General features: G+C 38.8%; 1 protein-coding gene across 2 annotated transcripts; it reads left to right on the forward strand.

The window, feature by feature from the left end:
• Window positions 1-11,171: 11,171 nt before the first annotated feature.
• LRRC2 (leucine rich repeat containing 2) lies at window positions 11,172-98,336 on the forward strand. 2 transcript variants are annotated; one of them, XM_070938691.1, is made up of 9 exons: window positions 11,172-11,274; window positions 22,898-23,042; window positions 37,661-37,862; window positions 39,622-39,778; window positions 55,271-55,407; window positions 86,521-86,666; window positions 89,464-89,619; window positions 91,551-91,687; window positions 95,473-98,335. In XM_070938691.1, exons 2-9 carry the CDS (start codon window positions 22,918-22,920, stop codon window positions 95,520-95,522), a joined length of 1,110 nt encoding a protein of 369 aa, XP_070794792.1. In that variant the 5' UTR covers window positions 11,172-11,274; window positions 22,898-22,917; the 3' UTR covers window positions 95,523-98,335. The 2 variants fall into 2 exon arrangements, with proteins under 2 accessions (XP_070794792.1, XP_070794793.1); XM_070938692.1 differs by lacking the exons at window positions 11,172-11,274; window positions 22,898-23,042 and adding an exon at window positions 23,486-23,503 and having other exon boundaries at window positions 95,473-98,336.
• The last annotated feature ends 45,843 nt before the right edge of the window (window positions 98,337-144,179 follow it).

The raw sequence follows: 144,179 nt of genomic DNA on the forward strand, positions 1-144,179 counted from the left end.
ATTATTTTCTGGCACGTGGAGTAAGATGGGGCTCGTCTTGCCGTCTTACCTGATTTCCAGCTCTGTCTTCCTAACCCTAACCAGAGGAAATGGCAGGGACCGGCTGCGCGTGTGTTTAAATATTTTTGGGGAGGGCTTATTTTCAGAGGGGGGCTTATTTTAGCACATGCGCTCAAAAGCCCGATTGGGCTTATTATCAGGGGATGTCTTAGGAAACAGGATATATATACATATACATATATATATATATATACACATATACATATACATATACATATACATATACATATACATATACATATACATATACATATACATATACATATACATATACATCATATACCTATACATATACATATACATACACACACACACACACACACACACACACACACACACACACATATATAAAACATCTTTAAATAAAGCAATTTCTAAGGGGGGGGAAGACTTCCAAAAGCTGTCTACTTGAATGGTTACTTAGTAAGGAAGTGCAGGGATGGTGAGTGTGTGGGGTGTGTGTGTGTGTGTGTGTGTGTGTGTGTGTGTGTGTGTGTGAGAAGAACCCTATAATGGAGAGTGGATTCAGTACTTAGATGTCTTTTGGCTGCATCCTTGAATATCAAATTTCCCTAGAAGACTCTGACTGCCAACAAAGTAGATTGTTTTGGGTTAATGGAGAAAGGCTTGCTTTTGCATTACTAATTAAAACCATCTGTATGCGACTCTAACCAGTTATCCTCCTGAAAACATAATCAGAGCTGTTACCTCTTTACTCTTCTGTGTAGGCTTGATAATAATTTTTAACTATTTGGAATATGGGGCCCTTATTTTACAGTGCTCCTATAAACAGAGTTATTCCTTTTCTTTTTAAAGTAAATATGCTACCATAAAATCTTAGATCTGGAGAGCACTAGCACTAGCACTAGCATTTAGACTTATATACCACTACTGCTTCATAGTGCTTTTACAGCTCTCTCTAAATGGTTTACAGAGTCAGCATATTGCCCCCAATAATCTGGGTCCTCATTTTACCGACCTCGGAAGGATAGAAGGCTGAGTCAAACTTGAGCCGGTGAGACATGAATTACCAAACTGCCATCAGCCGGCAGTCAGCAGAATTAGCCTGCAATATTGCGTTCTAACCACTGTGTCACCACGGCTAAAAGTATTTCAGTAAGACTCCTGCTGGATCATGTCAAGGTCCTGGCTAGTCCAGCATGATACAGCCATAAACTCTTGGGCATTGAAAAGCAGCACATGTGGTCAATTCCCTTTTCTGGCACTCAGGTACATGCTGCTTCTGCTTCTAGATTTTGCATTCAGCCACCAAAATGAGGTACTGTAGGATGAAGATCACATTTCAGTGTTTCTCAAGCTTCTCATTTTTCCAATTCTGTCAAATTTGTTTTTTCCAAGTTTCTCATTTTGATGAATCTACTGATTGTTGGACTTGAGAATGTTTTCTTAAAATAGAGTTCTTACTAAAGTTTCAGTGCATGTTTTCCCAAAATATCTCCTTTCTGGTTAATGATTTTGCCTATTTCAATCATTTCTTTTTTGCAATTTCCCCAATATAATGCTGCACGTGTACTGTACATTATTAGTTGTATATATTTCCAAGGTATTCCAATCATCTGACTGAAATACTCTCCAATTCTATAATTTGGGTTAAAACAAACACACAGTAGTCAAAAATAAAAACCAAGTACATATGTAATAGTTGTGTGCTTAGGATATCAAATATTCTAAAACACATTATTAAAATGGTTGCTCATCTGGAGGAATAGTCATAACAGCTCTTTTCCTGAGGCTTGGTGAAATAATGCATACATGTTGTTTTGTATTAACTCTTCATTAATATATCAAAAGGAAGCATAGAGCAATGTTTCTCAACCTTGGTAGCTTGAAGATGGGTGGACTTCAACTCCTAGAATTCCCCAGCCAGCGCTGCTGGCTGGGGGATTCTAGGAGTTGAAGTCCACCCATCTTCAAGCTTCCAAGGTTAAGAAACACTGGCATAGAACTTTTACTCCCCGTCCCCAAAGTTACACTTAAAATGGGGAAAATATCTTGGTTTCATTATGAATAGTATAATTGAGGCAGACTTTTTGGAGAGTTGTCTAAACATTCTTTGAGAAGACTTGCCTTTAATTCTGAGCTATCTTCTTTTCAGGGAAACAGGTACTTTGGTTAGCAAACTGTATCGCAAAATTTGGAATAATGCCAATTTGAAATGATAACCAATCTTAGGGTTTGTGCAATGGTTTAAAATGCAAACTTGTTAAGATTGTATTCAAATGAGAATTAAATGAATGTTCTTCCTATTGCTAACAATATCATTCCTAAACATTTATTGTCAGTAGATGTGGATGATTATAAGGTAGTGTCGATATTTTGCAACCCAAATCCATAGTTTAAAAATGTGCTATGCAAAAAAGAAAAAGAAACAATACTTCACTTCCTTGTTGTGGCCCGCCAACGGCCTGCATGGATTGTGGCTGATCCCGATGACGAGGAGGTTGGTGTGGTGTCGCGCAGCTCGCATCAGACAGCGAGGAGGCTGAAGAGGATGTGGTGCCAGAGGCAGAGACTCAGCCAGGGTCTTCAGAACCTCCAAAGGCTCCTTCAAGTGGAGATAGCAAAGTGGAGGAGCCTCTCCTCAATGCTCGAGCACGCAGGGCTGCCAAAAGGCAGGAGTGGCTACTCAGGAGGAGGAGGTCTCCTTGAGAGTAAGGCTTGAAGATAATTGGCCACTCCCTTAGCCTATTTAAGTCACACGCCGTTAGTAAGTTTCTTGCTAGAAACAACTTGTAATTATCATCAGAGCATTTTTGGAAAAGTCTTATCATATCTTGTTTTCTGGGCTGGTTGCCAACCTTTGCCGGACTTTGGTTTATTCTTGCTACTTAATAAATTTGATAAGGACCGTTGGTGTGTGTCAATATCCTCGGGAATACGGAGCTGGGGCAGAACATTCTTTTATCCCTAATCCTTATCAACCAACTTTCCCGGATGACCTCAGATTCTGCTATTATGACAGGGAGAAAAACACCTCTCTAATCAGGTTCACCCTGTGTAATTTTATAAAGTATAGTTTCATCCTTTTCTGAAGCAGCCCGGCCTTTTGCAGGATCGCTTCTCAATTTCCCACCTATATGACAGTTAACACAAGAAAAGTTTTCCGATTACAGTGTCAGAGGGATGATACTCTGCCGTGTTATATTTTTACACTGTGCTCTAGGTGCTGCGGTATCTGACATAATAAACCTTACCAATTTTTTGTTTTGTTACATCTCCGAAAGGATAAGGAAGGGTCAATTGAACTGATTTAAATTTGCCACCGGGACCAGCAGATCTGTAGCAAGGTTTTGTAACCTTTATTTAATGTTATTTAGTGCAGCATGTTTACCCTGGTTCCCTTTTTTCTGTTGCCTTTGCTGTGTTTTGAGTCCGTTGCTGTTCACCTTGATGACCTAGGACTGCTGTGCCAAGTCTGCTACGAATCATATTGTGAAGTATGCAGATGACACGGCAGTGGTGGGGCTTATCCGGGATGACAGTGAAGATTCTTATAGGGAGGAGGTGAAGGCTTTGGTGGACTGGTGCAATAAAAATAACCTGGTTTTGAATGTTAACAAAACAAAGGAGATTGAAGTGGTTCGGGAATAACGAGAGGCACAACCAAGCAAGTGACAACAGCTCTTTAATTTACAGTGAGACTTCAGCAAAAACTCAGAGGCTGCAGCCCTCCTTATATACAATCCTGGAGGGACTGTCAGCCAATCAGAAACGTAGGCAGGTTTGAAACTCCCGCTCAAAAGTATCAATACATAACACCCCTCCCTTCCCAGAAGGCACTAACATTCAAAAATTTACATAAGTACACACAAAATCTCGCAGGTGCCCAGGCCGAGTTCTCGTCCTAGTTGACCTGCGCAGTTCAGTGTTTGGTGGGGCGTCGAGCTGGTCGGAGGGACTTTCTGTCTCTCCCGGCTCCGCCAATGGAACCTCCTGGATTTTGTCCGGGGCGTGGTTATCCCCGGTTGGGAGTGGCGACTCGCTGGGGCAGCGCTGGAACCAGGGCTTGTCAGCTAAGTATTCTCGCGAACCCGGGCTTGAGTTAGCTGTTTTGGGAAAGTTGTTATAGTTAGGCTCGGAGATGTCTAAATTTATGTTTGCTTCGCCGACTACCCTTTTTCTCAGTTGGTCTATGTGGCGCTACGTCTACCGTATAAGATTTCGGGCCTGTTATGCCCACTATGGTTCCTGCAACCCATAGCGGTCTGCTGGCATAGTTCCGAGCGAACACCGGGGACCCGACCTGAAACTGTCTTAGTCCAGAGGTCTCTCCCTTGAAGTTTTCGTGCGAATAGTTGGGGTGAAGCCTATCTAACACGCACCGAAGCTTCCTGCCCATGAGGAGCTCTGCTGGGCTTCTCCCTGTGGCTGTGCATGGTGTGGCGTGCTGGACAGCTAAGAATTGGTCTATCCTGGCCTGCCAGTCTCCGTTATCTAGTCTGGATAGGGCCTCTTTGGCCGTTCTTACAAAACGTTCGACCAATCCGTTAGAAGCCGGGTGGAACGGGGCCGATAGGGCATGGCGGATGCCCAGTCCGGCCAAGTATCCCTCGAACAGGGTTGCTGTGAATTGAGGGCCGTTGTCAGATACTAGAGTATCCGGTAGGCCATGTGTGGCAAACAGCTTGCGAAGGGCTTTGATAACAGCCTCGGCTGTGGTAGAGGGCATTAGAATTATTTCAAGCCATTTCGAAAAGGCATCTACTACGATTAAAAATGTTTGCCCATGGAAGGGGCCAGCAAAATCAATATGGATCCTCCCCCATGGCCCTTTTGGTTTCTCCCACTCTCGGATGGGTGCTACCGGGGGATCAGGGCGAGACTCCTGGCAGGGTCTGCACTTTCCCACCCACTCGGAGATAACTTGGTCCATGTTGGGCCACCATACATAACTGCGGGCTAAACTTTTCATTCTGACAATGCCCGGATGTCCTTCGTGCAGCAATTCTAAGACCCTTGTTCGTAATTTTGTTGGCACTACCACCCTGTCACCCCACAACAAACAACCACCTTGCGTAAACAGTTCGTTTCGTTTGTTTACAAAACCTTGGTATTCCCCCCCGTCCACCTTGACCGGCCACCCTTTCAGCACCCACCCCATCACAGTACGAATGATCGGGTCCCTGGCTGAGGCTTTTGCCACTTCGGCAGAGGAAATAGGTCCCAAAGTTAATGTGTCCAGTAGAAGGACGGAGGCCTCTGGTGTTGGATTGGTCAGTAAGTCAGGTAGGGGGCAGCGGCTGAGGGCATCCGCGTGACCCAGGGTCCGTCCGGGTCGATGTACCAGCTGATATGAATAGGCCGAAAGAAAAATAGCCCATCTAGTCAAACGTGGGGAAAGAGCAGCGGGGGTGGGCCTGTCGCCTGCCAAAAGTCCTAGCAAGGGCCGGTGATCAGTCACAAGTTCGAATTGGCGGCCAAAAAGGTATTCGTGGAACTTTTTAACCCCCGCAATTGCAGCCAGAGCCTCTCTGTCCAATTGGCTATAGTTTCGCTCTGCGCTTGACAGAGTGCGAGAGTAAAACGCAATGGGCGCCTCTAGGCCGTTCGGCAGTCTATGGCCCAGGACGGCACCAACTCCTACGGGGGAGGCATCACAAACCAATACAAGCGGTAGCGCTGCGTTGTATTGGATTAGGAAACTGTCTTCTGATAGAAGTCTCTTTACTGCCTCAAAAGCGGCTGCTTGTGGTTTCCCCCAGACCCATGGTACATTCTTCCCCAATAGTTTGTGAAGGGGATCTGCGACGGTAGCTTTGTCTTTCAGGAACATTGAGTAAAAATTGAGCAGTCCAAGGAAGGCTTGGAGCTCTGCTTTGGTCTTGGGGGCAGGTGCGCTCTTAATCGCTCTCACCTTGCTTTCGGTAGGGTGGATGCCTGTGCCGTCCACCCTGTACCCCAAAAATTCAACGGAGGGGACAGCGATCATACATTTATTTTTCTTTAACTTTAGTCCCGCTTCCCTAAATCTAGAAAGGACGTTCCTTACTCTGTCCCCTAACTGACGTTCGTCCTGAGCGCTGACTAGAACGTCATCAAAATAGGGCACCACTCCGGGGAGCCCTTGCAGGAGGCGCTCCATGGTGCTTTGAAACAGGCCGGGTGCAACGCTCACCCCAAACTGGAGCCTGGTGCATTTGAAAGCACCCCTATGAGTTACAATCGTTTGCGCCTCTGCCGTGGCATCATCAACTGGTAATTGTTGATAGGCTTGAGCCAGGTCTAATTTGGCAAAAAATTTTCCGGGCCCCAGGGAGTGTAGTAGATGATGCACGATCGGCACCGGATAGGCGCTCGGCTGCAAAGCCTTGTTGATCGTGCACTTGTAATCGGCGCAGATCCTAATTGAGCCGTCAGACTTTACTGGGGTCACTATAGGGGTTTCCCACTTTGCATGGTCAACGGGAACCAACACCCCTTGTTTAATTAGTTTGTCCAGTTCCGCATCGATCTTTGGTTTCAATGCGAAAGGCACCCGTCTGGCCTTGAGTCTTATTTGGGCTACGTTGGGGTCTAGATTAAGGGAGATAGGGGTCCCCACATACTTGCCCAACGTGTCCCCGAAAACGTCCTGGAACTCGGTCAGGAGACTGTCTTTTAACGATGACTTGAGCATCTGGTGGACGCCGGTGAAGCCCATGCCGAGGGCTCGGAACCACCCCATGCCGAGAAGGCTGGGAAGCTGCTTCGTGATGATGGTCAGTGGCAGGTCTCTTTCGTAGTCTCCGTAGGTGACTCGGAACGTGCCCACGCCTTCGAGGGGGACTCGGTTCCTCTGGTAGTCTAGGATGCGCAGTCTCTGTTTGGAGAGCTGGTCCTTCCGGAACGATGGCAGGAGGGTCTTTAGGGTCGCCCAAGACATTATAGAGAGAGCCGATCCGGTGTCGATCTCCATCGAGCATGGCTTGCCGTTGATTTCGACCACCGTGCTGACTTTGTCCTCGATTTCCGCGCTGGCCTGGTCTATGTGAATGCTGCGGCCATCTCGAGGTTCAAATTCGCGCCGTTTTTTCGCGCCGCCTTCTCTCGTTGGCTGTTTCTGGCGCGTCGATTCTGGTTGGCTGCGGCGCTCACGTGGTTGGTGTTTTCTGGGCAGAATGGCTCTACAGACTCGCGCCAAGTGCCCTTTTTTCTCGCAACGCCTGCAGATAGCCTCCCTGTATTTGCAGGACAGTCTATCATGGTGCCCTCCACAGCTGGGGCAACTTCGCCGAGGGCTGCCGGTGTCTTTTCTCTGGTGCTCGGTTCGGAAAACGTCCTCATCCGACTCGGACTCAGAGCTGGATCCGGCGTCTTCTCTGTGCACCGGGGCAGACTTGGGGTTGTCTTTGCTGGTCAGCGGACGCTGCAGCGTTTCTGCGGCTTTTGTGGAGGCTTCGTGAGCCCTGGCCTCGTCTAGGGCTCCAGCAAGTGTCAGATCAGGCTTGGCGAGCAGGCGCCGTTGCAGCCTAATGTCCCGAACACCACAGATCAGTTGCTCAAGCAACGCATCGTCTAAGTCTCTATAGTCGCAATGGGTTGCGGCTTTTCTCAGGCTGGCCATGTATGCGCTGACCGGTTCTCCCTCTCGCTGAACGCGCTGTCTGAGTTGGTATCGTTGCACGAACTTGGAGGGCACGGGAGCATAGTGAGCCCGGAGCGTGGCCATCAGGGTGTCCCAGGAGACGGTCTGGACCGGAGTTGGCTCACACAGTGACTCTGCCATCTCGAACACGTCGGGTCCGCAGTGGCTTAGGAAGAGGGCTCTCTTCCGATTAGCGGAGAGCCCTTGCATGTCGCTGGCTTCGAGCGAACATTCGAACCTCGTTAGGTACGAGACCCATTTTTCGCGGGTCGGATCAAAAGGCTTGGGCGGAATGTAGGCAGACATGTTCGGTATGCCTCCTGTAGTTCGCCTCGTCGCCTAGCTGAAGCTTGTGGTCTCACTGGTTCGCTTCTTGTGCTCTCTATCCCACCTTCGTCGCCAATGAAGTGGTTCGGGAATAACGAGAGGCACAACCAAGCAAGTGACAACAGCTCTTTAATTTACAGTGAGACTTCAGCAAAAACTCAGAGGCTGCAGCCCTCCTTATATACAATCCTGGAGGGACTGTCAGCCAATCAGAAACGTAGGCAGGTTTGAAACTCCCGCTCAAAAGTATCAATACATAACAGAGATCATTGTAGATTTTAGAAAGAGCCGGCATAATCATACTCAACTTTATATCAAGGCTGGAGCTGTGGAGGTAGCCAATAGTGTTAAATATCTGTGGGTGCAGATAACTAACAATCTGACTTGGTCTCTCCACACGTCATCCTTAGTGAAGCGTGTAAACCAGCACTTGCATTTCCTGCATCAGATGAGGAAAGCACATTTTTCTCCTTCTGACCTGGCTACTTTTTACAGAGGCACAACTGAGAGCATTTTAACAAACTGCATCACTCTTTGGTTTGGTGGCAGCAGTGCCTCAGATGGAAAGTCCATACAGAAAGTGGTAAGGACAGCTGAGAAGATGATAGGAAGCCCGCTTCCCGTTATTCAGGATACTGCTTATAAGCGCCATGTATTTAGGGCTCAAAGTATTGTTAGAGACCCCACACACCCACTTCACAGTCTGTTTCTGTTGTTCCCCTTTTGGAGGAGGTTTCAAAGTATCTATAGCAGGACTATTAGATTCTGTAACAGCTTTGTTCCTTATGCCATCCATCTTGTAAATTTGCAGAATTCTTTTTTTTCACCATGTGTATGTATACATTTGAACTAGACTGTGGTATTTCTTTGTGTCATATATATGTGTGTCATCATTCCGAATAATGAACTCTGGGAGATCAGGACTTTGACACTGTGTTTAGGTTCAAGCAACCCTTTATTGAGTACATCATATCGGCACTTAGAAAGGTGAAGCTAGCTCTAAGTTATTCCCATGCTTAGGGATAGTTAAAAGAATGAGATTTCCCTATCACCCAATGTCTCTCAGCTCACATGAGCCAATCACTCCAGATGTAGATTCCTACCCGGCTTCAACAGGTGTCCGTTGACATGAACTTGGTTTCACATGCTGGCTGGTAGATGTTATGGCTAGCCAGCTGAGGCATCACATTCCTAAATTCCCTCTTACCCCACCTTTGAATGGCAACCAAGAAACGAAGCAGAAGTAAGCATGGCTTCAGCTGAAGTTGTTTTACAGGTTGACAGTGTGTCTATCTGGGCATATGCATAAAGCTCATCATTTGAGAGCTGAATGCAATGAAATTTCATTTTAATGTATGCTGATTAGTGTACATTTAAAGTGACAATAAAGTTTTTATTCTATTCTATTCTAAAATATGGGAGGAAAGAAATACAATGTGAGAAATTCAATGAAACCGACAGAAGAGTCTTAGAATCATGAGAATGCAACAGAGTGCATCATGTTATAGCACATATAACCTGATATAATTGTTTAAATGAATTGGTTCAGGCTTATTGCATTTGAGCAGGACATTAAATTTTTGCCCCACACTATAATTTAATAATATATTGGATCTTCTTCACCTATGTATCCAATGAAATGCAAAAGAAAATGTCCATATTAAAAAGTGTTAACATAGTGAAGAAAATAAACACTGAATATATTATAGTAGTTAAAGAAATTAAACATAACACAGACAATTAACTAAATGAAAAGCTCCACTGATAAGCATAGATATTTACATGAAATTAATTCAGTTGTGCTTACTAAATCTGGGACATGTAGCAACATAATGTGTCATTTTTTCGTTTTTCAGCACAAAGCTTTTTCAAAAATAAAGAAGAAACTGACATCTCAGATTCATTTCTTAAAGTGATTTTCTTTCTATTTTTCTACTGTAATTTGAATTGATAAAAATTTCTATTGCCCTAGTGGAACTATTTCTCTAGTGCAGAAAAGAGACATGGGGACCTAATTAGGATTACAATTACAATGGCACTGAAAGCTACAACAACACTGAAAAAAGTGACTTATGACTATTTTTCACAGTTATGACTGTTGAAGCATTCCCATGATCATGTGCTCAAAATCTGGACACTTGGCAATTGGCTAATGTTTATGACAGTTGCGCTATCCCGGGGTCATGTGATCACCTTTTGCGATCTTCTGACAAGCAAAGTCAACGGGGAACCCAAATTCACTTAACAACTAATTTAACAACTGCAATGATACAATTAACAACTGTGGCAAGAAAGGTTGCAAAATGGGGCAAACCTCATTTGACAACTATGTCACTTAGCCACAGAATGCTTGGGCTCAGTTGTGGTTATAAATTGAGGACTACCTGTACGTTGATGTGAGACACAATGACTGGTTCAACATCACCTACTGAGATTCCATAGCTGAGGTTGGACTTGAACCCAAGCCTCCCAGCTTCAATTCAACAATGTAACCACACTGGTTCTGTGTAGTAAAAGCAAAATGGCCTCTCTTTTTCCCTTTTACAGATCACTGATCTATAAGCAAACCAAAAGGGAGCCTTCTCCAACTGCCTTCCATTGCAGCCTTAGTAAATTGTTTACTTGAACAGACCTTTAACCACATGGATTCCTGGCACCTCTTCTCCACATACATTGCAATGCAATTACCTCAGAGATGAAGTTCTGCCAGGAAAGACCAGCTGGATCTGTTCCTTCAAAAATCTTTGAGACTATATCAGGAAGGTCAGAAGGTCAACCTTTCTCTTAAAACATGTGCCTGCCTCGCTGGAGTGTCTTGTAGATGGGGATTTGGGCTCTGCAATGTCCCTCCTGTCAGTCAATATATTATTCCTAAAGTAAACAGCCTGTTTTCTTTTTTCTGCCATATCTAGAGAGTACCATATCTAGTGCTTCCAAATAATTTTAAATTATGTTTGATTTGTAGGTCAGACTAGTGTTATTTCTATAGCTCTAGTGGAAGTATGAGGCTTATCATATTGAAAGTACTATTCTGTTCTCCAAGTGAAGCTGAGGAGTGTTGATATTCTGTCATGCCATTCTATGTCCGTGGCTGCTTTCAAGCCACAGATCAAGTTAGCACATTACAAATATAGAACATTAGCAAATCTGGAAAGCAACGTTAGCATCCTGGCAGGTTTAAACAAATAGAGATATTGAACTGACCCACAGCTATGTTTCTGTAAACAACCGCAGAGTTTTCCAACATACTTACTGCATAGGTGCATTGAGGAGCTGTGCACAAAAGTGATCCTTAGGTGCAGGTAAGTATTTGTCGGGATAATGACTGAAAATAGGAAACTTGAAATCTGTAGGAATCATATATGAAATGTCTTAATTGCTGTTAGATCTGGTTGGCTCCTGCCAAAATGTAGATGTGTTTGGGTGCAAGAAAAAAGAGGAGAAGCAACACAAATACCTTAACATAACTCAGACTATTATGAATTTTGAAGCATGAGATGTTTCTGATGCATAGCTTAAAAGGCTCATGCTATTCAACAGTTTCATCTGAGAGTAAGTAAAAATTGTTGCTACTAATTCTGCTGTTTCCTGTCAAGTAACAAAGATGATACTGCTGTATCTCTTAGGTACCTAAATTGGAGCAACAAAGATTTATTGTAAAAAAAAAATGGTTTGAAAGAAAGACTTTTATCTTTGTGTGTTAGAATGTTGAGGGATATTTAACAGGTTATGGAATATCTGCTTCTCAGGACTATATCAACCAAATATTTGTACATGAAAGAAAAAATAAAAACCTTTACAAAACATTGTATGAGATCACCAAATTATCAGCTGGTTCCTTTCACTTATAAATGTTAGTTGAAAACATGTACTAAACGTTCATGATATTAAGACTGGAGAGACACATGGGGCTTAATGGCTATTAAGATGAGCATATCTTGTGAATACCAGTTGCTGGAATATAACAATAGTGTTATTGACCTCAGTGTAGTATATTTCATATTGGCATCTTCTTGGTCAGAATGAGAAGCAGGACAACAGATTAGCAGGACAAATCTTTGATCTGATCCACCGTAATGTGTTTGCAGTAGTTTCTTTCTCCCTTTATACAAAATGAATATGAAAAATAATGATTGTTTCTTGTGTTACACAATGTTTTTCTTGTTTCACATACTGTGGAATTAGTTCCAGATGTGCAAATTTTTCTATTGATTCAAAGTTTTGTTTGAACAAAAATTGATGTGGGAGAGATGGGAAGGATCATGCAGTCATATGTGAAACTATTATTAACATCTGCTGCTTGCAATAACTGCAAGTTCAAATCTCACCAGGCTCAAGGTTGACTCAGCCTTCCATCCTTTCAAAGGTAGGTAAAATGAGGACCCAGATTGTGGGCGCAATAAGCTGACTTTGTATAAATATACAAAAGTATGAAGGCTATTGCTTAACACATTGTAAGCCGCCCTGAATCTCCGGAGAAGGGCGGCATATAAATTAAAGCAAATAAATAAAAAAATAAAAAAAAATAAAAAAATTAAAGCTGTGATATACAGTATGACTTCAAAACTCACAAAAGCTTTTTCCTAACAAAATTGCATTTTCAACACCTACAGTGTGCTGTGCCAGCCCTGAATCTTTAACACATTTGAAAGGCCCTGTTAAACTGTCTGCAGGACTAAGAGCTATTATAGTCTATGTTGGGACAAATGGCATCAGAGAAAATATTCAGAAACAAATACGAACATCTGTATTCAAGACTGAACTTGACTGGAACAAGCTTAGCCTCAGCCTAAGGCATTTGAAGCAAATAGTCCAAGGGGATGACTACTATTTGATTATAACTCTGGGACGTATGTTTGCTTATTGTAACCAGTATCATTATAAGGCTGATGCTGGGATATGCTGGCAAGTTGCACTTCCTCAACATCATCATGAGCTGTGGTGGCGCAGTGGTTAGAGTGCAGTACTACAGGCTACTTCTGCTGTCTGCCGGCTGCCTGCAATTTGGCAGTTCAAATCTCACCAGGCTCAAGGTTGACTCAGTCTCCCATCCTTCCGAGGTTGGTAAAATGAGGACCCAGATTGTTGGGGGCAATATGCTGACTCTGTAAACCACTTAGACAAGGTTATAAAGCACTGTAAAGCGGTATATAAGTCTAAGTGCTATTGCTATTGCTATCAGTCTTTGTTACAAGGCAAAGAACCACTCTGCCTTGAGAAGGCAGGAGGCAATGGTGGCCAAAGTTATGGGCTATGTGCCTCACCTTCCTTGTACCACAATCTCTTAAACTGGTGAGATTGAAGAATCTTCCCTCAGAATCAGCAACTGGAACTGAATCGTGTACTTAATTTTTCAAGTCTTAATAGATGAGCTAGGTTTTATTGTGCACTAGATCCTTTTTTATATTCTCTGTTGTGAAGTTATGGGTTTCCTTCTCATGCCAAAAGCTGAACCCCAACCAGTGGTAGAGTGGAACATGTTTTCTGTAGGTTTCCCATTCCCATGCTTATAGGAAGAAGTCTAGTGCAGGGGTGTGTAACTATGGCAACTTTATGACCTGTGGACTTCAATTCCCAGAATTCCCCAGCCAGCCAGGCTGGCTGGGGAATTCTGGGAATTGAAGTCCACAGGTCATAAAGTTGCCATAGTTTCCCACTCTTGATCTTGTGTAAAAGCAGAAAAAAGACATCTTTCCAGAATCAGATACCCACAGTTGATCCCAGAGCAGAAACATGCAGCCTGTACATGGGTCCCAGCCTATTTTAACTTTCCAGTCTGTCTGCATCCATTCTTTTGTCACAGGAACAAGGAAACTCAGAATTAAATAGGTAAACACGCCAGCATGTCAAGCAGGTGTTTTATTCTTTGTAGTTTCATAATATCTTACCAGAAATGAGATTGGCACTTTCTGTCTTACTTCTGCTCTAATGAAGCATAACCACTTTTGTTTGCCAGAGGATGCTTGCTTGGCCTGTTCTGTAGTTTTTAATCTGACACTTGTCATGCTGCATCGTGACAATTTCAGAAGAGCCAGCTGGCTTTCGGAAAACTTCAACTTCTGACCTGGCTGCTAATCAAGTGTTTACTTGAGTATAGGCCAAGCTGCCCTCAGGTTATACATATTGGTATTAAACTTTGCTCAATAAAATTAAATATTTAATAAAATTAAAATTCTTCAGTTATCTCGCAGAAGGCAGAATCCATTTGCAGAAGATGATTGCCAGTTCATGGAAAAGAAAAAGAGGTGGGAATCTGTCATTTTACATCCCTCAGCCCAGTGGCAAAGATATTACAGTAATGCTGAAAGAGCAAGAGGGATACAAGAAAGCCTCTCATATCAACCACTGTTTAATCCATAATTAAAGATATTAATTAGCATCTCTGTGAGGAGTTTAGACTTGACAGTACAAAGAACTGCAGCTCTCAAGTGAACCTTAATGACGAGATAATTTTCCTTCATGAATCCTGTAATATCTCGTTGGAAATTTGGCATTAGTGGCACTGATGCTTAGCACCTCACAAGGGACTGCAAGCTGTGGATAAGGTTAGGAATTAATTCTGTATCTCCTCTTTGCCTTTCATTCTGCCTGCTCTTTGTCTTGAGATTGCTAATCTCAGTCTCTTTGTTACCAAGGTCTGCATGTATCTGCTTATGCACACACACATGCACACACATTCACTCTCTTTTTCACACACAGAGACACACACAAACACATATATACAAGTGCCTACAGAGATTCTAGTGCCCACAGATTTACTTCCTGATAGGATGTAGCTGGTTTTGCCGATCTTTACTATTTCTTTAAATAAATAACTTTTTTCTGTGATCAATCTACTTCACTAATCCTTAGACTACTTAGACTAGTCAAATTCAAGGCCATATTAATGCTAATACCAATGAATATTTATTTCCTTACTTTTGGAGGTGCAATGCCATGTTTCCATCTGCCGAGAAGACTTGGGTTTTAATGTGTGATAATCTAGAACAGCACTTTATTAGAGTTATAATTATGCTAAATTAGACTTGGAAGTTCAACTTTGAGAAAGTTAATCATGTACAAAAGTTTCATTATTCAAAAAGAACACCAGCCTCTGAATCAAAGGATGTTGAATTAACTATGTGGGCTTCCTACTGTATTAATAAATTGTGGAAAATATGCGGACTGCAAAAAGCTTACAAAAAAAAAAAAGGAATAATATCAGGACCAATCAGTATAATACATATTCTGTTTCTGAAATCCTTAACAGCACATCATCCTGGGAATAGAAATATTTCTGATGTGACACCTGGTAGCTGTCTGTTGAATAAAACACCATTTTAAATTGAGCAATTATGAAAATGGTAGCAGCTCCTTTGAAAATGTGTATATTCTCTGGTTTTCATAAGCTTTAAGAAGCAGAAAAGGGTTTTGCAAAAGCAATGAATTTCACAGTTGATGCACTGACTCATTTCTTGCATAAATCTGTTGAAACTCTTAAAGGAATAAATCTAGCTCATTGTGTTAAACATGAGAGCATTGACTGAGGCTTGGTAAATTTTTCATGTGTAAACAGGCATTACTAAAGCTAAAATTACCCCTTACTATAAACTCCACATACAGACCTTTGTCATTCATGATGCCATTGTAGTTTCCTTTTCTCTGTTTTTTATAGTCTTAGACCCTATCTTTTCAGTTTGGAATCTTTGCTTTCTTTGTAGATATTGTGAATAGACCCAGTTTCATAATCTCTCATGACAAATAAATTACAGAGACATACAATACTACAATCAGGCATTACTTAAGAGAAATACGCCATGACCTAAACAGATGTTCTCTAAAAAAGTGATATTTGCCAACAAGCTTTGCATGGCTATACTTTAAGATACATAGAGACTATAGTTAATTGTTCTTCCATTCAAAATGCAAATGGTAGAAAAAAAAATCCAAAAGGAAGGGAAAATATATTCCTGGCTTACTAACAATTCCTTCCATACCACAACAAGCTAGACAAAAAGGATCCATCCAGATGTTCTTGTACTTGTTTTACTTGTACATACAAGTAAAACAAGATCTTCCTTTGCTAGAAGAGACCTGGTTGATTATTTATGAGCTGCTAATGAAAATGATAAATTATAAAACAGTCAGAGGGCAGTTGATAGAACAGAACACAAAATAAAGGACCTATAACAGGAAGCTAGCCTGCCCATAACTTCCTTTACACCAATAAGAATGCAAATGCTTAGGCACGCAGAAGAATTGCTCAGTGTTATGGGCATGCCCTTCTATTTTTTCACATTGTAGTGTAATAATTTCTCTTTAGGAAGTGATGTATGATTATTTTTCTTTAGGAAGTTTCTGTATATCTCTTTAGGAAGTCTCTGTTATATGGACACCATTCTCATAAAACACAAAGCTGATAAAAAAAAAAATAACTCCAGCAAAGGAAGTAGTAAGAATGTCCTCTTAACTGAAGTATGACAAAATCCATGGTCTGAGTACATGTATTCAAAAAAAGTCTACATTATCCCCAGCCAATGGCACTTCAGAAGAAGCACAATTTTATTTCAGAACAATTTTTTTATTGTAAAAATATCCTTTATGTCTGTAACTATGATCATTCCTCTGTGATCCTTCTCTAGCTATAATAATAATAAGCCATAATAAGGAAATGATCAAACAAAAGAGACATTGTGATAAACAATGTCATACATAGGGAGTTCTAGCATGCTTAGAGTCAGCCTGGATATTGATTCCAGATGTTGATGTGCTGTATCATTTTTTCTTAATGCTTTGTGAAAGCATCAGCTTTGTGTTGACTGTCCTATTATAAGGGAAATATATCTGAATCTGCAGTGCAACTTTAGAGAAGTGTCAGGCTATCTGCCATTGTTGTGGCCTGCCAGTGGCCAGCGGAGCTGGCAGCAGACTCAGACAGTGAAGAAGTTGGGGAGGAACATGGGCCAGTCCTGGAGTCTGGGGAAGGCTCTGATGAATGCTCTGTGTCGGAGGCAGAGATGGGGCCAGGGCCATCCAACAGTTATCAGCTACCTTCAGAGTCAGAGATAAGTGGGGCAGAAGAACAGCTGGTGCCTGTTCCCGATGTGCGCATGCACAGAGCTGTCAGGAGACAGGAACAATTAAGGAACAGGGGTCGACTTGGGAGTAAAGGCACAAGGGGACGCTAAATGGCCCCTCCCATAGGGAATAAATAGGAGCAAAAGAGGAGTAGTGTTTGCAGGAGACAATTAGTTTGCTTGTTAGTGTGAAGATTTGCTTACCTGAGTTCGTGCCCCACAGAAACTCCTTGCCAAATATTTCATTGTACAGTGTTGCACTTGGAAACTATTGGCCTGGCAACTATCCAAGGACTGATAAGGTCTGTTGTTGCAATTCACCCTTGAAAGACTGTTTGCCGGGACTTTGCTGGATGCGAATGCTAGGAATTCACATTAGCCAAATAAAAAGGGTTTTTTTCCAGGACAAGGAGTCTGTTTTGTGATTTGGTGAAGCCTAGGTCAGAACAGCCATTTCCGTTACAATGACTTCTTTAGGTAGTCATTGTATTATGTCCTTTTGGAAATAACACCCAAACAGTTTAAAAACAGAATATCCACTTTACTCATCCGAAAAATGGCCCTGAATTTGACTTCCATCCTCCAAATGATCAACCACAGGCTGCATATTTCAGGTCCTACCTACCAAAAATTTCACCTAACAGATTCAGGAAGCAGATCACAGCAGGGGTGAAATCCAGCAGGTATAGATAGATTCTGGAGAACTGGTAGTGGAAATTTTGAGTAGTTCGGAGAACTGGCAAATATCACCTCTGACTGGCTCCAGAGTGGGGTGGGAATGGAAATTTTGCAGTATCCTTCCCCTGCCACGCCTACCAAACCACACCCATCAAGCCATACCATGCCCGCCAAGCCACGCCTAAAAAAATTTGAATTTCACCATTGGATCACAGCCTCACTACCTTCTGGAACAGCATCTTCCCAGACAAATGCATGGTTCCCATTCAGGCTGTGTTTAAAAGGTTTTTGATAGCCTGGCTTTTTCCCATGGAACTTTGTTTTAAGGTGGCTCATAGGCCTGTTATGGCTAGGTTTGTGTGTGTGTGTGGAGAGCTGTTACCTGGAATCCTTCCTCTTCTGGATATACATCGTTCTGTACTTTGCTTTACTGATTCTTAAGTTTTTAATGTTATTTGCTACCCAAAGTCTTTATGGAGTTGGTCAGTTTTTTAAATTTAACAAATACCAGTTGGGGGAAAAAAGGTTGCTCATTTTAGTGTCTTCTTAGGATACTTCAAAATATATTTCCCCCTTATTTTTCTAGTTACATATTATACCACTGCATAATATTTTGCTTGCATGCATGTCTAGAATAATAAATTGCCAATTGTCTCTTGCTGGGAGCTGACACCTTTGTCAATAAACAATCTCTGCAAATATTAGGCATAATGCTGTAATGTGTTTATCCCTTTATGATATTGTTATAAGCTCATAGATACTTTATACTATAACAAGCATAAAATAAACAATGAAAGCATAAGTAAATATTACTATTTCTGAAGCACATGCTATTACAGTATATTTGAAGTAACATGCAACTTAGTATTGGTACTAATTGAGGGGGTTATAGAATAGCCATAAAACAGGGGTGAAATCCAGCAGGTTCTGACAGGTTCTGGAGAACTGGTAGTGGAAATTTTGAGTAGTTCAGAGAACTGGCAAATACCACCTCTGGGTGGCCACAGAGTGGGGTGGGAATGGAGATTTTGCAATATCCTTCTCCCAGGAGTGGAGAGGGAATGGGGTTTTTGCAGTATCTTTCCCCTGGAGTGGGGTAGAAATGGAGGTTTTGCAGTATCCTTCTCCTGCCACGCCCATCAAGCCACACCACGCCCACCATGCTATGCCCACAGAACCAGTAGTAAAAAAAAATTGGATTTCACCACTGCCATAAATATGACAAGTGTGAAATATAACTTATGGTATGTCTATGGAGATTCTCAGTCATCCAGGTTTCTGGTTGTCCCAAAGGTGCTTTTTTTCAAGGGGCAACTGGACTTTCTGGTTTTTCTTTGAAGATGTTCTGCTTCTCATCCAAGAAGAACTAAAGAAGCTTCTTGGATGAAAAGTGAAACGTCTTCAAAGAAAAACCAGAAAGTTCAGTTGCCTCTTGAAAAAGCACCTTTGGGATGGTAATTTTAGCCTATCTTTTGGAATATGGAGAAAAAAATCCCATTTATTTTTAATTATCTCTTATTATGGGCCCTATCATTAACCAGACTGAAGCAGTAGCTTCCATTAGCAAATGCTTGGGAGTGGAGAGCAACTATAACAACCTGTTGTGCTTCATGGCTGTAGTGCCCTATATTTCCTAAATTAGCTTTTTATTTTTGGGGTGTAATTTATTATTTATTTATTTATTGGATTTATATGCTGCCCTTCTCCCGAAGGACTCAGGGCGGCTCACAACAATAAGAAAGAGAAAATACAAAAGTTAAAAGACAAATTAAAACAGAGTATCCAATAAATAAAGTTAAATGTGGGAATACCAATTCAAATTTAAGATTTAAGAATATATAAATTCTTAATGAAGGGTGCTGGTCTGCAAACAGTATTGAAATATGCTGCCAGCCCAGTTAGATTTAAGGGGAGGGAGGGCCCTTTGTTTCAAGCAACAATATATGTTTAAGATATATCAATGTATCTTTAAAAAAAAAAAACCAATATCCCAGACCATACAATTCTTAAAATGGCTAATAATGATTAAAACAATAAAATATCAATTGAAACAATCATAATCAGGAAAACGAGATACCTTCTCAACACAGCAAAGGGAAAATAAACAAAAGGGGAGAGGTACCCTTAAAATCAATAGCACAAATTTTACCATGGATGGGAGAGAATAGATTCGGATTAAAACATCCTACGAAGACAAAGCTACTGTTATATACTGATGTTCCCCATGTTGTCTCTGGACGGGGTTGTACTTCCTGTGAAGGAACCGTTCCAATCTGCTGGATCAGTAGGGGCAATGCTCGGGGACCTTGGCCCAGCTTAATTGGGGCATCAAATTGTGACCTTACTTGGAGTGGAAGGCTCTATGGTGGCTTGCTCTCTTCGCTTGTTTATATTATAGCAATGCACTCTATATGGAACATCTTTAGAAGACCATCCAGAAGTTTCAATTGGTACAAAACATGATGGTCCAGGTGTTAATGGGTGATGGCCAGTAGGTTCATGTCACACCGATTTTGTGGTCCCTATACAGGCTTCCTGTTAGCTTGCAGGTGCAATTTCAAGTCTTTATCCCTTATTATGTGTAGGATCACATCTCTCAATTGGAGTTGGTCTGATCATTGTGGTCTTTTAGGAGAAGCAGCAAGCTGTTTCCCATTTCTGGGAGGTAAGGAAGCCTGAAGCCCATAGATGATGCTTTCCTATTTCAAAGCTGTCTCTTTGGAATGGCCTCCCAGGGAGGTTCATTTGCTTCTGTCTTTCAGAAATAGCTGAACACTGAACTTTTCAGGAAGGCATTTGGAGGTTATTGCCATGATCTGCTGTGAAATCTGTATATATTTTATTTTTAAGTGTTTATGATTATGGTATTGTTGTTATTTGTGAGTCACTGAGAGTTTATTACGATTATAGTGAGGTATAAATCTGATATAAAGAAGTAGCAAAATGTCTTGCAAAGCAGAAAGCTTTTAACTGCTCTTGTAGAAAGATTGGTCATAGATTAGAATTATTTATAACAATAAGAAAGGCTGTGAAAATCAGATGGGATAGAATGTGGAAAGATAATAAGATATGGAAAAGCAACAAAATATTTAGTAGAAAAAATGAATGAAGACGAGCAAGACACTTTTTAATCCTGCATTCAAAAGTTCTACACATCCCAGAAGAATAACTTCAAAGAAAAAACTATTCATTCTGTGTTGTCCAACATACTGAACCAATATTCAGAAAGCGAACAATGTCTTTAAAATGTGAACATAGTCAGAATGACTAAAATCCCCCATCCATGAATATATCTAATCTTTAAGAAAATGAAGGGGGAAAGGATGATTTGTCTTTCATTGGATTGACAATTCCTGACTCTCTATTTAACTTTAATAAAGATAACATCTAATGAAATTTCAAGATATGCAAAAAAAAAAAAAAAAAAAAAAATCTGGGTTGAAGCAATTATTCTTGAAAGGCTTCCTGACTTCTGCCTAACATCAGAGTTCCTGCAAGCTGGCTTGGTGAATGATTTTATGAATGAGCAAGCATAACAAAAGCTCAGTCCAGATGTATTAGTTGTTCTTCTTGATACACATGGAAACAGTGACACTTTCAGCCATTGATTCTAAGCAACGGAAACAAATTCACTATTAGACTTCTACCACTGTTAGTGACATCTCTGGCTTGTCACTTTCAATATTGAAATAGTGTCTCAGAGCTCTAATATGACACTCTATTGGAGGTCATGTCTTTGGACAAGATAGAAAGGCTGGATCTGTTGGTTGTAAAAGAGCTCACTGAGCCTTTTTCAGAAACAGAGATGTTATTAATCCCCTAGACAATTAAAACTGGAATTTTGCTACTGGTTTTCTCAACTGATGAGCATCAACCTTTGAAAGCAATTAATTTAAATTTAAATCAGTAGTGACTAGAAAAATGTGTACAGATCTGGTAGATGTGTCTCTCCTGTGTAAATTAGAATGTGCATGCATTTTCTTCTCCAAGCAACCCCAAGTACAATTTTAGCAGTCTGCATACCATGAAGCAATTGTGTAAACCTGGAGAAAGATCCAACTGCTTTAATAGTGTGAAAAGAGTCACTCTTGCTACTTATGGATGGATGTAACTGCATATATTATCTTTTCAGTCGTCAATCAAATAGGAATCGGTTTCCAATGCATTACTTGCAGACAGTGCTTATGTAGAAGAAAGTTATATACACTTCAAACATCTTGCGCCCCAATGTATACATTGCAAGTAGAATACATATATCACTTCATCTCATGAATTGAAACATACAACTTTACTTTGTTGTCAATCATTTTGGAGTTTTTAATATAAGTAATCCCCAACTAACATGATACTGTGTTTCCCTGAAAATAAGACCGCAATCGGGCTTTTGAGCGCATACACTAAAATAAGCCTTCCCCGAAAATAATCCCTCCCTGAATATATTTAAATGCATGCGCAGCTGATTCCCGCCATTTCCTCTGGTTAGGATTAGAAAAGCAGAGCTGGAAATCAGGTAAGATGGCAAGAGGAGTACCTCTTGCTCATGTGCCCCAAAATAATAAGACCTCCCCGAAAATAAGGCCAAGCGCTTATTTCGGGGTTCAAAAAAATATAAGACAGGGTCTTATTTTCGGGGAAACACAATAGTTAGAGATTATGTAGCTTGGACTCCAAATCATGAATGCCAATGTATCAGATTCTGCCTTACACCAGTTACTATAATATTTACTATCAATCCTGATTAACTCCAGTTAAAGTTTATGGCTCTCTAAGATCATCCATATTATTTTAGCATCTAAGCTACAAAATAAAAACCCATGACAGGCAAGTCTCCCAGGTTGAAAAAATTGAATACATAAACTAAAATTATTACCAATTTCACACTCTTTGATGATGACCAAATCAATTGCTTTATATGTCTGAATCCAAGTTACAGTTGGTTCATAAATTAAGCTGCCTCTCCTCATGCGTAGGATGATAAATAACATTTAATGAATAAATCAATTCAGGCACTTGTAGGATTGAAAAAAAAAGATAACTATGCATTTTAAAACAATGTACACTGTAAGACATGGAGTCTGCTAGTTTTTGTTTGTTATTTTATTTACTTAAATAAAATGGCTTTCTTAGTATTAAATAAGATATTCCTGTTCCTTATCATGACACTTTTCAAATAAAACTATTTTTTTTCCAGATAATCTTAATGCCAGCATTATGGGACATCAGGTGATAATATTTGACTTTTCAGCCATAAGAGGTTTATGGGAGATTCGAGTGAAGAAGCACAAAGAAAAACAGAAACAGGAAAAAGAACGAATAGCTCACAGCGCATTAGAGAAGTAAGGAAATATTTACTATATTATTGTTTCAATGTTATCATTACTGTTTCATTATAAATTAAGCCATTGTACACCACAGCCACCAATAGCTGGCATTTATTTATTTATATTTCTTATATGACTGTTTATCTCAGCATAGTCCGTAACTAATAGTCTAACTAATAACTAATAGTCCGTATTTGATTATAATTTTTTATTTTGGGAGGATGGGATTCACATAATTGTATTGACCATTGCTATTTTCATTTGTTATTTTTCATCTGCTTACACTGTTCCGTGATCAAGCTGTTTCAGAGATGAGTCTCATTTGTTCTCTCTGCATTATTAATGGATTATAACTATTATTGGAATGCTTATAAACAAATGGGTACAATCATGCCAAATAACCATTTATCATGAAAACATGATCCCAAGCAACAGTTACATGAACTCAAAAAGAAGATTGATGGGCCAGAGTGAAGGTACAACTGCAGGATTGAATATCCTACAGCCTGAGATCTTTTGAAAAGATCCTTTTGTTGGGCTTCTTTTGGAAGAATATTTAGATATTTATCACGTGTGGGGGGAATTTCTCTTGTCTTGATTTCATTTTGCAGAATGGAGTACAATCAACTCACACACTACTCTAGTGCCAAATGTGACCATCAACGAAGGAAGAGTTGCACCTTCCTAGCTTAACTCAGGAAAGCACCAAGGAAAAGAGCATGATAAAAAAGGTTGAAAGGGTATTTTGTAAATTGAATAACATAATTCTCCATAATAAGGGTTTGGGCTTAAGTAGCACTGTGCATGGGATATGCATGTGAACTTAAAAAGTACTCATTCAAGTAGCTTTTAAAGAGCTTACAGAGTCCCGAAGGTATTGTTAATGGGGCAGGAATTCACTATGTTGTAAAAAAACAGTCTCGTTAATGAGGTCTGCAACTCTTAAGATAGTTGCAATGTGCTGAAGAAGCCCGTTATATTACATGTTTATGACAATTTACTTTTAATTGTGTGAGAATTCTCTCTCCCACAAATAAAGTTGCTTTGGAGATGCATAATGCATATCATATTGGCTGTACTGTAGGCCTGATTATGTTAGAATTGGATATTAGGCACAGCAAATCAAGGGTCATCCATATCGTGTCTGAGATCCCAGTAGTTTTCCACAGAGGTCCAGAGGGAACCATGAAAAGCAACATCATCAATTCATTTATGATTATGAAATGAAATGTAAAACTTAACTTTCATATTCTGTTAAGAGGAAACACGTAATTGGTAATTTGTTTGACTTGAAAATGATTCTACCCTAAGGAAATCACTGCTATAGTTGCATGTGTGCATTGTCTGTTTATCTTAACACTAGTACAATACTTCTAAATTGTTCTCCTTAAGAATAGTTGAAATCCTCCTCCTCCTCATTTTTCTTCAGAGAAAATCAGTATTGATTTGTAGTTAGAACTAGTTCAACACAGAAGCCTAGTTCACAACATGCTAAGACACAACATGCTAAGACATGTGGCATATTTGCCTATGGATAGTGAGTTATATGTATATAGCTTCCATACTTTGAAAATCTTAGCTTATAGCTTTTCATTGGGGGAACCCAACCAATTTTGATTCATTTAAAACAATTTACACTTTGTGTGAATCAGATTATCTTGAACCCATCTTCTAAAAAGATACCATTTCACAAACCTAATTGGGAAGTCCTCTTTTGCTGTTCCATGAAACTATTTCTGAAGCTCTAGCAGTTGGAGAGAAACCAACCAGGGACTTACTTCACCTTAGATAGCTTGGAATAGACCAACAACATATTTTCAAGATGGATCAGAACAGTCATGAATTATAGTGAAGCTAATGCCCTTTGCCTTCGCTTAAGGATTCATACAGAATCAATAGCATTTCCATATACTTTCCATATACACACAGGTCAGCAACCTGTGGCTCTGGAGCCGTATGTGGCTCTTTCATCCCTCTGCTGCGGCTCCACAATTGATTGGGCTTTCGGTTAGAACTGGTAGAGGAAAAAGGATGCAGCGCTAGGAGGAGACTCTATGGTGGGGGAACCGGACTTCCAGTCAGCAGAGGAAAAAGGACGCAGCACTAGGAGGAGACTATGATGGGGGAACCAGACTTCTGGTCAGCTCCAGAATTGAATGGGGGTTTCCGGTTAGGACCTTTGGCTCTTTGAGTGTTTAAGATTGCTGACCCCTGGTATAGATGAACTGGAGATGTAGTAGTGAACACAGATAGGTCCAGAATACTTCTATGTGCTGATTTTGGGCTACTTGGTTGGTACATTTTTTATATTATTTTCCCCTGGAGTTATTGTTATCCTTATTATCTTTCCCCCAAACTTGGACATGTTCTTGCTTACAGAAATGGTTTATGAAATGGCCAGCAGTGAATTGGATAGTATTTTTCTTGGCCAGAAGTCTGCATCAATACTTTTAGTTGGGGATGATGATCTAGCCCAAATGGTGATAATACGTGATCTTGAAATAGGCAGTAACTCAAACTTAACTTTTAAAAGTAACTTTTTTATGACCAATGGTTGAATAAGTTATTTTGAGTAGTTCGGAGAACTGGCAAATACCACCTCTGGCTGGCCCCAGAGTGGGTTGGGAATGGAGATTTTGCAATATCCTTCCCCCAGAAGTGGGGAGGGAATGGGGATTTTTGTAGTATTCTTCCCCTGGAGTGGGGTGGGAATGGAGATTTTGCAGTATCCTTCCCCTGCCACACTCACCAAGCTGCACGCACAGAACTCATAGTAAAAAAATTTGGATTTCACCACTGATAGATAGATAGATAGATAGATAGATAGATAGATAGATAGATGATAGAAACCCAAAGGCTTTTGAAGGATCAAAACCATTGTCTGTCTCAAAATAATGAAAGTGTTACTGTGTTGGCATGGTGCAAGCTTCATCCTTTCATATGTCCATGTTTGTTCTGTCCTGTCCCACACACGCACCCCCACAGACGGCCCGGAGTTAATAAGCCACACGACAAAGTCTTTGAAGATAAAGCTGGCAGCAACCCAGTGGCTAGCTGTTAATTCAGACTTTACTCACACAAAACAAAGATTAGACTGCAAGCATTCCGATAAAGCAGGCAAAGTTTCAGCAATACAAGGAATAGTCCAAATGCAGTCCGACAAGGCAGGCAGAAGTCCAGTAATGCAGAGATCATGGATTATTTCTAGTTTTTGCTCGTCACAAACTGAACCAGCCACCCCACCCACATTTATACCCTGTGGGGTGTGGTCCAGTGACTCAGCTAATCTCTGGCACGCCTTCCCCTCTGCTGCGCACGCTTCTCCCTGTGCCACTGCCGAGGATCCAGCCAGCACTTATCTCCTTTGTCGCTGTCCACCTGTGGCTGCGGGGATGTGCTTGGCTCTGGGCCTATCTCTTGGCCTTCGGTGTCCTCCGGAGGCATTCCCAGAGAGGAGGGTCCTGGAGAGGGAGGCCTTGCCAACTCCTCTCCCTCACTCTCAGAGTCTCATCTGTCGATAGCCCAGGCTCAGGCAACGGAGCCACAACAATGTTATGTCACAATGCACATACTAATGGACCGGATTTTACAGAGTGATGCTATTTATTCATTTGCTTCCTTGATGCCCTCTGAAGTGAAGGTGTCTAAGAGTGTTCTCTTTTTCTATGTGGCATCCAAATGTTTGATCATTTGGGCTGGACTTGTAATATTTCCCTTGAAGAGTTTATTAGACAGTCTTAATTTGCAAAGCATCGCACTGAAAACAGTTTTTAAGCTGGATAAATGTCCTGTCCCAGATGGCCCTGCAGCATTAACCTTGATTACTTTTGCCTTTTTCTGATTGCAGTCAAGCTGCTGTGATAAAAATTGTCTAGAAATGTTACCAATACAGCCAATTTGTGGTTTCTCAATTTTTGCATGGAATTAAAAAAAAAAAAAAAGTATTAGCAGTTAGCATGGTCCAAAGAAGAGCAAATGAAAGGAAGCTGATTAAAGGAAACAGTAGAAAATATAAAAATGTAAAATCAATTACACAATAGATGTGAAGCAGCATTTTAAATCATAATGTGATGTATTATTGTCATGTTTATATTTTATGTCTGTTTTGAGGCATAGCCCTCAAAGATTGGCTTACCTAGCATGAAAATAAACACACCCTGAAAAACAGAATGTTAAGATTCGTGGTTGCAATTCTGTTTTACGATAAAATTGAAGGGAAATTTGTCATGCCAAAGAAAAATAATCCTTGTTTTAAACATAGTTCACAATGTATATAATTTTGAGTATCTGTAAATGAATGCCAATTCAAAATTTCATATGTACCAATTATGTGGCTCTTGTAGTTGGCTACTGATATGTTTTGCCTACCTCCCAATATGTTGTCAATTATTTCACTGATTTTTTAAGTGTAAACTTCTTTAGAGCACTGTGGTCACACACGTGTGGGTAATTGTAAAGCTGGCACATGATGCTCAATATATTATTTTTCCAAAGTGGTAAATGTATATTGTGATGAGACATCCTCCCCCAATTCAAATTGCAATCCATATTCTTGTGCTATGCTTCCATCATTCCATTCTTGGTCAGGGCTGAAGGTTTTCCTGCTGGTTTGCACTTGCCTCCTGGAGTTTAAGCAGTGGTGAAATGTAAAATTTGTTACTACTAGTTCTGTGGGCGTGGCTTGGTGGTGGTGGGGGTAATATGACTGAGTGGGCGTGGCTAACTTTTTTTTTTAACTTTTAAAACCATTTTTTCTACAACCTCTTCGGCTGAAGAAGTTGCAAAAAAATGCTTTTAAAAGCCTCTGACGATCCCAGCTGACTTGGCTGATCAGCAGAAGCTTTTTTTAAAAAAAGCCTCTGACGATCCCCGCTGACTTGCTGATTGGCAGAGGCTTTATTTTCCTTTTAAAAACATTTTTTCTATAACCTCTTCGGCTGAAGAGATTGTAGAGAAAATGCTTTTAAAAGCCTCTGATGATCCCAGCTGAGCTCTGTGATCATCAGAAGCTTTTTTTTTTTTTTTTTTACTTTTAAAAGCATTTTTTCGGCCAAAGAGGTTGTAGAAAAAATGCTTTTAAAAATAAAAAAACAGCCTCTGATGATTGAGCAGCTCAGCTGGGCAATGGGCGTCGGGAAGGGATTTTTGCTACCGGTTCTCCGAACCACCCGCCTCCATTGCTACTGTATCGGGCGATCCGGTCCAAACTGGGAGCATTTCACCTCTGAGTTTAAGGTATTATTGATGTACTTTGCAGATAAGGTAGACCAGGTCTCCACCTGGGAAAACAACATTTATTATTATTTTGTTAAATTATATAGCTAGCTATTTGTATAAGCAGGGAAAACAAATAAAATGCAAGGAGCTACGAGAGAGAATGTCCCAGTCATCAATGAATCTCCATATCTGACACTGGATTTGAGTTTTCCTGCTCTTAGACTGACATCTTAACCAGTAGTGGGATTCAAATCCCGTTGCTATCGGTTTGCTAGTGGGTGGGTGGGTGCTCGCACATGTGCAGAGATGTCCAGGCGGGTGGGTGGCGCCTCCAGCAGCCACTACTGGTTTGCCCAATCTGGGGCAAACCAGTAGCAACCCACCACTAATCTTAACCATTACATCACCTCACCTCTTTGCAGGGGATATTAATGATAGGTTTTACTTTAGCACTAAGAATAGCTATCTCTTGTCATCTGCCCAGTAGTTACAGCTTCCTTTGTTTTGCAATTGGAGATAGAACAATATTTACTATTGTCTCTCCAGTCTCCATCATCAAGCCCATAACCGGTGATCCTAGAGAATTAGTAAGTATATTTGGGAAGAGAAATGACAAGTGATCTGATATTTGTCTGTAGCAGGTTCCTGGTTCCCTTGAAATGCATTGAATTAATCCTACGAAGTCCAGGGAGTATGGTGAGATTAAGGAGTTGTGGGAATTGCTGTCCCAAATTTTTGAAAGATGCTATGTAATGTTAGCATCAGAACTGCACTAGCATACCAGCACTATATAAAATCTTAATTAAACAATGTATCACCTTTGAAGATTCTGAAGTAATCTATTGAAGATTATCAGTGTTCATACTGTGTTTGATCTCCTTCAATAGATTAGTTCAAGGTCTTCAAAGCACAGATGAAACAAGAACATACCTGAGCACTAAAAAACACCTTTAGTCAACAAGGAGAATCACTGATAATGTGCTCTCTTTCTTTTTATATTCTGCTGTAAAGGAAGCCTTATAATCTAGAACACAAGGTCCATCATATAAAGAGCATGAGACAAGGTGAAAGTGATTCAGATGCATTTGGCACATATACACCCACAAATTATTAGTTTGATTTGACATATTCCACAATTTGCTCATAACGCTTAAAAAATCCCACTTATGATTTGGTTGCAAAACAAGCTTTTACAGCATTGGTTTATTCCATTGTTTGCTCATTAAAAAAAAAAAAAGCATTCTAATCAATTACATCTCAGGAAAGTATTGTTTGTTTTTACAAGATGTCAGTAGCAGCCAGACATTCTTGCCTCTTTTCATTTTGCATTGTGTATTGTTCTCCATTGTGCTTCCTATTATTTGCTTAATTGCAAAGGAGAGTGAAAAGCTTTCTCTCCTTAACAACATTCAATTTGGAATGCTAATAAGTATCATCAGAAAAAGAGACATAGGACCAGTGGTGAAATCCAATTTCTTTTACTATCAGTTCTGTGGACGTGGCTTGGTGGGCGTGGCTTGGTGGGCATGGCAGTGGAAGGATACTGCAAAATCCCCATTCCCTCCCCACTCCTGGGGGAAGGATATTGCAAAATGTCCATTCCCATCCCACTCTGGGGCCAGCCAGAGGTGGTATTTGCTGGTTCTCCGAACTACTCAAAATTTCTGCTACCAAACTGCTCAAAATTTCCGCTACTGGTACTCCAGAACATGTCAGAACCTGCTGGATTTCACCCCTGCATAGGACCAGGTCTGGTGCTATGAATCTTCTTCAATCACCTAAAGCCAAAGTCTTCAAACTTGGCAGCTTTAAGACGTGTGGACTTCAACTCCCAGAATTCTCCACAAGTCTTAAGGATCACAAGACCTCTGATCTAAAGCAAGTGAAAATTAATGAGTGGTTAACAGCAAAGAAACTTGTAAGTAACCTAAGTGGATTAAGTGATTCTAATGTTTGGAATTTTGCTAATAGATTTGAGACATTGCAGCAAGAACCTCTCTCTAATATGTAGAATAATCTACAATACATTCCTTTTTATCATCTTTAAATCAGTATTTTTGAAATGAGGATTGATGTATCTATATGGGTATTGGATTCTCTAAAGAACATGCTGAAAAACTAGATAAAAACCATTCAAAAATGACAAAATGACCTTACAAGAACTCCATGAAAATATTTTGTGGATGAGCAATGCCTTTTAATTGTTGGAACTGTGACAGCTATGTTTGAGCAAATGGCAGTAATCTGTAGGAATGTAGATGAGCTGAAATAGGTATGTGAAGTTTTGGTAAGCCACATAATGAAGATCCAAACTAGCTCCCAAAGGTAAACATTCTAACATCCTGATTATTAACAAAAGAGCACTGAGTCCTTTGATTAAAATGTACCAAATCCCTGAAGGGGATGGGAGAAATTCCTACTTCTTACAACCAAACCAAATAGCATTAAACATCACTTTTATCAAGACAAAGGAAAGCGGCCATTTAAGGGACTCATTATTTACTTTCTAAGCAACTTCTGAATTGCAGAATATATTCATTTGAACTTAAGCAATTAAACAATTGGAGTGGTTGCCAAACTAGAAAAGGAAGAAAAGACTTTTGCTAATGATTGTATACAGTACGGGCTACAACCCTACTGAAGATAGGGTTGGCCATTTTTGATAGCTTTCCAAAATGTGTATTCAAAGCAAAATGATTCTTCCAAGCAAAGGAAAAAAACCCACCACCTTTAAGTATAAGCATTCAATGCTTCTTGGGAAGTCAGGCATGAACAGCAATCCAAGTACTCCCCATTGTCTATGATTGTGTTGGAACAGGAACTAGATACCCCCAACTAGCAACAAAAGAGAATCATGCCTGGGCTCATTTGAACACAACTCCTTAAAATTGTTGTCTTGATGCCAAAGAAGGAACCAGTGGACAATCTAGAAAAAAACTGATGAACTCAGGCAAGGTATCTACGCAATATGCAAAGCAATTGAACCCCTGCATAATTATTCACCACAGAAGGATAATGAAAATATAGCTGGTCACATAACATAACAGTTAATTTCCAGTCAATTAAAACCTGCATTTCTCTCATTAACCAAGATCTTAAACAGAGCAGCAATGAAGAGATGCAAGATTACATTCAGCCTCAAAGCAAGGAACAACAAAAAGAGATCTTGATGGAAATAAAATGCGATGTGGAAAGAGAGGCTACAGAATGGATTAATAAAAGAGAAATGGAATCAAGAAGTTCTGAAAAGGATCTTACTGATTTTATTCTAGCGCCCATCAGAGGAAACATGCATGACGTCTCTGGAGATTATTCCTATGTCAAATTCTGTGGCAAGTACAATATGGAAGTCTCAGGAAGCTGAAGTAGGGACAGTAACACCAATCCCTAAGCATATAACCACTTATCCTGGACAGGGGAAGTCACCTTACATCCAAGTCCCATCTGAGGATCAGATCATGTCTTCTTTTGAGGTATCCTCTTCAACGAATTATCTGAGAGTGCCCATTAATTGATAATGAAAACATTTACAGGAACTACCCATAGTTTACCAAGGAAACAGAGCTTGATAATTATACTGCATAATCTCTCAAAGCTACTGCATCTAGAAAGAGGAAGAACAGAAGTGAAGAATTATGTATTTGTCTCAGAATTAGATCATCAGCGACCAAACTGAAAATCTATACAGCCCATTTGCTATGGTTACAAATTTCCAATTTAGATTTTGCTACGTTACAGTTATAAATATTTATTTTCCTCTTCAGCTCTTACAAAAACAACTGAGAGAAAAAGGCATCAATTAGAAACGTATGTAGCATCATTAATAAACAGCTGCCAAAGGTCCTGGTGATAACTAGGTCAGAGGTGGGTTTCAGCAGGTTCTGACCAGTTCTGGAGAACCGGTAGCGGAAATTTTGAGTAGTTCAGAGAACCGGTAGTAAAAATTCTGACTTGCCCTCTCCCATCTATTCTCTGCCTCCCAAGTCCCAGCTGATCGGGAGGAAATGGGGATTTTGCAGTATCCTTCCCTTGGAGTGGGATGGAAATGGAGATTTTACAGTATCCTTCCCCTGTCACGCTCACTAAACCATGCCCACCAAGCCATGCCATGCCCACCAAGTCACACCCAGCAAGCCATGCCACGCCCACAGAACCAGTAGTAAAAATTTTTGAAACCCACCACTGAACTAGATGAAGAATTTAATGCCAGGATTGGTACAAATGCTTATGTGCTTTATGAACAGTGTAACTCTTACCTTGTTTTAAATCCAGAGAGAGATGTTAGCCCACTCTCTTATATGTAACTGCAGAGACAGAGGAGTTCACTTGCAGAATAGTGCCTGACTCAATTGGTTAATATCTTAGATTTGTTAATCTTGAATGGTACCTGGGAGAATAATATATCTGGATATTATGCTTTCTGGGAGTGAGATTCCCATGAAATGATAAATATGATCTTTAATTTCAGAGTTGGTTTAGTGACCACTTGACTTTAGATTTACATTTGGTTTCAAATGGGCAAATTATATATCCTTAAAATTTTTTTATTGCATTGAATAGTCCTCAAATCATGAAATAAATTTGTGTAAAATGGACTGAAAAGGTGGAAAGAACATAGACATCTATATATAAATCTGGCAAGGGAGACAGTTTGTACAATTCTTTAATTAAAGTCCCCCCAAAGGATTCTTAACACAGTTTGTACTATTATTACATTTACTGATTTGCAAAATTAAATGAGCTCTAGCAGAAGGTTAGCCAACTATGGTTTGATGAGGAATGTGCAAAAGGAAAGAACTCTTTAATTGAAAATTTGCAATTAATATTAGACTAATGACTGCCCATTACTCATGAGCAAAAGAAGACAAAAGAATATAAAGCTTTGCTAAAAAAGAAAAAAAAAGGATATGAAAGGTGTTGGGTCAAAATCACAGCTCCCATCTCTGCCTCCACATGGGAAGTTGTAATCTAAAGAGCACAGATGGACTTTCCAGATTGACCATCTGTTATCTCAGTTGAAGCTACTAAGCTAATATCCCCACTGAAGAAGGGAAAACCTCAGGAAGTAGCAGTATCCCATTTGAGTTGTGAAACTCACTCATTTTGGTGGTTTTGTTCATGGTCATAACCTTCACACTGAAAAATCCCACCAAATACAATAACTCTTATTATTGTTCCAATATTCCCCTAGAACAATTAATCAGTGGAACAACTTGGCTCCAGAAGTTGTGAATGCTCCAACACTGGGAGTTTTAAAGAAGATGTTGGATAACCATTTGTCTGAAGTGGTGTAGGGTTTCCTGCCTAAGCAGGGGGTTGGACTAGAATATCTCCAAGGTCCCTCTCAACTCTGTTATTCTATTGTTCTATTGTCTATTTAAAAAAGGAGATAGGGCCAATCTTTCCAAATGTCTTCTGATTGGCTCTTAAGTATTATAAATAAGCTGCTAGATACTTGTTTTGGAACCCAGTGGACTGAAAAGAACAGAAAAGCATAACTGCTGAGGAATAGGCCAGGCAGGTATAGGATAAGACAGCAGTCACCAACTGGTGGTCCACGAGAAAATTTTGGTGGTCCTCAGAAAAATTATTTGCATTTTTTTATATTGCACTAAATCAGGGGTCCCCAAACTACAGCCCCTGGGACAGATACGTGCATTGAATATTTGTGTTGTTGCAGAGAGTCTCCTCCCGTCTTTTTGTGCGGGTTGGAGGGGGGCAGAAATTCTGACTCAGGATCTGCTTCAACTTCCTGGTGTGGGGCTTTGGCCAAAGGCTGGAGGGAAGTGCCGCTGGTGCCAAGAGCCGGAGGGCCTTGTTCCAGTGGGACTGCATCATGGCCTGGAACTGGCCTTGGTTTGTCTGGGAAGCCATGTCACTTTTTAAATTAGGCATTTTTAAAAATATTGTAAGCTGCCTGGGATCTTTCTGGAATTGGCAATTTTTCAAGGAAACAAAAAATTCAGGAACAAATTAGAGATGTTACCTTTGATAGACAATTGCTAGCACTACTTAAAACATTGCATGAAAGTTCATCGATTGTTTGCCCTCAAGATAATGTTGACTCTAAACAACCAGACCTTCCCCAGAAAGATCTCTCTTTAGTTTGGGCCTCTATCAATTTCAATATGAATTGAAACATTTATGGGCACAGATGCTTAGATGCTTATCTATAGTTCTGTACAGAGAAATATAGAAAAAGAAATATGAACTAATTACTATGATATCACACCAGACAGAATTTATGTTAACATGTTTATGACAGAGATATTGGGAGAATGATGAAAGACCTGGTAAGATCTTGACAAATTGTTTAAAATAAAAGCAAGACAGGGCAATGATTCCAATTATTAGAGGTGAAAGATCAAATCTATAAAACTTCAATGGATATAAATGATCAATTTTTAAAATTTTATTCAGAATTATATAGTGAACCAGCGAATGTATCAAATGAAGAGACATAAGTTTTTTTTTCCAAAATAAAATTAATCTACCATATTTAGATGAAACAACTTTTATTTGCCCTACTATCTTAAGTAGAGATTAAACCAATTGGTTTTAGTATTGATAATAATATTATTTTTTGTTTTCTAACTGCTTATAATAGGGTTTTGATTTTAAACTTATTTTAGCCTCTTCAGATATTAGAAGAGAAAAGCAAAATTAAAAATAAAATAATACTTTGCTTATAATTGTTTTTTTACTGACAGTGAGATAGGATATATTAGTAAGATGCCTACATATTTACATATACTTTTATCTACAGCTTATGATAAGAGCCAGTTTGGTATAGTGGTTAAGGCATCAGGCCCAGAAACCATGAAACCAATTAGGTTACCTTTGGCCCATATTCTTTCTTCCCTCTATGAGGAAGGCAATGGCAAAACACTTCTGAAATCTTTTCAAGAAAGCTACAGGGACTTGTCCAATAGTCAACACTGACTCAAAGGCACACAGATAATCATACAATTAAAAAAAAAAGTGTGTTATAATTCTTGGAAATCCTGATCAACAGTCAGAAATGTGAGACTGGTGCTTTCTAGTAACAGCATCTGAGTTGTGAATTGTTTTCTTTTTTTCTTTTTTTAATTTTTTTTAAATTTTTATGTCTTATACACATAATGTAAATGTATATTCTCTTATACATAATTGATCATACATATACATATTTTTCTTAAAGAAAGCATAAAAATAAGGCACTTTAATTACATTCGGGTTGCTCTTCTGAATTGTTTTCCATAGAGGCTACTTTAACCCCATGTTTTAATTATAATCCACCTAAATTGAACCATGTTAAGGCTTTATTTTTGCAAACCAGTGGGGATGGATACTAATTTACTTATCGTGTCCATTTATATAATCACCCTCTCCCCAAGGCGACTCTGGGTGGCAAACCTAGTTAATACATTTATATAATAATAGAAGATAGAAACATGCATATTAACATAACACAAACAAAAAAAAGCATATGAAAATAGCAACTGAGGACAAACTCATCTGTAATAAATAATACTGCAGAGGCTAAACTAACTTCCCAGCTTCTGTGACTGGGAGAATAGCCAGTTCTTTCCAAAAAGAGTCAGTTCATTTGCTGAAATGCATGAAATTTTGGGCAAATCTGTAATGTGCAACTAATTCAGAGCTTCTGGTGACCACTTTCTGTCTTGTTTTGTCCTGTCCTTTTCTCTAAGCATCGCTGCATTTTGAATGGAGTTCCAGTTTATTCTGCTCTAATGTATATTTGCTTGCGCAAATTGTTAATGTTTTCTCCAAGAACCTCCTTCCCACCTATTCATTCCCTTCAGTAATACTTTAATCTAAAAGTCTTTTCTTTAAATCTTTAAAGAAGATTTAAAGCTAGCAATTGTGGCTTATGAATAGCTTATGAAGAATGCTTGACTCTCTCGAGCCTATTTTTATTCAGTAATACTAGAAGGACATTTGATCACTTATCTTAGTAAAGCCCGGACGACCTCTTCACCATTGTCCTGCTTGGTGGAATTCCCTTTTGCACTCTGACCTTCACGCTGCAAAGTCACTCTCAGCAAGCTATATGGCAAAGGTTTGGCTCTTATTATTTAGAACTGTTACTACAACATCATTTTTTTTTTTTTGAGATATCAAAGTGCTTGATAGAAATAGGAAAAGAAAGTAGGCACAAGAATAGCAGCGGAGTCTTATCAGCTGCTTTAATTTGTGTAGCAGTAACAGCAATGCACTACTACAAGGTCATCTTTCATGATTATGTGACTCCAGACTCATGTTTAAATGACTTTAAGGCCCCTAAGAATTGCTTAGAGAATGTACTTGCGTGCCTTTAGAGTTTTGGTCTAGTCCTTGGTACAGAAAGGCAATATATATCTCTAATAAAGGAAGAAATAATCTTCATATGTTTACCCACAACTGACAGCTCTTTCATTCACGTTGCGACTGCACATATCAGGATAAAATTGGTTTGGGAAGAAATAAAGATAAGGAGGGATAGCTTAGAAAACAGCTTTCTAATTCAATCCCAGAGATGGATGAAAAGCAAGAACCAATCACCCACTGACATCAATATAATTCAACTTTCTCAACTTGGCACCCTGCAGATGTGTGGCCTTTCAGAACTCCCCAATCCCCAAACCCATTGATGAGAATCTAGGCATTCAAGTTCATACATTTGGATGACACCAAGCTTGGAGAATACTAAAATAATGTATGGCTGCTAGGGCAAAGTAGTTAAGGGTGCATAGGATTAAAACTTAACTGTCTCAAAAATGTCCTAGAACTTCTCAGGAACTGATTGCACCTTCTTAATGCCAATTTATGTAAATGCCTCAGGAAGAAGTGATGACCGCCTTGGATCTTTTGTCTTTAGCCAATTAGCATAAGATCTTTCTGACTATTTCTTAAGCACAGCAGATCTCCCTTCCCTGCCCTTAAACCAGGGGTGAAATCCAGCAGGTTCTGACAGGTTCTGGAGAACCAGTAGCGGAAATTTTGAGTAGTTCAGAGAACCGGCAAATACCACCTCTGACTGGCCCCAGAATGGGGTGGGAATGGAGATTTTGCAATATCCTTCCTTCAGGAGTGGGGAGGGAATGGGGATTTTACAGTATCCTTCCCCTGGAGTAGGGTGGGAATGGGGATTTTGTAGTATCCTTCCCCTGCCACACCCACCAAGCCACATCCACCAAACCACACCACACCCACCAAGCCACGCCCACAGAACCGGTAGTAAAAACATTGGATTTCACCACTGCCTTAAACCACCTCTTTAGCAGCAGAGGAAAGGTTACAAATTCCTTTGAGTTCTTAATGAGCCTTTTTTGGTGAATTTGATGTAATTGAAAATTTGGGGAAGGTGGTGTGAGGGGGGGGGGGAGAAGGGAGGCAGGAATGAAATGAAAATGTTTTCATTTGTACTTTTTCAGGATAAGGCAAGAATGGGATATTATGCTAGACTGCAAAAGAAAAGGCATTCCACAGGCTGCATATTTGAATAATGGTTTCATAGATACTAACAGCATCTTAGATAAACTTGAAAAGAACTCACCACTGATTAAGAAGATTGCCTTGCTGAATGACAAGGAAAGAAGCAAATTTATTTTTCAACTTTCAGGTGAACACTGGACAGTAAGTATATTATTTTAATTACTCTTTGCTTATGACCATTGAAATGGACAGATTTAAATTTTTCTGAACCTTGCGAGTCATTAATTTTGTCTCTGCGCTCTTTCTTTCTTTGTATAAACGACACAGCATATATTTTATTTTAGTAGGTGCTCCAACTCCTTAATATTTTCTGTTTTATCTTTAGCAACCCAGCATTGATAGCTATATTGATATTGACATTGATATCTTCTCACTAGTAGTGACACCACCAAGGAAAGACAGAGGTTGATGCCATGGTTGCTTGGTAACAGTAGAAGTGGCAGTGCAGCAATGGCTCCTTTTGTTGCTAAAATAATGTGTGTGACATTTCACACATTTGACATGCCATCAGGGTCCTAACAGCTGATAATACCTTCTCTACCCCCTATATATTTTCTTTTTCTTTTTTTTTTTTTGTCAAGCAATCTAAACAGAGCCATCTCTTGGAGTGTTTACAACATGGCAACCTTCAGGATAGGTTGGAGGCATTATAGGATATCAAACTTTATTCCTGATAAACTGTCTTGATTTGCTCTTCATTGGGCATCATGTTCCATGAAGTTTGGACATTGTATAAATTTGTGAACAGTTAGTTCATTGACAATGGAGAGCAACTGATTGGCTTCCTATAGGCATCTATGTACTGAAGTTATAGAAGAATATAGGAGGACTAAAAAGCAGAGATAAAAGGATGTATGTTTGAATTCATATCACAAATTAACCACAGATCAAGGTTTGTATGCCAAGAGCTAAGATGATTGATGGATCAATTGATAAGTCTAAGCTCTGACAAATTATATTTATTTCTATGGTAGTAAGCAAGAATCTGGAAAGATGTTTAAATAATGTTTGTATAACCTTTCCCTTTTCCTTCCCTTCCCTTATTTACATTACAAATGTTAAAGGTTTGTAGCTCTGTTTTGCTTTGTTTTAATATTCTGAGGAAATATTATCTCTACAAAGCCATTTCAATTAATCTTATCTAATTAGCTGGGGAAAAAAGACATAAGCATGCCCACCAACAAGGGGTTAGTTTAAGTTTTGGGCTATAGCACAAACTGATATTGTAAGAGCACACTTGAGCATATTTTAGCTCTGCTTCCTTAATTTCTTTTTAAAGGCTATTGTTAATTTAAATGTATATCAAGTTAAAGTGAAAGTTTTAGCGGAATAGATCTGGATATAGTAATTTATGTTGAAATAGTCCAACAGCAAAAGACAGGAGCATATTTATACACTAAAAAGAAAAGAAAAGAAAGTTGCAAAAGGGGATAACATGACCCCAGGACACTGTAACCGTTATAAATATGACTCAGTTGCCAAGTGTCTGAATTTTGGTCACATGACCATGGGGATGCTGAAATGGTGTGAAAAATGTTCCTAAGCCATTTTTTCCCAGGGCGATTGTAACTTCGAATGGTCATTAAATGAACAGTTATAAATCAAGGATGTTAAAAGGGAAAGCAGTGCTTCATGCACTGAAAAGTCATTCGGAGCCAATGAGTGTGGTTTAATTCAGGGCTCTCCAACCTTGGCAACTTTAAGTCTGGAGGACTTCATTTCCCAGAATTCCCCAGCCAGCAAAGCTGGCTGGGGAACTCTGGGAGTTGAAGTCCTCCAGACTTAAAGTTGCCAAGGTTGGAGAGCCCTGGTTTAATTCAAATGGCTTTGTGAAGAAGAGGAAGGTAGAAATGCTGCTGTTGTCATGGAATCCTTACTGTCCCAAATCTTCTTTTCTTAGGAGTTACCTGATTGGCTGAAAGAGAAAACATACCTAAAAGAATGGCACGTAAACAATACTAAGATCTCAAGCATTCCAAGTTACATTGCCTTATTTCAGGAACTAAAAATTCTCGAATTATCCAGTAACCAGATTACAGATCTCCCAGTTGAAATTGGTAGGTGTCCTTTTTTTTTTTCCTTAGACATTTATATCTGTTCATTTTATTACAATCAATACAGATTTTCTTTTTTTAAAAAAGCAACCTGGGGATACATTTCATAAACACCTATTTTCCCATATGATAATGTGAAACCACAACCTTCACAATCCTGGCATCCTACACATTGTAGAGGCTTCAACCCCTAGAATTTCCAGCCCTATAGGTATCAGTCTGGAGGAAAAAAACCTGAACGGGAGCATTGTAATTCACACAAAGGGAACAAGGTTGATGTTTCTGCATTATAGCTCTGTACTCTTTTATAATTGATCCATCTGGGCCACCTGCCAGATCCATTTACTGAAATGATAGATCCTTCAGGCTTCTTCTGAAACAGATATGGGACTCTTCTTTATGGCTAAATTAAAGTGCCAACTATCTGTGACTAAACTGGCAGAAAACTACCCTGGTGTAACAATTGATGAGTTGACCCCTCTCCTGCCCAGGCATGATGCTAGAAAATGCTGCTCTTATTTATGGTGGACAGGGCACATTAAGAAAAGTAATTGTGAGATTATCCCAGCTTTCTTTTCTTCCTTCCACCAATTCTCACCTGCTGACAGGAAAATATCCACCAACAGAGAACCAGAGAGGTTGTCTTGAACCCTTGAACACAGACAGACAGACAGACAGACAGACAGACACACACACACACACACTCCACGCAGGGGTGGGTTCTACTTACCTTTACTACTAGTTTGCAACGGGATTGTGTGTGCACTCACTTCACTCGGGCACACACCTTGCTTCTGCGCATGCACAGATAGCTTCTGGTGATGTCAGGGTCAGTGGGCAGAGCCTCCCGCCGGTTTTACTACTGGTTCTATAGAACCGGTCCGAACCGGGGGCAACCCACCACTGATTCCCTGTCTCTGTCTCCGTCTCCCTCCCTCTCCCTTCTCAATATTCAGAAACCATTATGAAACCAATCAAGAGAGGAGCATTCCTTAAGTCCTGGGAAAGAATATAGCATTTATTTATTATCCCATCTTTTTAAATATATAACTCAAGGTGGCGAACATACCTCCCATTTGTCCTACAACAACTCAGTGAGGTAGGTTGGGCTGAGAAAGAATGACTGTCCCAAAGTCACCCAGATGACTTTCATGTTTAAGGCAGACCTAGAACTCAGAGTTTCCTGGTTTCTAGGCCAATACCTTAACTACTACACTGAATTGGTTTTCTTAGTATTAAGATTCTTCTCTCTCTCTGTCTCTCTTTCTCTCACACACACACATACACACACTCCCCGTCTCCGTCTCCATCTCCCTCCCTCTTTCCCCTCATCCTCATCCTCTTCCTCATCAATCTTTAATCTCTTAGAATTCCTAGTTTAAGTTAGCCCCTTCCAAATTCATTGGGGTATAAGAGGGAGAAGGGGAAAAGGATTTCATTTTGGGGAGGTCTACCTTATGGGACTCACCTTCCCCTTAAAGTATGCTATACAGGTAGTCCTTGACTTACAACCATTTGTCTAATGACAGTTCAAAGTTACAATGGCACTGAAAAAGTGACTTAGGACCAGTTCTCACATTTACGACTGTTGCAGCATCCACACAGTCACATGATGAAACGTTGGGTGCTGGGCAGACAGCATGTGTTTATAATGGTTGCAGCATCCCAGAGTCCTGGGATTGTCATTTGCAACCTTCCTTAGGGTGCTTCTGACAAGCAAAGTCAATGAGGGAAGTCTTCAACAACTGTAGTGATTTGCTTAACAACCATGGCTAAAAGGTCATAAAATAAGGTATAACTCAATTAACAACTGCCTTGCTTAGTAAAAAAATAAATAAAAATGGGCTCAATTGTGGTCATACATTGAGTTGAGGGAGGAAGTGAGTTTAATGAATCCCTAGACTAATAGCTAGATCACTCAAAGCTTGTATTGGTTTTTGGGAAGTGTGAAGCCACTGCTGGTCAGCTGCTGGTTGTGTGGATCTATATCTCTGAGCCAGGGATTGGCTTAGAGAATGGCAATTATAAGGGGAGAACCTAGTTTGAAAGAACAAGATGTTCTTGCATTGTGAAGCACAATGGCTCTTGAGGACAATGTCAACGGCTGGGATCAACTCATTTCCTGAGGGTCAGCTGATTCTGAAACACCTCAGATCAGTGGTGAAATGTACATTTGTTACTACCGGTTCTGTGGGTGTGGCTTGGTGGGAGATAATGTGACTGGGTGGGCATGGCCAACTTTTTTTTTTTACTTTTAAAACCATTTTTTTTACAACCTCTTTGGCCAAAGAGGTAGTAGAAAAAATGCTTTAAAAAGCCTCTGACGATACCAGCTGAGTTGCCTGATCATCAGAGGCTTTTTTTTCTTTTAAAAACATTTTTTCTACAACGTCTTCAGCTGAAGAGGTTGTAAAAAAATGCTTTTAAAAGCCTCTGACGATCCCAGCTGAGCCGCGCGATCGTCAGAGGCTTTTTTTTTTACTTTTAAAAACATTTTTTCGGCCAAAGACGTTGTAGAAAAAATGCTTTTAAAAATAATAAAAAAGGGAAATCCTATTTTAGCATTGGAAAAGATACAGTGTGGACAACATAGCCTCATAGGTGGGCTGGGAGGAGAGTAAGGCAACATCATGAGAACATGGCAGAAAAGTGAGGTTGCTATGCATCTTCTTCCTGTGATTTGTGCAAGTGGGCAAATACCCAAAGTTATACTAGTTAAAGTAGGATATATAGTTGAGAAGTCCTTGAGAGAAGGACTTCCCTCTGTAACATGCACTTTCAAGAACTGCCAATTCTTGAAGATATTTGCATTGGGAGGATATAGGAACAAAGGGCTTTATTAATCAAGGACAGTAATATAGAGCAAGTAGTAATTAGGAAATGTCATCATGATTTAAAGACCCAAAATATAGATGATAAAACATCTCTCTTTCTGAATGCATGTGCGCACAATGCACACACACACACATGTTATGTATAACATGTGTGTGTGTGTGCCTTGGTAAGACCACACTTGGAATACTGCATCCATGATGTAAAAAAGATGTTGAAACTCTAGAAAGAGTGCAGAGAAGAGCAACAAAGATGATTAGGGACTGGAGGCTAAAACATATGAAGAACAGTTGCAGGAACTGGGTATGTCTAGTTCAATGAAAAGAAGGATTAGGGGAGACATGATAGAAGTGTTCCAATATCTCAGGGGTTGCCACAAATAAGAGGGAGTCAAGCTATTCTCCAAAGCACATGAGGGCAGGACAAGAAGCAATGGATGGAAACTAATCAAGGAAAGAAGCAACTTAGAACTAAGGAGAAATTTCCTGACAGTGAGAACAATCAACCAATGGAACAGCTTGCCTTTGGAAGTTGTGAATGCTCCAACACTGGAAATTTTTAAGAAGAGATTGGATAACCATTTGTCTGAAGTGGGGTAGGTTTTTTTTCCTGAGCAGGGGATTGGACTAGAAGACCTCCAAGGCCCCTTCCATCTCTTGTTATTCTGTTATTCTGAATAACTTTTATTAGTAAAATTGAGGAAGTCATTTTTAGGGGTTGAAGATTTTGAACTAAAGAAAAACTGTAGAATAAAAAGGAGCAAGTAGTTCTCCAATTTGCTGCTCCAAAGCCTTTCAAAAATTCCACAACACTTTTTAATGAAATTATTTTGAAATGATTTGGGACATTTTATCTCTTTCTTTAAAAAAATAAAAGCTATAAGAATGACAAATTAAAATAAAACTATCCTTTTTTTGTACTTTGGGGGGACTTCTTGAATAACCTCTAGGATCTCTAAGGATCTTTTTTCTCGATTTCTGGTTATTGGTTTTAAAGTCTGCTGCCAGTTTTGATCCTCAACTTTTAAAACAATAACAGTGGAAATAATTTGTGTATGTCAATTTTATTTTATAAAGATAATTGCCAACTAGCATCCATGTCTTATGAGCAAACTAGAAGCAAAACACTTTAGAATAACTTTAATGAGTAAAAAGCATGAGTTTATGAGTATGAAGCAAAAATTGAGTTCCTCTCTTATTGGTATTTTTTAATCTTGGGGATGAAACAAAACAGACTTAATTGATTTATGCATTCCACAAGGTGGCAGTGGAGAATAAGATAAAAATGCAATCATTCACCAGATTAGATTCTATCTCCAGTGGTCTTCCTCCTTCTCTTTAAAATCATACACAAGATAGAGATTCATACGGGTGATTTGCCATATAAAGATGGGTAGTTCTATAAAAATATTTCACTTGAAGAGTTTCTGAAAAACAGATAGTGGAGTTTATAAAAATTACTACAATGAACTACATTATTCTCAAATCAAATCAGGGTATTTGCTAGAGAAGTGGAAAGACTTCTTTCCAGCCTTTTCAAAATCCCTTCCTTCACATTAAATGGAAATATTATATGTGATGTAAAGTCAATGCCCCAAGAATGGGCAAGGTTCAAGTAATATAATTTATTTTAGATAGAAGGGGCGTATCAATCTGGAACAGCTGTTACATGTCATACATAAACGGCTTGTAAAGCCACTAAGCAACTGTGGAAGTTTAATTCTTGGAGGTTAAATAGTGTTTGTTCCAAAGGTCTAATCTGCACATCACATTAAGTCAAAACCAAAATTCATTATGGTTAGTGGCTTAATGGTTTGCAGTAATGCTATGACATAATGGATATGGTCGTACATCCAACTAAATCCAAGACAAACCAGCCACATAATAGCTTAGTGCTCTGTGAAAATCAATAAAAAGAAAGAATAAAACAGATTTTCCGAGCTATGAAAAAAAAAAAGGAACAAAGATACGGAAGAAGGAAAGTAGTTTCTCGCAGAATCATGAGGGAAACTTTTAAAAAGAGAACAATGAATCTTTTGGAAAATGCACAGTATGGGAACAGTCCCGGAAAATCAAGTTCCCATTTATAATACTACTGTACAGTATGCAATCGTTATGATGACTAGACATTTAACTTTGAGATCCAGAGATAAATTACCAGCAAAATTGACTGGTAGAAGACTTGGTTCTTAAATAGCTTTTTCCACACAGTTACCCTTCTTTTTGGTTTCTGGGATTCACTCCCTTTTCTACATTGTGTTCTATCTAGACCTTCATAAAATTTTCCTACTCAAGTTGAGCTGTTTTTCCTTCTGAACCCCTTAAGATAAAGTGATTGGTAAAACCCATCATGACATCTTAAACATCCTAATAGCTCAGGATATGGCTGGGCAGAAATTGTCTTGAGTTATAGGCATTCCTCAATTCTTAGTGTTATGGCAAGAATCTTCCAGTCTTTTAAAGGAAGTTGTAAAAATGGATTTATGATCAGCTCTGCTTATAATTCTTTGAACAGCCACTTAGGAACTCTTATGCAGCTTTCCTATTTCTTGAAGTTGCATTGCTATAATGATAATAGCCATTGCCTATTAAAAATTAAAAGCTGTGGTTTAATTATGGGATTTAAGATTTAAAAATGATTAAAAAGAAATGAGAAATGAAATGAGAATAAATCGTGACCCAGGGATGACTGCGCTACTAATTAAAAATAAAATATTATTAGATTGGAAATTGCCACAGAAAATACATTTCATTATACTTTTAATCTGATAGTTCATAACAATAACAAAAACATTCTTTTTATTATTGTTTAATTCTTAATGCATATATTATTCTTGTTGATTACAACACTGTGTAATGAATCATTTAAATCAGAACCATGTTAAAAATCTTCAAACTACAGGTACTTCTCACTTAACAATGGCAACGGGACTGAGAACTCCGGCACTAAGCAATGTACTCATAAGGGCCAATATCATGTGACTGCACTGACAAATGAGGACCTGTTATAATTCCCGCTTTTCAGTGCAACTGTATCTTCAGTCACTGAACAAATAGATGTTAAGCAAGAATTGCCTGTTAATGTACCTACCTAATTTTAATGAACACAAATCAAAAGTTGCTGCTTATGAAAGTTGCTGTTTGACTGCCTTGAAAAAAATAGTTCCTCACAAAACACGTTTATATGGAATTGATCCTCACTTTGAATTCACAAAGTCATATTTTCCAAACACATATAAAAGTTCCTAACAGTTAGAAATCTTTTTGCTCTTAACTTAGAGCCGTAATGGAGTTTGTAAAGTCCCAGATTTGTCTTATATATGGCTTAGCATGTCTTCAAATGGTGACTTCTGCTCTGAAGTAATTCCTGACTCTCCATTTTAGTTGCTTTCCAGTTTATGAAGCAAGAATTGTTGTGAGAGGCTACCTTCTGCAACCCTTTCCACAATAAAATTGAATTTGGGCAATGATGTCATCAATTTTTATAGGTTGATCCAGGACCCCCAGAGAAATATCCAGCCATTCAGACAAAATTGTTTGTTATTGACTCTAAAATCTGCTGCTGGATTACTGTATATTAATGACAGAGTAGAGATGAAATAATAGGGTTTCATATATAGATGAGTAATATTATAGCAAACCATGACTTAAATTGTAAATTTAGAAGAATAGTATCTGGTATTGTACATTGTACCATAAGATTATATATATGAGAATAGATAGAGTAGGAAGTATTTATTTACTTGGGTTTGTATGTTGCTGTAATCTGTGGAAACCTAAAGTTTACAAAGCCCTACTTGCTGGGAGGATTAAAAACATGACATCAAAATAATCATGTAAAACAAATTACAATTAGAGAAAATGTTATGCCAAAGCAATAAACAAATATCAACAAATATCATAGCAGGGAGCTTCCCTCTTCAGAATTCCCCATTCCAAGCTCTTTTGAATAGCTATGTCTTGACACAGTGGTGAAATCCAAATTTTTTAGTACCAGTTCTGTGGGCGTGGCTTGGTGGGCGTAGTGTGGCTTGGTGGGCGTGGCAGGGGAAGGATACTGCAAAATCTCCATTCCCTCCCCACTCCTGGGGGAAGGATATTGCAAAATCTTCATTCCCACCCACTCTGGGGCCTGCCAGAGGTGGTATGTGCTGGTTCTCCGAACTGCTCAAAATTTCCGCTACTGGTTCTCCAGAACCTGTCAGAACCTGCTGGATTTCACCCCTATCTCAACAGCTTTTTGGTGTATTGACAGAGAAACGTCAATGCAAAGAAGGTTTGATTAACAAGGGTAGTTCTCAGGATTCCTGCAGATGAGTTTATGTTAAAGAAGATTTCCAGAAGCAAACTTATTCCTCACAATCTTACTGTGCAGGAAGAAACAAATGAGAGTAGGCAGTCCTAAAGATACCAGTTCTTAAGCCATACAGACAACAATCATTGGCATACATTGTCAGGAAACTGTATTGATCATCAGCTAACCTGTGTTTGAGACCCAAGTGCTGCTGTGTGGTGGGATGAGCTCCCGTCATTCGCTCCAACTCCTGCCCAGCTAGTAATTTGAAAGCAAGTAATTGCAAGTAGATAGACAGATACCATTTTGGTGGGCACATGAAAGGAGGCCCTAATCGGATGTCCCCTGGGCAACACTGATGTCACTGGCTAACCCTTTCAACCCAGAAGTGCCTTAGATTCTTCCACCATGAACACAAGTGAGCAGCTTAAACTTCACTCAGAAAAGATCTTCTGACTTTCTGAAAAGGAGTTAAGATTTGCATAGGAGCCTAGGGGAGCACACAGCACTCCCTTTGCCTTTTAACTAATTTTAATCTCTTGCCTCCTTTTACATTTTTAAAAAACTTTTTAAAAAACTTTTATATATACTGTTTTATATTTTAACATTTTATTGTACATCGGCCAGTATCCCTCTTTGAGGGAGATGGGCAATACAAAAGGTGAAAAATAAATACAAATAAAAATATAGTCTGTCCAGCTTTTGAAGCTGAGATGTTATGTGTGAATTCCTATTGACATCCATCACAACTTAGACTGTTAGATTCTGCCCTAGTTCAAGCATCTGAGTAGTCTTCAAGAGTACTGTATTATATATTCCAAACCAGTGGTGGTTCCTCCCAGTTCGGCCCGGTTCGGTTGAGCCGGTAGCGGTGACGATATGACATCACTGAAACAGTTCTCTTTGTTCAGGGTCCCCCCACCCCCTCACCCCCTGCATTATTCTTACCTTTTATTTGGCCCCACCCCCAATCTATTGCTGCCTCCCAAATCCCAGCTGATTGGCTGGAAGGAAAAAACTGTTTAAACTCTTGCCGCGGGGCTTCAAAGGGCCGCCCTATAGCTGATCAGTGTTAAAAGCCAGTGTGGTGGTAGACCGGTGCCTCCAAAAACAGATGAGTAAACCGATGCCTCCAAAAACAAATGAGTAGACCGGTACAGCTCTGCAAGCAGTTAAAAGCCCGGTAGACCAGTACTTCTGCTAAATCCTAAAGAATTGTCACATGATCATCAAGCCACACCCACAAAATAAGCCATGCCCACAGAACTGGTAGTAAAAAAATTTAGAACCCACCTCTGGTCCAAACCAAAAGCAACTAAGGCATGAATAATTAAAATCAGGGTCTCTTGATCCTGCTAAACAATAACTGACACCAGTAGTAACTCTGAGAAGATAATTTTAGCTATAAATATTATCTGAACTTTGAGCAGGAACTAGTAGTTTAGGTGAACCCAATGGATCCATCCACCAACAAATATATAGCTCAGATATTAACAGGTCCCAGAGTCACAGTCACTTAATCCTGCTGAGATTAAGCTTGTTTGAATGCTAGGCAGTGGTCTAGCTGTGGTTGTGGTTGGAGTAATGTGTATGAGCTTAGGAATGTTATTGGATTTGACCAAGTGGAGTTCTAGCACATGGTCATTTGCAAGTTGCAGTTTGTCAGTCTTAGTTGGAAACCTGGACCTCAAGTAGTTGTCGAGACGGGCCTGTGGCATGGATAGTAGCAGCAATCAGTTCTGATTGAATGCCAACTGAAGGTAAGAAATTGAGCATGTGGTGTTGTTGCTGATTGAATGAGTCAACATTTGTGACTGGATTGGTGTCTGGAGTTGTTGACAGAACAATCACATGATATTTAATTGGGATAAGTAATCAATGTATCTTGATTTGCCCATGTGACATCTTCTCTTTGTGAGCCACACTGGTCCTTGGTTGACTTCTGGATGCAATTCAAGGTGCTGATTGTAATCTGTAAAGTCTTTCATGATTTGGGTCATGGTTATTTATGAGTCTGCCTGTCTTCAGTGGCTTCTGCCCATCTATAAGATCTAGCTAGATAGGAAAATATTATTTTTCATGTTTATTGGACAGGTCAGAGAATGTTTAGAAACAGTTGACTGTCAATTTATTGAAATGTAAAATGATGGAGTGAAAACTTACCTATTTGATATATGCTTGCTGTACTGTGATATTTGTATTTTAATATTCATAAGTTTGCTAATACGATTTAGGGAAAAAATAAAGCTTAAAGATGTGAATGTAATTTTGAAATATATCAAATTTTGGTACTATTAATATATGAAGAGACACTGATTTAGGCATGATGGAAACACAATGCTATTTTGCTGTTACAGAGAGGCTACTATGTCCTTTCTTACTACTTTATTATTAGCTTTTTCTTTACAATGGAAACACAAATCAACAATATTCTTTTGGGACAGTTTTAATATCGTATTTAAAAAATAAGCATGTCTGTCACAAGGAATGCCCCAGGGTCATGATCTGATGGGGACTGGGCAAAGACATCTAGTTTCCAGATTTTATTCAAGACAGAAATAAGCAGTTTAAACATAAACCATGCTTTATCTAAGTAGCCCAGTAGATATACTTCAAGATTGCTAATGGGTATCCATCCTTTCATGAGTGAAGCTATCCCTCTTCTCTAGGCAAGCCTAGCCTAGCCTAGCCTTGTGGCACTTCACACACTTTTTTTTTCTCTAGATGTGCATCTGTTCTCAAAAGCATTCCAGGAAAGCAATTATGAACACAATAGGTATACCCTACATGTCTAAGAAGAAGACTGAACCTTCATCCATTCTCAGTCTGAAGAGAAAATAGGTGAACCTCTGGTTATTTCTTTGGAAGGCAAATCTTTGAGTATATCTTCTTCACATTCAATCTCTCCTGGACTGACATTGTTTAGTCAAAGGAATCTGTAGTGTATCCAACTATGGAAAAGAAAAAATACACAAGCACAACTGAGCCCAGAGATTTGTTGTGGTCCGCTGGCAGCATGCGGAGCTGGCAGCAGATTTGGACAGCGAGGAAGCTGGAGAGGAACATGGACCAGTCCTGGAGTCTGGGGAAGGCTCCGACAAGGGCTCTGCATCAGAGGCAGAGATAGGGCCAAGTTCATCTGGGAGTTATGTGCTGACTCCAGAGCCTCCAGAGTCTGACGTCAGCAAGGCAGAGGAACAGAGGGAGCCTGTTCCCAGTGCACGCATGCACAGAGCTGCCAGAAGGCAAGAACAGTTAAGTCAAAAGGGGCAACTCAGGAGAAGGGCTTGGAGATGATTGGCTCCTCCCATAAGACATAAAGGAGGAGCAAAGGCACGTGAGCCTTTGCAGGAAGCAACTTTGTTCGTGCTGGTCTGTTTAAATTCTGAAGCTCCATTTTGACTCTGTGCTCCATGTGGCCTTGCAAAACTAATTGCCAATTAGGTCTTTGGCAGCATGTCAAGGGAGATAAAGGTGGGTGCTTATCAGCTTTATCCCGAAGGACTATGGCAGACTTCTGTCGGACTCTTTACAAACTATTTGTGACTTATCATGGGCTGTGAATAAGATTGCCAGGTCTGCTTCCCAAAAATAGCGGACAAGCGGGGTGTGTGTATGTGTGTGTTAAGTAATAAAAAAGTTAAAAAAGAATTACAATTAAATTATATATTTTCTTACAAACATTTTAACACGTATTAAAATAATCACTTCAAAACTTTACTTAAAATTCAAAACATCAAATATATTATAATAATATGTAAAATATTAAATTACATTTTACTTTGCTGTTGTGTATATTTTTTATTTGACTGTGCAGCTTTAGATTACGTACCATTTCATCATAAAGCTTTTGAATAAAAAAAATGTCCACTAGTTTGTGAAAAAAAATAGTGAACATAATGTGAAAAAAGCGGACTGTCCGCTCAAATAGTGGACACCTGGCAAGGTTAGCTGTGAATGAACAGAATTCACAGCCATTGAAATAAAAAGAGTTTTTGGGATTAATTGTATGTTTTTTACTGTTTTAGGAATCCTAGGTCAGAACAAGTTTCCATTGTAACATGACAGTTATTAGGTGAGATGTGCTCCATTTTACAACCTTTTTTTTTTGCCACAATTGTGGCATAATGAACACATTATCCCGAGACACTGCAACTGTCATAAATACATGCCAGTTGCCAAGACCCCAAATTTTGATCATATGATCATGGGGATGTACAATGCTCGTAAGTGTGAAAACTGGTCATAAGTCATTTTTTCCAGAGCTGTTGTAACTTTGAACGGTCACTAATGAACCGTTGTAAATCGAGGATTACCTGTAGAGATGCTCATTATGAAACTAATAATAGTTGGTGAGAAGTCCATTTAGTGTTAAGTATTAAGAAAATAGAGCTGATATATGGTTAACCTACAGTTACATGCTTAGTGAATTTATAGCTGATAATGAAGAAGTAAAGATTTTGTCTTTGTTTCACCGGGTTCAAGAATTGATAAAAGTGGCTAAAGTGCTTTGAGATATCAAGTGTGATTTTGCCCTAGTAGGAAAGGCAATGTCAAATTTAGACAACATAGTGAAAATGGTATTTTAGTGACAACAGACATTGCAATACCTGAAAGAAGCCTTCCAGTGTTAACTTTCACTATGAAAACTGGCTCTTGAGAAGCAAAGAAAGAAAGAAAGAAAGGGTATGTGCTATTTGAGTTGTGGATTGGGAGACAATAACTCAAGAGTCTTGTGGCCTACAAAAAGCCCCTAAATCTTTGAAAAATATATAGTGTATAGCTCCAAGGAAAATCCTAATTAACACATATTGAAAGGCTCATACAAATAATAATGTTTTAACACCTGGTTATTGAGTAGCCCTGATTTTATCACAGCAAAAAAATCTTATGGAAGTTATCAGGAACTGACTGCATTGGTTAAAGGAGGCAGTAAGCATTCCCTTGTTCCCTAATAAAAGCTGCAAAAACATATGCACATATGTGAATCAATTTCAACTTCCCTGAAAAGAGGAGGCTTCACACAAAATGTTTGGAAAGCAATATTTTTGTATCCTAGAAGGCATTGTCTGAATTATGTTAGTGCTTTTACCCAAGTTGTCTTCTGGAACTAAGCAGTGATGCAATTTCAAGTAAGAACTTCTACTGTTATTTCTATTCCCTTCCTCCCTTCCCATTCCTTTTTTCTTGGACTGTGTATTATGTCTTTTCAGATTGTAAGCCTCAGGGTAGGGACTGTCTCATTTTTTTAAAATTTGAAGGCTGCTGCAGAAACCTTGTCACAATTTGTGAACCAAAAAGAGAGGAAAAGCCAAGAATGAATTAACTTAGCCTGTTTTGCCAACATCTGAACCTCTTGCATAATTCCCCAAAGATTCATAATCATCCGAACAATTATATTTAGAGCAAAGAACTTAAAATAAACTTTCAGACCAAACACATCAAAGAGATTTACAGTAGTCCACTTCCAAATTCCCCAGGAACACACTTATAATGGTTTAATTTGGCTAATATTATGATTCAACATACGATTTATATTTCAATTCTCTCTAACATGGATTTTAAAAGTAAGCCAACCTTAAACTAAAAAGCAAAGCCCGGCTTGCATTCATGAATTTTTTTCATAGCTGGGTTTATAAAGGTATCTGGTATAGTCTTTTTTTTTCCCCCAGGAAAGGAGAACAAAAAAAATCATATACCCTTAGTAGGCATTCCTAAATAACTAGTCAGCAATTTAACCATGATTTAATAAACAATCAGATCAGAGGTGAGTTTCAGTAGGTTCTGACCAGTTCTGGAGAACCGGTAGTGGAAATTTTGAGTAGTTTGGAGAACCGATAGTAAAAATTCTGACTGGCCTCGCCCCCATCTATTCTCTGCCTCCCGAGTCCTAGATGATTGGGAGGAAATGGGGATTTTGCAGTAACCTTCCCCTGGATTGGGGAGGGAATGGAGATTTTACAGTATCCTTCCCCTGACCCGCCCAACAAACCATGCCCAGCAAGCCATGCCATGCCCAGGAAGCCACACCCACAGAACTGGTAGTACAAAATTTTGAAACCCATCACTGGATCAGATTAATATTTATAAAAACTTGCTGACTGTGGAAAAAAATAGATTGTGCTACTTTGATGCCTGCGGTGATGATTCCCAAATATTTTCCTTAATCCTGTGGAGCCCAAGGAAGTTCTTCCAGCTGTTCTACAGGGAAGCAAAATAATTTTATCCTTTTGTGGGACAGGCTTATTTAGACAATAAAAAGTTGTCTAAAGTTAAAAGTACTATACATTAATATACAGTTAATCCTCAATGTATTATAAATACATTTTAGCATCTGGAGTGGAGTTGGATTGGGTAGAAGAGTTAATGCTGGCTACAATGGAGTCTTTAAGTAGGACTTCTTCAAAGTAGGGCTTCTGTTTCTTTTCTTCTTGTGATTTTGAGCTCCCTTCAGAAAAATAAAATCAGTGAAGAAACACAGCTGGTAACATATGATAAGTTCTTGAAGCTGCACAAGGTATTGTTGGTTTCTCCTCATTTGGAGCCCACAAAATTAGGTATACAGTGGTTTAAAAGAGTCTGTGACACAGGAGGATTGTTTTTTTTGCTTTGTCTCAGAGAATAGTGTGGAAATTAAGGGGCTTTGGATGCATTGGATCCAAAGTTTCATTACACTAAACCCCAACATCCTTTCTGAAATGACTGCATTTACTATAACTGCCAATGGGCAACTTCTCACTGCAGAGTTATCTCTAATGAGAATTTCTTCAGCAATGTTTCTTACCAGAATTCCTAGATGAATGTGTACAATATTATGTGTCGTACAATATCTAATGGATACTATCCTACAGACCACAGGAGTGCATTCCAAAATGTGTTTAGATAACAGTCCTAGGTCAACTTCAGAGACACTTAACTTACGCAAAGCTATCACTAACTCTTATAAGACAAAACTTTGCAGTTAGTTTTTAACAAACATTTTTTATTGAGAAAGCAATCTAAAGAGCAAATTTTAAATCGATTGAGTGGAATGGAATTTTGTACATTTGATGGGTAGCTGTGTTAATGTTTGCAACAAACATTTCAATAGAATTTAGATTATAGCTTATTCAACAACAATAACAAACCAATTTTGAACTTATTGCGTTTATAAAGAAAAGGAATTAATGAAACATGCTGAATTAATGAATCAGTATATTTCTGCGATCATTTCTGCTATATTCTGGGAAGAAATCATTGTACATATTAATTTGGCTTTAATAATTTCAGATTTCCATATGCTTTTGAACAATGCACCTGATACAGGAAAATTAATGGCTGGCAATAAAAATGAATTCTCCATGCCTTATTTATTGCTAAAAGACTTGTTCTTCAATATTGGAAGGAAAAATTTATGGCCCCAATTACTCAGTGAATTAAAGACTGATGTTTCTTGTAACTTATGAACAAGTTGCTTACAATGTAGATTATATATGGACAGTTATAATGAAATATAGCCATCCTTTATTGACACATTATGTCAAACCTTATATAGAATAATCCATATCCATATGTAGTGTCTAGGAGTGGGTTCTCCTTATCTTTACTACCGGTTCGCAATGGGAGCACGCATGTGCAGAAGCTTCTGTGAATGCGCAGATCATCAATTATGATGTCTGTGCGGATGGGCAGAGCCTCCTGCCGCTTTTACTACTGGTTCTAAAGAACCGGACAGAACCGGGAGTAACCCATCACTGGTAGTGTCTAATTCTCTTGTTTAATTAAATAAGGTAACAGTTCTAATCTAGGGCCTAGCTATCTTCGAGACCGCCTGCTGCCACAGACGACCTCCCATCGACCCGTGCGCTCCCACAGAGAGGGCCTCCTCAGGGTGCCATCAGCCAAACAGTGTAGGCTGGTGACCCCCAGGGGGAGGACCTTCTCTGTGGGGGCACCTACCCTCTGGAATCAACTGCCTCCAGAGATAAGGAGAATCCAAGACCTCAGTGCCTTCCGCCGTGCCCTTAAAACCTTCCTTTTCCAGCAAGCCGGGCTGGCCTAATTTTTTAAGTGTTTTTAAGTGTTTTGTTTATTGTTTTTAATTAACAGGGCCAAATTTATATATGTATATTTTAACTGTATTTTAATATTTGTATTTGATGTTTTTACTTGGCTGTTCACCACCCTGAGTCCTCAGGGAGAAGGGCGGTATACAAATTCAAAATAAAATAAAAATAAAAATAAAATAATTATTAGTTACTAATAACTAATTATTAATTTTAATCATGGAATCAGAACACTCTACTCCCATTAACATGACCATACCTATTCCTGCTGTTGCACTCAATTGAATTATTGCTCGGCTAATTTTAACTCACTTTCTTTTGACAGGTTGTTTAAAAAACCTAAAAGAGCTGAATGTAAGTTTTAACCGTTTGAAGACTATCCCTCCAGAACTTGGAAACTGTGAGAATCTTGAAAAACTGGATTTGTCTGGAAATTTAGAACTAATGGAGCTTCCATTTGAAGTAAGACTTTGAGCTCACTTTTGATGTGTTGATTAGTTGAAGAATGGAATGATTAAAGATAATTTGATTCCCAATTAATTAAGGCCATGTTAAGTATTACACCATTACAAATGTATCCTATGGCCCAATAGTGATTTAATTACCTTATTTTTAGAAGTCATGTAAATAAAGAACCTCAGTGAATTAGATATGAATTTGTTTATGACAGATTCTGAATCTGTATGTGCTTGTGGACAGAAGACCAAATTATGCCAAAACATACTTTGTTTAAGGCTAATTATGTGAATGGCTTTGTGCCATGAAAAACAAAATTATGCAGACAGCTGGAGCCATGCTATGCCATGAAGACTTGGCTGGTTAAAAATATTTGGCTTGGTTTCAAGACTGCCATTAGCAGCAAAACATGGCTTGGCAAAAATTCAGGGCATTTCCAGACAACCAACATTCCTGTCACCTACGACTCCTGACCTGATTAAGAAGAAGTTGGGATGGAGGAGATCAAGTTATTTATTTCATTTTAAGTCCACAGTTATTGCAGGGAGCTAACGAACAACTTTTCAGGACACTATAGAAGCATATATATTTCCTTTTGTTTTATAGAAAACAATAAAGAAGAAAAGACTTTCAAACGCCTTTTACAATAGCAACCTAGCTAGCCTTCTCTCCTGCCCCATTACTTTTGTTGACTATTTGGAGCTGAGAACTGAGTAGTCACTCCTTTCAATAAACTCTAAAGCTGCCTAGTTTAAAGCACAGCAGCAAAATGTTTTCATGAAATTCACAGAATATAGTCAAGGCCTGAAACCTGAGTTCACTGCATGTTGTGACCGCGTCATCAAGAAACATTTAAACGGCATCAATTCTGGATCATTTCTGTTAGCTTAAATCAGGGGTCAGCAACCTGTGGCTCTGGAGCCGTATATGGCTCTTTTATCCCTCTGCTGTGGCTCCCTGTCACTCAAAATATGCATCACAACCGTCAATGTGTGATACTCTCCGGTATGCAATTTATTGACCTTTTCAACCCCGATAGGCCAACCATGGATAAATCCAAGAAAAGAAAAGTTTCAGAAGAAAACAGAACATTTAATTCAACTACATATGCTAGTTTTGTGGCTGCTTAAGAAATAGTGAAGGGTTTGTGGCTCCTGGTGTTTTCTTTTCTGTGGGAAACGGGTCCAAATGGCTCTTTGAGTATTTAAGGTTGCAGACCCCTGGCTTAAATCTTAGCTCCTTGATGACACAATCACAATATGCACTTCCAGAAGGGGACGTATATCCTTTCAGGTGGGGATCAGCTCAGTCATGAAAGGATATACATCCCCATCAGGAAGTGCCCATGGTTACACACCTTTGTGGTGCAGCTGAAATCTTTTATGAAATTGCTTAGATGCTTTAGGAAAAGAAAAATTATTTAATATTCTGTAAAAATATTAAGAATATGTACCCAATCCATGCATGTGGCCAAAAGCCCATAGGATACATATGTCTTGTTATATGCCTAATAGAGGGCAAAGTGAAATCATAATAATTGTAATAGTATTTTTCTGTTGCTCCCTCTGCAAGATGAGTAGACGCATGCTCACTGAGACCATTTCTATTGCATTCAATTACTTTTATCTCATTAATAGCTCCTAAGGTCTTAGAAGTCTACTAATTTTTGCTGGAGATGTTAAGCACCGAATAGTGTTACTGATTTAAAGATGGCATAATTTATTTAATGTGTTATGATGTAATTGGAATATTGGGCCTAAGGCTGCATTTGAAGATTTAGTCCGATAAAATGTTACAAAAAACAAAAAAGTTTTTAAATATTTTTTAAAAAATGATATGATTTAGTCCTTGCTTCAATTACCAAACATAGGTTTGCAATTATGTGTTGATTTTAAAGTTCTCATACTAGAGATTGGTGCTAAATTAGCATAACACTGTCTAACATACCCACTGCATCTCCACAAACTTGCCATTTTGTTTCCTATGTTCTCAAGGAAGGAAGCACAAGTATTAGAACCCTAAAAAGATGGGTTATGTGTAAAGTATTGGATGTATGCCTATAAGCCTATCATCATTTTAGCAATTGTCTATATACTGCAGGATGAAGGCCTCTTCCGTATGTTTCCAACCTATATGGTCCTGAATTTTCTTTTGAGAATTGGGCCTACAATACTTGCTGATGTTGTTGATCCACCTTGTATACAAATGTGTGTGTGTGTGTGTGTGTGTGTGTGTGTGTGTGTGTGTACACACACATATATATGAAAGTTTATGCAGTGAGCAATATTATTATGTGAACCAAATGTTTTAATCCTCAGGATTATAACCTCTTTCACATAGAGACTGTTTAAAATTTTATACTAGCCTTAAGCTGTATGTATGTATGTATGCATTTATGCATGCATGCATGTATGTATTTTGTTTCTTTGTTTAGTAATCTTCTTTTCATAAAGAGGACTGGAAATATGAAGTAAAATGAACTAAATAAAAAGAACTAAAAGCTTAGAACTTTTAAAACCACATTCTATAAAAATGCACCAAGCTCATCTCTGCTTTAAAGCAAATATATTTCTGTTATGATCAGCTTTCTGGTGTGGAATTTCTTAGTCAAGGAAGTGTCATTTTTGAATACTGTTTAAGAAATATAGAAACAATAGAAGAGAACCACAGAGAATGTGCTTTCTGGTACAGATTCCCCATTTCTATAGAATCGGAACATTTTAACGTCACTTATGAAAATACCCTTTGGGTCTCCTCAGATTATTTGGGGCACTCAAAGTTGTTAGACAATGGCAAGGCAGATTGCCAATTATATGGAAATTACATTCTTCAGCAAATTAATGCACAGTATTTCATCACTGGAAAAAAAATGACATTTTTCATTTGGCAGGAATGTCTCCTGCAGTAACTGATGACATTTGGACAATGTGTGTTGGCTTGTGCAAATACCAAAGACACCTGTCAGCAAGTGCCTATGAAAATTGAACCCAATGTGTTAATAGATTGTGACACACACACAAATCAAATGGAACATTGCTTTTAAAAAATAGAACATGCACTTCTTTTCTATTATTAAAAATAAGATGGAAATGAAAACTCTTGTTCTTAGATTAAATGCAGGCATGAGAAGCCATACTGAGAAAGGCTTAAAGTCTCACAGCTAAGAGCTCACTTCCTATTAGATTTCTTGTAAGTTAAAAAAAAAAAAGATTTACCACATGCTTTTTAAAGATAATTGTTACTTTCTTTCCTAGTATATGTTTTAAAGGCCGAGTGCTACTTCATTATACTATAGAGGTGCAACAATTCTCATAAAGGCTGATCCAGTCCGTCATGATCCCCAGATAAAGTTTTACCTGAACTGAATGTAGAGGCCTTTAATTAGCAATGTATAAAGCTGTTAAGATACAGCCAGCTTCACCAGCATCTCATTCTCCTTTGTGAAGACAAGCTATACTTTTATTTTAAAACAAAATAAAAATCTAGGTTGACAGGATGGAGGTCAGAGCCCCCAGTGACAAAAAAGGAAATGACAATATAACATAACACCAGAAATAGACTTCCTAGAGAAGCCATTTTCTTGTAGAAACGTTATGGTTGCCCATCTCTAGCTATGTTCATCAGACCTGGTTGATTGTGGGTGGGTAATTTAACTAGAGAGCAGCCCCAAGGCTTTGGGTCAGAAATTTAAAAACGTACTGAGTTTTTGCCTATCATATATTACCCTACTTGTTTCATCATCTTTGATTGCAATTATCTGCACTTCTAATACTGGTCAGTGACTACAATAAAAAACAAAACAAAACCATGGAATGTGGACTCAATTAATGGATCTGAATGGGGCTATAAAATTTGTATAAATAAGAAGGGGCACAATCCAAGCAAGGATAAGCCATGCAATTCATATTGTGATTTCCAGACCAATGGCTCCTAACATCACCAAGCAAAAGACTTTTGCAGGTTTCCTATCTTTCTTTCCTTATGTCAGAGTTCCAAGTAACAGCCCATAGGAAATCAAAACTCCAAGGCAGGGTTCCTCAAAATATAAGTTTATTAGGCATGTCTTATTGGCACAGCTGGTGAAAACCCGAATCTGAAGTCCCCCGGGTTATCCCCACCCAGTTCAAAATCCAAATTTCTTCCCCACATTACACACAACCGTCACATGCCCCAATCAGGTTTCTCTCCCCATCCTTGATGCCTTCTATCCACACCCCTCCAGGTGCTGGTGAGAGTGTCCTTGGTTCCCAGAAGAAAGAATGTTATTTTGGCTACATATCCCACTCAGCTATCTCTACTCCCCCCTCCCTTTCCCATAGCTCCATCCAGCCTCACTGTGGCAACCCTGAAGACGCTCAAAGATGGCTCCAGGGTTGACATTTTAATAGATTTTTTTTTTTTTGGTCCAAGAGGGAACACAATCCAGAATTGTTGTGAAAATAAGGGTTTGGGAGGGGGGATAAGTAAATATCAATTCAGTAAATTACATCACCTAAATGCCCTTCCATTACTACCATATTTTCCTGAAAATAAGACCCTGTCTTACATTTTTTTGAACCCTGAAATAAGCGCTTGGCCTTATTGCCATGCGCTCAAAAGCCCGATTGGGCTTATTATCAGGGGATGTCTTATTTTGGGGGAAACAGGGTATTCCATGTTTTAAGTAGCTGAATTGCACAATTAAAAACCTTTAGAATCCCACCTTTTCAAACTGACATTTCTCTCCTGTCCTGTGAAGGGGAAGGCAGATGCATGTAAAACCTGTGCCAAATCTTTCACTCTCCCTCTTTACCAAATGTCTGACAGTTTATGAAAAGGAACAGCTGAGTTCTAGAGAAACAGGAGAGTTTAGGGCGTGGATATTGACATCCCCTATATTTTCTTTTTCCAATGTTAGTAGGAAGGTGTGAAAAAGCAAAAGAGCAGGTGTGAGGGGGTCAAATGTCAAGTGGGCTTCCACAGAAGCATTAGCACCATATGAGGTCCTATAAATATTTGGAGATATTAAAGAAGCATGTGCAAAGAACCCAGAGCAAGAACGTCAGACAGTCTTCATTCAATGGTTTTAAGTCAATTATATATAATTCAAATAAGAACATTGTGAATATCGGCATTTTTCTTCACAGGGAAAGGCCAGTTAGATATCTTAGGAGAGGCAAAAAGTTGAGTTCCAGTGCAGTGCATCAAAAAGAGATTGATCAAAAGGAGTCATCATTTCAGGCAGTATCTATTTTTAGCTTTCATCAACAGCAGCTTGTTTGGGGGAAAACATCCTCTCTAGTTCAATCAGGGCTAAAGGACAGATTTTCTATAAATTGAAAGAGTTTCTGATTCAAGGCAGATGGGTTCATTGTATCTGCAGATGCTAAGCTGTTATAAGAGAATTCTACAAGCATTAACCCCATTTGCTGTGTTCTTTTGCTTCAAGCTTTAATGAGCATAACTGCATCCTGTGATTGCTACAAAACCTATAGGCAGACAAACAAGCTGTTCTGCATCAAAACTTTCTTGAACAAAGCTGGAAGAACTCCCTAACACAAAATATTTTGTTCCAGTGATGGAAAACTCAGTCCAATCTCAGAAAAGAATGCTATTCTCCACATATTCTGAGCTTTCAGTCAAAGCCAAGCAAACCTTATTTTAACTGACTCAGCAGGTGCTTTATTTTCTACAGAAAGGGAGAGGAAGCAATTTCTCCCTGAGTTTGCTCTTTTAAGCAGAAAAGGCTTCAGATCCAGAAGTATTTCATTCACAATTATATATGGCATTCCTGATCAGTCTTCCTTCCTGGTACATCACATTGCAGATAGATCCAAAGAGAAGGATAGGATCTAGAAATTTTATAAATAGGCAGAATGGAAGACCCCAAGCAGTTCTTCTAATGCCTTGGTTGTAGCTCCTAGAGATTCCTCACATTTGTTTACAAATTGCAATATTGTTTAATATGACAAAAGAGGAAAAGGATTAAAGAGGCAATTGGAAAGTAATTGTATGAGCTTGTTTAATATTACTTGCATCCAAACAGAATAGAGTGCAGATTGATTTAGGTTTTGTCTAAGTCGCACCCACAATATTCAGAAAGGAATCCCCTTCAAAGGATATGCACAGCTCTTAGTTTAGAAAAAGCACTGAAGCACTTTGAGTGTGTATCTTGGGGTGCTGTTTTAGCATTCGCTTAGCTTCTTGACTTACTAAATTTGAAACTGAATAATTGTTCTGGATGGGATTTTTTAAAAAAACTATGTTTTATGTTTTAGTCAAATGCTGTCCTGTAGAGACCCTGGAGCTCAGAAAATCAATAATCAAGGCCTTTTGCTCAGTCCCTTCTTTTATCCAAGACTTGACCGAATCTCAAGTAACAGATGGAAACATTCAGTTTTCAAGAATGATGATGTTAAATTGAAACAGCAAAGATTAATTTGACTTACTTTGGTCAAATCAGAGGTGAAATCCAGCAGGTTCTGGAGAACCGGTAGTGAAAATTTTGAGTAGTTCGGAGAACCAGCAAATACCATCTCTGGCTGGCCCTAGAGTGGGGTGGGAATGGAGCTTTTGTAATATCTTTCCCCCAGGAGTGGGGAGAGAATGGGGATTTTGCAGTACCCTTCCCCTGGAGTGGGGTGGGAATGGAGATTTTGCAGTATCCTTCCCCTGCCATATCCACCAAGCCACACCCACCAAGCCACACCATGCCCACCAAGCCACGCCCACAGAACCAATAGTAAAAAAATTTGAATTTCACCACTGGTCTCAGAGTCTCTGGAACCGCCTGAATATTTGGTGCTCGACAACTGGTCCAAATCAATCAAACTGATGATCTTCCCAACTTTATTCTTTATTTCCTAGTAGTAACAATAAAAGTTATACTGAAAAATATAGACATTGGCACACTAAATGCCAATTGATTCACTTTGACATAAAAACAGATCTAAGCTGTTATATACCCCAAATCAGCTTGCTTAAGAAACAATAATACGCCCCTATCTTTTCTACAGTTAACTAGTTTTAATAAGTATCTTAATGTTTGGTTCAACTTCCATACAGATATAAAAAGTTCATAATTATGATCATAAATGATTTTCAAAAAGTGTAATGCTGTTTTGACGAAGCATAAAAATATAGGTTCTCCAGTTACTGTGGAAATATGATTCAATAATTCTACTTGTAAGCAATTGCCATTTTGCAACACCATCATCCATCAGCCCAGCTGATAGCATCTTCAAAGTATCACTGACTGAAATGTTGCTGCTATAATAGCACATTGCTAAAGATCAGGGTTTTTTTTAACTGTGCTTTAACATTTACCTCCCATTTTTCCCCTGACATTTATTTCACATCTGACATTCCAATCCCCTTCCAGAGGTCTAAGCTGCTGATATTATCTTTTAAAGCATTCTCAATATTTTCAACCCTGAAATGAACAGTCATTGTTTTTTCCCCACCCCAATAAAATAAAAGGATCTTGCCAAGGAGAAGTTTTATCATGCCCTTTGCAGTGAGTGGGTTGTTGGTGGATTGTATTAATTCAAATGTTTGCAAATAAAATTACTTCGGTAAGAACATTCTGCTTGTCCTCTAGGAAGCAATGATTGATTTATGTTATGCTTCAAATTTTTTTAATTTTTTTTGGTGAAAAATAAAATAACAGCTTCTGTCGCTGGGGTTTCTGGTTACATTGAATTATTGTTGATTAGTAATTTCAGAGTCTTTTCCTCTGGGGCAACATTTCCATATTAGTTGATTCTGCAAGCTACAAATGTGGATTTTTTTTTTAAAAAAATAGCAATTAAAGGGTAACATGAATTTAAAATAATTCAGGACAAGGCAGGGATGGGCTGAATTTAGTCTTATTTGCATAGTTTGCCTTTCTTTTCTTTTTTTTGAAAAAAAAAAGAGATTTCTCATGATCCTCTCATGTGGTTTAAATTACAAAGGAAAAAAATGGATACACAGCAAAATGTAAGTAATTTTGAGTCAAATAATTCTGAACATGCACTCTTGTTTTACAGCCTCAGGTGTACCTTCCTGGACAGTACCCAGTACCATCTGATACCAGCTAGTGACATTTGCTATCTGATACTCTGCAGCCTACCCCTTTCTCATCTTTGATTTAAAATTGATGTTGTCAGTTTATTGTGGGGTTTCATGATGGCTATGCATGATAATTTGAACAGGAAGATAATTCAGCTCTATGAAAATCCATCTAATACTTGAGGCCAGTTCAAAATATGACACAACCAAAGACAGTGGTTCCCAAAAGTTTCTTTGAAGGGGCAAACTTCAAGGCCAACTTTCCAACTTGTGTAGCTTGATGGCATAGATTTATCCCATGCCAACACTGCACAATCTGAAAGCTGGTCTGGTATGGAGCATCCCCATGAAGTTAGGTCCTACCACAGTTATAGAGAATAGTAAGGGGTAGCTCTGCTATTGGCTTGGTTTCTCATCTCCTTGAACAGCTTTCAAGGCTGAGATTTCTTGCATGTAATCTCTTTATCCCGGAGGCCATATTTAGCTCCCCTTGCATTATTTCAACCTTTCTTTAAAATCTTCACTCTTTCAGCCTTCCTTCCATTGCATTCTAGTATTTTCTGGTATCTTCTTTCCTTCTTGTTTCTAATCTGTCTTGTAGAATTGCAAATGCAGCTGCAGCAAGAGTAAGAGCAACAAGAACTATATACAAAAAGTGTTTTTAGGGACACTGAGCTTTTTATGCCAAGCATTCCTTTTGTTTTTTTTTTTCTATCTCTAATGCTTTCTGTTTAGTATAGCATGATGCTATTAGTGATTGTTTCTTAAGTAGTCATTTCCTATTTCACACATCCAGGGCTGCAATTATTGGTTTTTATACCAGGCACAAGACTTTCAAAATAATACTGCTTCACTATATGAAAGAAAGAGGAAATTAATACTTAACCCTATCATCATAGTCATGGCAGGGGTGTTGAATTGAAAGGAGGCAGACACTACAAGGGGAAATTCATGAGGGACTTCAGTATACCCATGCTAATCTGCTAGAGAAAAACACTTCAACAGACCAGCACTTCTCAGAATGCAAGGGGTCTTATCCCAATTCCCATTTTTATTTTCTTCACATCATTTTTTTTTCCAAATGAGAAAAACCAATATTATTATTCTATCTGAACTGAGAAGGATCAGGTTTCTTTAACTCCTCCTTTGGTTGTGCAATCCATGGAGCTGATCTGTTTCCTATTGTAGGGAAATCTTGCTTCCTGGGTCTTTAGCTCAGTCAACTAGTAGAATTTTCTCTCTATGCTAGAAAGATATTTACTTCCTCATTGAGCTTCCAGTGTTCTATTGTTTATTTATGGATTGTTATTGTCAAATTTTCAGGGTGGTTAAAACTTACCATCTTTCATCTTCTCCTTGGCAATTCCATACAACGTAGCAATATATTCCCATGGGCATATTTGGAAAAGCATCTGAATGAAAACAACAACACCACCACCACCTCAGCTTGCCACAATCACATACATGTCATTCCACAATAATGTTTGGAATGTAATGACAGTATGGCACCATGGCAACTGAAGAACTTTTCAATGCATTCATATTCATATTGATTTTTCTTTGCTGCTGATCCTCACGCACCTGTTTGAGAAAGAAAGGACTGTAAAAACAGCAACAACTGTGTGCATGTATGAAAGTGCTATTGATTTGTTAAATGTTATTTTTTGTGGAGGTGAGGACTAAGAAAGCTTCATTAGCGCACAGTTGATGGAAGCTAAGAGATGAGACATAGCAATTTGAGGCAGAAGGGAAGAATAAAAGAGCAACATTTGGTGCTGCAAAATTCTAAATGTGCCGAAGGATGGCTAGTTAAAATAATGTGGTAAATTGGTATAGCTCCTTTGATTTACATATTTTTGTAAAACAAGTGTACTGTCTGGAATCTGTGGAAGTAGGCAGTATGTAGGATTTTGGGATGAACAGATAAACTTTATTTATCCTTAAAGATGATGATGAAATGAAAATAAAACACATTTCAATTTAAGCTGAATTTTGAAGTGTTGAGAAACAGATTGTGGGATGGAAAAGCCCATCATTAAATTGCCTTTTGCTGAACAATAATAACCTGTGAACCTGCAAATATAAAACAATTTTGGATATAAGAACTGTCATTGTTAGACAATAAATAGCATTCTACATTGTTTTTGCAGAGCCTTTATTTTACTTCTGCATCCTGTGGTTTGCAGAACAGTAATGCCTTCCAGAAAAAACTGCATTCTAGCAGAAAGGCAAGAAATGCACAACTTAAAGAATTAAAGGTATAATAAATAGAGTGGGAAGGCAAATGATACTGAGGGCAACAGCCAGTTTTTTTCTTCATTCATTCGTGTCACCTTTAGGATTTAACTCATCAGATGTTGACTCATCTAATGGCTTGAATTCAGACACTGTAACACTTAAAATTCTGACCCACTGAAATCAATGCATCATCCCAATTTTGTAGGTTTATACTATTATCCAACCCAATGTATTTAATTAATGGTAATGTTGTTTTAGAAAAGTGAATCAACAATTGAAATTATCATGGACCTTTTTATTTGAAGGTCTATGAAATGAGAAGTTCCTGCTGAAACCACAATCAAGGAATCTTATCAGCAAATCCTTTTCAATGACACAAATAAATAAAGAAGAACTGAAAACACATCCATTAATCACACAACACTTGCCACTTAGGAAAGGAAGCCAGAAAGCAGTGGGGATCTTTGAAATGTGCACAGGCAGCATTTTAAAATTAAATGATGAAGATCAACAGAAATATTGGTTGTTTATCAAACAAAGATGACAATTGTTAATGAAAATCAGGGCAGAAGTAAGGGTGGTTGGGAAGTTTAACTGGCACAGAGTCTGCATTAGAGCTGATTTAGAGTTAGAAGGGAAAGTACTTGAAAGAAAGGGAGGTAAATGCGGCTAACAATGAAACAATGATGTAGGTTTTAAAAAAAATAAATCATTTCAAGAGTTGCAGAAATCCTCTTACCTTCTAAAAGGAATAAAATATATAGGACTTTTTTTTTATTAAAAGCATTATATAATTACCATAATTTCCTCTGAGTCCATGAGCAAAAGGATTAACTAACAAATCCATCTAGTTTCAATAAAGAATAGAAAAAAGCTGCCATTTCTTAAATATGTATGTGCATCTTCAAATCAGTTTTAACACCTGGAAATTGACAGGTTTTTTGGGCAAGGTTTTTTTGAAGCGGTTTGCCATTGTCTCTTTCTTGGGGTTGAGAGAAGAGTGACTGACTCAAAATCACCCAGCTGAGTTAAGGCAGGACTAGAATTAAAAGTTTCCCAGTTTCTAGCCTGTTGCCTTAACTACTACACCAAACTGGCTCTCATTTCTTAAATATAGCCTCAAACAAAATACCTAGTGGAACTTTATTATCTGCTGTTAGTCCATCCATTAATATTCTCAATCAGATCCTATTTCCAAGGGACTAGAAAGTTTAAAGAAGATAGTCTGTAGAGATTCTCAGTCATCCAGGTCATGGTTGTCCCAAAGGTACTTTTTCAGGAGGCAACTGGAGTTTCTGGTTTTTGAAGTAGTTTCGCTTCTCATCCAAGAAGCTTCTTTAGCTCTGACAAGCTGCTTGTCCATTCCCCACTACCCTGTCAGAGCTGAAGAAGTTTCTTGGATGAGAAGTGAAATATCTTCAAAAGAAAATAAAAACAAGAAAGTCCAGTTGCCTCCTGAAAAAACACCTTTGGGACATTTAAGGAAGACACTTTTTGTGGCATGATATTATCAACATTGGAAGAAAGTAATGATCCTCTAAAAATATTGCAGATTTTAATTATTCAGGGCACACAACCTCATACCAGCCACGTTATATGATCAGTTAGATACATTAAAGCAGTGATGGTGAACCTTTTTGGCACCGAATGGCCAAACTGGAACGTGTGTGCATGCATGCGCACATGCTCGCAAGCCGGAGCACCGGAAACCCAAAGAACAGCTGGCCACTGTGCATGTGTGCGCCAGCCACCTGGTCTTTGGGTTTCTAGTGCTCCGGCGCAACAGGTGGCTGGCGTGCATGCACCCACCAGAAACCAGAAGAGCAGCGGGTGATGGCACACGTGCCTACAGAGAGGGCTCTGCATGCCACCCCTGGTTTGCATGCCATAGGTTCGCCATCAAGGCATTAAAGCATTGAAAACATGGGAGATTTACCAGATGGAATTCATGGAAAAAGCAAGTAATGTGTAACTAATTAATTCAAATCATAGAATCATGGATGGAATCATGGAACCATAGATAGAATCATAGAAACATAGACAGAATTGTAGATGGAATTATAGAACCATAGACAAAGGAATAGAATCATAGGTAGAATACCAGAAACATGATTCTGGTATTTATGACCAGGAATGCTCAGAATGTGAATATAATGATAGGATCTTCCACTCTGATGTTTTAAAAGTTGGGATTACTGCATTTATTTTGTATATAGCTGCAGAGGAAAGTTTTGGGTGCATGTAGATGAATGTACACATGAGCCAGAACTCTGCATTAGCAGCCTCCTCCTATCAACTCGCAAAGCCTTCCGAACCTGCTCTCAAGTTGCCATAGGCAGAGCGATAGGGAATCAAGCCTCGCAGCTGTATCGAGAAATTTGTACCTGTCAAAACAAAGCACATTCCAGCAGGCAAATGTCAAGGCCATCTCCATGGAGATCCACAGTGACCAGAGGGAGTGACTTCTACAAGAAATTGCTTCGTTGGCTTTCATGGCTAAGGAGGGACTTGTACTCATGGTCTCTTGCTTTGTACCCTGGTGTCTTAATCACATGACCAATCCAGCTCATTATGTAACTATGTATCTATGTAATTTCCCAGAATGAGTGGGATGTTGTAACCAGAACTGGGCCCATCTATGATCTCTTGAGGTATACATGTAAAGTCTACTTCATTTTAAGAATTTAAAAATAAAAAAGCAGGATTTTTTTTTTAAAATGTGATTTAACAAACACTGATTTATCAGTCTTTGAATGAAAATTTGAACAAAATTTCTGACCAGCCACCTTTCCAAAATAACACGCCTCTTCATCCAAATCCTTATTCACTTCTGAATAATAATAATAACTTTATTGTCATTGTACGTATATACACAGTATACCCATATAACAAAATTTATTTATTTATTTATTTATTAGTCCAATTTATATGCCACCCTTCTCCATAGACTCAGAGCGGCTTACAATGCATTATAGCATACTTTTCTTTTGTATATACCTGCTTATTAGGGCTTTCGGCCCCCCCAAGCGGTGTTGTTCTATACAAAGTTGGCTTATTGCCCCCACAATCCGGGTCCTCAATTTACCTACCTCAAAAGGATGGAAGGCTGAGTCAACCTTGAGCCTGGTGAGATTCGAACTTGCACTAATTGCAGGCAGCTGGCAGCTAAGTGCTAGCACTTAACAGCACTTTAGTCTGCTGCACTACCAAGGCCTTCCAAAATTCACTTAACACCCAAAGACCAGGTCCAACACACATAACAATCCCCAAACACACCCCCACCCACCACAAATTCCCCGCTCCTAAACCACCCAAACATCCACACAACAGACCAAGTAATGCTGTCCAACAGCTCACTAATGGTGGCCCTTTATTTCATTGTTGAGTACAATTATAGCTCTGGGACATTCTGACTGGGACAGAATGACTGGTTAATTTAGGCATTAGTAGCTATTTGCATGATTTGTGCAAGTGGCATAAATTGTAATTGTTGCAAATTACCTAATAGGAGAACTGCCCTGCAAATTTTGTTCTTTGAAGATTTAGGCCATTTCCTTTAGAACATCCATTATATAACCCAATGGAAATGTTATCATTTGCCATTCAAGGGATACCTGAGAGTAACAGACACCTGCTTCCCCAAACTGAGCTATTAAGTTGAAGTTTCACTGTCCATAAATTTATCTATCTCCTCTCCTCAGCCCTCTTTGGTTTAAATCTCTAACACTGAGAATCAGTTGTAATCCTTTTTAAGTTATAAACATGTGTTGTCATCAGCACATAAAAGAACAGTTTTTCATCACAGAAGATAAAGGGACAAACATCAAAATCAGATATGAATCAGGAAGTAAAAGAACAGTTGTTTGCAAACAGCTCAGAAAGAAGTAAAGAAGAAAAACAACTGTATTTACCATATATATATATATTACCCCATGGCAAATAGAAATAGAACTCCAGAGCTACTGATTGGATAGATATTTGACTCACAGCAGAGCTGCACTTTCTGCTCAGCCCATTGTCAAGGTGGAAAACTTCCTGCTTCCTAAATGTGGGAATCTACAAATGTTGTCTTCCTCCTCCTAGTCCAATGCAAAGACACGCTGCAGTCACGTTTCCCACCTTTGATTCCAAACTGTAATTGTCTGCCACAAGCCACCTTATGCCCTTCAGAGCGGAAGGTCTCCAGCATATTTATTCCATTGTAATGGCAATCCCAAAATTAAATTGGCTGCAGTACCTGATATGTCCCCTTCCCTCCCATGGTTAGTTACTGTTCCATGTGATAATTTTGTTCTGCACTGCTAGGCGGATCAGTTCTCTGCCATTTGGCAGTTGCTATTTTTTTTCCAAAATTAATTTTGCAATTGATCCCACGATAGCTCACTAAGTTAACGAACTGTCCTCAATCCTAGAAACTCATGCCTTAAATCTCCCAGCAGGTTACTCTTTTAGTTTTTGTCTAGAATAAGTGAAGCATGCTTTTCCAACCTTTGTTCAGACTACGGCAAATCTTCTCTTCTAAGTTAAACGTACAGATAAGTTCTAAGTTGCAACGTACAGATAAATACCTGCTATTCTGTTTATAATGAAACTGAAGTATCTGCTCTGTCTTGCTGCAAAGTTTCCATGGACCTACAAAGGAATCCTGAAACAAAAAAAACCCCTGTCGATTCTCCGTTGTTTTGATTATTATAGCAAAAGTGGAACTGTAAAGGGGAGAGGGAAGGAAAGGTCCTGTGCTAATAATGTTAAAAAGATAGTGTGGGAAGAGGGGGTGGAGGTATCCATGTTTTTATTTATTTATTTGTCTTGAGCAGCAAGGTAGACTATGGAGCTCTTGCTACAGAATCTGGAGGCTCTGAGTTTGATCCTAGCTAGTGGCAGATATTTCTTTGTCTGGGTGCAAAGAAAAAATCCCTCATAGGTATCAGGAAGGGCATCCGGCCAGTAAACACTCAGCTCCATTCAGTCACCCCACTCTACCATGATGCAAGGGATTTCAGGGTTGTTAAAAGAAAAAAAAAATATTTGCATCCTGCCTTTATTATTTTTACAAATAACTCAACATATCGAACACACCTTCCTTCTATTTTCCCTATAATAGCCACTTGAGCTGAGGTGGCACAGTGGTTAGAGTGCAGTACTGTAGGCTACTTCAGCTGACTGCTAGCTGTAGTTCGGCAATTCAAATCTCACCAGCTCAAGGTTGACTCAGCCTTCCATCCTTCCGAGGTCGGTAAAATGAGGACCCAGATTGTTGTGAGCAATATGCTGACTCTGTAAACCACTTAGAGAGGGCTCTAAAACCACTATGAAGTGGTATATAAGTCTAAGTGCTATTGCTATTGCTATTGAGAGAGAGTGACTGACCCAAAGTCACCCAGTTGGCTTCTATGACTAAGGTGGGACTAGAACTTGTGGTTTCTGGTTTCTAGCCTGGTGCCTTAACCACTAGACTAAACTGCTGGTTTCCCAACATCTGTGAAACTAAAGGAAAGGCACAAGGACTGGTGATGAAAGAACAATCCCTATAACAAAAAAGCAGGCATTGATTGATTGGAGCCAACCAATGAGACTCACCTCCTCTACATGGATGGGAAGAGCAAGAACCCAGGGGAATGACCAATCACATCTTGTGATTTTAGTCAGGACTGAACATCAGCGCAGCCATGTTGCCAACCTACTGCTATCCAGACTGGAATGTCAGAAGTTGGATTAAAAAACAGCTAGGAACAGCATGGGAGAGAAGCAGCTTCACCTGCAGTTTGGAATTTCCCTCCGTGATGAAACTAATAGCATATACTTTCTGTAGTAATCCATTAAGATAATAGTTAATTAAAAAGGCTCTCTATATCACTGCAACTGTGTGGGCTGTCTGGTGTGTCCAGCACAGAGAAGAAGCCTGTGAGTTGTTGGCATAAAATGAAACAGGAATGCCATAATCATTGCCTAACTTTCTTCAAACGAGCAAACTTAAAATGTAACAAGTAAATAAAATTGCTCATCTGCTATATTTCCATTTGCTTTTTGGCATTTTGTGAGTCCTTTGTTAGTTGTGAAATATTGTTAAGATTAACTTTATACATTTTTGCTGTCTAGCAGTTGGCTTAGCAAAATAAAGCAAAGCTTTTAAACTGTGATTTTTGAACAGGCCTTTCTGGAAATAGATGGACAAATATCTTTTTAAAGAGAAAATGGACAACCAGTTCTCAGTAATCTTTTTGATGAAATGATTATTAGTGTGACTGACTCTGATGTATATTTCCTTCTGATCAAATGCTTTGACAAGCAACTTGTAGTACTCCATTAAGTGCCACATCCTGTTCAGGATAGTAATATAGAAATCTAAAATCAAAGTATCCCTGATTACTATCTATCTAGTCTTTGTTGAATATATTTTGAAAAGGGAGCTACTCACTTAGGAAACTGTTGTTAAATTGCTCTAACAGCTACAGAGTTTTTCTTAACATTCAGCCAAAATCTATCTTTTTATAATTTATCCTGAATTTGGTATTCTGAGTCGGCCTTCTTTTGGGGGACATTCCTTCTGAAATTTGTAAACTGCTATCATACTCCTGCCAACAAAGGTATGTAAGTGGAAGCCACAGCTTGTCAGAGGTAACATATGGTTGACCATCAGAAAGGTGGAATGAAGAAAAATCAATGCATTTGGACTGCAACTCTATAAAAGCAGTAATGAGGAAGCTAAAATTTTGGACATATAACATGGAAGGAAGAGTTTTTCAAGTAGACCGATATTTGGAAAAGCTGACAACCACAGAAAATAAGGCAGCAAAAGGCAATGTGGATGAATGCTATCATTAACATCACAACATGATCTTACAAGAAATCAAAACAGTTACTGACAGATATTCCTGGTGAAGTGTTGTCCATTGAAGTAGAAAAAGTCAGAATTGTCTGGACTACAAAACATCAAAATTATCTCTCCCTTCAGTCATCTTTTCTAAAAGCAAAGTATATCAAGTTCACCCAGCCTTCTCTTCTTATTTTCAGTCTCCTCCTTTGCTTATCTTCTGGTTTGACCAAAACTTTAAAGTATATAGTATTCAAGGTGAAGTTTGATCAATGAAGAAGACTGTGAAACTATTATTTTCCTGTGATTTGGAACACTATCCCCACTCCTTTATCTGGATATTTAATTACATTTTTCTAAATGACAAGGTATCTTTTTCACCCTCTTCCTTTAATGTATTATAAACATTCTGAATATTGTTTCTGCATTTTGGAATATTGTACAACCCACCCAATTTTTATCTTGTGCAAGTTTGATAAGAATGCTCTCTCTCTCGCCATCATTTTCCATAATAGTTTAAAACAAATCTTGAAAAGTCCTGCCCAGAGAACCAAACTTTGTCGATGTTACTAGGCGCTTCATTCCAGTTTACCTGAAATCATATAATGAACAATTTTGGAGTGGATTTTTTTTTGTTGTTGCCAGGTACAGTTCCATATAATTGTCATGCCATTCAGTGTATTACTTTGCTAGCTTGTTAATCAGAATGTCAGGGGAATATCATTCAACATCAATTTATATGTTAGAAAACTTTGTCTTGCGGTAAGAATAATTGGCAGTGGAACCAATTAGCTAGAGAAATAGAGGTGCTTCATCAATGATTGTCCAGAAAGTTTATTATCCAGAATTTTTGAAGTAATCCAGCTCTCTCCAACTTAGCAGCCACTAGATATGGTATGGGGGGGGGGAGTTTTACTCCAAGGATTTTGAAATTTCTGAAGAAATGAAAATACCAAAAGAATCTATATATATAGCAATATTTGAATATTTTCGTTTGGTATGTGAACTATTCCCATAAATTTAATTGCTTGAAAAGGCTGTTATGTGACCTACAGGGATACAGGTACACATCAAAATGGTGTAATAGCAACAAAAGCATTTGTGATGGTCCTTAAACTGTTGTACAGGATACTTGGGTAGCATTGGTGCACACAGTATATTCTCTAGATCTCTAGAAAAAGTGCAGAGAAGAGCAACTAAGGTGATTAGGGGACTGGAGGCTAAAACATGAACAGTTGCAGGAGTTGGGTATTTCTAGTTTAATGAAAAGAATGACTAGAGGTGAAATCATAGCAGTGTTCCAGTTGCCACAACCCATTCTCTAATGCATCTGAAGGCAAGACAAGAAGCAATGGATGGAAACTAATCAAGGAGAGAAGCAACTTAGAACTAAGCAGAAATTTTCTGACAGAACAATTAATCAGTGGAACAACTTGCCTCCAGAATTTGTAGGTGCTCCAACACTGGGGGGTTTTATGAAGAGATTGGATGGCCATTTTCCTAAAATGATATAGGGTTTGGAGTAGAAGGCCTCCAAGGTCCTTTCCAAGTCTCTTTTTCTGTAATAGCTTACTTATGTGTGGATTCAGTATATATTGATCTTTGTAGAAAGGAATGAATAATACCAGATAACTCCAGATTATGCTGAAATAAGGAAGTAGCATGTCTTGAAACAAACAGTTCAGAGAAATCTGACAATTTTTAAACACTTTGTTAAATGTTCAAACCTAGTTCTGTTATTATTCTTGATTGAAGAAAGAAAAGGCCTTCCATTTTTGCAAAGCTTCCTTCAATTTATTCCCATAATAGCAACATTTTGAGGTAATCTGGGCTGAAAGACATTGAGTAGTCCAAAATCAGTGATTTCCTTAGGCAGAGGGTGAAATTGAATCTTAATTATTTTAGGTTCTAGTCCAGTATCTTCACATTATACCAGACTAACTTTATTATTACTGATGCAATTCATGCATAATAGATTGGGAGTAAACCCTAGCACAATCCTGATGAACAGACTCCAAGGGCAGAGAAAAAATCTTTAGAATTTATCTGTTAAGAAGATTGAGATTGAAAGGAAAGGATGTAAAGTTAATTCTCAATTTTGTGTGTAAACTGAGAGAAGCCCACTTTGACAAGGTATTCAAATGATTTTTAGAAATTGATTTGGTACAAGTAGTCTTGCGTTATCCCAATGAAGCTTGGAATGAAGTGTTCTTTACCTTATGATAATGGAAGGCACTGTGGTATGTGTATTAATGGCAGGCCATTTGATGACTATTCAGCCTTGGAAACAGTCTGTAAAGCATTTCTGGCTATTGTAAAATGTCACGCTTTCTTCCTCCCCACGATTCAATGATTGTTTTTTGGGACCTTGGCAACAAGCTCAGATTTATGACTGGTTGCCAACATCTTGTGTCATGGCAGGGGTGAAATCCAGCAGGTTCTGACAGGTTCTGGAGAACCAGTAGTGGAAATTTTGAGCAGGAGAACCGGCAAATACCACCTCTGGCTGGCCCCAGAGTGGGATGGGAATGGAGTTTTTGCAATATCCTTCCCCAGGAGTGGGGAGGGAATGGGGATTTTGCAGTATCCTTTCCTGGAGTTGGGTGGGAATGGAGATTTTGCAGTATCCTTCCCCTGCCACGCCCACCAAGTCATGCCCAGCAAGCCACACCACACCCACCAAGAACCGCCCACAGAACCGGTAGTAAAAAAAAATTGGATTTCACTACTGAGTCAGGGGTCACCAAACTGCAAAAATATTTGGTGGTTTCCAGCAAAAAAAATGTCCATTAGGAAGAAGAGATTCAAACTTAAGATTGTGAGATTCACTTAACAACCGTTGTGAAAATGGTTGTAAAATTGAGTCTAGTCACAGGTTGTCTTGATTTATGACTGAAATTAGGATCTCAATTGCAACTGTAAATCAAGGACTACCTATGAGAGAGAGAGAGAGAGAGAGAGAGAGAGAGAGAGAGAGAGAGAGAGAGAGAGAGAGAGAGAGAGAGAGACTTTCTAATGTGTGAAAATTAAACTAGGAAAAGGGACAGAAACATGATCGTATGTAAATAGAGTTCTGAATTTAGTATGTCATACGCTTTGAAAGAGACTAAAATGCAGTATTACTACTAACAACTTCTGCTTATCTAATAAAAAAACCTCATGATAGGAATTAGAAGGCTGGTTGGACAGAATAAGGCAACAAGCATAAGGTGCATTGTTTTTTTCAAATATAATTCTAATAAATATAATGCATTGTTATTAATGAATTCTGTAAACAAAATAATTTTCTACTTTTGTCATATCCATAGCTGCAACTAATTGACATTGGCTCTCAGGAAAGCCAAGTCTCAGATATGGTTAGCATTGGGATGAGAGCTCGCCTGAAAATCTCACAGCTAAAGGCTAAAATAAGAGCTTAAAGGCATATCCCCCCCCAAAATACCCATGCCGAACTACTTATGCAGTATTTGACAACTTTAAAGATGTGTGGACCAACTCCCAGACTACTCCAGCCACTACGCTGGCAGAAGAATCCTGGGAGTTGAAGTCCATACCTCTTAAAATTGCTAAAGATGAGAAACTCCTCCAAAATCTATATGGAAAATTCCATGCAATCACAAGGAGACATGCTCAGTTTAATTTGTTTTTGTTAAGTCTGGTTTAGAAAAAAAGATTATTTGATATCTTGGCTCTAAGGCGTTGTTTGCTCTCAAGAAAAAGAATTACCTTAAAAGCAAAACATTATTTTATGCCAGTCAACAAGGAGCTGGAGATATTAACATTCTGATCCTTAATCTGTTTCCTGAGAGTAAACTCAATTGATTTTAATATAATGAATGTTATCCAGGATAAAAGAATCTACTTAGTGCCTTTTATGTCCTGTTGGTTTCCATGGGGGAGAATTCAACATTTAATTAATGTATTCAAGTGAGCAATGATAACTTTTTTATGTCTTAGTGATATGAAATATTAACGTATTAACCTATAACGGGACCATCTATTTCAGTATTATGAAATACTTTAATAGAAGCCTACACATGTTTACTTCAAAACAAAACCTACTATATTCAATCTTGTTAATGAGCACAGGCTGGAACTTTATAGTGAAAATCTAGGTATGTTATTTAATAGATTGGAATTAAAATTAATCTTAATGTCATTGATTTCAATCAAATTATTTGGCTAAAGAAGACTACTGGGGGAAACATGGCAAACCTGTTGTTAATTGCGAAGTCGTGTCCCACCCATCATGACCCCATGGACAATGTTCCTCCAGACCTTCCTGCCCTCTACCATCCTCTGGAGTCCATTTAAGCTCATGCCTACTGCTTCAGTGACTCCATCCAGCCACCTCGTTCTGTTGTCCCCTTCTTCTTTTGCCCTTAATCTTTCCCAGCATTAGGCTCTTCTCCAGTGAGTCTTTCTTTCTCATTAGGTGGCCAAAGTATTTGAGTTTCATCTTCAGGATCTGGCCTTCTAAAGAGCAATCAGGGTTGATCTCCTCTAGGACTGACTGGGTTGATCGTCTTGCAGTCCAAGGGATTCACAGGAGTCTTCTCTAGCACCATAGTTCAAAGGTCTCAATTCTTTGCCACTCAGCCTTTCTTATGGTCCAACTTTCACAGCCATACATTGCAACTGGGAAAACCATAGCCTTGGCTATATGAACTTTTGAAAGACCAAGGACCAGTACATAGATCTGTTCCTTAAAACTTCCCAGTATAAGTAGAAGATAGGTGATTGCCCACATGTGCTCTGTATGGTCATGAGGAGATGGTAGGACAGTGTTTTTTTTTTTATAGGTTTGAACACTGGGGGACGATGGGATTATCCATTTTGCTCACAACTGTGGCAGAGCCTTTTAAAGAACACTAAATTAGCAAACTTCACTTTCTAATCACTTTTGGAAATTGCCTATTAATTATCTTAAAGCTATTAAAGACCTTTTGACAAACAACTTTGAATAGTTTTTATCAGGTGAGTTTATCTTCAATTTGAGAAAAAGAAAAATTATAAGCATGAGGACTTTTGATCTAAGAAACTTATAAATGAATGGAGGTTCCAGATATATTTTAAATATTGTTTTTTTACTATATCACTATGGAATTAATTTATAAATTATATTCTTTATGAATTTCTTGTGGGAAACAGATTATTATTTATTATTGCAAGGCATTACAAAGATAAACAATTTTATGATTTTAGAAACTAGAGGGCACTAAAGTTCCTAATCAGAGGTGAAAAAAATTACAGGCTTTTATTTACATGTACAAATGATGAAAAATGCTAGAACTCTAGAAATAGTAAAGGAGATTTTTGAAGAACAGAGCCAGAAATCATTAGCCATAATAACATCTGTATTAGTAATGATGTCTACTTCTATGGATAGAATCAATGGTGAAATCTGAACTGGTTTGCTACTGGTTCGCTGGCCGTGCATGCACTCCATGCGCCAAAGACGTGCTGTGTGCATGCATGTGCAGTGTGCACCAAACACGAGCTGCATGTGTGCATGCACAGTGTGCACCAAAAGGAGGCTTGGGAAGGTAAGTAGAACAGCGCGGGGGGTCAGGATGATCAGCTGTGGCGCTTGTGGGAACCTTTTTAAAAAAATTTGAAAAGCATTTTTACTACCGGCTTGGGCAAATAAGTATTAAAAATTGTTTTAAAAAAGTAAAAAAAAGGTTTTGACGATTGTGCGGCAGAACCTTTTTTAACAAATTTTTTTAAAGCATTTTTTTTACTACCTATTTACCCGAGCCAGTAGTAAAAAAAATGTTTTAAAAAAGTTAAAAAAGGGTCCGGTGATCGTGTGGCACACCTGTGATCATCGGAGCCTTTTTTTTTCTTTTTAAAAGCATTTTTTAGAACCTATTCACCCGAACCGGTAGTAAAAAAATGCCTAAAAAGTAAAAAAAAAAAGTTCTGATGATCAGTTGAGCGACGTGTGATCATTGTAACTTTTTAAAAAACCTTTAAAAACAGTTTACAGGACAACAGGACAAAGCAGAGTGGGGAAAATATTTTCCTTTGCTATATTTCCAGTCTGAATTAGCCCATGGTAGCCTCCCTAGAGGACAGCCCTTTTAAGCATTTTGTATTAATAGAAAAGCAACTAATTTACCTCTGTTCCTAAATGCTAAAGCTGTTGTACATAAAAAACAGAGGAGCTCTAATCAACTATCACAGCCAACATTTTGACAGTTTTGCTGTTGCCTGTGGACAACTAAATGCAAGAACAGGATAAACTGAGTCTGGTTTGTACTCAGTCTTTGGCCACAAACTACTAGCAAAAGTGGCATTTGATCACAAGGCAAGGAGGCATCGAGAAATGTTTCCCCTTTTGCATTTGAGCATCAAAGAAGGGATAGGAAAGACGAAGAAAAATAAGGAAAGAGAGCAAGGAAGGGAAAACAAGGAAAGAGGGGAAGAAAGAAGAAGGAAAGGAAAATGAAGAGGGAAACAAAAAGAAGGGAGGGAGGGAGGGAGGGAGGGAGGGAGGGAAGGAAGGAAGGAAGGAAGGAAGGAAGGAAGGAAGGAAGGAAGGAAGGAGATTATAATGAGAGGGAGTCAGATTCTGAGGGAAGTCCTGCCTTAGCACTTGGCCACCAGCAGCCCTGCTGCCCTTTTGCCATTCATTTGTCCCATCCTCCTGACCTCTCCTGGTGGTCTCCCATCTTATTGCTGAGGATGCTTTGGTTACAAACCTGGGTCTTCTCACCTGGAGAGGGAGTGGGCCTCCCTCTGACCCACACACTTTGCCCTCCTGCATACTCCATGAGTAATGTGCCCAAGGAGAGCGAGCACAGCAGCAGCGGCCTTGAGGATAGGTAAGCATAACTGGGCACCCCTTCAGGGAAGCGGGGCTGAGCTGTGGGGTCCCAGTGCCCTGGGAGCTTGAGGGCCAGGCTCATCTCTTGCCCTCCACTGCTCAGGGCTCCAGGCAGCCTGTGCTGAGGTCTGGGAGTCCTTTGAGTCACCTGAGAGGGACAGCAAGGCTCAGACAAACATTTGGCTCTCACCCTGGTCTTGCCTTCCTTTACTGGAGACAATGGTTCTCCCCAGACTTGCCTGGACCACCATAGGACCTCCCAACATGAGCTATGTTGAGCTGTCCCCAGCCTCCAGAGCCTCTCTAGGAGTCTCTGGAGGCTGGGGACAGCAAAAAATGTCACTGGGAGTTGGGAAATGGGCCATTTCAGGCCTCCGGAGGGCCTCTGAAGGAGTAGGAAAGGCTGTTTTCGCCCTCCCCAGCGTGCACACGCCAGAGTTGAGCTGGCATGCCCACTGATATGGTTACGCATGCCACCTATGGCACACATGCCATAGGTTCACCACTATGGCTGTAGGGGGTGGAGAACCACTATATTTGTTTATATCTGTGATGAATGTTGGAAGTTATTTTTTTATCGATTTCTTTTCTCTTTATTATATTCTCATTTTCTCCTTTTTTCTTGCATTTTTAATTTTTCTTTCTCTTCCCTTTCTTTAAGTTTGAATGTTTTTAGTATTATAAACAAAATGTTAAAATAAAAATTATATATATGTTATTTGAGGGTTACTTTCAATTAATTGGGAGTAAAAATGTCCTCTGAAGCTGCAATAATATAATCATTTACTTGGAATATACTCCACTGAATTGAAATGGTTTCTGCACAATTGATGTGTCACTGTTACTGTTGCACTGTTACAGTATTATGGAGCAATCCTGATTCCAAGATATACTGAGAAAAATGATCTAGTTCAATTGAATGGATTGGATCAGAATAAATCACTCCTGTTGGTAGAAATTGCTGTCCACCAGCAAATTTTTTCTTCTGCCTGGAGAAAGTTAGCTGTTGGGGTTTTGCGACTAAGGTTCTGTTTTCAAAATCACTATGGTAGCCAAAATATATCTGAAGATAAACTGTCAAAGTGGCAGAGAAGATAGAAGAGGTAGAGAAGTGACATTGCAGACAAAGGTTCTCCTGGCTGAAGTCATACATATATCAGCACCCCCCCCCCCGCACACACAATTCGCTTCTTTGAATCAGGGGCTGAATCAGGGGTGGGCTTCAAAAATTTTAGCAAGGGGACTCCCAGTTGGCTCCGCGAGCCTCGAAGATGCTCTTTTATGAGCGCCCAATCCCCAGTTCCGTAAAAGCCTCAGAACAGCCGAAAAACAGCTGTCTGGAGGCTTGGAACCCTCTCCCTGGGCAAAGGGGAGAGAGAAGAGCCGACAGGCGGAGGTAAAGCCCCCCCAAGTGTGCTAGGAGAAATCCTGGGGCGCGAAGGGTGTGGGCTCCCTATTGAAGCCTGTCAAGCTGCTCCGGACCAGGGACGACTCCGCTAAAGCAGAGCTAGAAGCCACGACCAAAATCTGCTGAAAATAAATGGGGGGACTTTTAACATCTTTACTTTGATTGCAGACAGAGCAAATCAGGAGAAAAAAGGAAAAAATTGCAAGTAACACTTTAACTCTGTTTTAAAATGCAGAAAATGGCGCCTGAGGACGGAAGGAGGAAGCTACTAGGGAAAGTGCTTGTTAACGCTTGTTAACGTTTGCAATAGTGATACAGCTACTGGATTACACCTTAAGAGAAAGTTTTAAAGTGGAAGTGGCCAGGAAAAGAATCTGGTACCGAGGAAAAGAATTTGGTACTGACTCTAACTAAAATTTTATACTGTGTGGAAAATAGTTGGAATTGTCGCCCTGATAGCTGGATGAATACAAAGTGGCTGAAATATGGCTGACATCAGGGCTGGTGAATCAGCAAATTCTCAAGCTGTGACTGTTCAGGCTTTTCAAGAACTTCTAGACTCTTTTAATTCTGCTCTTTTGAATACAATTGAAAGAGCTTTTTCAAAAAACAGCTTGGAAAATCATAAGCAGTTGTTGGAGGGGCAGCAGGAAATTACTCAGAGGAGTGTGCTTTTGAAAGATCAAGAGGCTGTCAGGATTGAAAGGCAGGCTGGCACAGTTGAAACAAAGGTTTTGGCAGACGTTTCCATTCAACTGATAGAAAAGCAGCAAATAGACTCTTTATTGCAAGCTGACAATCTTTATGGCAACAAATTTTGGCTATATGGACAAAGGAATGGACTGAATGATTACACAAGCAAGAAGAGTCGAAATGGGGATTTCAAATTAGAAAACGTGACCTCAAGAAGAGAGCGAGTATTTCAGAAACATCAATCTCAAATCAACATTTTAAAATTTTCCAAAATAAAATTGGGGGGAATGTTGAAAGAATTTATAAAAAAAAAGGATTGGAAAAAATATAGAAAGAAGGGAAGAACAGAAGATTAAGTATTTGCTCTTTTTTTCTTTTTGGGGAAGGAAGACTCTAGTAATAAACTGAAAAGTTTAATTACATTGGTATTGTTAAAAGGCTACTTTAGGACAAAATGATATAATAACAAAAAAGAAGTCAGAGGTATCAAAATGGCTAATTGAAAATTTGAAAGATATTTTCCTGTAGATTCTGAAATTTGTAGTTGGTAAATATGTGTTTTAATGGTATTAAGAGATTTTAAAATGTTTAACATAAGATTATGTTATTTTAAAAGATATATGTGATAAAATGTCTAAGATTTTAAGATGCCCAATTTTTTCGAAGGAAAGAGGATTAATGTTAAATTTAGAACTCTATTAGGGAGTAATGCTTAAAAAAAATGATGTTCGGGGGTGTTGAGATGAAATTTAGCCATGATTTTCACTGTTTGTAACATTGTTAAAATATTGGATTATACATTAAGAAAAAGTTTTTTATAACTAGGAAGAAGGAATTTAACTTAATTGGTCTTGAGAATTTATAAAAGGGAGGTTGATGAATTGGAGTAAGGGGAGTTAAAGAACGCGTGTGAGTTTTGAATTTTATAGATAGTTAGTTTATTATAGCATATGTTTGTTAGATGCCATACCCTGTTTTTGCTCTGGGAAGTCAGGGTGGTGGTGGGGAGGCTGGGATAAGGGGTGGGGCGGGATAAAAGTGTTGAATAGAGAAATGTTTTAACAGAAAATTAAATGTGGGGGAAATGTATAAATAATGAAATGACAAGATTAAGAATATTAAGAATGATAGTTATTGGAGGAGTAAGATGTAATGTTTTAATAGAAAAGCAAATGTGGGGGAAATGTAATAATAAATGAAATGATAAGATTAAGTTGCGATAGTTAGAAGATTATAAGAATAAATGTACAATTAGGAAGATAATGCAGATAGATAGAATAAATCTGAAAGAAACTGAAAGAAAGTATCTATGATTAGAATACAGGAGTTGCTCAGATACTAAAGGAAGAGAATATTCCACAGCAAAGAAGTAAGGAGAGAGGAGGAGAGGGGAGGAAGAGGAAAGGGAGGGAGAGGAATGGAAGAAAGGAGAGGACGAAGGAAAGGGGATAGGAGTAGGAGAGAAGGTGAGAAGGGGGAAAAGAAGAGAGAAGTGGGGGAAAGGAAAAGGAAGTAGGATGAGGTAGGAGAAGAGGAAGGAGAAAGTAGGAGAGAAGAGGAGGGAGGGAAGGGAAAGAAAGGAGGAGAAGAAGGTTTGTTGTGGAATGAGAGGAGAAAGAGAAGAGCAACTCTGAATGTAATTAAAATGCCTTATTTTTCCAAACTACTGTATTTTTCGGAGTATAAAACGCACCTTAGTTTTTGGGGAGGAAAATAAGAAAAATGCCTTATTTTAATGCTTTCTTTAAGGGAAACATGTATATGTAGGATTTACTATGTATAAGAAAATGTACATTTTCTATTATGTGGGGAGGGGGAAAGGATGGGGGGGGAGAAAATTGCTTGTATCTCTTATAAAACTTTTCAATAAAAAAAAATTAGCAAGGGGTTCTCTGCCCAGTTTCTGGGTGGGTGTGGCCATGGTAGGCATGGCCTAGTTGGCCTCCTGCACCACAGTGGGGGGGGGGCATTTTTGCTTTCCCCGGGCTCCAGAGGCTTTCCTCAAGCCTCTGGGAGGGTGAAAATGGCCATCCCAGGCTCTGGAGGCCCCCTAGAGGCCAGAAACAGGTCCATTTCCGGCATTCCTGAACTTCCAGTAGGCCCATTTTTCACCCTCCCTGAGTCTCCGTGCGTGTCCTGCACTTACCTGCATCCAAAACGGGCCATGTGGTGACTCCTGGGAGGGGCGGGGTGGGGTGGGCGAGGCCAGCCAGGAGTGGGATTTTGGGGTTCTCTGAACTGCACAGAATCTTAGCTGCGAACCCCCAACAGCCCATCCCTGGGCTGAATGGCTAATGTCAAATCACCCAACCAGTTGGAGTTAGTTCAGCTAATTCTCAGCCTTGGCCATGCTGCCTTTAAAGCTTGGAAGAACAGTTTTAGATTCCACATGCCACTAATAAATCAACCAGATTACACTGTTAGGTTAGTATTTTTACTCTTCTTCTAACAACCATATATTAAATAATTTCATACATTTTGACAATGGAGATTATTTTGTTTGAGTAAGAATAAAAACACTATTTCCTTTAATATCTGTTTTGGATTGGATAATTAATTTTGAATCCAGCAATATAGTTTTTTTAAAAGACATGATTTGGAAAACTGTTATTCAGGCAAAAGAATTTAGTGTACTGCCATAAATCATTTTTATAGTAATAATAAAATGGTGCTACTGCTGTGAGACTTTTCCTTCAAATATTTATTTCTAAAGTTGGTTAGCAGGTTGTTAGTCACATAACATTTCTCTCTGTCATCTTTTAAAGGACTATTGAAATGTATGATTTGGAGAGCCTCAACATTTATGAAGGGATGTGCATAGTTTCTCATTTAGAATTGTCAACTGTTACCATCATAACTTTTAAGCTAATTGATTAAAGATAATGATTATGAATCCCCAGTAGGGAATCACCCAATCTATGAGAAGAGGTACAATTTTGCTTTTACTACAAGAATATACTATTCAATAGCAATAGCAATAGCAATAGCAATAGCATACTTATATACTGCTCCATTGCCTTTCTAAGTGGTTTACAGAGTTGGCATACTGCCCCCGACAATCTGGGTCTTCATTTTACCGACCTCAAAAGGATGGAGAGCTTAGTCAACTTTGAGCCAGTCAGGATCGAACTTCTGGCAGTGGGGAAGAGTTAACCTGCAATACTTCAATATAACCACTGTGCCACCACGATTACTCAACCAATCTGACCAGTCTTACTATGCCAATATCATAGTAAATATCCTTTAAAATATATTTATGATGTCTCCTACAAGAGAATTACCTTATATGGATTGTAAGAATTGTAAAAAAAAAAAAAAAAAAAAAAAAACACAAGATTGAGTTTTCTGTATCTCTTGGTTTCCATCTTGGACTCATATTGTAATAATAGCAATATTTGAATATTCAGACTATCTTTCCTGAACTTCATCTTACTGGATTTGGAGAAATCTCAAATGAAACATCTATTTGTGTGCCATATTAAACACATTTATCAGATTTTTACAGTTAATACCTAACCTTTTCTTCATCTTTCTGCTCAGTATGTGAAAGTAGATGTGACACAATCTGATCTGTTATTAAGCAACTGAGATGGATTTATTATATATGTGTATATGTGAGAAAGAAAGTATAATTTCACCCCACTCTACCCTTTTAAGGCCCTAGGAGGTCCCCTGATTTTGGAGGACAAAAATCTCTGAGGTATTCAGCTTGCCTGATATTTCCAAATGAATTGACTGTCAAAAGAAATAGAAATAGAAGAAACAGAATAAGAGTTGGAAGGGACCTTGGAGGTCTTCTAGTCCAACCCCCTGCCCAGGCAGGAAACCCTACACCACTTCAGACAAATGGTCATCCAACATCTTCTTAAAAATTTCCAGTGTTGGAGCATTCACAACTTCTGCAGCCAAGTTATTCCACTTATTAATTGTTCTAACTATCAGGAAATTTCTCCTTAGTTCTAAGTTGCTTCTCTCCTTGATTAGTTTCCACCCATTGCTTCTTGTTCTACCTTCAGGTGCCTTGAAGAATAATTTGACCCCCTCTTCTTTGTGGCAACCCCTGAGATATTGGAACACTGCTATCATGTTTCCCTTAGTCCTTCTTTTCATTAAACTAGACATACCCAGTTCCTGCAACCATTCTTCATATGTTTTAGCCTCCAGTCCCCAGAAAAATATCTGCAAGGGTCAACATTGGCAAGGTTGCAGTTGAAGCATCCAAGTCTTGCCCTTTTTATATGTTTATCAATGTTATACACAGTTACAAAGAATCAAGGCTTTAATCACAATACCATATTCATCATTTTGTCTGTCTTGAGCCCTACCTAGCAATGCTGTTGCTTGCTGTCTTTAAATGATCTGTAGAAGATTCAACTGTCAGGCCTCATCCATTTCTCTATATAGGATGATATTGCCACCTTTTCTTTTGTTTAGGTAGTACACACTATAAGGAAGAAAAAAGGATATTTACAATGTATGTGCAAAAAAGTCAAGTTGGCTTCCATGATGGTGAAACTGAAGCTCTCTCTGTGCCTTATGTTGCAGGCATAAAAAGAGATGATGCTTCAACCTCATCACTATGGTCACTATCTCAACATTTTTGGTCATAGCCTGCGGATGCTCCTGGAAAGAAAACAACTTATTTTTTTATTATCTTTTCTAAAAAAAAAAAAATAAAGTAATTGAACATTTGGCAATTACTGAGAGGTAAAGTCATACTCATTTAGGAGACATAAATCTATTTTAAAACCTAGACATGGAATTGGCATAATCATAGAATTGTGTCATTCAAAATCCTATTCAATAGGAACTATTGTGAATACCAACCTGTAATATATTGTTGTTTCAGTCAGATAAAATGCAATAGTCTATTAAACATAGAACTTCCCTGAGGGAAGATGAACATTGCATGCAACAAATAAGAAATACTGAAAATGTTTAATTCTGAACATGGCCTCATTTTTAAAATAATGGAGTGTGGAGCCTTATGGCAAATAGGCAACATAGCACAATTGACCTCATTTAGCCAGCAAAATATCAACTATAATTGTAGTCTATTTCCTCATTCGAGTCTTTATTAAATAACATTCTGCTTCTTTACAGCTAAGCAATTTGAAACAAGTGAGCTTTGTAGATGTATCAACAAACAAATTCTTTTCAATCCCAATATGTGTACTCCGGATGTCAAATCTGCAGTGGCTTGATATAAGTAACAACGGTCTGAGAGATCTCCCACAAGACATAGACAGGTAGATTTTTATATGGTTTTTGCAGTGACAGTTGGTTTTAGCAAATAAAGCATTGCCTGGCTATTTTGTCAACATTTGTAAGTGATTGGAAAACTGTCAAGCTCATTTATGCTAGAGTCACAAAGCTCCGAGTTTACAACGCTGTTGAAGGCAGGGCTTCCTTGTCTCCTCGTACAAAGCAATCTGAAACTGATCCACAATAATCTTCACTTCTCCCATCCTCAATTGCTAAGAATATACCCAGATAATATCACAAACCAATCAGTGTTGTTCCTCAATATCCCTCTGGGATTCTGCACTGAAATCCTAGCAATTTTTCAATCAGGTGTGTTTCCCAGTACAGGTGACCCGGACTTCACATTGCTATGATTGTTTGATGTGGAAGAACAAAGATAACTTTTAGCCAATGTATAAGGAGATGTTTGAAATGCAGGATAGTGTTCCTCTAACAGTGTGGAAAGTAAATCTAGCTTTGGAGTCCAGGAGAAGGGCCTTCTCTGCTGTTGCACCTGCCCTGTGGAATATTTTGTTCTCCCCCCCCCATGTGAGGTCAGCCCCCAACACTCTGACCTTTTGTAAGAGCCTAAAGACCTGGCTCTGCCAGTTAGTTTGGGGCCCCAATGGGGGAGCATCACAGTGGAGGTGGCTGATTGAGTAACAACAGATCCCATCTCCCCCCCCATCCTGCCCCCGCCCTCCCCATCTGTAATTGGATCATGGGGTTTGCTCGTATTACATTAATTATGCTTTCATACATATATGTATATATTTTTTATGATCATAAGCTGCTCAGAGTTAGCCTGTGGTACGATGGGCGGTCAATACATTTATAAATAACTAATAAATGAGAATATTTGTAGCTGAGGGTTCACATGAGGGATTACTGGTGTCATTCATACTTCCGCAGCAACACTTAGGCACCCAGATGGGCATAAACTAACTCCAAGATTAATATCAGACCAATGATCAAGTAAACAATACCCCAGTCAAGGAACTGACAACAAGCCAACAGTAAACAGCCCAACCAAAGTATACTGCTCAAAAAAATAAAGGGAACACAAGCAGAAGACATCTGAGATCTGAATAAATGAAATAGCCTTATTAAATACTTTGTTCGTTACATACAGTAGTTTATACACTGCTCAAACTACTAAAGGGAACACAAAACTACTGTATATAACAAACAAAGTATTTAATAAGGCTATTTCATTCATTCAGATCTCGGATGTCTTCTGCTTGTGTTCCCTTTATTTTTTTGAGCAGTGTACTTCCAAGATCACCCCTACCATCACTGACAGGGCAAGCCACTAGAATATAAACTGAGAGCAAACCACATCCTTACTAGCACTGATGTTGTTACCTAGTTTGGGTAATGAAACATTTGCAAGAAAACCATCAAGCACAGAGAGTACTTAACAAACAAACAAACAAACAAACAAACAAACAAACAAACAAACAAACAAACAAAAAAAGTGGAGGCTGCAGAAATCCAGCTGATTGGTAGATGGTGACAGGTAGATTCAGAAACCCTAATTTATTTTGTGGTCATTTGGATTTTTTTCTGTCCAGATATGTTAGGCTTACTTTCCATTGTCTTAGAGGTTCACTTCCTAAAAGGTGAGAGAGAGAGAGGGAGGGAGGGAGGGAGGGAGGGAGGGAGGGAGAGAGAGAGAGAGAGAGAGAGAGAGAGAGAGAGAGAGAGAGGGAGGGAGGGAGGGAGGGAGGGAGGGAGAGAGAGAGAGAGAATAATGTTGTCTTGAGGTTTGGAACAGGATGAGTCCCTGGAAAATAGAAACGGCAGTTTCCAATAAACTAAGGCAAACTTAAAAGTAAATTGTCTGCGCTTCTAAAAACAGATGCTGCAAGATCAATCAGGTCTGGAATGGGTCCTGAAGGAAAATGAGGGGGAAGTGTCCTTACTCAGATACAGTAGAATTCTGCAATTTACTTACAACTCAAGTTATATTTTTGATAGATTAAGGTACAGAAATCAACCAAAGGAGGCTGTTGATAACATTATATGCCCACAGGATTCAGAAGTCAGCTCTCTCCAACTAATATTATCGGATTTAAAGCAAACATGCTGGATTTGCATGTACATACACTTTCCTGTCTCATCCAGCAGCATCTAAGCACACATTTAAACTTGAAAATTGAGCAAATTTCCTTTGATAAGTGTAAGAAAACAGCATGAATTTGACATGTTTTTCACAATCCCACCTTTGCAACCCAGAAAGAAATGAGTAGGTAAACTGACATTCATAAGTTTTTAATTAAGTGCTTCATTCACTCCATTTTAATTTCATTTTCATTACAGAAGTCTAAAACAAAAGGCAGCGGAACTATAAAAACAATTTGTTGTGTGATTTATTGTTTGAACATGCTGGGTTTCATGTAGCATATTCTCCTTATATGTGCCATATAAATAGTTATGTATAAGTTATGCATAAATTGGAAACTCTGCAGAGATAATGGATTGAGAGGCCATGAAACGGTGTTCATTGACTCTGCCTTTCAAAAATTTGCATGTCAACAATTTTTCTGCTGCCACCAACGTGAAATCAAACAGTGATTCCTGTCTTTTAACCTAGGATAGAAGAGAACATCAAACAAATGACACTTTTCACACCTGGCAATTATTTTGTTGGGTTTGCACATTCATCTTACTTCATGAGCTTGATTAAAAATATATCATTAATATATATTACAGGTCTTAAACAATATGTTTATATGTATATGTATATATTTGTGATTCTATAATGCACAATTAATTTTACCATTTTGTTAATTTTCTAAGGCTAGAGAAGTTACAAACTCTTCTTCTGCAGAAAAACAAGCTGACCTACCTTCCACAAGCTTTGGTCAACTTGCCAAAACTCAGTTTATTGGTTGTGAGTAGTGAAGATTTGGTTCAGATGCCCACAGCCATCTGTAACTCTTCCACCGGCTTAAAGTAAGTCAACTACATTCAGACACATTTTCTTCCTATTTGTTTGGATTCTGAAGTGGGTGGATCTTAAGTAAAAGGCACCATGTAACATGATTCCACAAAGTTGCGATACGTCTACCCATGCATTAATATGAGCGAATACAGTAGTTTAAGTAGTTAATGCCATGCATCTTAAACATATTGGAATAAATACATGGCCTGTGGTCTCTTGAGGATCACTCCAGTTATTGTCTTGGTTCTTAATTCCAGAATAGGTAGCACAATATCAAATATAGCAGCTATGTCTGCTATCAGGAAAGAGGTAAGCTAAAATAAACATTTAGCATGTAAGAGCAATTATTTTCATTTATGATTTAGAGTGCAATTATGCATCATCAATGCATAAAGTAAAATATGTGTGAGCCTGGTGAATTGCATAATATTTTTTTCCCAAATAAAAGACCACTCGGTCCATACTAGCATAAGGACCAAGGCTTGTGCCTCTGAAAATTGTCCTGTTCTCAGAGGCTAGTCAAAAATCATTAGAACTAAATATTTCGCAAAACTGGATAAGGAGTATCAGAGTTCTTTATTAACAATACACAAATGAGATTCTGGGCATTACATTGCTCCTAATCTCCTGCTATAAGTTGGCAATAGTTTTTGTGTGTGTGGATTTGTTCATTTTTTTAAAAAGTAAAGGACAAACCATGGGAAAGGAACTACAAATTCACAACAGCAGTTGTCTACAAAGAAAACCTCTATAAAAATTTTTATAGGTGGCATTTGCCACCAGCAAGATTGGCCAAGATGTATCCCAATTTATCACCTAATTGTTGGAGATGCAACCATAAATCCGGAACATTCTACCACATGTGGTGGACATGCCCCATCACAAGGAAGTATTGGTGTCAAATTCAAAAATGTTTGGAAGAAATTACAAGGCAAAAAATAGATTTGAAAAGTGAATTGTTTTCATTAGGAATACTGGAACCGAAAATGAACAAAAACCTTCAATACATTATATTGCACATAATTACCACAGCAAGAATCACATTCGCAAAAAATTGGAAACAAAAAAATGTACCCTCAGACGAAACAGTAATTAAGAAAATTCTAGAATGCGCAGAGATGGATAAAATGACTATGGAGTTGAAAGAGAGAGAGGATTCAGAATATTATGAAATATGGAATAAAATGTACAGTTGGCTCAAAAATAGAAATCAGAACAAGAAATGTTTAACTTAATATTGATGAAACTTAAAGTAACTGAACAACATTAAATAAAGAGGTAAATATAAACAAATATAAATGTGTAGATAAGAACAATGAATATTATAATGTGTATATATATATGTTGGAGTAATACAATTATCCAACTATTGAGTAGTAAATAGAAATGATAGAATAGAGAACTACAAAAGCAAAATACGTAAGTCGATATGAAATGCTATAAAATTACCATTAATGTTATGTAATGTTCAATACGTTATGTCTTGACATGTTTTGTTTTTGTATATGTGCGATTGTTTTTTGTGTTGTTTTTAAAGACAAACTGTTTAATAAAAAATATTTTAAAAAATAAATACATTTAAAAAAAGCCATACAAATTAATATTCAATGACTGTGATGTGTCATAAGCAGCTTCAGTGCATCAAGACACATGGGGGTACTTTTTTGATTTAATAATTAAGCTTACACTTTTAGGGTTTTCTATGCTTGCTTCTAGAAAAGATACTTCTTAATTAATAATTCTAATAGATAATGAGTGTTATGAACACTGAACATTGCAGCAAAGTTTTGTTGACGGACAAAATTGGCTTTGCTCTGCAACAAAGTCGGAAGAAGAGAAAATTTATAGGGCTACAAATCATGTGGGTATAGCAAGTAACAATCTGCTCACGATAAGAAGCATTATATAACCCTTTTCATGGTAATATGTCATTACCTTGCAGATTTATAAGCCTGAAGGATAACCCTCTTGAAACAACCTCATTTCAGGGGATTGAAGAAATAACAGAAAGTGACCGCGATCGTGAACTGTTTGAAAAAGAATTTATGAAAGCCTACATTATGGATATACAAGAGAGAGGTATGGATACATCTAAATGAAACTCCAAGCTAATTTTCTTTTCATTCTAACTGATTTTCTGGACACATTTTGGAAAATATTGAATCATATATGCCTGTTCGTTCCATGTAAAGCATTTCATAAGGAACCTGGAATTTAGTAGAGACAACTAAGCATTATGGGGAGAGAGAGTACATACCCTCAATCCAGCTGTCTGCTAAATTGAGGAATCTGTCAGCTACAGCACTATAGACATTTTAGCCTCTACTAAAAGTGAAGAAATAAAATAATTGTATTGGAAGTCAGTGTAGCAATGTCGGTGTTTCTATTTTTAAAAAGAGAGCTAGTTTCTAACTGTTATGATAGAAAAGCACACACAGCATCTCCGAAAGGAAGGTGAGGGCAATTTTAAAAGGTTTTCCTTTTCTCTCTAGCATCTAGCATACTCCTTTATAGTCAGGCAAATGTTATCCTCTTGCTTTAATTCCTGGCAGACCATTTTATTCCCATATCTACCGACAATTACAGAATGAATATTAAAGCAACTTCACAGAAGTGATGGTTTCCCAATTTTGCTTTTGCCCTTCTTTCTGTCCATTGTTTTCTTTTAAAGCATGTAATCAAAAATCAAAAACTTGCTCCTTTCTTTTTCTTTATTTATGACTTTAATAGCAGAATGACACACAAAAAGTTAAAAAGATTAAGATTTTTCATTCATGGAAAATGTATCTAGAAATCACTCCATACATGCCAGGTTTTTTTTGAAATCAGAAGTGCAGATCCAACAAAAATGAAATATCCTGTAGATTGAATGGACTATGGATGCATGATAAGTGATGAAGGTGGAAAACTAATACGATAAAATCTCAACTCCTGACATTTTTGTCTGTCCATTACTATTTATTATAGAAAATTGATGCACATATCAAACAATATTCAGTTATATTTAAGCACAGGGAATAAGCTTCAACATCTGCTTTCTCTTCATTGATTGCTGAAAATTTCAGTAAACTGCATGGGGAAAAAGCCAACTATCAATGAAAATTAAACTAAGGTGAGGGTTAGGTCTCCTTGGAGTCAGGGCAGAACAATAAATCATAGAGTTTCTCTAAGAAATGCACAGTGATAGCTTACAGTTTGGACTTATTTGTGGATCACAGTAAAGTACATGGGAAAATCATTTTGCAAATGAAAATGAAATTAGGTCACGGTTAGGGTTAGAATTAGGGTTAGAGTTAGGATTAGGTCTCCTTGGAGTCAGGACTGAAAACAGATACCAGTGATAGATTCTTAGAAGTTCTCTAAGGAAAGTGATGGTGACAGCTTTTCGTTTGGAGTTGTTTATGAACCACAATAAAATACATGGAAAAATCCCAATGCCAATAAAAATGAAACTAGCGTTGGGTAGCGAATATTGCCGTTGTCAATAAAAGTTAAAATATGGTTTTGGTTATCGGTAGAATTAGGTTTTTGAATCAGGATGTTTGTTTGATGTAGAGATCAATCTACGTTTGTTTTGTTTTGTCAGAAGTTGCCTAGACCACAAATGTTAAGATATTTGTTTTTATTCCCGTTTAGTCAAACTGTGCCATAAATGCTTACCAATCATTGTCATTTTTAGAGCAAATAGATTATTTACACAACATGAAACTAAATATTTACTCCAGCTGGGAGCCATTGAGGGAAGGAGCTGACAAATGGATTACAAAGTGATGGTATGAGGCAGAACCTTTTTTGGATAATGATCAGGAAGGTTATGTGTATAGCTGTGAGTGTCAGGCCACAAGCTATCAGGTATAACAAGCATGTTATAGAATTTATTGTCGCTGTTCAAAGAAACTAATCTAAGTCCAGAATCCTAAAAAGATTCTAAAACAGAAATGGGGAATGTTCCTTCAACCCATTAACAAGATACAATATGCTATCATAAAATAAAGAATGAGTCTAACTAAGGTCTTAAATTGCCTTAGTGACTGACAGTGACCTGTTTCAGTTTGTTTTATGCTGTAATAAGGTTGGCTTGATTTTAGCAAAGTTGTTAAGTGATCAGAAATATTCTGGCCAGTAATTTGTGGTTCAGGGTGTTATGAATTCATCTTACCACAGTTAATTCAATAAACCAGGGATTTGTATAATATGTAAACCCATCTAATAAAAAGACACTGAATGCCTGAACCAATGACACCAGTTGCTTAACTTGGATAAGGGAGGAACATTCATTATCATGTGGCCTCTGGGTTCAGTGGGATGAAATGAAAAAGGGATGAGATGGGGAGGAAGGTATGGACTGTAATAAAACAGAGAGAAAAAAGGAATGGAGAATAGGAGTGGGACAAATGAAAGAGAGGGGAATGGAGTGGCTCAGAGACAATGGGGTATTATGCCCCATTCGTTTGTTGAAGATGCTTAACTTTCTGTATTAAGCACTGAAATAGACTAAAGTCAAGTCAAAAAATGCTAGAGAATTCCTGGAAGTCTGGCACTCAGACAAATCAGCCACCAACAAGCACATATGGATATACAACATCTACATACCATTCAAAATAGATAATCAAAAAGCTAAAAAGGAAATAAGAACAAAACATCTCCTTACCAGCAATCAACACTTCAGATTGAGGTAAACAGAGATAAACACCAACATTAATTCTAGACCAACAATCAAGAAGTAAACAATACCCCAATCAAGGAACTACCAACTCAGACAAATGGCAAGCAACAGCCTAATGAAGGAACTACCAAGAATACTCCCACCAACACTGACAGGGCAAGCAAACTCCACTCTCTTCTAACACTGATGATGTTATCTAGTTGGGTAATGAAATGTCTGCAGAAAACATCCAAGCTCAGAGAGCACCAAGGATCCCACAGACTAGCAGGGCCAATCCACAGCCAATCCAAACATTTTCTCCTTCTCTCATGTACCAATAATTGGTTCATATCATAAATTCCAATCTTGAATTCAACAGTTATAGGAAACAGAACGGGAAGCATAAAGAAAACTACAGTATAGCAGAGATAAAGCCCTATTTAGTTCTTCGGCAGCAAAAATAGAATTGCCTTGTTACTGGAAGTCAATACCTGTAAATAAAATCATTTTATTAACTTGATCTTCAAGAGAGGCCAATAGAACATGAGTAACAGAGAGGCTTATTTGAAGGCAATAGGGAACTTGCCTGGTATGCGGGAAAGAGCAGAAGATGGCTTGGGTCCTACCAACGGTGAATCATACATAGAGCCTATTTTAATGCCATTCTCATATTTTATCCCAAGTCAGGATCTGGGAATCATTTCACATGCAAAAATGCTGAAATTTCAAAAGATTTGACGATCTCAGAAGATTGGGGATGTTTATTAATTTATTAAAAACAATTGGGGGTTCTGGGAATTATTTGCATATTTTATAGATGGAGTGTTATTTATCATCCCTGGAATATTTTTAAACATTTCTTGCATGGTCCCTTGTTGCATGTATTTCTGGTCTATCTTATACTAGATGACACTGGATTCCATGCATCCATTAGAGACTCAGAAGCATCTCCCTTTTGTTCAACACATTATTTCCCTATGAACACCAGTTGTATTTCGAGCAAGAATAGTATTAAAAATAATGGGATTTTTCTATTTAAAATGGTACATGCATTTCAGTGAAACGATTCATAATATGAAAATTAGTTTTGAACAAAAGAGATGGATTCTTTCAGCTATATTAGAAACTTGGCTTTAATATCCGCCTAATTGTTTTCAAAAAGTTATGCTATCCACAAAATGACCAGTTAATGTGGTATATTTATGCTTTGTCTTTACAGAGATTGTTCCTTGCTATACCACAAAAGTATCGCTTAGCATCCAAATATGAACAGTGGAATTTCTATAAACAGGAACTCTTTATAAAGACTTACTTCTGCCAGATGAATTAAAAACCATCCTCAGCATACAATAGCAACAAAAGCTCTTTTTAAGAAGAAAAGAATAAACTATCAATAATAACAGAAGTTGACGCATAATGGAAGATTCAAATGACTGGGGTGGGCATATGATAGTTGCAATCATACATAACCATGACTGCATTCTCTTTGCAAAATGTTTCTGTTATGAGAAAAAAGATGTGATTATACTTATATGAAAAAAGTAGAAAGATTTAGGTTATAAGGCATGTATTGTAATGCGTTTTTTTTTTCAGATGAAACAATAAACATTCTGAGTCTTTCCTATCCCATTGTCAGGGATAGTCATTTGAGTCCTGTGATCCACTGGAGAATGATCAGACTCAAGATGTAATTAACTGTGCTATTCTATGAATGTTTACTCAGTTTCTACTCTGCACAGTTCACTGCCAGGAAAGTAAATCTATTCCCTGGATTCATTACATCTACCGTAGATTCTATCTTTAACTTGGAGTTCAAAATGGTTGCAGGGATGGGTAATTGGATCTATACTACCTTCAGGGTTCTGTGGGCATGGCTTATTTTGTGGGTGTGGCTTGATGGTCATGTGACAATTCTTTAGGATTTAGCAGAAGTACTGGTCTACCAGGCTTTTAACTGCTTGCAGAGCTGTACTGGTCTACTCATTTGTTTTTGGAGGCACTGGTCTACCCATTTATTTTTGCAGGCACTGGTCTACTCATTTGTTTTCTTTTAACACTGATCAGCTGTAGGGCGGCCCTTTGAAGCCCCGCGGCAAGAGTTTAAACAGTTTTTTCCCCTTTAGTCCCTCCTGGGACTCAGGAGGCAGCAATAGATTGGGGGTGGGGCCAAATAAAAGGTAAAAATAATGCAGGGGGGGAAGCGGGTGGGCCAGAACCGGTTCGGTGACATCATATTGTCACTGCTACCGGCTTGGCCGAAACGGGAGGAACCCACCACCGACTACCTGGTGAGACAGATCCATCTGACACATAGTGATTAGCCCTAAAGTCACCCACTGATCTTCATGGAATGTAGACCTCAATCTAGATCATCCTATTTGCAGTTCAACAACTTAATTACATTGTTAGATGGGAGGAAAGATTTGCAAATAAATATATTTTACAGACTTAATTTTTCAGATAGTTTTTTTTTTAATACATATTGTATTTACAATGGTTGCCCAGGGATTGTTTAGGTAACCTGAGAGGATATGCATGAACTTGATGATCAATACTGCAGTTATAGTTCTGAAACCTTATGTTGTCCCTCTTCCTAAATACATTACCCTCCTGCGTCTTTTTGAATGGTAGTCTCAGACAAAGCTATTGCTTACTTTCTGAGTTGTGGAATGGCACATAAGAAAAAAAATTGAAATGATTGCTTATAGTTAACTTGTTTACTATGTTCCTCTGAAGCTTCTTTCTCCATTGCAACCTTGCAATGGAAATAATAACTGCTAGTAATAAATTGCCATACTGAACCAATTATGGTGGCTCTTCCCCCCCACTTTTTAAAGAGTTTGCACTTTCATTAGAGGCCAACAGACTTTAATTCAGAGCTGGAGGGCCACAAAATGATATCACAGCAGAGACACAGGAAACCACTTCGCTGCCACCCAGTGGCTGTCTGGATTTTTGCAGGTGTGGTTTTTGAAGATGTGGTAGCTCTATTCATTATTCTCCCTTTCATATATAATAATATTTTAAACTCCGGAGATTTTAAGACAACCCTTTACAGTAGGCATGGGGGCACGGTTAAAGATGATGAGCTTGTTAGCTGGAAGGCTGACAGCCCGGGTTCGAGATCTGAGTGCCGTGTGATTGGTTGAGCTCCGGTTACTTGCCTCAGCTCCTGCTCACCCAGCAGTTTGGAAACACACAAATGTGGGTAGACAAATAGGTACACAAATAGGTACCACTTCAAATAGGTACACAAATAGGTACCACTTCAATGGGAAGGTTAACAGCGTTCTGTGTGCTTTGGCATACAGTCATGCTGGCCACATGACCATGGAAATTGTTTTTGGACAACGCTGGCACCCTTGGCTAAGAAATGAGAGGAACATCACCTCTTGGAGTCAAAAATGACTGGACAGGGGAAATTTTTACGTTTACTTTCATGATAGTCATTGCCATGATATCTGTGAGTTAAAATAAAGCTCCCATGCAAAGCAACACCAAGATGGATTTGCAAAGAATGTATGGTTTCTGCTTTAATTTCATGCAAGCAAACACATTTGCTTCATGTAAAACTATTGCCCAGTTTGCTTAGGAAATTTCAGCCAGTCAGTCTGCTATTTGGAGGTGGGTTTTTTTGAACATATTCTAAGAAGTTACATGAAAACAAAGAAATTAAATTAAATTTTCTAGTAATCAGTAAAAGACCCTGTGCTTTTTACCTACATTGTAAATTTTTCTATTTGTCATTGTTAATAAAGTTTGCCTATGAAGATATTAATAAATACAGAGCTGAGCTACATAAAATGAAAACATCGGCAATCTTTAGGATGGTAAGAATTTGTCTTGATAGGCACCATAAAACTTTAGACATATAAAAAGAGCTTGACACATTTCAGCTGTTCAAAGCTAGACAAATATTTAAGAACTAAGCACTTTCATTAATATTTGTAACATTATTTGTTGGTTATTAAATGTTTTGATCTTGTGCATAAGACATAATTGTGTTTATTTTTGTTTGAAAAATTTACTTGTTTTGTAGTATGTCATTTTTGTTGGTTTAGTGCACATTAAACTTGTAAAATAATTTTGTTTTGCATAATCTCTTTTTCCATTCAATAAATACTCTATATTGATAATCCAATTAATCTGATGTACTGTACTTTCATTTGTGTACTGTGTGTTGGCCAATTTTCATCCAGTCTCCTATCTCCTCCTTTTGGGGAATTTGTTGAAAGGGTGGTTGTAGCTTCAAATGGCTCTGGGAGAAGCAGATTATCTGGATCCCCTTCAGTCAGCTTTCAGAATAGGATATCTTACTGAAATAGTATTGATCATACATGGTTGTTGATTATCTCTTATAGAACTTGGTTTGCGATGGTGTACCCATTCTAAATCTCTTTGATCTCTCAATGGCATTGATGCCATTGATATAGTATTTTGGACTGACTTCAAGGGTGGGATGGTGGGCGGAGGGCAAAGTGTTCTCCTCACTCCCTCAGGATTGATTTCAGTAGCTGTTGGTAAGAAAGGTCTCAAAAGTCCAAACTCCAGACCCAAACCAAAATCAGGATGCCACTCACCACCTTACCTGTGGGATCCCTCATCCTCAGGTCTCTCTCTGCTCCTATGTAAAATCCACACAGAGTTACTGAGTAAGATCATTCATTGACATATGATTAAGTATCATCTGCAGCAGTGGTGAAATTCAAAATGTTTTACTATTGGTTCTGTGGGCATGGCTTGGTGGGCGTGGTGTGGCTTGGTGGGCATGGCTTGGTAGGTGTGGCAGGGGAAGGATACTGCAAAATCTCCATTTCCACCCCACTCCAGGGGAAGGATACTGCAAAACCTCCATTCCCACCCCACTCTGGGGCCAGCCAGAGGTGGTATTTGCCGATTCTCCGAACTGCTCAAAATTTCCGCTACCGTTCTCCAGAACCTGCTGGATTTCACCTCTGATCTGCAGTGGTGGGTTGCCCCCGGTTCAGACTGGTTCTATAAAACCAGTAGTAAAACCGGTGGGAGGCTCCGCCTACCGAACCCAGCGTCATGAGGAAGCTTCTGTGCATGTGCAGAAGAGCGCGCACGTGGCCCTGTTGTGAACAGGTAGTAAAGTAAGTAGAACCCACCCCGATCATCTATATTACCTTGCTGTCATCTAGTGCAGTGACCCCCAACCTTTTGGACCCCCAACCTTTTGGAGGGGGGATGGTTTTGCATACTGCCTGCATCCCATGGATGGGGCTTTGCTTGTTTGTGTGGCCCGGTTGCTGACATGCCGTGGACCAGTGCCAGTCCATGGACTGGGGGTTAGGGAGCCCTGATCTATGGTCATTATGATTTTTTTCTTGCCATCATTTGGTAGTCCTAAGCAAGTTATTGAATGAGTAACCTGTATATCAGATAATTTGCTCTGTTCTCCCTAAGCTGCTACATTTAGAAATGATGTATGGACTCTTGTTCCACAAAATCTTGAAGATAGATTTTACTGCTAGACCAATCATGTCTTGAACATGTAATGGAAGATCAACATCCTGCTCTTCATCTCTGGAGCAAAATGACTTGGACTTAGAGGTCATAGTTCAGTCTTCACACACTGCCTAAGTCCATTCACCCATCATAGAAGTATGGAATCATAGAATTTAGATGGGGCCATTTAGATAATCAAGTTCAACCATCCATTCACTGCAGAAGTCCAAATGGCTCTTCCTGTCTCTGGCTGACTACATCCAATGAATGGTCCCCTCTCAATATAATGTTTCCCACCATCGAACAATGTTACTCCCAAGGTCTTCAACTAAAGAAAGGTTATTCCTCCCAGTCCAGTCACTTTTAAAAGCCGGTTTGATAGCTTTAATGACTGAAGAGAACAAAAATACTTTAAAATGTATAAAAATACTTTGAAATTAGCATGGTACTTAGATGATCCAATTTGGATCTACCTCTGGTGCTTGTTTGTAGGAAAGAAGCTATCACTTATAAATAAACTCAAATTTTAAGAGATAACTAATAAAGTTAGTAGATCTTTAGTTGGCTCTAAATCAATAAAGTTAAAAAGAAAATACAATTATCTTTTCTTTCCTCTTGACCAGTGACATTTAAATGCCATCTAGAAGTAGATTTTTCACTGTTGCAGGGGGCTAGGGAAAGAGAGTATCAATTTATCATAAGATCTGACAGCTTTTCATATAATGTGATTTGTTACAAATGGACTTCGGGTACAAGATGCCAAGAGGCCAGGAAAATATAAGTTTGCTTTGCTTCAACTGAACAGTTAACACAAGGTTCACAAGCAGATTCAGAATAGACAAAGGAGCAGTTTTTATTTTTTAATTGTATCACCTTACCTTTGTTTGACATCTGTTCCACAAATTCCAGCTGTTTTCTTCCCCTTCATTAATCCTTACTTATCTTTCTTCTTTCAACTTGCGAATCTCCAGAAGGCTGTTTACAAAACTAATTTGCCACTAATTACAACATAGGGTTGTTTCTTGTTTTTTTTGCTGAGTTTAAAAGATAAAGCTAAGGAAAAACTGGCATTGAAAGAGCAAAACAGTCAACAATATTAATGCAGATCAATGGGATTTTTACACGAATCCATCGAGTTAGGTCAGAATTAGCTAAAAACCAATACTGTACTCCCATAATGACATCAAACCATTTATTTGAAACCAAGAAAAGATATTTTCTTTTGTATTGAGGCAGCAAAATTGATAGGTGATTTATTTTCCCACTGTTAAAAACTCTATTTCACCTCTCAACCTAGAAATTCAGCACCATGGTCACGTTAATAAGGGAATCTGCTGCTAATTGCAGTGATGAAAAATGATGGAAATCTATTATAAAATCGGAGTGTTAAGTCTGGCCTTTCATAGTAACAGCTTGACACTGGATGCCTGTATATAAATCACAAGATTTCGGTTGTGACTTTGAGATATAAATTTAATCCTTTCTCCCCAATACTTATGCTAGTATTTAATTATTAATACTAATATTTAAAAGTATTATTTAAAAGTAAATAATACTTTTCCATTTACTTCATCCATGCTAGAAATTTCAGGAAAGTACATGGTGTTATTTCATCATCACAACCTACAAGAGGTTTTTCAGATAGAAATAAAGTCCTCGATTCACAACAATTCATTTAATGACCGTTCAGTTACAACAGCACTGTAAAAAAGTGACTTATGACCGTTTTTCACAGTTATGACCGTTGCAGCCTCTCTATGTTCATGTGATAAAAATGTAGATGCTTGGCAATTGGTTCATACTTAAGACAGTGTCCCACGGTCATGTGATCAATTTTTGCAACTTTCTGACAAGCAACTTTCAATGGGGAAGCCAGATTTTCTTTACAACCATGTTACTAGCTTAACAAGTGCAGTGATTCACTTAAAAACTGTGGCAAGAAAGGTTTAAAATGAGGCAAAACTCACTTAACAAATGTCTCACTTAAGAACAGAAATTTTGGGCTCCATTGTGGTCGCAAGTCAAGGACTACCTGTATTTATTTGGTAGCAATTACCCTCCCTCCCTCCCTTCCTGGGGAGTACCAGGAACTCCAATTTTAGCATTTTGGATACAAGAAGAAACAATTAGATAACAATGTATGCTTTGATTCATTATCAGAAGGGAAGCATTAATTTCACCATGGTGATGTCTGCATGTTTTCAGACATTTAAGGTTGGGAGATGCAAAGATGAAGATCAGTTTCAATGTGAAGCATTGGGAGGTGCAGCTGATCAGTTTAAGAAATGCCTGAATCTCTAAAATGCAGTTTCACAATGTAATTCTCTGTTTGTCTTCATGGAAATAAATATGTGCATATTCCTTAATCTATATCATTTTCCTCTTGCCTTGTGGAATATGCCAACAGACTAAAAAAATGACTGAGCAGAATGAATACATAAATATCAACACTTTAAAAGCTCATATTATGCATCTAAAACATTTTTAGACCATCCGTCATTGAGACAGGGTGTTACATCTCAAGCAATTGATCAATATTTTTTTTTAAAAAAAACATGCCAAAGTCAAATTAGGAGGAATTTGATTATAACACCAAAGGCATTCAGACTAAATTTGGAGTTTATTTTGTAACCCTTAGGAAAAAAAAAAAAGAATACACTTTTTTTTTTTGCTCTGTTATCTGTCTGAAATTCTATAAAAATCCCATTTTTTACTTATATAAGCCCTCCGGAGTCATCATGAATTGGAAGGCCAAATCTTCTTAATAAATAAATAATAAATAAGATTCTTTTATCTGATCTTAATTCAAAGTCAGCTGGGTTGTTTCTTGGTATCACAGGACTATGTTCATAGCTGATCCTAGAGAAAGACCCATTTAGTAGACAGAAAGCAGTTATGGTTCAGGAGAGCTCAAAGAGTTTTTACTTACCTTTTAACTTTAGCAGTTCACAAGCTTCAAGTATGAGGAATTCAGAAGCAAAGATATGAAAGCAATCTGGAGTAGTCCAAAGGTCTCGGGCTAAAGAGAGTTGCATAGATTAGTTCAGGAAGCAGTCAGAAGGTCCACATGCAGGACAAGATGCTAGAAGAAGCAGAAGACCATAGAAACATGGGTGTGGAGCAGGAGAATCATTTTGGTCAAAAGGAGAAGGTATGAAAATTGGTCTTATATAGGCATGACTTAATTAGAGGAATTGCTGCCTTCCTTGAGGATTCATGCTCACCACTTCTGGCCTCCTTAACTCCTAGTGTACTCTTGCGTTTGACATCCTATTGGAATCTTCTTCCTCATTATCTGAGTCATCCTATAGTTCATTATATCTGGGATGCCCTTCATCACCTTTTGGCTTTCCAGGTTGACAGTCCATGAATTCTGCTTCTTCAGCATCTGAATCTGGTTAGAAGATGCCATAATACCCATGTACCCTCTGAAGCACCTTTGAAGCTACAGTGCTGTAGGGCTTATTCTGTGCTTTTCATCTATATTTCAGAGAACTGAGATTGTGAGGCAAGTGCGAGTGACATGTAAGCAAGAATTTGAAGCAGTAGTAATATTTTTGTCCGTGGAAGATTGTTTTTTTCTAAAGTTTTATCCTGATAGGTATATTCTGTCTTACTACCATAGTTTTGCAATGAAGAAATATCAGGTGCACAAACAGAAATCAGTAAATATCTAGAGATCAAAAGTCAGGAAGGGACCAAATGCAAACAGAAGCCAAATGAAAATCAGGATAATAAATGAAGAAAACAATTTGAGATGCTGAGTGCAGGGATAGTCAGAATGTCAAAAACAAGAACATTGAGTCCCTGAAATGCAACTATGTATTTGAGAGCTATGTACACTGATTCATTAAAAACCTTTCAAATTCCACATCTTATTTGCTTTTGATTTTGAGTAAATATCACATTTCAGTATGTAGACTTTTGTGATGCTGATGACTAATTTTGGAAAAGAAAGAGAGAAGCTTCAAATGCCATTTGCATATAGAAATCATCATTAAAAGAATGACATCAAAGCTTTCCACTGGTCAAGCATGTACCTTCCCCTTTTCACATTTAGCCATCAGTTATTATTTTGGTAACTTTTGCACTTGCATTGGTTTTTTTCACCGAACACGCTTCCCTTTAATATTGGAAGGAAACAAGCTATGGAAGGAAACTCTATGGCTGACCTGTCATTAGAGTTATCATTACAGCTAGATGGTGTGGCCTGAATATTTAATGCCTTATTATTCTATTTCATGTTGCTTATGAATCATTCTAAAACATTTTGAAAAACAAAAAAGAGCATGCATGGGTCAGACAGATCATTTTTAATTTAATTGCTCTTGTTACAGCTGACTAGTCTCGGAGGAAGGAATGTTCTTTATCATTCTACTGTTGAGAAAGAAAATGTGTATAATTGAGTTCTGCCACTACCTTGTTTGGGGCGGCTCTAGTAATTAATTTGTCTTTGGAAGCATTAATTGCCTTAAGGCAACAGTCATACATTTAGATTCTTTACAATCCTTGGCATCCTGTTCATGCCAAATAACATTAATATATTTCTACTCCTACTATGTCAAGATATTGTTGGGATGAGTTATGGCTGATGAGAATCCATCATTCTACCTTCTAACTGGAGGAGAAGGAAAAAAATAGAAAAAGCATCAGTGGCAGCCACAAGGTCTTCCCAAAATATAAATAAAATTACATTCTTATTTGAACTTGCAAGCACTATTTCAATGTATAATACCTATCTTACTCTTTCAATCTATACATCTATATCAGCTGATATTATGCATGGAAATATAACTATTGTCTTGAGCCTCCAAATGAAAATTGAAGACAGGTAACTTTTGGATTTACTTTAATTAGGTGAATATTGGTTTTCATACAGCATTTGGCTGGCATGCTGCCATCATGTGAACATTTTCCAAAATACAAGTCCCAATCTTAGTATGATATTTGATATTGGCACCATCTTAAACTTTTTTGAGTCCCCTTTTTGGATACCCCTGGTCTCTTCTCTTTTTATTCTTGCCCAAATAATGTCTAAGGTAGGGCTTACTTCCCTCTCCCTTTTATATAGAGTGGAAAAGATCACCAGAGCTGGTTTTGAAGCTCATCCAAGAACATGTCCTTCTCTTCTCCTGCTCTTCCATCTTATTTGGAATCGTCTGTCAGTCAGAATTCTTCTTCACTGTTGCTTTAATTTGTTCTTTCTGGGCTCTTTTGAATGTCACAGCCTCTTTCTTGGTCACAGCCCCCACTCCTTCCCTCACCTACCATCTTTTCTCTCGTTTCTTCAGTGCTTTGGAAGGCCTGGAAAAGAGATTGAAAAGTTCCAGGAAGGAATAGAAGCTGTGACTGAGAAAGAGGGTGTGACCTTCAAAAGAACCCAGAAAGAACAAATTGAAGCAACGGTGAAGAAGAATTCTGTCAGACAGTTCTGAATATTTTCAGGTTTTTTTTTTTTTTTTGCTGTTTCAATTTTTTTTTCATGTCACCTTTGACTATATTCTTCACAGAGTTACAACAGGACAGTAGTTAATGGTAGCAAATAACCATAGTAGCAAAATGTTAGTAACAATGACAATCCTGAAATAGAATTATTATTATTTCTTCTGTTCAGTTATGTCCTATTCTAGGAGATTGCCAGGACAAGTCACTCTGGTTTTCTTGGCACAGTTTTTCAGAAACAGTTACCTTAAAAAGCTAATTAGCCCCATCTTTCACCCTAGTGATAATTAGGTACATGCACAACTACGCATCTGTCTATGCAAGAAAGCCACAGGTCTGCTTTTAGACATTTCAAACTAGCTGGTCTTTCTCTTCTCTTACTTTCAGCTTTCGCATTAACTTGCACTGACTTTCTAAGATAAGACATGTTAGAACAGGGGAAAAATAAATGTTTTTGTAATTATCCATTCATGATTTTGGTAAAGATAAGAAAGCATCTTGGGATGGGTAGGTAAACTTTTAGACAAATGAATTATTATTTATTTATTTTATTTATTTATTTTATTCAATTTGTATACCGCCCTTCTCCTAGTGGACTCAGGGCGGTGCACAGCCAGAACTAAAACACATACCAATACAAAATTTAAAATTATTAAAAGAATTACATACTTTGGCCCTAATTTAAAACAATTCTAATTAAAACCCGTTGACAAATTAAAAGCTAAAAAACTAAAAAACTAAAAAAAAAGGGGGGGGGGTTTCACGCCAGCCCTGCTTGGTGGAAAAGAAAAGTTTTCAGGGCACGGCGAAAGACCCAGAGATCCGATACCTTTCGTATCTCTGGAGGCAAATCGTTCCAGAGGGCAGGAGCTGCCACAGAGAAGATCCTTCTCTGGGCATTAAGCTATTGAGCTTAATGCTGATTTATTTAAACATTTGTGTTAAAAATGCCCAACTAACATCAAAGAATATATGAGACAGAGAAACAACACATAGGTTTTGAATGATATGAGTTATATCACTTTGGCTTCTGATGCTTTGCTTGGCTGCAATTTTGGCAGCATCTTAAATTTTAATTTTCTAAGTCAGGGATAAGTGCAATGACTGGTTTTTGTCTTGTTTTAAACCATGCTTTAGTTATCCATTAGAAGTAGTTCTATGCTGCTTCCCATAATGAAGCAATTTATAAACTCTAAACATGAAAATAAAGAATGTAAATAATCAAGTTCAACTGCAAATAAAAACTAGAATAAAACTCAACCAACCTCTTAATGGTTGTGGAAATGCACATGGGCATCCATAGAAGACTATGCAAAAGAGGCAGATGACCAGCTTGCTTCATGACATCAATGTGAAAATGATGTAAAGGAAGTATTTAATTCATATAATTTATATGGCAATGCAATGATACATGCAATGTAAGTTTTATGAAATTGTGCCTTCTACTGAATATGCATGACAGAACAAATATAAACAGAAAATTTTAAAGATATCCTAAAATGCATCAGCCCTTGATATAGATAGTAAGCAGTGAAATTCATTCCATGGGGCAGTTATCTTGATGAACAAGGCTTGCTACCACGTTTCACCAACAAGCCACCTAGTAGTTGTGTCACAGATAACAAGGCTACTGAAAATAGTGGGTGTTTTAGATTATTGAACCCCTGATTTAAGATAGCTTGATCTTGAACTATCTGAAACTTTTAAGTAGGAGGCCAACATTCGGAAGGTGTTTCCATAATTGACTTTTGAACCACATATTTCCATTGCATCTGAAAACAAAACTGAGGTAGAGGAAATATTGACTTGGGGACAATCCCAGACTGAAATGGTGGCATCTTAAGGAAAACATCCTGCCTGAAACCTCATCGCAAATGTTGAGCTAAATGAAACAATGATCCAATTCAACAGAAGACTGTTCATTAGACTGATTATTGTCCTTGACTTTATTTACTTATTCATTACATCTCTAGACCACACAACAACCACAATTTCCTGGGTTGTGCAAATCCATTCAAATATGTCATTAAAAAGAAAATTGTTAAATTAAATATTGTAGCATTATGGGAACAACAATAACAGTGAAATGATTGTAATAAAACAGTAAAAGTAAACTTAAAGATTTCCTTTGTCCAGTTGATTCCAATTTAGGGACGGGTGTTCATCTTTGTTTCTTAGAAGAGGAAGCCAGCATTGTCTGAAGACATTTCTGTGGTCATGTGGCCAGCGTGTCTATATGCTGAGATGCACAGAATGCCGTTACCTTCCCACCAAAATGGTACCTATTTATATACTTGCATTTCCATACTTTCAAATTGTGAGGTGGGCAGGAGTGGAGCAAGTAACAGGAACTCACCCATTGCATAGCACTCCCATCTCAAACCTTTCTATCTGATAAGCTCAGTGTCTTTAACCACTGAGCCATCATGCCCCCCGATTACAACAATACTAACAGCAACAAATTAGCAGCAAAACCATAAAAAATTACTCCATCTTGGAAAGGAAAGACATAACAATTTTCAGTTGATGCCAGAAATATCCAAATGTGTGTGATAGACAAACTCCTCTGGGGAACCCATTCTTGATCAAAATACTTCGTCTTCTGATTGCTCATCTAGTCTTATTTGGTGGAAGTATCTGAAGAAGATGCTCTGATGCAGGTAATAGAATCCAGGTAAATGAAAGTTGCAGGATATCCTCATAGGGATAATCTAGTTCAAAGCTATTTTCAAGTTTTGAAGTTAAAATTACCAAGCTGACTCTGCCAGTGTTGACTGGAAAACACTGGCATAATTTAACTGGGTGTATCTGGAAATCCAAGTTATGGAGGAACTCAGAATTAGCAGGGATTAATGAAGCCATCCTAGAGTGCCATTCTAAGCCATTCTAGAAGAGATTAGAAGTTATTAGAAGCTTTCAGGGAAAATTTGCTAGATATTGTGAAAGCAGATAAGGTGAACCAACAAAAAGCTGAAAACATGGGGAATAAGATGCTTAAACTGTACAGGAATAGCTATTTTTATGTGTGCCCTAAGAAAGAGAACAGTTTATGATAGCCATGCTGGATTGAGGGTGTTCTTTCTCCAAAATAAAAATTACTGTTCAGTTATTACTGTATGTAACAGAGTACAGGATACAAGAAGATCACATTTGATGGCTGGAGCTATTTTGATAATAGCTTGCTTGCAAGTTATAAAGCTTGCTTGCAAGTTTTGTCTTCTGTTCACTAAGTACACCCTATGACCACAATATTCCATAAGAAACTGTAGCTTTCTTCTGTTGGTGTGTTCTTATTTTGGGATTAGTAAAAACTTTCAGAATAGCCAGCAATGTAACTTTCCAATTTGAATACATTTTTCTGAATTGTTAAGCAAACTACAAGGAGGAGGAGGAGGAGGAGGAAAGAAGCAAGTCATTTCTTCATGATTTAAAAAATTGAAAGGACCTGTGCTTATTTGTCTTATCCTATTTTCTGTACTGCAACCATATTTTCTGTAGGTGATCCTTTCTAGTACATATAAGAACAATATTAAATAGAGTAACCTCTCTTGGACCCAAGCTAAATTGATAAGTCAGTAGTATGAGAGTTTGCTATGATGTAAACTTAGTTTAATATTATAAGCAACAGATCTCTCCAAAATCTTCAGAATACTAGTACCTACTAATCAGTGTTAACTTTTTTTTTTTGCTGCAGAATTGTTCTGTCTCCCAGCAATTGCTATTCAGTTTCTGTTCCTGGAATATTATGGCACGCGTCTTCAAAAGATTCAGCTGGCAATATTTGCATTTAATCATTGTGATCATGGCTACTATAAGTTAGCAAGAGTTTACTGTCAAATTTTATTTGTGTTTCCACAAGCTGCTGCATCTGCTGTTATTTTCATTTGAAGAAAAAGGAATAAATATAATACTGAACTTATTAATATGAAGATGACATATTAATGATGATGTATCTTGGTAGTATGGTAGTAGACCAAGTAGTGTTCCTTTTTTTCTTCCTAGTGGAAACTCTTCCTTGAGATCAAACTATGGCTTCCCGTTCCTATTGTTTGTAGAAATAGAAAAAAGCACAAGAAAAATGATGTCTTGGCACTGTTCATTTTAATAAACAGACCCATGTATTATTGACCTAATAAAATATTCTTTTGAAAAAAACTTGTGCATGCTTTTTAGAATACTTGAAATTTAAGTTTCTATTCTATCAGCAAAACTATTCCTTGCTATGTTTTTGAAAAGCAAATTGCATACAGCAGAGTAGTTAAAGAACTAGAATATCTTAAATCTTCAAAAGAAAAAGAACAATAGTTTTATTAAATGTGATTACTCCGAATGTGGTTCAGTGGATTATTTTCTATATTGTGCTTAAGACTGCATGCTTACACAAAAGAAGAAAAATAGCTGAGTTTAGAAACAATTTAAAATGAAATATGACATGAATATGAATTCCAGTTTGTAAATTCAGCTTTGTAGCTGAAATGTTTTGGGTCTCCTGTGAAATTAGCTTTTTTACCTATAAATATTTTTACCTTCCCTAATAAAAGATAGTTGTAATCTACGGCTTAGAAAGCACTGATGGAATGTTAATTTTAAGACAAGAAATGGGGTAAAGGAAAAGTTAGGGAGATTGCAGGCGATATAAATTTTGAAGTCAACCTGGGATAAGAATTGAATTTTCCAAAATCACTCTGAGAATAGAAAGTTCTCAATACTTTGAAGTTATAGAACCAAAAGAAAGCCTTATAACCTCAATGCTGTTTGTAAAGCAAATCAAGGTGTTTACCATAACTAAAATCAATTTACTGCCTTTTGGATTCTTTAAGTGTAGTTGAAGAGCTTATTGGAGGAAAAGTTGAACAGATCAAAAAAGGAAGTTTTGAAGAGATGAATTTTAACCCAGCAAATATGAGATACATCTATTTATATAAAAGCTCATTTATCATGCTCTAGCTTTGATGGAGAAAGACTAAATCCAATACATGAAGGCTATTTCTAGCTGCAGTTGCCATTGACCTTGTAAATTCTGGTTATTTTTTTCCCTTTCCTCTGCTATAAATAAGAGTTGAGAAAATTATTTCCCACTATTCTTACGGTAGCACCAACAGGAAGGAAGAAACTCACATGTCAGAAATTGAGGCATAAGCAGTGGTCAAATTTAATTTTTTTTACTACCAGTTCTCTGGGCGTGGCTTCCTGGGCATGGTGTAGCTTGGTGGGCATGGCTTGGTGGGCATGGCAGAGGAAGGATACTGCAAAATCTCCATTCCCATCCCACTCCAGAGGAAGGATACTGCAAAATCCCCATTCCCACCCCATTCTGGGGCCAGCCAGAGGTGGCATTTGCCAGTTCTCTGAACTACTCAAAATTTCTGCTACCAGTTCTCCAGAACCTGTCAGAACCTGCTGGATTTCACCCCTGGGCATAAGGGATATCTTTGGCATTCTGACATTATCCAGTCTTCTAACTTGAGAATCAGAGAATTACAAGGATCAGGACTAGTATTCCAAATGTTTGAAGAGTTCTGTACCTAATTTAGGGACAGGCAACCTGATATTCTCCAGCTTTAGGACTCCATCAGTCCTAAACACATAATCCAAGGAAGTATGAGAACCGAAACATCTGGAAGTCACCAAGTTACCTATCCTCCTTTCTGATGCAACCACTTCCTGCCAGAGAACTTCTGAGACATGAAAACACACACTTGACTGCCAAGTCATAGTGAGGAGCTAACCCATAAGGTCTCCTTTAAATTGACCATGCCAGGACCTCAGTAGAAATAAATCCATTTCAGAAGCTTTCCCACATGGAACTTTTCATAATACTTTTTGTTTAGCCTTAAAGGGATTACAGGGCTGTAAAAAAGGGATGTATTTTTTAGTATGGTCTTGGCATGATTTTGTCAATCAGCTTGAATTCATTTAAATTGCTAGAGAACACTTCTTGAGGCTTCCATTAATCCAGTGGTTCTCAACCTTCCTAATGCCGCGACCCTTTAATACAGTTCCTCATGTTGTGGTGACCCCCAACCAGGGGTGGGTTCTAATTTTTTTTACTACCGGTTCTGTGGGCGTGGCTTATTTTGTGGGCATGGCTTGGAGGTCATGTGACTGGGTGGGCGTGGCTAGCTGGTCATGTGACCGGGTGGCCATGGCTATGTGTATAGGGACTACTCAGAGGGCTGAAAAAAGTGATTTCTGACAGGTCCTCGCACTTTTGACCGGTCTTCGCACTTATGACTGGTCATCATTTATGCCCATTGTAGCATTCTTAACAACCATGTCACTCATTTCACAACTGCTTCTCTTCACCATGGTGACAAGATAGGGCAAAAACGTAAAATGTGAGGACAGTCGTAAGTTCGAGGACTGGTCAAAAGTGCGAGGACCAGTCAGAAATAACTTTTTCAGCCCTCTGAGTAGTCCATATGCATAAAAGGATACAGCAATAGAGAGGGATGAAGGAAGGGAAGGGAAATTAGAGTAGGAGTGAGGGTAAGAGAGGGAGGAAGAGAGGAGGAGAAGGAGAAAGGAAGAGGAAGTAGGGAGGAGAAGAAGAGTGGGAGGAAGAGAAAGTAAGAAGGAAAGAAAAGAAAAGAGAGAGGTGGTAGGTTTGAGGAGAAAGATTGCTGTACAATAAAAAAGATGAAAGGGAAGAAAGCCAGCCCCAAACAAATATAACGATATTAAGATAAAGAATGAATTGTTAAACTTTAAAGAATAAAAGAGAACAAATATGAATAAATAACAATAATTAGAAACACACATACAAACATACAATGTATTTTCTTTGAACAGAGTATTTGGCCGGTTCACAAATTTAAACAGTGTTTAGTCATTTCAATTAAATTTACAATTTCTATATTTCCTTTTTGCCATATTTATTCCTCATCTATTTTTGTAAAAAACCAATATTACCCTTCATCCTCATCTCTAATCTTAATCAAATTCAATTTTTCCCTTCTATTCTATATTATACCCCTTCCCATTGTCATCTATTTTTATATCCATCCTCACATTGGTTAATTATGTAATATTACAGTTGTTTAATATAAATTCAACATTTTAATATAAATCAGTTAGTTATATAACTACCTTTTTTGTATATTAATCAATATGAACATGAATATTCCAATTATTTCCATGCAATCCAATTTCTTACAAATCAATTAATTATATTTACCAATAATAATAAACCAAATAATTTCCCCCATATATTCCTTCAAACCACAACTTAACCATTTCTGCTTTCAACACAATATACAATTAATAGTATCTCAATTATTACAATTCCCTAGTTAAATAGAGCTTTTTTTCTTTTGTGTTTTAAAATCCTGAACTCTCCTCTTTTTCCCTAAACTTCCCATTGTTTGCACCTACCTTTTTTGGTGAGGAAAAAGAAAAGAAATTTGCCTGCCTAATTTTCCAATGTTGCAGCAATAGCAAAGCCAACAGCCTGCTTTACTTTCAGTTTTGTTTTTCAGCATAGCTAGGGGAAAAAATCTGCTCCAGCAAGCTGCAGAGCCCTGAGCAAAACAGCTGAGAGCAAATCAGCTGAGAGTTGGGAGCCGATCTAATCAAGGGCTAATTAGCCTATGCTGAAGCTCCGCGGGCCAATAAAATTACAAAAAAACACCGAACCATTTGTTAAATTGCTGGCTCGCCCGCCCCTCGCCCACCACTATTTATTGGCAATAAATAATGGTGCGGAGGGGCGGGGCAAGCCAGCAATTTAACAAACGGTTCGGCTGAACCCCCTAGAACTGGCAGAATCCCACCACTGGCTATAGGGCGGCCCTTTGAAGCCCCACGGCAAGTATTTAACCAGTTTTTTTTCTCTCTAGCCATCAGCTGGGACTCAGGAGGCAGCAATAGATTGGGAGTGGGCGGGGTAAGTGAACAGCCGGCGATCCATCAGAACAGAGAGTGAGAGTGAGTGAAGGCATGGGGGGGGGCGAGAGAGGGCTTTGGCAACCCCTGTGAAATGGTCCTTCAACTCCCAAAGGGGTCGCGACCCCCAGGTTGAGAACCGCTGCATTAATCCATGGAACAGACTATTGATCCCTTTATCCTGCTTTAGTGAGACTGTTGCATCCAAACTACTGGATTCTGCACATTCGGTTCAGAGATCCTATAAGAACCCTAATTCAATACATCTGAAAAGCACCTGACTGGAAAGTTACTTTATATGAAAGCCCCAGGAAGTGTCATTTGTTCACTCACGGCGGTTTTCCCTTGTCATAATCAAAATTAATGAAGACCTGAAGAAGGTTCCATATGTTCTGAGATTATGAAGGAGTTTAACGAGAACAAATAAACTGATGCTGAAACTTGGCAAGATAGAGATACTGTTGATTGCAGAATCTATATCCCTACTTCAGTAATCACTTCCAGATTCTCTTTCAGTAGAGTAGGGTAGGATTTTACTGAAAATCATGTTTTTGAGTTTGCTAAGAATCTCCTCAGATATGCTTTAAATTTCCTGGTGATAACTAGCTCACAACATGCCTTCCACCATCTGCATGTGTATAGGCAGGCTACAGAGACAGAACTTAGCTTTTAAAGCATATCTTTATAGTAACCATATGCAGTCATTTGGACCTGGGGTTGAGCTCAGAAGATAATTCACATTTAAGTTATTTCAAAAATACGTTTAGCTTATTGTGTGGAACAAGCTGAATGGAACATATGGGCTCATTTCATTGTATTTACCCGTACAATTTCTTGAGAGCTTCAGGGTTCTTTTCAGGAATTATCTACTACTTGATCAGATGGCTTTAACACTTAAATCATTTTAAATGACACTGAAACTGCCATGACTGCTAAATTTGCATATGCGTAATAATGTATTTTAGATATGCAAATCTGATGTGAAAGCATTATATACCAGTTTTAGATTTAGCTCAGTGTAGGTAGTCCTCATTTAATGAACAGTTTTTTTTTTTAATTTGATTTATATGCTGCCCTTCTCCGGAGACTCAGGGCGGCTTACAATGCGTTAAGCAATAGTTACTGACCATTCAAATTTATGATGGTGTTGAATGAGTGATATTAATGATTGGTCCTTGTAGTTGTGGGCATCGCAGCATGCTGAAGTCATGTGATTACAATTTAGCTATTTGGCGTTTATGATATCGCAGTGTTCCCATGGATCTGTGGTTGCCATTTGTGACCTTTTGGCAAGCAAAGTCAATGGGGAAGCCAGCAGCAGGAAGTCGGAAATGGTATCACTCAAAAATGGTGCAGGATTTCCTTAATGATGGCAATAAGAAGGGCCAGGACAGTGACATGAACATTGGGCTTTATGACCACATCACTTGGAGAATCACAATGGAGATTCCATTGCTAAGTGATGCGGTCATAAAGCCCAATGTTCATGTCACTGTTCTGGCCCTTCTGATTACCATCTGTGCTTCATGATAGTAATTCATACTGGAGCACAGATCCAATATGGCCAGCAGGAGGAGGAGATGGACACATTTGGACAAAAAGGGATGGAACTTGATGGTTAGGATATGACAAATGAATATATGAAAATGGTACTGAAATCCAAACATGGGATCTTTATCCTGATTGCAAAGCAGCATTGAATCTATGTAATCTGCACTTCTCTCTTTATAATCTTGATTTATTTCCACTCCACTTTTTAGGGGCTTGTAAACAAAGAGGTGGGGACCTGAGTATTGAGTAACAGAAAGTACAGTAAATGTTGCACTTTCCCCTCATGTAGAAAATCTGCTGAAGTTTATTTCCCCACCCATACTCTTGAGAATTTAGGGATGGGATAATCCATAAAAACAGGTTTACTCAGCAGTCCAAACCAAAAGTTTAGAGTGACACTCAAGATAAAATATCAAACTAAGAACGTCAATGGGTCTGATGGTAGCAGTTTGAAACTTGTTCTTCTTGCACCAATGGTTTCAATAAGTCTCCCAGCACTTGGCTGTGACCATATAAGCAAAAACCTTACTTGAGTAGTCTCTGGCCCCTTCCTTCCCTTTGAGTAAGGTTCTCCAACATGAAGAATTAGCTCTCTTTTAGGGCAATGACCTAAATTCCAGCCAGCAGACTAGAGAGATGGGGAACTCTATTTATACTGGTCTGATAAGGATAATTCTAGCAGGCATTTCTGTTAGATATTGAATGGACTGATGTAAGGACCAATAAGTGGCCCGAAGTCAAGCGGGAAAATTAAGTGTGTGTCAGTGGCTGAAGCCACGGACAGGTCCCTAAAAGGAGCTGCCGTGGCTTGGTTTGCCATTGCTTTTTGCTGGAGCTAAATAAAGAAGAAAGAACCGCTTTTGAGTGTCCTGCTTCTTCTCTCCGCCCACTATTTTGCAATTTCCTCTACAGATTCTCTTTGTCATCTTCTGCCTCTCCCTCAAACCTCTTCTCCACCCCCTCCACCCCAACCTCCATTTCTTCGGAGTAGCCTTCCTGTTTAGCAAGTACTGAGTCTGCAGGCATTTATAATGTTGATCACAAGGAGTCTGATGCTGTTCCTTCACTGCAAGGTGAAATTACAGAATTTCCAGCTTTTCTAATTTTTTTTCCCAATTAGCCAACTGGAAGAAATGCTGATTGGTTATGAATGTTCTCAGCATTTTGAAGGTTGATAGCAGCAACTCATGGTCAACTTCAGATGATTTTTTGAGGAACTGGAGAAATGAAACAGTAGTGGTTGTGTGGAAGCAGCTCCTTTCTTCATTATGAAATCTTTGAATGTTGGTTTTTTCTTGTATGTAAGGGGAAACAATACAACTGAACATCTGAAATTATTTAAAAATTGGAACGAAGGATATGAGGGTTCCATGATGTCATTTAAATGGTTCTGTTATAGTGACTTAAGACTACCGTGTTTCTCCTGAAAATAAGACCCTGTTTTATATTTTTTTTTTTGAACCCTGAAATAAACGCTTGGCCTTATTGCCATGCGCTCAAAAGCCCGATTGGGCTTATTATCAGGGGATGTCTTATTTTTTTTTTTTTTGGGGGGGGGAAACAGGGTAGCTGAGAATTTTATGGATGTTTGACTCAGAACAGGGTTCTCTAATCCCATAAGAGTGCTGCTATCAGTGACTTTGAGTAGATATGAATCAATTTCATGATTCTTCAATAGATATAGCTAAAATAGATTTCCTGGGGAAATAAAAGTTTCCAAGCAATGTTAAGTTATAGCAGGACATGGGAAGTGGAACTATTCACAGAGCTATTCTCAAAACTGTGCAATTCCATTGGGGGAAAGAAGTCATAAAAATATACCATTAATTTATAGTAGTTTTGTAAGAAAAAAAAAGGGGGTAATAGGAAAGATGAGAACATGGGGAAGAGACCAGAATCTCTCCTTCTTCTGACAAAATGATATACTTTTACCACTTTATGCTAATCGATCCAATGTTTCATCTCATGTCTAAAATGCTATTAAAGACTGCCAGGCCTCTCTTACAGTGTTCTGCAGTATGCCTATACTTAATTAGGGGGGAAAAAATCATATCCAGATATTCCAATTTATTTAAAATTTAATTGACCTAAGAAAGAGCCCCTTTTTGCAATTAGTAAGATTTTTTTTGGTCATGGTTTTCTGAGCTCTTTCTTCTTCCATGAAGCAGCTCGCCCAAAAGCACATGACAAGAAAAAATAATGACTATAAAAACCAACTCTACATCATTTTTCTTCTTTTTGCTCTTCTTTATGCTTGCATAGCAGAAAGTATGCTGAAATGAACTCATTAACTCCATAGGTGGCCCGTTTTTTAAAAAAAAAGAAAGGAAAGAAAAAAAACCCATAGTTTTTAACATTGCAAAGAAAAGAAAAATTGCAGATTTACTGTGTTAGAATACATCATCCTTGTTGCATATTGCTGTGTTGGTTTCCCCCTACTGCTTTAGAAACTGCTGTGTGTAATTTTCTCCAACCTCCAGCGTGCTCTTAGGGTCTCCATTAGCACAGCAGCAATAGTGGCACTTTGCCAGGACTCTGGTTCATCCCTCCATTTCACCTTTTTCTGACAATACACACAGTAGGCATGATTACTACCACAGCAAGTCCGAGTGGCTTCAGAATTGCCATCTTGCTTCTTCCCTTCTATTCTGGTACTGAATAGAGAGACCACATTGAATTGAAATGCGATGGACTGTTTTTCCGATGGATTTGTTTGCTCTCCAGCAGTAATTGAGCTTTCGGTTTAATGAGATGAGTGAATGAAGAAAAATTATCCTTGGGAGTACAGCTCTTTAAGGCATCTTGACTTATTTTGGTATCTTATGATAGCATCTGGACCCGGTAAATCAGGATAGACAGAAGTGATACCCAAGGATTACGGTAGCTTTTGCTGCTTCCTAGTCTTTTTGGATTGTTGCAGTTTTCCCCCTCTCCCCCGCCATGGTATTTGTTTAAAAAAACTCCTTGATACAAAGCTGTGTTTCTCAACCTTGGCAATTTTAAGATGTGCGGTCTTCGGATATGTGGATTTTAGCTCCCAGATAACTCATGTATGGAATTCAACTCCCAGATATAAATCAGTATACAATGTAATGAGCAATATAACATTTTTCTCCTCCTCCTTTCAATGCATACTTATTTTCTTTACAAATAGGTGTTTATACACTGCTCAAAAAAATAAAGGGAACACAAGCAGAAGACATCCGAGATCGGAATGAATGAAATAGCTTTATTAAATACTTTGTTCGTTACATACAGTAGTTTTGTGTTCTCTTTAGTTGTTTGAGCAGTGTATAAACCACTGTATGTAAGTAACCTAGGGAAGCATATGATTGGTTCTTTGAAAGGCACAGCAATCTAGACCAGGGGTGTTAAGTTGGGTGAATGAGGACGCAGCAAGCCAGGCAGTGAGTGACAACAGCTCTTTATTGTATGGTGAGAACCCAGTGACTGACCAGGGGGAAACAGCTCCCTTTATATACCTTGCAGCTGTGGTGGTCAGCCAATCAGCTGACGGTCAGTTAATTCAAACTGCCCACCCAAAATCTACATACATAACACTCCTCCCCTCCCAGAAGTCACTTGGGGTGGACATTAGCATACAAAGTCTCTCAGGTGACCAGGGTGTGTCCGCACCCTAGTTGACCTGCGCAGTTCAGTCGGAGGTGTGGCGTCGAGCAGGTCGGAGGAACTCCCTGTTTTTCCCTGCTCCGCCAATGGAACCTCCAAGAATTCATTGTGGGCGGCGACCTCTGCAGCTGGTTGATCTTCCGTGATGGGGCGGCACTGGATCTCGGTGCTGACAGCTAAGTCCTCCGCTAGACTCGGGTTTGAGTTAGTTCGAGAGTCCTATTGGTAGCTAGGGATCGGTTCGTCGAATGCATCTTCTGTGTCAGCTGCCCAACGCTTCCGTAGCTGGTCAATGTGTTGGCGCCAAATCCTCCCATTTCCCATGTCTACCCTATACAACTTGGGCCCTGTTACCTCCGTGATTTTCCCGGTTTCCCAGAGGGGCCCGTTCCCGTAATTTCTAGCGAACACTGGTGTCCCTATTGTGAACTCCCTCAGCCTCTTTTCTGTCCCTCTAAAGCTGTCAGGGGAATAACTGGGGTGTAGCCTGTCTAGGACTCCTCTGAGCTTTCTCCCCATTAGAAGTTCTGCCGGGCTCCTACCTGTGGGGGTGCATGGTGTGGCATGTTGGGCCATTAAGAATTTATCTATCCTCTCCTGCCAGTCCCCGGAGCCTAGGCGTGAGATGGCTTCCTTAGGCGTTCTCATGAATCTCTCCGCCAATCCATTACTAGCCAGATGAAATGGGGTGGAGAGGACGGGTCTGATCCCCAACTCTGCTAGGTACCCCTCAAACTGCATGGCCGTAAACTGGGGCCCGTTATCTGAGACTAAGGTGTCCGGTAAGCCATGGATGGCGAACAACTGCCTTAGCTCCCTAATGATGGCGTTGGTGGTAGTGGTTTTCATGAGTCTGATCTCCAACCACTTCGAGAAGGCATCCACTACGACCATAAATATCTGCTGATGGAATGGGCCAGTGAAGTCTATGTGGATCCTGGACCAGGGACCCTGGGGCCGTTCCCACTCCCTAACCGGTGCTGTGGGGGGTCTGGTCTAGACTCTTGACAGGGTTGGCACTTCCCCACCCACTCAGTGATGTCTTTATCCATTAGGGGCCACCATACGTAACTCCTAGCTAACCCCTTCATCCTTACAATCCCGGGGTGCCCCTCATGCAATAGCTTTAAAACTTTTTCCCTTAGGCACAAGGGAACAATAACCCAATTGCCCCACAAAAGACAACCCCCTTGCATTGTCAGCTCGCCCTTTTTGTTCATGAAATGTTTGAATTCCCCGCCCTCAGTCTTTTCCGGCCACCCCTTCATGACCCAACTCATGACTTTCCTAATCATGTGGTCTCTGGTTGAGGCTCTCGCGACCTCCGCTGAAGTGATGGGCCCTGAGTCCAAGACATCAATCAGCAGGACTGGAACTCTGGGTGTGGGGTCCTCTATCCTGTCCGGTAACGGGCAATGGCTGAGGGCGTCAGTGTTGCCCATGCTCACCTCTGGTCGATGTACCAGGCGATAGGAATATGCTGCTAGGAAGATGGCCCAGCATGTCATCCTGGGGGATAGGGCTGCCGGGGTGGGTCGGTCTCCTGTGATGAGACCCAGAAGGGGGCGATGGTCTGTGATGAGTTCGAAGTCTCTGCCGAACAGGTATTCATGGAACTTCTTGATTCCTGAGACAGCTGCCAGGGCCTCTTTGTCAAGTTGGCTGTAGTTCTGTTTGGCGCTTGAAAGAGTCCGGGAGTGTGATGGGTGCCTCTAGACTGCTTGGTAGTCTATGGCTCAGGATGGTCCCGTCACACACTAGCACTAGTGGAAGCGTAGAATTGTACTGGATTAGGAAACACTCGGCCGACAGAAGTTTCTTTACAGCCACAAACGCTGTAGCTTCAGCCTTCCCCCAAACCCATTTGGACTTTTTGGCCAACAGTCTGTGCAGGGGCTCCGCTACTGTTGCCTTGTCCCTTAGAAAAATTGTGTAAAAGTTCAATAGTCCCAGGAATGCTTGTAGTTCCGCCTTATCTTTGGGGGTGGGAGCCTCTCGGATCGCCCTAATCTTGCTTTCAGTGGGGTGTATGCTGGTTCTGTCTACCCGGTACCCCAAGAACGCCACAGAAGGGACTGTGATCATGCACTTGTTGCGTTTGACCCTGAGTCCTGCACTCCTGAACTTCCCTAGGACTTGTCTCAGCCTCTCCTCTAGCTGCTGTTCGTCTTCTACGGTGATGAGCATGTCATCGAAATACGGGACCACCCTGGGGATCCCCTGTAACAGTTGCTCCATGGTGCTCTGGAATAGTCCTGGAGCTATGCTGACTCCAAATTGGAGTCTGGTACACTTGAAGGCACCTCTATGCATTACTATAGTTTGTGCCTCTGCGGTAGCGCCATCTACTGGCAGCTGATGGTACACCTGTGCAAGATCGAGTTTCGCAAAGATCTTGCCTGGCCCTAGGGAATGCAGAAGGTGATGTTCGATCGGGACTGGATAGGCACTCTGCTGCAGGGCCTTGTTGATCGTACATTTGTAGTCAGCGCAGATGCGCACAGACCGGCTTAACTGGGGTCACAATTGGGGTCTCCCACCGAGCATGATCGACTGGCACTAACACCCCCTGCTTTATCCATTTGTCCAATTCCACGTCAATCTTGGGCTTCAGGGCAAAGGGTACCCTCCTTGGTTTCAGCCGGATGGGGGCAATTGTTTCGGATAAGCTTTTATTAACAAAGTTAAACTAACAAACAACGCTTATAAAGCGTCTTCAAAGGGAACACCCAGGAACCAGAAATACCTCATAGAAGCACATAGAGATAAAGATTAAAAGCAACACAACCCCATAACATCTCCCCTTTTCTAATAACAGCAACACTTTCTACAACTTGAGTCTATCAGGGGGGCGTGAGCATCTACCACTCTGAGTAACGATCGGCTCTCTCACACCTGACTCTCTCATGCAGGCCGGATCGCTTCGTTCGCCATTTTCTGAAGCCTCGGATGTTTGGCTATCACCAGACACACCAATTTGCTCAGGACTGTCATCAATGTCAGACGAGCATTCATTATTATCCTTAAGTAGGTTTGGCTTGGCAACTGGCTCTGATCCACCCACTGAATATGAGGAGTCTGGTTGCTCAGCCACACACAAGTCTGGTTGCTCAGCCACATGCAAGTCTGGTTGCTCAGCCACACACAAGTCCACACGGTTCCGCCAATATCGGGTTCCTCTAACCTCCACCAAATAGGAGCGAGGTGCCACTTGTTGTAAACAGGTACCCCTTTCCCAACGGCCAGTCCGATCTCCAGGCAGTGGTCTCATCCGAATTCATTCTACCACCTTTAACTCTGGCAAGTCTCTTGCAGATCTATCATATTTGGCCTTTGCCACTTGCCTCTTCTGCCGTAGCCTTTCCGGGACCCCTTGTATCACCCTTAAGTCCACAAGTCTTAAAGTTGCCAAGGTTGGAGACACCTGATCTAGACCACAGGGAGAATGGATCCCAAAAGAGGAGGCATATTATTTCTAGATTGCCTTCAGAAATGGTGCTTTGCCACATATAGGAGAAGGTACAAGCCACCTCTCTTCAAAGCAGCCATGTTGTTTGTAAAATTCACATGACTTCTTTGGCACTGGCACAGTTCCTGGCTATTTCATCAGGCTTATTGCCAAGTGGCGTATGGGCAGAATAGCTATTTCCACTTATAGTTGTATCATATTGGTTCTTCAACAGAAGGACACAGCCTGGAATGGGTGGGGAAACCCCAGTGATTTGGCTGGTGACTGTTCAAAAGAGTCCTTAATATTTCTTAGACATAGAGTTACATATGTTGTTGATTGACTGTAGAGAAAGGATGTGTTGGCTTGGAATAGGGCCACATTTCTTTTTTAAAAAAATTAGCCGTTAAAAAAGGCACAATCATAATGATTTTTATTTATTTATTTATTTTATTTTATTTTCAATTTATATACCGCCCTTCTCCCTGAGGACTCAGGGCGGTGCACAGCCAGAATTAAAAACATGAAATACAAATATTAAAAACAATTAAAATCTATATAAATTTGGCCCAAAATTTTAAAAAAACACAAACCAATTAAACATTTAAAAAATTTAAAAAATTTCTTCCTAAGCCAGCCCGGCTTGCTGGAAAAAGTGGGTTTTAAGGGCACGGCGGAAGGCACTGAGGTCTTGGATTCTCCTTATCTCTGGGGGCAGCTGATTCCAGAGGGTAGGTGCCACCACAGAGAAGGCCCTCCCCCTGGGGGTCACCAGCCTACATTGTTTGGCTGATGGCACTCCGAGGAGGCCCTCTCTGTGGGAGTGCACAGGTCGGTGGGAGGTCATCGGTAGCAGCAGGCGGTCTCGAAGATAGCTAGGCCCTATGCCATGGAGCGCTTTAAAGGTGATAACTAACACCTTGAAGCGCACCCAGAAGACCACCGGGAGCCAGTGCAGCTCGCGCAGGAGCGGTGTTACATGGGAGCACCATGCTGCTCCCGTCACTACCCGCACTGCTGCGTTCTGGACCAGTTGGAGCCTCCGGGTGCCCCTCAAGGGGAGCCCCATGTAGAGAGCATTGCAGTAGTCAAGGCAAGAGGTGACGAGGGCGTGAGTGACTGTGCACAGGAAATCCTTGGATCAGGGAATCCTGATCAAGAAAGGGCCGCAACTGGCGAATCAGGCGAACCTGATAAAAGGTCCCCCTGGTTACAGCCATCAGATGTTCCTCCAAGGACAGCTGCATATCCAGGAGGACTCCCAGATTGCGAGCCCTTTCTGTGGGGGCCAAGGACTCGCCCCCAATAGTCAGTGATGGAGTCAACTGACTATATCGGGATGCCGGGAGCCACAGCCACTTAGTCTTGGAAGGGTTGAGCTTGAGCCTGTTCCTCCCCATCCAGATCCGCACAGCCTCCAGGCACTGAGACATCACTTCAACAGACATCATTGGGGTGGCCTGGGGTGGAGATGTATAGCTGGGTGTCATCAGCGTACTGATGGTATCTCACCCCGAAGCCACGGATGATCTCGCCCAGCGGCTTCACATAAATGTTGAACAGAAGGGGTGAGAGGACTGATCCCTGCGGCACTCCACAGATGAGGGGCCTCGAGGTCGACCTCTGCCCCCCTGCCAACACAAACTGCGACCGGTCGGAGAAAAAGGAGGAGAACCACCGCAATACGGTGCCTCCCACCACCAACTCTTCCAGCCGGTGCAGCATGATACCGTGGTCGATGGTATCAAAAGCCACTGAGAGATCTAACAGGACCAGAACAGAGGAGCAACCCCTGTCCCGAGCCCTTCAGAGATCATCAACCAATGCGACCAATGCCATTTCCGTGCTGTGCCCAGACCTGAAACCCAGACCTGCCCAGATCTAGATAAGATGTTTCCTCCAGGAATTGTGGAAACTGTCGCGCAACCACACTCTCAACAACCTTCGCCATAAAGCGAAGCAAATGATGATGATATATCAATTTCAATTGGACACAGTAGAACTGTACTTTATTTCGTTATTTTGGGTGGAATTAAAAACGTGGTACAATATAAATTTGATAAGCTACTTGAAGGTTACTCCACTTACTTCATTTCCAAACCAAGAAAAACAAAAATTTGTTCCTATGCTTTGGTATATGTACTACTGAGCAGTGGTGGGATTCAAAAAATTTACCACCGGTTCTGTGGGTGTGGCTTTGTGGGCGTGGCATGGTTTAGTAGGCAATCAGCTGGGACTTGGGAGGCAGAGAATAGATGGGGGCAGGGCCAGGTCAGAGGTAGTATTTATCGGTTCTCCGAACTACTCAAAATTTCTGCTACCGGTTCTTCAGAACTGGTCAGAACCTGCTGAATACCACTTCTGCTACCAAAGTCAGAAAGCACAGTTGGGGGCTCTAGGGGAAATATTGAGACCATTTGTAGCCCACATGGAAGCACAAAAATATATTTTTAACCTTAAATTTAAATCATTTTCCTTCTTGTTCAGGAGTTGCTGAAATGCAACCACATTAATTCTTATGATATAAATAATGATACCTGTCATCTCTTTTCCCATGATCTTTTGGGATCATTGCTAAGTTGGTATTGAAAAGATAGATGATGTTGTAAAATGACATTTCACCCCAGACAGATACCAAATATGGGCACCTAGAAAAGTGAGACATCCATTTAATTACAGTCCCTTCTTGTTTTATTGGGTTAGCATTACAAGACAGCAGGAAAAGAAATGTTAACTTTCTCCTGTTGATTCTGTCTTTATAAAGAAAACAGGAATGGATTAAGACATGTAAGTAAAACAGTGGAGAAAACCTTTTAATGAGGTTTCTGATTGTGTAGTGCTTTTCAAGTTATACATACACAGCAGGCAACTTTTATCTCGCTAAATTATCTTGCAACAGATAATGAAGCTGTTGTTTGGGATTCCTGAGGTATATAACAGATGGCACTAAAGTGGAACTGTGGGTGATAGTCAAAGCAAGAAGGAGAAAAAATTTTGAAGTTGTTATATATAGATGGCACAGAGGTGAAAATGTTTCTTTCTGGCTCGGGAAAAAATAAATACCGGTATCAAAATACCCAGCTGCAAAATAGAAAAAGAGGCCAAGAGGGCATGCTTAAAAGGAGCTATAACTAGCTTCTGAAGTGTGTATTCTACGGGATACAAAAAAGGAGTAATCAGTATGGTTATTATCCCTGAGTATGACTAATTTACCTATTTTCTGTTTTCTCTTGTAAAAAATGTTAGTAACAGTGTTTTTCTTGAAATTTTAGAGGCACTGTGATTTTGACTGTAATTTAAAATTGCTTTAGAACTAAATCTTAAATTCAATTGTTAAATCACTCTGAGTTAAGTAGAATTAACTCAGAGTTAGATCTTAAGCAAAATATAAATACCCATAGTCAGGCAAATTCTTTTCTGGGACCAAACAGATATTTCCCAGATTATAGATGACATTTGAAATCAGGAGTGTCAAACGCATGGGGCATGGGCTGGATGCATCACATCCTGGCCACACCCACTCCTAGTTTAGCAAATGGGGGAAAAGTCACAATATGTCACATGGCAACGATGCAAGTTTGACACCCTTGTGCTAGCCCTTCAAATCCAGAGGAAACATTGGGAATCTATCTTGATAGCATTTCCCCTAGAAATGGGAGCTAGGTTGATGTGAACTGGCTCAGTTTCAAAAGACCTTCACAACCCTTTGTAATCTTGGAGTGACATATCAGTAACCTTGCATCAGTGCATTGCTTGCATGTGGAAGGATCCTTACTGGGTGGTGTCTGATTTGCTTTTATCCTAGAAATTACTGCTTTGAATCATATGATTGAAATGGTATAAAAACATTTGTAATAAATACTTTTTTTTGGAACAGAGAAACACATTTGAATCCTTATGCAGTCAATGGCATAAACTATGATCAATGACCAACACATATTAAGAAGCCTTTCTCACTGTAGGTAATGTAAGTATCTGTATGGATCAGCTTCAACCCATTTTTCACCTGGACTTGCTTTTGATCTATTCCTTGTCTTGAATGGGGTAGTTTATGCGTGCAACAAACAAACACAATTTACTAGTTCTGATTTTTTTAATAAACGATTGAGGAGAAATATACTACCTATGCTGTGAGATATGACCATCAAGGAAGTTTTCTTTTTCTTAGGACATGTAGGATACAGCTCAGTACAACATATACATATAAAAAAAATTTTTTTAAAAAAAAATTAATTGAAAATTGTACTAATAATAGTAAAAGACAATGCAAATTAAACTGAGAAAGAAAAAGACGAATGAAAGAGAAAAGATAGTGCAAAAATAAAAAAGAAAGAAGAGAAAAAATATTTTAAAAAGTAACTTTCAATCTTCATCATAAGTGCAAAGAAACTCAGTACTCCCTTTCCCTCTGTAAGGTTATGTACAAGTATCTCTTCTTCCCGTAATTCATCCCATATTTAACATAAATTCGTAAATTATTAACATTTGTACCCTGGTATCAGCAAAAAAGTCCATAAAGGTCTTTCCAGAACTTTATAGAAATATGTCTTGTTTTAATCTTGGTCGAAGAAATCAAGTTTGACCTCTTTCCTGTTGCTTCTAACAATCTTGGTCTTTAATTCATTCAGAGGATTTGTTGTAGGATTTGATCTCTCTTCAAATGCTCTTTTTCTTCTTTGAGCCTTTAGCCAACCTCTTTTTCTGAATCCAGTAAGGAATCATTATCCAGGTCATTCTTTTGGCTTATCATTTGTATTTCATCGTTAATTGTCATCTCTGTTTCATAATTTACATTTTAAAAATATTTTATAGCATTTCAATTACTTTATATTCTAATATTTCTACATCAGGTGAAGTTTCTTTCAGTTCTTTATCCTGTAGACTTCCAAGGTATTTTCTTTCACATCTGTTATTTGTTCCATAATATCTTTTTGGAAATTATCTGTAGAAGCAAACATCATTTTTTTTTAATATAACTTTTTATTATTTTTTATAAAAACAAACATTTAGTACATCTGTCGCCCCCTCCCTGTGACATCTCGGTGTTATCTTCGGTTGTTCTTCTTCTTTTTCTTCCAAAAAAGGAAATTTCTTCTATCTTGATCTTTATACAAACCATTTTAATATCTCCTTACTAAGACAAAATTCTGTCTATCAAATTTTTACATATAATCATAAAACTTTTATCTTTTATATCTCTTTTCCAACCAATAATAAAAACAGTTCCATATCCTATAATACTCTATCTCTTCCCTATCTTTAATCATCAAAGTCAATCATTCATTTCTGCACAAGCAGACATCATTATTGACATCATAGCTGCTGTTTTCTGATTTCATTTGTCAAAGGGCTCCTGCAGTATTTCACATATCATACCATTTTCTATTGTTTTGTTTCAATGCTGACCTAAAACAAAAAGAAAATCTTTCTCTGTTTTGTTTCCTTTTTCTCATTTCTGCTTGGATCTTCAGTTCTTCCACTGTCCAAACATAGAAACTTTAATTTCTTATTACTTAAGACAGACTAAATTTCCTATGACAGTGCTATTTATTTATATAACTTTTATTTATTTTTTTATTTTTTTAATTTGATTTATATGCCGCCCTTCTCCGGAGACTCAGGGCGGTTTACAATACGTTAAGCAATAGCCTTCATACTTTTGTATATTTATACAAAGTCAGCTTATTGCCCCCACAAACTGGGTCCTCAATTTACCCACCTTAGAAAGGATGAAAGGCTGAGTTCACTTTGAGCCTGGTGAGAATTGAACTCGCAGTAATTGCAGGCAGCTGGATGTTAAATGCTGCCTTAGGAGGCATTAGCCTCCTACGCCACTCAGGCTCCTGATTTCCAGGATCTTATAGCAAAAATCATAGCATTCCATATTTGTCTGATTTCTTAATTCATTCATAACTTTTTAAGTTAAAATCTTATTTAGCTTTTTGCTGCTTATTTCAAATTGTGTATGTTCTTAAGTTCACAATTATTATTTTTCTTTTATTCTGGGATGAAAGTAAATTTACCAGATGGCTTTGTAAATTTGTCATTTTGAAGATTTCTATTATCTGTATTAACATAATTAAATAGTTAATTTCTGAAAGTGATTGGAAAGTGAGGTTAACAAACCCTGTGACTTTAAATAGACTCTACTATGGTTGAGAGCTTTCTTTTGTCTCCTGGCAAACCTGCAGTAAACCACTGTCTTGCAGTTTCCTTACAAGAAGCAGCCATCTGGGCATTCAAATGGGCAATCCCTCGATCCTCTTCATTTCCATAGAGTTTTGTGGGACTGGTCTACTTGATAGTTTTTTGGTTGTGGCTGCAACATAGTTTTTGTTAATTTGGAGAAGTGTTAGTTTGCCATTTCTCATCCAGAATTCCCCACACATATATTTTCTTTCTCTAATTCAAATGCTTGTCATCAATCTATCAATGACCCTCAATCAGGGGCCAGGAGCCCCATTTTGTTTCTTATAAAGTGGTGTCTGTATAAATTTTCAGTAATCCAGGTCATGGTTGTCCCAAAGGTGCCTTTTTAGGAGGCAACTGTACTTACTTGTTTTTTCTTTGAAGACATTTCGCTTCTCATCCAAGAAGCTTCTTCAGCTCTGAAAGGATAGTGGGGAATGGAAGGATTTATATTCCTTGCAGACATCTGGTCATTTGCATCCTTTTAGAGGGTCTTCGAAGCACTTGGAAATTTATCTGTGTCCTCAGGGTCACCTGAGTAGTGCTTCTGGTTCCTGTAGCCTACATTTTTTCTCTGGAAATCAATTCCTATTCCCATATCATTCAAAGGGTGTTCGCCCCAAATAGTATAGCTAAAAGTCTGTAGAGATTCTCGGTCATCCAGGTCATGGTTGTCCAAAAGCTGCTTTTTCAGGAGGCAACTGGACTTTCCTGTTTTTTCTTTTGAAGACATTTCGCTTCTCGTACAAGAAGCTTCTTCAGCTCTGACAGGATAGTGGGGAATGGAAGGATTTATATTCCTTGCAGACAGCTGGTAATTTGCATCCTTTTAGAGGATCATTGAAGCACTTAGATGTTTATCTGTGTCCTCAGGGTCACCTGAGTAGTGCTCCTGGTTCCTGTAGTTTGCAATTTTTTCCTCTGGAAATCCATTCCTACTCCCATTCCATTCAAAGGGTGTTCATCCCCAATTGCATTATTTATTAAGAGGTGGTAACAAGATCAGAAAGAGCAGGGTATTTAGTCCTTTTATTTCATTAATAGGATAGTGTATGGGAGGAGGGGGGCTGAAGAAAAGTTTAGGCTGCAAGTAACCCAACAATTTTGGGTTGCTCATCCCTATCTTATATGCAGGTTAATAAAATCAATCTCCAGCATACTATAATATGAGAGGCAACACCTATGGCAGAACCAGTACAGAGAACTGCCAATAATTCATGCAACTTTTTCAGCACCTTTTTAATGCCTGCCATTAAATACAGCATAACAGCCAATGTGAAAACAGTGAATCCAATTATGACTTCTTATGTGCTGACTGAGATTTGTTCTCACTTTCATTTATGGTAAAATGGGAATTGTTAGAGTACAATTTTCATTGGTTGGGGCTTTTTTTTTTGAAACATCCAAAATATAGGGTAAACTGACCTATACCTGCAGTTTATACAGACAAGTTGTTGCTTGCATGATGGAAGTGGTACTGATGATGTCATTTTAAATTTCACTGAATTCTTTTCTACTTCTGCTGGATTTTTAATTTAAGTTGCTGCGCTGCAATTTGGTCTTCATATCCATCCTCAAATAATAATATTTCCTGGTTCTGATTTAGACACAGAAAAAAAGAGTCACACTTTTTTGCCCCTGGACTTGAGTCTCCTAAAATAGGGGTCCCCAACCCCTTGACCATGGCCATGGTATGCCAGAAATCAGGCCTTGCAAACAAGCAAAGCCCCATCCGTGGGATGCAGGCAGCATATGAAACCAAGGCCCCTCTGGTGCACGGAAAAACCTCTCTCCGCGGAACTGGTTCCTGATACCCAAAAGGTTGGAGGTCACTGCCCTAAGAGGCTGCAATTAAGAACAGACAAATGCTGGGAAGCTTGAGAACTCTACAAAATTCCTGGCAGCTATACTAACATGCTAACAGAAAACTGACAGTTTTTATGATATAATAGCCTATTTCTATTCTGTTTGCCTCTCCCTTTTTTTCTCATCAGGAAGCAAAATCATCATCATCATCATCATCATCATTTCATTATTATCATGATGTCCTAGCCTCAATTCTATTTTCCATCTCTACTTCTAGATATGTTTGCTAGTTCTTGCTTATTGATCTTTAAAAATATTTCTTCTTTACATAAAATCCTAGTACATAACAACTTATCATCATTAGGTTAACAAACATGGCCTGTATTAACCTTAATAGTTCAACCAAGAGCCTTTCCTGATTGAAATATCACACTTTTAACATTATGGTCTGTTACTTCAAATGTTCCTTCCATTCCTCATGATACAAGCAATTCATTTCCAGAGAACAAAATACAGACAACTGCAATTTAGGGGTACACTGGTTATGCAGAGGTTTCAGTAACAGTACAAATAAAAACAATGCCAGGAATATAGAAATGGGTTTCTATCTCCTGGCATTTTAGCTATGCATAATAATGAATTCAATTTATCTTATTCAGGTTGATAAACTCCCATTATTAATACATTAGCTTCCCAGCACAATACTAATATTTTCTCTTCAGGTGTAACTGCAATATGCAGTTTTTTCATTGATTTTCATTTTTTTATTGATCATCCATGCAATACTTTTGAATTCAGTTCTACCACAAAAACTCCTTAATTATAACTGCTTTCAGTTTTCAATGCTGTCCAAGTTCAATGGCTTCCTAGGAAGGCTTTGTTTTGTTGTTTTGCTAATAGATAAATGGCCAAGTTTGAGGACAATGGGGCAGAGGTGGGAGTCACATATTGTAACAACCGGTTCGCCCAGAACCAAAAATATGAGCGTGTGTCGCAGTGGTGGAATTCAGATTTTTTTACTAACAGTTCTGTGGGGGTGGCTTGGTGGGCATGGCTTGGTGGGCGTGGCAGGGGAAGGATACTGCAAAATCTCCATTCCCTCCCCAGTCCAGGGGGAAGGATATTGGAAAATCCCCATTCCCACCCCACTCTGGGGCCAGCTAGAGGTGGTATTTGCAGGTTCTCCAAACTACTCAAAATTTCCATTACCAGTTCTCCAGAACCTGTCAGAACCTGCTGAATAGCACTCCTGCTGTGTGCACCTTCTGTGCATGTGCGTGGCACCGAAAAACCAGCGATTATATAGGACGTGATAGTGCCAGGACGGGTGGGCAAGCCCAGCCGCTGGTCGAAACTACCGGTTTGCCCAAATTGGTCTGAACTGGCAGCAGCCCACCACTGCAATGGGCTTGGGGAGAAGAGTTGCTAGAAAATTCTTTTCAGTTATTGAAGGGAATTTGGGGGAGGGGGGAGGCGAAGACTTATTTATTAATTAATAATCAGGGATGCACAGGGAGGAACAAGGGGAGCCTTAAAGACCACTATTCTTTCTAGGTTTTAGATTTTAAAATATAGATATGTCCCTGATAACAGTAAATATCAAACACAGCTCTAAAAATGTTAAAAGGAAAGGGAAAGACGAGAGTCTGTCCAAATTTCAACTATATTTTCTGATTAAGAGGTTTTTATACCTGCAATTCACAGGTGGGTTTCAGCAGGTTCTGACCGGTTCTGGAGAACTGGTAGCGGAAATTTTGAGTAGTTCAGAGAACTGGTAAATACCACCTCTGACTGGCCCCACCCCCATCTATTCTCTACCTCCCAAGTCCCAGCTGATCGGGAGGTGTTAAGGATATTCTTGGCTCATAACCGATGTTATGGGTTATTGAGCAGAGTACCGCTTGAGTATGCACATGAAAGCGGCTAAGAGTGAATAACTACAGTTAATATATTGACACACTGAGTTGTGGTAGTCTTTTACTTTTAGAAAAAAATAAAGCAAAGTCCAATAACAATTCAAGTCATACACAGGTAAGGCGATATTTAAAATATCACTTCAGGGATATTCCAAGTACAAAGTCTTCTTACCAGTTGTTGTCATTACACAATAAAACAGTTCTTCTCAAGTTTCAAACAGGAACAAGTTCAGTATTAAAACATTCAATAAACAGTAGAAAGCAACAACTAGCAATGATCAAACAGTGATCATGCAGAGAGATCAGATAGAGAGTAACAGCAAATAAGCAGATAAAATGGTGTAGTGTTCTCAAGCCATGATTCAGGCTTCCCGTTAAGTACATTGGCTACAGAGCTTAGCCAATCAGGATGCAGAATGATGCAATACAGTCTTAAAGCAATATAACACCTTTTGACAAACATGTATTGATAGTTTATATATTGCCTGACCAACTAGTTAGACAATAGCCATTACCTAACAGGAGGAAATATGGATTTTGCAGTATCCTTCCCCTGGAGTGGGGTAGGAATGGAGATATTATAGTATCCTTCCCCTGCCACACCCAGTAAGCCATGCCCACTAAGCCACACCATGCCCACCAAGCCACACCCACAGAACTGGTATTTTTTGAAACCCACTACTGCTGCAATTGTTCATGGACATGTGTCAGTAAGTGAGCCAATTTGGAGTGGTGATTAAGGCACCTGTCTAGAAACTGAGAGGCTATGAACATTACTCCTGTTTTAGGTTCAAAGCCAGCTAGGTGACTTTGGGCCAGTCACTCTCCCTCTCAGCTCTAGGAAGCAGGCAAAGGCAAAGCACTTCTTAAAAGCTTGCCCAAAAAACCACAAAGAGTTAGTCTAGTTAGATTCTAAGTATTCGACACAACAGAATGGAAGAACAAAATATTTCAGTTCTTATAACAGTGAAAAATATGTGGTCTTGCAGACTAATTCTAAATATTAGTGGTTGGGAGGAAGTCCTAATTCACTAATCTTCCTGATATCAAACCCATCATATTAGAACCATAAACATCTGGAATACTGCTAGTTGGTAGCTTTCTGTAATTGTGTGCTGCCATCTAAGGATTATCTGGATTTTGGCAACCCAGATAGGGACTTCTATATAATCTTATCTCTTCACTAGCAAGTGAAGTATGTTAACTGGAAAAGACAAATAACAAATGAAAAACATAATCATTTATTCATGCTTACATTTTCAACTAAAAAAAAAATAACAATGTGGGATTGTTTGAGTGAAAGATTTTTTTTTTTTAAACGGAAACAAACCTTTCCCATTACTTTTTATGCAGTTGCACTCCAGTTTCAAAATACAGTGAATTCTCTCCTTCTAAAGAGTAAACATGATCTATTTATTTCTGTCCTGGGTTGTTCACAATCCAAATAGACAGTCCGTTTCCTGCCTGGCATTTATTTTTCTACTCTTTTCCTTTTCCATCTAATAGACTGTGTTTGGCTTTCTTGGCCAAGATATCAAGCAATTGGACTTAGTCTGGAGGAAAACAAGCTCAATGCCACATTTTGTTAAATGCAGGGCAAAGATTTGACATGTTATCAGCATGAGTACTGACAATGTCCAATGCTTGTAGCTGTTTGTGCTCCAAATTGCAAAACTGGATGCTGTATACTATACTAAGGCTTAAACTAAGTAGTTTCTGTGGGTGAAGTGACTACCTCTGGAAAGTTGAAGCTATACATTTGGATACTTAAAATACCACATATATCTGGACCAGGGGTGAAATGCTACTGATTCGCACCGGTTCAGGAAAACCGGTAGTAATAAAAGCTACCAGTTCGGGCGAACCGGTAGTAAAAAAATGCTACTAGTTCATCCAAACCGGTATTTCTGACGATCAACTGTGCTGTGTGATTTATATTCTCTAGAAAGCAGAAAATCCTGCTTTCTAGCAAATCTAAATCATGTGGCACAGCTGTCCCCCCCCCCTTCGCTGTTCTACTTAACTTCTTAAGCCTCCTTTTTCTGCACTGCGCAATAGCGCATGCAGTGCGCATGGGCACAAAGTGTGCATTTGACGTGCACTGTGCATGCACGCACAACAAACCGGCAAACCTTGAAGGATTTCACCACTGATCTGGACATGTGCATACATACATGTGATGACTACAGGAAAGATCTTGAAGCAGCAGTGCTGAACCTTCTGGAAGGTTTGAGAAAAGATACTTCAGTTGTGCAGTGCATCCTTCCAGATGCTTTACACAGACCTATTAAACAAGTGTATCCCATATCTGTTAAAATTTTGTAGATGATAGCCAAAGACATGGGGAAGTATGATGATGGTATCTGGAGTTTTTTTTAAAAAAAATCCCTTTCTTCACTCTGCAGTTGTTGTTGTTTGTTTCACATTGAAAAGTAATATACATTCTTATATCTATTGGTACTGAAGTTTTGTATAGGAATTAAAGCATTTTGTGCTGTTGTCACCTGTTAAAGAAAACCATGGCAAAACTATTTGGCAATGCATTCAGTTTTGTCTCTGGGGAGTAGAATGGAAAGTCATGAGATGAGCAACAAATTAGGAGAGAATTAGTCTTGTACAATGTTTTATAATTTGTGACAATTTGGAAGAATTACAGAAAAGCAACTATAGGGTGAAAGTTGCTAAGTCTAATTAAATTTGATTCCTTGTTGAACTTAATGTCACACTTCAATGATGTGTTATCTGCATAAATAATGAATTTTCACAAGAGATAGAGATGGGGAGGGAGAGAGAGGGAGAGTAGAGTAGAGTAGAAGAGAGTAGAGTACAGTTATGTCTTGAGTATCTCCCTGTGGCTCTATCGTTTTCCAATAAAGAGTGACAATGTAAAGCAATAGCACTTAGCAATAGAACTTAGACTTATATACCACTTTACAGTGCTTTACAACTTTCTCTAAGCAGTTTACAGAGTCAGCATATTGTCCCCAACAATCTGGGTCCTCATTTTACTGACCTCGGAAGGCTGGAAGGCTGACTCAACCTTGAGCCTGGTGAGATTCGATCTGCCAAATTGCAGGCAGCCAACAATCAGCAGAAGTAGTCTGCAGTACTGCATTCTTACCAATGCACCACGGTGGCTCCTAAAGAAGCAGCACATGAAGCTAATATCTAGTTTGTAACAAATAATTAAGGAGATAATCTATCTACAATTTTTTTCCTGGGTATACAGTAAGTCCCATTCCACTTAGTTACAGAATACATGCCCCAGTTTATGGATAAACATCAAGAAGAAACATCTATCTATACATTATACCATTAAACAGCCTTCATTCTATGATAAAGAAATAGCATTGCACCTACTAGATTTGTACCTATTTTATAATATGATAAATCAAAGTATTGGACATAAAGAATGACACCACTGGATCATAATTGTGATTCCATGGGCTGGAGGGAAAAATATTTCAGAGTTACAAACTGTGATTGCAAGAGAAAAGATCAGTGAAGGGCTGACAGTAATGAACAGCAGCATAACAATATAAAATGGAACATTTATAGTTACTGTCATTAGCTTCTCATCCTACATCAATCATTCTGGTTTCTTTGGATAAAGGTTAAGGTGGCATCTTACTCCCTTCCAATTTTATCTATACATGGCGATTAACTGGATTGCAATCCTATGTCTCAACTGAGGGTATCAGAATGGCTTTGTGGCCTACAAAACTCTGGGCTCCAACCAGAGGTGGGTTTCAGCAGGTTCTGACCAGTTATGGAGAACCGGTAGTGGAAATGTTGAGTAGTTCAGAGAACTGGTAGTAAAAGTTCTGACTGGTCCCACCCCCATCTAGTGTCTGCCTCCCAAGTCCTAGCTGATTGGGAGGAAATGGGGATTTTGCAGTAACCTTCCCCTGGAGTGGGGTGGGAATGGAGATTTTAGACTATCCTTCCCCTGCTATGCCCACCAAGCCATGCCATGCCCACCAAACCACACCCACAGAACCGGTAGAAAAATTTTTTGAAACCCACCACTGGCTCCAACCTAAAAGAATGGACCTAGGGCTGCTCTTGCAACCCCTCCTCTTCAGTTCCCTGACGCAGCCATTTTCTTCTGCTTAATACTGTGCCCGCCTCTTGAGCCTTTATTTCCAGATCACAATTGACAGGATTTTTAACACAGTTCAATAGCAATTGCAGCAACAGAGGTCTATTGCAAGTAAGTAAGTCATGCACAAGTAGGTACATAAATCAGAAAAGAAGGAGTATTAGGCCTTGAGTTATTTAGAGAAATAATAAAGGTGAGATAAAAATAAAACAAACAAATAAAGTTCACATATGAATGGATGGGACCTGAACTGACAGTGTTGAGCCAGGAAAGAGATCTTAGGCTTAGGGTTAAGTGCAGATGTTGAGCTCAAATACAACTGCAGAGAAGAAAGGGAAATTCCATTACTGGCTCATTGGTTGAGGAGACAAAAATAAAGCTGCCAGTGCTGTAATGTTTCATATGACTGCTGTCTGGAGTAGTTTACAGAACTGCAATCACTGTTCCTCAGAGAGGATATTATGGAGCTGTAAATGATGAAGAAAAGAACTAATTTGATCAAAGGGCTAGAATAGCTGCAATGTTTGGAGTTTTGCAGTTTAAGAAAAAATGGCAAGGCGGATGGACTCAGTTACAGTGGCAATGAGTGCACCATCGGCAGACTTGAAAGACCAAGTTAGGGATAGGGTATAATGGAGAAAATCTGTATGGTCACTAGGAGTGGAAAATGACTTGTTAACACACAATCCATCAATCAATCATCAATTAATCAATATTAACATCTAAATTTCTCAATAAAAACTAAAAGGTAGGAAATTCAGGACTCATGAAATGAATTATATATTCACACAGCATGATATGTTTTGCAGTGGTGGGATTCAATTTTTTTTTACTAGCAGTTCTGTGGGCATAGCTTGGTGGGCGTGGCAGGGGAAGGACACTGTAAAATCTCCATTTCCTCCCGATCACCTGGGACTCGGAAGGCAGAGAATAGATGGGAGCAGGGCCAGTCAGAGGTGGTATTTACCGGTTCTCCGAACTACTCAAAATTTCTGCTACTGGTTCTCCAGAACTGGTCAGAACCTGCTGAATACCACCTCTGATGTTTTGAGAACATGTAGTGATGACTGCCAGTTTGGATGCTTTTGAAAGGTTAAACAAAATGATGAAGGATAAATCTTTCAGGAATAGTAATAATAATAGCTGTATAGTATATACCGATTCAATGCATCATGCTACCAATCCTGGGTTGCAAAATTTGGGTGATTACTAGATGGCAGTAAAGAGTTATGTTTTTACCTGTCCCTCTGCTGCCATTTATTGGCCATTGAGATTTCTGCAGCCCTGATCTGGTACCAATCTCACTGAATCCTGTTTCACTTGTGTTTTGTTCCTGGCTGGTTTTTCCCAATGTACTTGTGGTAATATGTATTTATTAAATTTATCACACCAAATAATGAAAAGTATCAAGATCACTGTAAATAGACAATTTATAACTCCAAACAAATACTGGTATGCTATTTTCATTTGGGTTTTTAATATAGAATATTAAAATATTTATCATACCTGTATAACATTGCCCTTTAAAATACTTCGCTATTGGAATGTTTTAACTACCAATACCATCTTTTAAAAATAATCAAACTTAGATATTAAATTTTACATGTAAATAAAATAGAGAGCTGATTGCCCTATTAATGCAAATGTCACAATTTGTGTGTATTAGAACACATATTTGAATGAGAATTAATTCCGTTAAAAAGTCATATTTACCAAGGGGAAGATTGACAAGCACTATTTCCAAAATCCATTGAGCTATCTTTCTATTTTAGATGTACATAGGTTTATAGTCAAGCCTGGGAAAATAAGTTTTTATCTTTTGAAGAAATTATATTATTAGAACTGCTCAATGAAATTTGGATATGGGGAGAGAGACAAAATGTTATACAACGAATGCCAACATGGAGAAGACCTTTCCAATGGTGAACTACAGTGTTTTTCAACTAAGCGCCAGTATTTTGGATGGTGCTTTAAGAGCCAACTGATACAATTTCATTGTAATCAGTCCTGGTTTAATGATCTAAAAACAGCAAGAACACTTGTTCTTCCAAGCAGAAAGTTCAGAAGCAACCCCCATGGAAAACATATAAGTTTCACCTGATCTATGTTTATTGCTGTTTATTGTTAATTCCTGACCCTGCTTATTGTTCTTTCTTGTTCATTCCTACATTTATGGTTCATTCCTGCAGACATCATTGAGTAATTGCTAATTCTTTATAGCAGTAAGGCCTGTAGGTAGAATTGTCTGATAAGTTGCAATTAAGGTATTATGCTAAGATGTGCTAGCAGGGAAATCCTTGAATTGGTTTTTTTGTTCTAGGATTACTACTACCTATTCTGTGGTATGATGCAGAATGTACAGTGTCCTTGGGTGAATTTTATGGGTAAGGGGTTTTAAATTGGAGAAGCCAAAGATAATTTAATTTTGTTTTAATGTATTTTAATATTTGTATTGTGTGTTTTTTAATTCTGGCTGTTCACCGCCCCGAGTCCTTCGGGAGAGGGGGCAGTATAAAAATTTAATAAATACTAAATACTAATACTAAATACTAGACTTCTATAGGTTCTTGAGGTTTATCAGGGCATATATCCACTTCCAGACTGCCTCACTGCATGTACATCAGCAGGAACATACCATATTTTTCAGAGTATAAGATGCACTGGAGTATAAGACGCTTAGCTTTTGGGGAGGATAATAGGGGGAAAAAAATTCTGCCTACCAGGCATTCATCTGGCTAGTCCCAGCACATTAGTTTGCTTGCTGATTTTGAGGTTGGGGCTGGTTGGGGCTGGTTGGGGCTGTGCTTCTAAAGCACAGCTGGTTGTCGGAGGGAGCAGCAATTAGAAAAGCAGGCAAAACACGGAAGATCGCTTCACTCTCATTGGGGCTGAAAAACAGCTTCAAAAGCACAGCTAATTTTCAGAGGGAGATTCAGTGACTAAAGTAGGCAATGCGCGGAAGGGGTAAGAGAAGGCAGCAGCTGTTGCGGGTAGCCATTTTGGGCACTGCACAGGGTTACATTTGGAGTATAAGATGCACCCAAATTTTCAGCCTCTTTTAGGAGGGAAAAAAGTGTGGTTTATACTCTGAAAGATACGGTATGTTGTCCCTTATTTGCTACCAACCCACCATGAATGTGTCATGGGATGTGAGACTAGCCTTGGGAGACAAGAGGAAGAGCTGCAACAATAGTCTGATAAGAGAAATCTAAGTCCGAAGGAGAAATGGAGGTGGAGAATGTATCTCAAAAGGGACCATTCCTAATTCTTTGGAAACTAAAGGCAGTGGAGCGGAGAAATGCTTTCAGACTTGCAAGATTCTGATATTGTAATCCTACAACGAAGGTAGTGTTAGTACCGATGGTTTTAGTTTCCTGTCGGGGTTACTTTAGAAGTCTGAATGTGATTTCTGTTCCTGTTTTCCTCTTCTACATTTAACATAATTTTCTACCTTATGGTACCTTAAACATCATTGTCTAGTTTGCCTGCTATGTGGGTTACTTTCTTCTAGTGCAGCCCTTTTCTGTGATTATCTAATGTCTGTCGTAGTAGGAACACCCCATTTCCTGGATCAATGGTTGCACCCTGCAGGGACATTAAGAAAAATCCATCTTTTGCAGTTTCATGGAATTGGCCTCCTTATCTCTATTGCAAGTATTATTACAAGAGTATTCCAGTAGTTTGTCGGAATTGCAACATTTTTTTTTAAAAAAAATCCATTTACTAGTGTACCACTGAAATATAGGACTCCCCTCCCCCCCGTTTTATCCAGGGCTAGGTCCATTGCAGTACTTATCCATTTGGGCTGGAATTGGGATTCTACAACCTATGAAATGGTGAACTAGTTAAAAATTAAAAAGTGAAATGCATAGCTCAAGGAAAGAAACATAGTAGTTAAAAAGGGTTTTGCTCGGTTTTAAATTGGGGACCCTCCTAATTTAAGATGAATGTTATAATCTCTATACCGTTGGGACACAATTGCAATGGCAGTTGCAGGTAAAGTTAAGAGGTAAACCTGGGACTATGCAAAACAGAAGCTATTATTTTTCAAATCAGTTACTGTGCCTAGGTGCACATGCATTTTCATGCCTTAACTTTGCAAATAATAATATTATTTTTTTCAAAAATAAATAAATAAATGTAGTAGTACTTCTCAAAAAATACATTTGTCCTTTAAGATTCACTGATAGGAATGAAAATGTTTGGCAATTGCTTTCTTGGCATGGAAAAGTGAAAAAAATGGCAGCAGAGGAATTGTCCAATGGAGGTGGAGGTGAAGGTCAGGAGTGGACTTTAGTCAGCAATATGGACTGACGATTTGGCCAGCAGCTATCAAACTATGCCAATTCTAATAGAATCTTCTTAAGCTATCTAAGAGTCCTGCTGGAATTAGTGTGGGACCATAGCAACTAAACGTGCAACACAGAGGTGACTTGAAGGCATGGTTATAGCTTTTGTTGAAATTAGTATGCAAACTCATTATAGGACAGCATAAATGGAGTCCTGTGATTGTAAGCAGCTTTTATAAATGTATTGCCAATAGATGGGAAAATGTCTTTTAAATGAAGGTATTGTTGTGTGTGTGAAGGGATGATCTGTATGTAGAGATAGCCTTGGGTCATTCTGTCTTTACTCCTGGGAACCTATTATAGTCACCAACCTGCATGATAAATTAAAGGAAACCCAATGAAGATCTGCTTAGATCTAACGTTAGGAATGTTGAAGGCAATGAAAAATTGCCCCTGCAGTGAGCACAGAAAAGATCAGGAATATGTGGTATTTGGCTTTACATATTATCACAGCGGTGAGATTGACATACGCCCAACTCTGGAAAAACCAGAATATCCCAACAGAAGAGGCTATTATTAAAAAAATCTTAGAATGTGCGGAAGCTGATACATTAACCAAAAAATTAAAGGAGAGAGAGCAAACACAGGGAGGTTTAGCTTGGGATAAATTTTATAAATGGCTAGAAAAGAGGAAAGTAAATCCCATTTTAGAGGAGGAATGATATTTATTGAGAAACCTATCCTATATAAGATAAGTGAGGTCGGATAGACCTAACTGATATATTAAGGCATGTAAGTTGTTTTGTCTTCCCGGATTATAATGTAGAGATACAGTACCGAATATTTGTGTATTAAGGTACTGCAAAGAAGCAAGGAAGTATGTTTGTTTATTGTTGTTTTGTTTTTTGTGTGTTATCTTTTTATGATGTGTTGTTTCTATGTTTTTTAACGAAAAATGTAAATAAAGATTATTTAAAAAAAAAAAGATCAGGAGTAGGAAAGGTTTAACAGGAAGTCTTTTCAGATCTGTGATGGTGATGGTGGCGTCAAAGAATTACAAGTCCATAAGGAGGCAAAGGCAGCTTATAACACTCCTACAAAGTTCTAGAAAAGTATTTGACTACTTTGTTCATATGAATCATGACTTGGTTAGAAAAAGAATCCATCAGAATGGAATATACCATGTTTCTCAACCACCACAACTTTAAGATGCGTGGACTTCAATTCCCTGAATTCCCCAGCCAGCATGCACTCCACTGCCAAGTTGGGAAACAGTGGTGTATACAGTCTATCTTCTCTCACGATCTAAAGTGAAAGAAATGCAGAAGTTACATTATATCATACTCCTGAGATTTTTGTATGACTATCCCAACATAATACAATATGGTGGTGGGTTGTCTCTATTTTTACATAGTGCATGTCCTGTGTGATTTTTTTTGTAGCTATAGTGACCCAAGGTGGCAGTGTATTTCTGCTTTCATTTTTATTGAATGTTCATAGTCAGTTCTTATTCTATGGGATTCAAAGAGTTGACTTTATGGATCATTGCAGAATAGATAACTAGATGGCTTGAAAAAGTTCTTTATAAGGCAAGTTCTTTAAAAGATACAAGTATCTTTTAAACAGTTTCCTATGATTTACTGTTGTTCTCTGTTATCGTTAGTGTAGTATCTCAACCAACAGAATACCTATCATTGCCAACCAGGATGACAAATACAACAATTGTTATCAAAGTTGGAATAGATTTTTTTTATTCTACTTGGAAATTATCAATATTTAAATGACCAGAGTGTGAAATTTCAAAAAGATAGTTATGATAGATATAAATATTACCATAATAGTAGCATTCTCTATCCTGACAGTCTGTTTAGTTAGTAGTAGGTATGATATTCTTGAATTTTTATAACCTTGTAATGCATTCTAAGTTTGATGTTTCCATAGTAACCAGTTGTAAAAAGCACCTACAGTGTTGGTGTTCCTTAGGAACTGTACTTAGGTTAAGAAAGCAGCTATTCCTTTATAAATCACATAAACAAATGTCATAGAGTAAACTAGTTTGTTCATACAGCTGACACACTGGTATAGACTGTTCTAAGAATTTATTGATACTTCTTTTGGTTTTTGTATTTTTAAATACATATGATTGCTTTAGCTGAGTTAATGGACTGGAACTACATTATTCCAACAGTTATTTTGTTAATGCTTCTTCTAACACCAAGACATTGTAGGTAGAGGTCACTGCGGTAAATAATTCTGTATTTCATTGGGAGAAGATTAGAAGATTGGACTATTACAATGCACAGCATTCTGTTTAAGCTACTTTAAGATCAGACATTTGGTACATTTCTTGTACCAAATGTCTGAGCTAGAAGAATATTGCTTAGAACTTTTGATACTATCAATCCTGGTATCTTCTGGATAGTCTCCAAGGGGTGGAATTTCAGCAGGTTCTGACCAGTTCTGGAGAACCGGTAATGGAAATTTTGAGTAGTTTGGAGAAACGGTAGTAAAAATTCTGACTGGCCCCGCCCCCATCTATTCTCTCCCTCTCAAATCCCAGCTGATCGGGAGGAAATGGGGATTTTGTAATAACCTTCCCCTGGATTGAGGAGGGAATGGAGATTTTACAGTATCCTTTCCCTGGAGTGGGATGGGAATGGAGATTTTACAGTAACCTTTCCCTGCCCACCAAGCCACGCCCACCAAGCCATGCCACGCCCACCAAGCCACACCCACAGAACTGGTAATAAATTTTTTTGAAACCCACCACTGGTGTAATGCCTATTTGAGGGAACAGTTCTAATCTTTAGAAGGGAGGGAAACCGAATTAGATAAAATTTTGCAAGGGACACAGGACAAACTGATCAAAAAAATTTACAATTACTTACGAGGATATAAATTAGAAGAAGAGGTAGTGAAAGAAAATATGATAACCTGGACAAAAAATTTCAGTTATAGTATTCAATTAGACAAATGGGAAAAACTATGGAAAATAAATTATAAATGGACAGTGTCTGTATCCTATAAAGAAAATCTCTATAAAATGTTTTATAGGTGGCACTTGCCACCAGCCAGATTGGCAAGAATGTTCCCCGGCACGCCATCAACATGTTGGAAATGCAATCACCACAAAGGCACCTATTACCATATGTGGTGGACCTGCCCAATGGCGAAACAATATTGGCAAAGGATCAAAATACAAATAGAAGAAATAACACACCAAAAGATAGAACTAAGACCAGAAAGCTTCTTACTAGGCATAGTGAATGGACACTACGAAAAAGAAACAACATATTTAATTATACATATGATAACAGCAGCATGAATACTATACGCGCAACACTGGAAGAGTAGTGATATACCAACACCAGATAAAGTAATCAATAAAATTATGGAATGTGCGGAATTAGATAGACTCACAAAGGAATTACAAAATAGGGAAGAACATGACTTTTACTTAGTATAGGAAAAGTGGTATAGTTGGTTGAAAGATAGGAAAGAGATGAAGTACTAGGAAGTAAACAAAATGACCAAATATAGTACGATGGTGTTGTGGCCCCGCCCTCTGAGCCTATCTCATCGGAGGAAGAAGGCTCCGAACATGAGGGAGAGGAGTCAGCCAGGCCTCCCTCTCCAGGCCCCTCCCCTCTGGCACTGCCTCAGATGCCGGCCAAGGAAGGGGAGATTAGCCAGGAGCCAGGTGTCTCTGATGAGAGCGAGGAAGGAGAGCTGTCGTTCCTGGATGCACGCCAACGAAGGCATGATAAACGGTTGCAGCAGTTAAGGAGGCGTGCTAGGGATTATAGCTGAGTCACTGGACACACCCCAGAGACTATATAAGAGAGGGTGGTGGCTGGTAAAACTCTGTGACGAACAAAAACTAACTCTGGCTAGTCACTTGAACAACGCCTGAAGCTGCTGAAGGAATATTGTTTTGCTGGACTATTTACAATGTGTATGTAATTTTATGTTATCTGTTGAAGTAAAGCTCTTGGCAGACGGTGCTTATATTGTTGCCAAGTTTGAGATAATGACCTGTGTGCGTGCCAAGTGCTTTCTTAACCCTCAGCTGGCTGTGTTTGTGTGTGTGTGGAGACGGGGACAGAACAGATGGAAACAAAGAACAGACATAGGTCAACAAAGATCAATAGTAGATAGACAAAAGGGAATGACCAAATAAGGAAGAATCAAAATACAAAG

The sequence above is a fragment of the Pituophis catenifer genome, unplaced genomic scaffold, assembly GCF_029215685.1.
Source record: "Pituophis catenifer annectens isolate HBS135680 unplaced genomic scaffold, rPitCat1.0.hap2 SCAF_2, whole genome shotgun sequence".
NCBI classification, from domain to species: Eukaryota; Metazoa; Chordata; class Lepidosauria; order Squamata; family Colubridae; genus Pituophis; species Pituophis catenifer.

Bases quoted from the DNA above. Each gene is read 5' to 3' on its own strand.
- LRRC2 (XM_070938691.1), top strand. From the start codon at position 22,918: ATGGGACATCAGGTGATAATATTTGACTTTTCAGCCATAAGAGGTTTA. The intron at 23,043-37,660 runs GTAAGGAAATAT...GTACTTTTTCAG, and splicing joins GCTCACAGCGCATTAGAGAA to GATAAGGCAAGAATGGGATA. The intron at 91,688-95,472 runs GTATGGATACAT...TTGTCTTTACAG, and splicing joins TATGGATATACAAGAGAGAG to AGATTGTTCCTTGCTATACC.